This window comes from Megalops cyprinoides, chromosome 16, assembly GCF_013368585.1.
Source record: "Megalops cyprinoides isolate fMegCyp1 chromosome 16, fMegCyp1.pri, whole genome shotgun sequence".
NCBI classification, from domain to species: Eukaryota; Metazoa; Chordata; class Actinopteri; order Elopiformes; family Megalopidae; genus Megalops; species Megalops cyprinoides.
Window position 1 is genome coordinate 7,657,683 of NC_050598.1, and position 103,531 is coordinate 7,761,213.

Below are 103,531 nucleotides of genomic sequence, written 5' to 3' on the forward strand. Positions count from 1 at the left end.
CTGAAGTGATGCACATTGGTAACTTTATAAGTTCAAATGTTCAGGAACAATAGGCGTACATTCCAGACTATTGCATTACCGTGATCCCTTTGAAGGTCATGGTATGAAATTTAAGTAGAAGATGGTAAACAAGACCAATACTGCTGCAGATGAAACTACAACAAAATCCACAGACGTATGATGTGGGTAACAGTTTTTCTCCAGAACTGATACCTAGAATCAGTCAACATCTGTCCTTAACTTTGACTCAGATTCAAATGGAAATGTTTTTTTTTTCTTCTTGGACACAGTTTGGTGAATTTAGTGCCTGTACTGAAAAAAGTTACACTTGCATTCATTTGCAAGAGAATAGCTAAGGACAAACTCTGACTGAATCCAGGGGTGAGGGTCACACGGTAATCTCAGTACATTGATCCCATGCCTTTTTGTTTGTTTTTTAAAGGGTTAAGAAATTATTTACGCCTTTCTAAGGAAGCAGAGGGCAAAAGAGCACCAACAGGAGCAGGGTGCTAGGTCAGCAAGACTTTCCTGTAGATTCTAGAACCATCCGTGCTGCCAACAGACGCAAGCTCCCTGACTCCGACTGGCTCCTTCTGAGATTAGATACCCATAAAAGGCACTACAATGCATGGACCAGTGGGTGTCTGAAAGTGGATGATTGATTCGCAGCCATGTTGGACAAACAAAGAGGGGGTGAGGGAGAGGGGGCAGGGGTGGGGTCAGCTGAGTGGTGGACCACAAGCAGAGTAGGATTCTTTGTTGAGGCACTGTGAATGAACTTATGATTTTTTTGAATGTGTCACTCCCTTTCTCCTCATTTTAATGCTGATGCTCCTTACAGAACGCAACAGTTTGTAATCGGCTCTGGATAAGAGTGTCTGTTTAAAATGAATAAATACAATGGAACCATGAGCAGAGACGAGACAGGCAGCAAAGTTTAACCCTTTACCTGTTTCAAACAAAGTTTGGTGATTCAACCACCCACCAGCATCTGGTGATTTTTTTTCTTTACTCTTTACTCATTGTCTGATGCTGTAGCATTGCGATGCCTTTGGTTGTACTGGCTGGTGAGAGCACAAGAAAGCACCATCACATCAGGTGGATCATGCATAAAAGAAACAGCTCCTGATGGGTGATCTGCAATTAAAATGGCCGCCCTTCTTAATCACACCTCAGAAGCAGGGTCAGGATAATCACCTGATGAAGGTCAGTTCTCTGCTGGCTCATTTGCGGCTCCCCCTGCTGCCAGTGGCACAGGATAAGGAGTCAGTGGGCCAAAACCTGGGGTCCCATCTAGATGCACCCATGTTCATTTTGGCCTAAGAGCACTGTGTAAACTGACTCTCATATGAATCTCATATATCTGATATGAAAGATTGTTTGTGAGTGTATATCCTTGCCTGATGTACGAAACAAGTAATGACAATTAAAACAATAGCCCCTCTGGCAAATTATTGGGTGGGGGTCTTAAATTGCTATCCTGAGCTGAAACATTTTTGGGACAGACATCTTCAGTCTAGTCCTCATGAGAGCTCGTATTCAACACATATTAACTGGAAGGACAGAGACAACACTGCCATCCTGACAGCACTCTCCTTTCATGTTTATTAAAAGATTAGAAGCAACAACACACCAAAACCAGAGCTATCAGCAGGTCCAAAAGTTAACATGCCCATGCCATAAGTTTTCCACCTCCAATGAGGGGACTATTTGGGCAGGTGCCATTGTCTTACTCAAACCATTGTTCCTTTTTCCAGACACTAGCAGAAAAAAATGTTCGACTTTCAATATTGACTGACTGTGTCTCGCGTCTCTGACCCCTGACTCAGAAGCTTTACACAGGTTCTCATTTAAGGAATTCCATATTTATAAATAGTTGGATATTTACAAAAGGCTTCCTGCTCTCCTCTGTTCAGACAGAGCATGACAGAGATATATTTTCCACTCCACCAAAGTGCGGGTGCTAACATCAAATGGCGCTCGCCAAACGGCAGTCATTGAGAAAGCACGCCGTGGAGCTATCACGTGAAAATGAAGAATTCTTCCATTTTTCCTGAAGGAAGTGTAATTAATGCATGAGGGAGAAGTACAGACTAGCTGCTCATTGTCATTGATAAAATCTCTGTAAACACATACAAAAATAACATACTGACAACATATTTTAGAACATTTAAGATATTTAAAATATGTAAATTATTGTCATTGTATTTCTTCTTTGCATTAATACATGTTAAATGTATTTGCCACATATTCTTGGGCTGAGCAACTTATTTCTTTGTATATTACAACATGTTTCAATTCTGTATGGGTAACTAACCACAAAGAAGGGTCAAGGAAACCCAAGCAGTTACTATCAAGTTTGATGAGACAGATAAGAAAAAAGAAAAGAATTTAAGTATTAAATGCAAATCCACACCAACATAATATTATCGTAAGGGTTTTTTTTCCACTAAATGACTGGGACTGTCAATACAGTCAAACCAGTATGCACTTCCCACAGAGCAAAAAACATTACATAACTGACTCCTTGGCACTGCACTGTGTTCAGCAGAACCAACAGTATCAACACAAAAGCACTATTAAGCTTCAGTCTATCATTGTGGCTGGACCCTTTGAATCCAACAGCCTCACAAAAAAAGTTCAGTCTTGATTAACTGCTACAGGAAGCACAGCGATCTCTCTGAGAGTAATCAGAGTTTTGCGTAGCGTTTGGAAATCGCATTAGGACGGCGGTGGGGGAAACCAGAGGAAGGCATGCAGCTGACGGAGGTGAAGTCCACTCTCTGCGCTGCCATTTCTGGAAAGGGAGAAACTGAGTTTGAGGCGCATCAGAGATGAGCACAGGCGTGGGCTTCCCTCCTCATGAACAGAGTCCTTCTTTACCAGACTCAAAACAAACACAGCACCGTCAGAATCCAATGACTTTAAATTAACTTTAAAACTCTTGAACTGTCTCCAGGCTGTTAGCAAAAAAAATCTCCCTAATGCACAAGACAACTACTGTCATCCATCCTGAGATAACACTTGACATCCAGTGAGATGCCCTGCGTGCTAATGCGAATGCAGGTGGCTCCCTGTTTCAAGCACTGCATGTGATCGGCCCAGCAGGCATGTGCTCCAGCAGCTTTAGAAAGATATCAATGGCACCAAAACTGACCGCAAACAGACCAGAGCACCCACAGGCTGCCGCACCCACCCTACATACCTGCTACCAGGCGGCTCGTCACGGAGAGCTACAGCCACGGGATGCGTCGCACAGAGACCACACAGAATTTCCCGGGGTTTTTTTTTTTTCCGAGAGGGTGCCGGTGAGGAGACGGGGATAGGGGGGCGGGGGGGGGGGGGCGCGGAGGAACGGAAAGAACGCCTCAGCAGGGGGCACGAGGGAACGAGCGCTGCAACAGGAGAGAGGTCTGCTCTCTCCATCTGCTGCCTCCTGAAGTGAGAGGTGCTCCGCTGCTCCACTGCCAGGGGCAGACGTGAGGTAAACAGAGAGGAGTGCTGGAGGAGGAGGAGGGGGAGGAGGAGCGCTGGAGGAGGAGGAGGGGGAGGAGGAGGAGGAGGGGCCACGCTGGGCTTCAACTGATCTCTTCACAGTGTGAACCCTCTTCCCAAAAACAACACAGACTGCAACCCACACAGACACACACACACACACACACACAGCCAAGAGCTGCTCCCCTTTTCTTCCCACTAGTTTTCTTCATCACTAGTTTGGCAAGTTGGTTGCTGTTTCCACTGAACAGCAAGGGGCTCTGGTCTGTGCATCTCTTACTCTGGTTGTTAGGACACTGTTTTTGTTTTGTCTTCTATGTGCAACAAGTTGCAAAGGCAAGAAAGGTCATGGGGAAATGAAACTCAGGCAGGGAATGTCATTAAGATTTCCAAGTGTGCAAGTGGAATAAAATCAGTCTTAGTTTTCCAAACTAAGCTGATATGCCCCTGGGTTCTACCAAAGTTTGTCTTGAAGTTTGACTTACAAATTAACTCAAGTAATAAAGTAACATAGTTTCTTTCTCATTATTTTTGGTGATTGTCAAACTCACCAAATCGTGTTTGTGAATAAAAAACACTTGAGTTTTTTAGGAAAAGGCTGGGATATTTAGAGACACGATGCCTTTTGTGTCATCTCTGCATGGTTGTAGCTAATTTGAAGGAGCCTGAATTCCAGCCTGAAATGCTTGAGAATCCACTGCGCAGAAGCAGAGAAGCAACACTTAGTGCGATTATCTATCAGAAATCGCCCGCTGGAAAATTCCAGTTAGAGCTTCCTGGACCAGATGTTCAGATATCGCTGGAAATACATTGTCAGCACTAGAGCTGCCATCTCTGACAAGCTCTGAAAACGTCTGTTTTTGCCCTTCAAAAAGTGACCTTTAGAATGGGCAGGATTCATCTCCAGCATTCTAAATGGAGCAACAGGATATCCATAGGTCTGCTCGAGCTCAATGACATCAATAACCCCCGGTCCTGACCTCAGGCCACCACCACCTTCCTATTGAGGGACACGTCAAAAAAAGGGTGCCTGTGTTTGTTAAGCCAATCACGTGCGCGTTTGTTTTGCCGGTTCATGTGACAGTCTCATTAGCGCTTCCCAGTCAATTAGGCCCTCCAGGCAATAGTCAGGTGACAGAGATGTCACGCTGACATTCTCATCCATGAAGGAAATGCAAAAACAAACATGCAAATGGACAAGTGGTAGAGGGAGCGAGGGAGCTCTCAGGGAGGGAGAGGGAACAAGGGAGCTCTCAGGGAGGGAGAGGGAGCAAGGGAGCTCTCAGGGAAAAAAGCAACAACAAACCTGACAGACAACAACAGCGGGACGCCCAAAAGCAGATGAGATTCTCGTCTGTCAGTCGGGGTGCCTCAACCCTCCAGGGGCCCGTCTGTCTTGTTGGAACCCGAAAACGCGCTCCAGATATGGTGCGCCCGCCCCTCAGGGGGACCCAGTGACGCAGTGACAGGGTCCCTGTCCCGCCGGTGTCCCTCTCTCAACCGCCCTGTCCCCAGCTGTCCCCGTCCTAACTTCACAGGGGACAACAGCAGGAAGAGGCCGCGTTCATTACTCCCTGTCGCAGAGGGGGAACAGTGACGCCAGTCGCAGATTCTTCAGGACGGGACCCACTGATTAAAAACAGCGACAGTTGTGAAATATCTCACCAAAGAAAATCCCACAATCCACAAGAACAGACCATGTAGCCACGCGCAATTGTAGCAGAATTTAAAGAACAACACATTACTGTCACTTCATATTTATCTGTGTACACTCGTTTGCCCCATGACTTCAGTTTATCGCGTAATATCTGAAACATTCAAGCACTTTGCATGCTTCTCTGATGCCTATTTTACACAACATTGCAGTGAATCTCCTCTGAGCGAGTAGAGTCAGTCTGCAACAATGAGTCCGTCAGAAGAGTTTCCTAGTGTTGACAAAACAACGCTCGCTCCTGAACCCCCGCTCTAAACAGCAGGAACCGATTCTCCGCAGTGTATAACTGATAAGGTCACCTTAAACAAAAAAACGGAGCGCACGAATCCTTGGCCTCCCGGGCCAGCAGAATGGAACATTTTCCACTTGATCTCTCATATCCTGGCAGGGCCCGACATGAAAGGAGCCCAGCGGCCTCTTTTTCATCTCTCTCACCCTGCAGCCAAGTCGCACTCATCCTGTTTGTTCCGAGAGGCCGGGAGGACACGGGTGGATGCGGGGGGATCAGGTGACCTGCACATCCCAGGACATGGGATGAACATGGGATCTCTGCTATCCTGCCAGGAGGGGGCCCGTGATCAGATAAAGCCAGGAGCCGCTAGGCCATAGCTGAGGGGGGCGAGCAGAAGAAGGGGCAGGTAGGGGCCCGTGGCATATAAAGAGACCAGCTGTCTACCTTTACACACTCTGCGTTACAACAGCAGAACAGCACAAGTGGTGAGTCCAGAGAGGGTTCCACTCACCCCACTGCTGAATGGCAGAACTCAGAATGTCTCCAACCACCATCCACTCACTCACGCACACTAGCATACACATACACACGCACAATTAGAGACACATATTTTTCTGAGTTGGTGAGCATTAGTTGGCGCCTGAAAGGCACACCACCCTTTGCACTATGAGTCTGTAGCATTCCTGGTTAAGATATAAAAGCAAAAGCCTAACAAACACAAAAAAGATGTGCTACTAAAAAAAAGTCTCAGCAAAACGTAGTGGGACATGAATAGATCTTTTTGTGTGTACTCTGGGGTCTGCTGCGGAGCCAGATGTACTTACGTCTCTATACCCACCATTTCCTGCAATACGTCTTCTGAAAGAAAGCCACAATTAATCACGAAATGTAAGAGGGCTGTGTTCGATTAGACTGACTAACTGTGGACAGATGTAGCGCAACTACGCACATAACCATGACAGAGCTCAAAATGAAAACCATCAAACTACTGAGAGCTATTCGCTGCCCTCTGCAGGCAGAAGTATGCCACTACCATAAAAAATGGTAGCTCCAATATCCCTGAATTGAAGTATTCCTTGATGATAAAAACGAGTGTCCCTTGGGTTCATTATGAGACAAACAAGCCTCTCTTCCCCAAAGAAGGAAATAAAACATCACTAATGGTAATAAAAATGCAACAACAACAACAATAATAATAATAATAATAATAATAATAATAATAATAATAAAGAAGAACCACAAACAGTGTAAATCCTCCACAGCCTGATGAATATTAGCCTGTGAAAGATGAACCTAAGTTTTTTTAAAATAATCACAGATTACCTACTCAAAGCCAAATTCAGGAACTTTCCACAGAAAGGACTCTGTCTAGGCCTGTACAGGAACACAACAGCTAAGAGTTACTGTCTGACTCAACATCTCCAATGTTTTCAACCAACATGTCCAAAATAAAAGAAGAAAAAACGCTGAAGTCAATTTCACAGAGTAAATGGAGCAAGGCCCCTCTGCAGTGATTGCAGGTATGATGTCTGTTTTCACTGGACCATAATGCTACATGCATGAGTAACAGGCCAAGGGACAACAAGAGGCTTGCTCCAAAGTGCATTTACAAACAAATACACTGGAAGCAAGAGCTTTTCATATACTTCTGATTCAAGCTCTGTAGGTGGACCACTTAACTCTATCATTACACAGAAGTACATCAGAGGTAGAAGCCTGAGTCTCATTGAGTACACATTTACACAGGCCATCTCATACAGCTGGCATTTAAAATACTATGAATTTACAATCTTTATGGAAGCCGTTCAAACTAAGCATATTGCTCAGAGATACAGTACGATGGCATTACATTACATTTACATTTATTCATTTGGCAGACGCTTTTATCCAAAGCGACTTTGGTAGTGAGGTAGTGAGGTACAACACAAATATTGTTGACTATATAGAGTCAACAATATTAGAAGTACTGCATGACAAAGTTCCAAAAGTTGGCCAGGCGAGGTACCAACTAGCAGGTAATGCTAGCAAGTGCGTTAAACCATTACAACCAAACCATTACAACTACACCATTATATTAAACCATTTGAGATTTCAACCTGCAACCACCTAGTTACAAGCAAAGTTCCCAAACAGCCATTAAACCCTCCCCTGTAATTACACATGCAATTCACCAAGGTGATACCGCGGAATTAAAACAAGCATTGGGATAACTGTGCTTGAGATGACCTTGAATTCATTTCTCGTTGAAAACATTTGAACTGCAACGGAAAGAAGCTGTCAAAGCTACCTGTCAAACAACCCTCCTCCATTACTGTATGACAGAGGAGCAATCAAAAAAACAGGAAAAGTCATGCCACAGACAGGAAGTGTATGAGGATCAGCTGACACCCGAAGGGCGACACTGAGACAGCGGCAGGATGGCAGCGTTCAGAGGCCCACCGAACAGCTGCCAGGCCCCTCACAGGCCAGAACAGCACGCCAACCTTCCTACTGTGCAGCGATACCACTATGGAAGATGTCACACGCAGAATGCGAAAATGTGCGGTTTAAGATAAGGATGCGTCAGAGCGTGATTCGACAGGGATGTCCTATTATCGGAACCTCTCCACCCACAATCCCTGACACCGAGGGCCCAGCGTGCTGGGCTGGGTGCAGGCTGGAGGTGGGGGGACACGGCACTGCTGAGGCGCCTTCCGGAGAAGCGCTCCGTCCCAAAAATTCCAGAAAAAAAAGGTCACAAAACAAACAGCAACAGTGCATATAACTTGTTAATTAATTTCCGTCTGAGTTCAATAACATCAATTTACTCCTGGTCTTTCCATCAGCGAATTCTGATGAGTCTCACGCAAAACAGCAAGACTTCCTCTCATAAATAATGCCTTCCTGCGGACCAATTAGTTAAAATTAGCCCCTATTATAAACCAGCAGGCTATGCGGGAAAATGATGAGAGAGGACAGAGAAGCCTGCGATCTGGTGACCTCAAGGACTGGATCAACATCTCATGAGTAAAAATAGTACTGAACACATACTGTATCTTCATACCTTACATGTACCTGCATATGTTTACTAGAGCTGATACTTTTTATCAAGGATGTTACTCACTGTACAGAGGCTGTGAACAGGCTACAGTGGACTGGCTGAGTCCAGTTCTCCCTCTGAAGGGTTTGTCATTACAGCTGGCAAAAGTCAAATACTTTCACTTCTAGTCCACAAACTCCACCAGGATGACTGTTGGAAAGCCTCTTTGAGAGCTGGAATTGCCCAGCACTGATGTCTACTTGTAGATATCATAAACTTTCCCTTTTCATTGCATTTCATTGCATGGACAACACTGACAGTACATAATAAAATAAGCATTCAGGAGGGCGACACTTACTGTAAGAGTGGAGTGTATCTGGAAGGACCTCCACAGCAGCTTAGTAATGGAGCAAAAACGGTCCATCCCAAAGGCAGTAAAACACTAGAACCTAAAGATGCTTAATACAAGCACTCTCCTCTCTAGAATGGGCAATGATCAATTCATTCCCTATGTGACACCCTAACAGTGATACCTGTTCAGGTAAACTGCACTGCCGAGGACAGCGGTCACTAATAGACAGCGGACGCAAAAGCACATCTCCCGGTCCTGGAACCTGTCTCTACTTGGTTATACCATCTTGGTCTTGCAACGACTCCCAAAAGGTCAAACACAGGAAATGCCATTTAGAAAAGCCTCCATTGAGAACGCCACGGTTTTCTAAACAGGACATTCTCCACCCACCGAGAGCGCCCTCGCGGTTCCGCCTGGCTGAAGGTCTCTTTGCTCTGCAGTCTCTTGTCGTACTTTTCCTCCGCGCTTCCACAGACCAGACCGCTCCGCACACCTGATGGGCACCAAGAGCATAGGGCAAGCGCTATCAGGAGGGCACACACACCGTCTGATGCGCGATCAACATAGCACAACACCATTCGAACTAAAACACCACGCAGGAGCCATCAATCATTTCAACCGGTGCCAACATTTTCGCACCCTGAAATAGACGTGTTAATTTTAAGTCTTCACACAGTAGCAATTACCAGCCGGTTATATTTTCTGGGACGCTTTTTTAAAAAAAATTCCAATCGGTTGATCATTGGGGATTCACATCTTTACATGTACTTTTCACGTCCCCAGTTTAAGCACGACCCCGAAAGCGTTATCATTCTATCCACACGCACGATCGCATATTTTAGAACTCTCGTAAATGAGGGGTGTCAGCCGATTTTAGGCTTCCGAGCCTAAGGGCAGCGGAAGTCTTCTGTTCTCGCCTTCTTTCTCTCTGCCAAAACTATATCTCAACGAACTGATTTCTATATAATTTGATGTAAACGTTAGGTGAGATGAACCGCCTACCATCTCCAAACACGTGACGAGGCCACCTTGCCTGATGTTTTCCTGTCGTACTCGAAGAGTTCCCGACAGCTCGATTGAGAACTGCACAAGCAAGCACTTGTATGAAACACATTTCTGCGTCACCCATTGCCAGCACCTTGCTAGGTAACTTGCTACAGGCTATTTTCCAGTTAGAAGCAGACTGAAATTCTCTCCCCCTGAAGTAAAATTAGCTTGCTAGGTGTGCAAACTGGAACAACTGAGAAGCCCACCATAGCAGTTTATTTCTACAGGGACTGTTCCCAGTGTTCCCATAACTAAATGCTAACCGTGATCTCCATCCATATTGCATTACAATCAATACCCTCTGCTTGTGTCTGCTTGCACAAACCAACATGGATTGTACCCCTCTGGGCTTCTGCCCTCATGCTGGAGCAGATTGAGGCGTGACTTGACAGAACACACCCTTAAGTAATGGGGGTAGGCCTGCTGTAGGGTTTGGACTGCGGCCAAACAATGAGCTCTCTGAGCTACAGACTAAGATTCCCCATCTTGAGGAACTCATGCCTTAACGCTCCTGCCCTGTCCTTCAGTGCATCAGTGCGCTCACGTTAGCAAACCCCGCTGTTTTTCATTTGGCCAGCCTGTATTGGAATGTGGACCCAGGGTTGACATGTTACCCTATGCTAATTATTAAGCACTGAGCTAATATGTGTGTGTGGCAGGTTCTGACGCCTTCAGGCCAAAGCAGCCAGATTACTGTTTGGGAGATGATCTGGCCACAACTGTGTACAGGTGTCTCTACATCACTTTGGAAAGCAACAGGATTTCGGTCCCTCCATACAGTGGCCCTGCACTGAAGTGGTGACACATGGCTGCCTTGGTTGCTGTGGGCCTTTTTTCTCTTTCGTGAGGGATCATGGGCAGAAACATATGCGTTACTGCAAAACTGTGGGTGGGTTATTTATCCACTTTGAAATACAGTTTCATAAAACAGAGGTATTATAATAATAAAAAATAACATGAAATGAATATATAAGAATGAAGTCAGTCTCTTAAATCCACTTTCTGCAGATGTAATTTTCTTTTTCAAAAGGTCAATGCTCACATTATTGTCACTCTATGCCGGAATGCACCAGAGAAGCACAAATAATTCTCTACAAAGCTGAAATGATTACCTCAAATGTGTAAAATATTAAACATAGTCATGAAAAATATGAAAAAGTGTGAGTATGTGACTACAGGTATCAGAAGCCTTCTTAATGTCTGAACATTGATAGTATGGTTGTATTTAAGTCTTGAACAAAATACAATGAATGTGCTGATGTCAGGTTCAATGTCTCATGCTGGCTTTGAAACAACAGATGCAATGTAACATTCAGATCTTACTCTTGAACATTTGGAAACTCGCACCGTAAAACCACTCCTTACATTGAAACATTCAGGCAAGCTTTGAACATCAACATCACAATGTGCATTATTCAATGTTATTGTGGTGAGAGCAACCAGTCAACAGCTACAAAAAGAGTCTTCCTTCACCCACACCATGCTAACATGACCACCTTTGAAATCTCCAAAAACATGAGTTGTGTCGCCCATTTATACTAGTGGATGTTTTCCTAAAGCAATGTAGATTAAGTAACTTACTCAAACATACAACAGTAGCACACCACAAGAGTTGAACCTGCAACTTGCATCGCTAGTTAAAAGTTGAGTCCTCTGCCATGCTACACTGTTGCCCATGTGGTGCAAAGGTTACTATGAATGTCATGCTCTGCCATATTACAGTAACTGAATGGTCTTTTCAGCACTGCATTTCAGTTCAGTTCAATTCAATTTGATTCAATTAAATTTAATTCAATTCAATTCAATTCAGACCAAGCACTTTTACAAGAGAATTTGTCTCCCATATCTGGTTTCCCAACTGATATAACTTAAACAATTTTCTTATGTTTCCAAGACTTCCCAAAAAGCAAAAGCAAAAATCTAAAAAGCAAAAACAATGAACCTCAAACAAGAGACTTTCACAGTGCTATGATGCCATGCAAAGTTTCTGTTGCTCCGAGGTAGTCACAGTATAAATTGAAAATTGTGAAGAACTCAGAATTCGAAGATGGATTTCCCAATTTGAATCATTTATTCCACGGAATAACCCATATTCTGGATTTAAATGTAAGCACGGTTAAACAAATACATCAAGGAAACAAACCCATCATATTCTGCAAGTGAGTTCATTCTTAAGCAATGGTACTCATATCATTATTACTGTGGCATGTTAAGGCATGCCAAGACATCTCATTGTAACTTTATAACTTAATTAACTTGTAGTACATCAATGTTGGATGACATTTAACATTTTTTGCTTGTTGTTATACAATGCCATATACTTGCAATTCTGACTTCAAAATACTATTCACCTTCAGCATCAATCCAGCCAAAAATTCCAATCAGTTAAGTGTTGGAACTCTGACACTAATGCTGCATAATCAATGTTGAGACACGCGGGCTAACATTAAAATGCTTTTTTTTATGCTGTCTGAAAATGTCGGGTCAGCAGTACATTTTCGGCTCAACGAGGAATTACACCGTTCTGATGACAAACCAGAGGACAGCGTTAAGCCGATCCCATCATTAAGATCACTGAACGTCTGAACTAAGTCGGCTTTGTTCACATTCCTACTTTCAGGGAAAGAAGAAGGGGGAAGAAAAAAAAAACATAAAATCCTTTGCGATGATATTAAGTCCAATTAAAATCATTGTTACTGGGGCGTACAGGCTCGTACGCACCTTTCGTGTTTTTTTTTTTTTTGCAGTGTAGTGTGTGAGCGCACTGGACGAGAAGGAGGCCCGAGCTCAACCAGGAAGTGCGAAAGGTGACGGAAGTGACCACAAAGTCAGCTCTTTTCGTTCTCTGTGCCCTCATTCATCCATCTTGTGATAAAAGCTCTGAAAGGGACCACTCTGGGCCGGGCCGTAATCCTTGCACTGGGAATTTAAGGGGGAAGTGGAGAGCCAGCGGTTGGCTTTGATGCTCCCGTTTGCTGTGCTGATGCACAGGGGGTCTCGCGTTGGATTCAGGAAGCACGTGCACATGTTTTTTTTCCACAATGTGTGCTTATTGCATGGGGAGATTGCCACAGATAGCATTGATTTATTTGTTAATTAATACATTAACCCTCAAATCTCTCTCTTGATTACAATGAACACAAAATATTTTTTGATCTGTCATCTTAAATTTCATTTGAGAGTGTGGGCCTTGTTGAAATCAGTATTTATGTATTTGTACTTATATTTATGCCCTGTCTAGGTGAAATACTACTATGAAAGCTTGACCAGAAATGTTGTTCTATCAGCTGGTGCAGTCTGGATGACTTTATGTTGAAACACTTCAATTTATGAATAAGAAAAAATGTGTTAATTCACTTTCTACAGTGTGCGGTGGATTTTTTTTCCATGAACTACATTTACCTTGATAGTCTGACAATTTCGAAGGACATAAATACCTTTAGGAATGAACTAACAGAAAACAAGACATAATCAATGATTCAAACATTGCAGGAAGCATTATTAACTACTATTTGTTGCATTAAATGCTAATGTCTGCTGTTGCTGGTTATTCCTATACACCTGTAAGCACGCAGACATAAAAAAATGTATATTATATTACATTACATTACATTACATTATCGTCATTTAGCAGATGCTCTTATCCAGAGTGACGTACTCACACAGGTTATGCTTTTACCCATTTATACAGCTAGATATTTACTGAGGCAATTGTGGGGTAAGTATCTTGCCCGAGGGTACAGCAGCAGTGCCCCGGCAGGGAAAAAACCAGCAAGCTTTCAGTTAAGAGCCATGCACCTTACCACTGCACCACACTGCTGCCCCACATAGACATAAACATACATATACACACACATGTACATGTATGAAACTCACTAAAAGTGTATCAACAAGAAAAAAAACCTCTAGGTACACTAACATCTCTTATATCTCTGTCCTCCTCATCTTTGTAGACAGCAATGAAGAAGGAGACACTGGAGAAATTTCCACCAGCTGCCAAATGAAAGTGCCAGGCATTTTAACAAAACACACATTTTACGAGCCCGTAGGGATGGCTATTAATTTACTATGGACAGACAGACAAGCTGCTGTGTTTTAGCTCTCCCTGTAAGAAAAACTTTTTTTTTCCATCTTTCTTATATTTATTTATTGCTCCTTGATGTGTTTCAGTTCCTCTGGTAAGGTTTGCATCAACAGATTTATGCAGAAGCTTTGAAATAATATATCATTGAGGAATTTACAGTATTTCCCCCATCTGGGATTTCATGCGCTTGGATGAGGCTGACTACTTGTCCCTGTGCCCGTGACAATCCAGCCTGGTCCAATCAACTCTAGGATGAATGGAATCTACGCAGTCAGTGATTGGTACCCCAGTCTGGATCCCCCTAAGATTTAAGTCTTATCAGGAAGAGGTGGGGGTCGGATTTGCCTCTGGGGTCAAGTGAGGTTTCCTTTGTCTTTTTTGGCTTTGGCTTGATGTCCTGGTCTTAGATACAAGTCCCTCTAATGCAACCAAGCCAACTTCATACTACTTCCCTGCAAGAGAGCTTGCTGTTTTCACAATGACACAATCTGGCTATGATCATTTTAGCTTTCCTCCCTGCTATTTTTTACATTGGTTATTATCTTGCTTGAATCATCCCATAATGTTAATATCATTGGAAAATTGGAACGATATATTGTTTTGCAGCTGCTTCAGCCCCTTAATCTGACTCTATTGTTTTGCCTCTGCCATTCTGTCACTCTCTCATCTTGCCTGTATCAGGCTGTCTGTTATGTATCGCTCTGTCATTTGCTTCTGCTCTGTAATGCGATTGCTTTGTTATCCAGCTGTTATCTGGGTTACTGCTTTTGTCTACTGCTGCTGTTTGATTCTACCGCTCAGTCTCTGGTCCCGTCTGTTTCGAGTCATTCATCATTTGCTCCAGTCTGCAGTTATATTTATTTATAGGTTGTATTATACAATACTGTAATAATAAATATATAAACATTGCATAAATATTGTATTTAATTTCTTGAAGTGACTTTTTTGGTTTGCTTCAAAAAACACCCCATAATGATTCCATTGGTTGAGGTGTTACACTAACATGAAAAAAGAAATAAATTGCTTGATTTGTGTATTGACAGGCCATTGTTGAATGCCGTAGCATTACATGAAATTGTGCTATTGCCACAAATAATTGTAACAAACAGCAAATAGCACTTGTCTCTTATTTGTAAAAGCATATGAGATCCAGCACTATCCAGCACTAGATGCAGGCATTATTGCGTGATTAAATGAGAACCAAGAGCCGCCAAGGGGACCAAGCAGGTGGCCCGGCCGCTACACAGGTCTGGACTACGCGGTTCTCAGAAACTTCATTAAGATCTGCACTGTAAGCTCATTGGCTGATGAGCTTCACCGACCACACAGGAAGTGATACTGTGGTCTTAATCCTGAGCTGGACACCAGCTGTCCCACATAAAAAAAATAAATAAATAAAAAATGATGCCGGATTCATGGGTCGCCGAGTGGGGTTTAAATACCTCTCCTTTCCACAAATCCTTCGAATATATCTCACCAGCCCAGCTTCACAACAGATGGGAAGGAGACTCCGCTCTTGGACCTGATTGGAAAACGACGCATGCCTGCTGGCAAGTAAAATGTGACTAAAACCCGACAGCCTAATAAATCAGCAAAAGGCCCTTCCTCACTTCCCCCTTCCACATGGAGTTATTTATATCGAGCTCCATCCCCGACACATTGGGCAACACGCTTGACGCTGGAGGGTTGCATCAAATATTCTCAAATATCAGGCTGTGGTGCCAGCAATTTTAACCACGCTTCTAACTGGTGCCCCCTTTGCCAAAAGACCTTGGAAATGGATGCACCCCAATCCCCAGTTGTGAAATATTAATTGAGCAAATATCAAATTAGAGAGCTCACAGAGTGGAATACAGTGGTGTGCTTTATTTCAGTCGAATGAGTAAGAATGTTGTGAGTAAGAATGGACCCGGCGTGAGTGAGAAGGCAATGGCCACTTTGGGGAAGTGCTGCACAGCTGAAGGTAAAACAGTGTGTTACACTATGAGAGCAGTCCAGCAGTGCTCCCCCTCTGACTTCACTCCACCATCTGACATGGTGCTGTCAGCTACACCGCTGTCCATGAGAGTGAAAACTTGAGAGGTTTACAACAACAGTGCTGCAGAGTGAAAAGTACCGTTGAATAGCTGGTGTTTGTGTAGTAATGCGTGTGCAATGGCATTGGCACTTCAGATTATGCAATTTCACCCCTCACCGACAGATTTTAGCCTCTTTCCAAGGACACAAAGAACTCCTGAGAGCCACACCCCTAACTGCCCCACCACCACCATCTGGGACAAGGGTAATTATTGAATTTTCATTGTGATCAGATATATGGTTGAACAGCAGAAAGATCCCCACTGGATTCCTCTTTAAAAAGGCATTCTGCACAACCTGGGCACAGCAGGCACCTTTGTGGAGTCAGGGGCTGTACAATTCCAACTGATCTCCAAGCCCGGTGTTACACTCAATCAGTTACCGAGGTATTACGCAGTGCTGCCCGTGTGACACAGAGACACACCACTGAGAGGGTGGTAGGAAAGAGAGAACAAGTGCCACTGAGAGGAGCGTGGATGAGGCAGTAGGGCAGGAGTGAGGCTCCCTCTGTGAGGAACGAGGCAATTTAGACGAATAATTACTGGCTGATTATGTGCTTCCTAATCAGCGCGCTCACATCACAAACTCCACAGAGTAAATGCTGGTAAGCCCCTGGAAAAGTCGAATCGCTCGCAGATCGCTTTTCCAAAACTTACCACATAGTAAAACTGCATGTCCTGGCGCACGAGATCCTCTGTCTGCATCACGGTCGGCTTCAGTCCGTGCAATCCATCAGAGAGTGAGGAGCGAGAGCCGTAAGGGAAAGCTGAGCACGGGGTTTGGTCTCCTCGTCTCGGCACGAGCCTCCCTCTCCCCTCCCCTCACTCCGTCAGCCTGGAGGTGCTGCCCATCAGCTGGGAGGAAGCCCAGCTGGATGTCGGCGCGGTGTGGTGCGGGGCGTCTCTCTCTCTCTCTCTCTCTCTTTCTCTCCGGGGGCGATAGCGGTCTTTCCTGTGCCGAGCTGCTGCATGTGTACGGCCGCAGATAAAGGCAGACGCTCTGAGAAGCCGCAGCGGCTGCGCCTGTCAGCAACAGGAAGTGTGAGGAGCTGGCAGCCCTGTCCCTGGCGAGCTCGTTCCTCTCTCCCGATGAGGGGAGGGTGTGTTTGTGGGAGGGGATGGGAGACCGTCTCAGGCCCAGCTCTGCTGGTTTCTCGGGAGAAACGGAGGAATAATCCCTCAGAAGAGGACAGGAAACGTGCCCCCCAACTTGCAGTGACGCAGGGGGCATTAACTCCTGATGGTGCAACGCATGGCTTTTCTGGCAACAGCTGAGTGGGTGACAGACACAGTCCTGCTGCTGATCAGCACCACACTGAACAGCCCTAGTTCATGTCCCCAGGTCTGTGTGTACCTCCAAACAGGTACTGTGTGGGGCGAGAGCTTTCACACCCATGCAGGTGACTGACACTGAGACATGGAGATACGGCTGAGGTCAGATCTGCTCATAAACCACCAAAAACTACAACCCACTTCCAAGTCTCTGCAATAACTACTCCACGTCGCTTTATATGGCAACAATGTGTAAGCCAAATTGGACAGCATCAGCGAACTAAAGGAAATCAATTAATAATGAACAGCTGCACAAACCTTAGCTCTAACCCAGGCGCATCATATAACGTAGGTGGACGTACTCATGCGTTTTATTCATTGTGGTTCAAGATTAAAAGCTTATGTGGGGAGGCTGCAGAGTAACGGCATTAACAGCACTTACGTACAGGCTTCAACAGGTAGTGCTGTTAGCATGATGACCTGGGTCAATGCAGAGGGAGATGTGACACCTGGTGGTGTGGGGGTGTGGCTGAGTGCTGAGCAGCAGCCGGACGGGCCAGAGTGGCGGCAGGTGCACTGGGCCAACGTGTGACCTCGAGTCTGCGACTGACGAATCACTGGCACCAACTCAACCCGCAACGCAAGGAGCTGGCCACTGCTTCAGCCAATGCGCATCGTGGCTTCTCAGCTGGCAAAGCTGAGTGGATGAGCCAGATTTCTGGACAAGATCCATTCTGACTTAAGGCAAATTTAAGGCCCCTGCTTTCTGCTCAATCACAGGAGCAAATACAGCTCTATTTATGGGCTGGCAGAGTAGGAGAATACTCACTTATTCATGCCACTGTGATATTTATGTTGGCTCAAAGCAGTTACACAACATGTGTAGGCAGAAATTTAACACATTTCAGTATATAATCACAGCGGAGAGACTTGAATGATGGATCCCAATTCACTGGACACAGGCAGTATCACACATTGCAAGCTACAGACTCATCTGACCTTCATGTAAGGGGGGGGGGGGGGGGGGGTTCACTCATGGACAACATTTGAATTTTTTGTTCTTTCTCTGGACTGAATGGGATATCATTTCAGACTGCTGAGGTTACCTTTAGTAATTTGCTTATTCCAGTAAAATCCAGTAGTAGGACTCATGAATAAAAAAAGTGAATGGATGTTGTGGTTACAGAATGTGTCAGATGTAAACATTGCAAATTTCCCTGCAAAAGGTTTATCTGCATAGTGAGCCTTTTTTTAATGAGCGCTGACAATCACAGAACCACAAGAGGGCAGTATAACCATATCTTGTCAAAGCGCGTTACATAAGCTTGTGATAGAGTCAATGATGACTAGTACTGTCTCATAACATTAAATTAAAAAAAATGTTTCCTATTTTAAGTTCAAAGAAATAAATATTAGCATGAAAGGTACAAGAAAGATATTAATACATGTTCTGACTACTGGAGAAAAAAATATAAGACCCTCATGACTCAGTGGGTACTGACAACATGGCAAATGCAGCAAATGTCTTAGAAATGGGTGTATGAGGATAAGGCCTTCGATATATATGTTCTTTTAAATAATGAACCCCTGGATACAATTTTGTTTATTTGCAATTATTGGTGTATAGCTACAGGAAGGTCCCTAGGCTGAAAGTCAGCGTATCATTTGCTTTTAATAAATTGGTTTTATTTTCAGCAAACTGAAAGCAGTCAGATGAGGGGGGCAGGTATCTGAGGAGCGTGTCCCCTCTAAAAAATAAAACAAACAAACAGTCGGCAAGCGGGTGATAAGCAAGAAAAATAATTTATTTTAATGATATAATTTCATTACATCCGCAAGACATAGCTGCTTCCAGGCTCACAGCTACATTTCATACTGCTGGACACTGCGTTAATACTCTGGATTCTTTCAAAAACATCCTTCAGACGAGAAATAACAAAAATATAATCGCCAGTTTTCGTTTACGAGACCGCCTGGCTTGCCTTCATTTCCCGAGGGGGGAGGGGAACTTTTTTTTTAAAGCTTTTCGGGTTTAGCAGTCTGTCAGACTTTGCAGAGTGCTTTTGACGCAGAAGGGGAAAGAGGGACTGCACTCCTTTCAAATTACCTCTCAGTTAATCATCCCAACGGCCACCTAACTTCAGCTCTTTCCACTGTGATTACACTTTACACAGCTTTTGATTTACTGCGGTCCTGTCTGTTCTAAACTGTAACAACCTGGCAGCCGTAAATAACCAACCTCCCACCACGTGATGTTGAGCAAAATAGACCTGTGTTTGCTTTTCTTTGTGTCCCCTATCCAAGCCGATTGCCTTCCCACCTTTGAGAATTTAAGCTCCCCGTTGACAGTTAAAAGGCACCCAGGATCATTCGAGGAGATGTCAAAACCCAGGGAGTTAGGCATGTGAGACACACCAAGTGTTAGGCAAGTGTTTGGTTGGCCCTACTAAGCATTTATAAACAGTCCTTGAAAGGGCCATTTACGTGAAATGCACTCAGTACATCAAGCCATACACTCCCCCTGGGGTTCTCTTTCAAATGCTTATAAGCCTTTTCTTCCTCAAAAAAAAAAAAAAAATTAATTTCAAGCTCCGATCCCATACAGACAGTAGATGACAACTGCACTTACAGTAAACTACTGACAATTTTCCATGGAACAGGCCAAGGTGCCCTTTAAGAAAAGCTTTAAAAATTGAGTCCTGGGAGTTGCGCTGAACAGGAAGAGGGGAGAACGACAGGAAATGGCGGCAGATCGGGCTGGAGTGTTGGCATAGAGCTAATTATGGTCCCATGGTTAGCTGAATTAAAATACCCAACGGTTTGTTTTACTTGGCGCTGTCGCTGCACTCGGCCACTAGAGTGCGCAGTCAGTGCTCTGCAGTATCGGGTACCCAGCAAAACCCCCATCCTGCTTGCAATCAGCGCCTGCCAATTTCAAAGTTCTAATTCCTCGACACAGTTGATTGGACAATGGAGCACATTATGATGTACCCACTGAAAAAGAAAGAGTTTGGAGTGGGATATAGGGGACTGTGGGGTGGGAGTGCAGGGGGGGCATCTCGCCAGAGTCAGGGATTAACAATATTGCCTTACTAAACTAGACGTCTCTCTGCTCAAAGCCAATCTTGCGAAGAGTTGAATTGCTGTGTGAAAGTACACAGGTAATCGGCCACAGACTTAATGGAGATGGGGTCAGAATTTGTCACCAGCTGCCATGTACAACAGCAACATGATCTTGAAGCTGAAAGGCTCGCAGGGCTTCAGAAAGCCCCTGTCGTCCGTTTTTTTCCTGCCTCTCCCCCACTCTTTACATACACTTCCTTACTTCTGTGTCTCTGTCCACCATGATGTGTGTACCTTTAGGAAGGCTTACGAATAATGGAGGAAAACAGTAGAGAGTACACGAGAGTAGTAATGACTATAGTAATTGTAATCATAATAACAAAACTCTGCATACTCCTAAGAAAGTGCAATACCAAGGCATTTAAAAAACACAGAGGCATCACGCCAGAGTACAAGGCAAACAAACACTGGTTTTCTTTTTTTTTTGTTTCATTCACTAAATATTTAAAACAAGCGTCACTCACTGTTTTTTTAAACGTAGTAATTTTGTGTCATTTTTTTTCTTTTTCTTTATTTTTTTTTGTCTTTATGAGATCATCGGATTACCTGACAGACTGATACATGACGATCGTCCAGAATCCAATCTGGAGCGCTGTCTCTCCGAGTCTCTGTTAGAAAGTCAGAACAGATCTGAGCCAATGGGGTTCCTCTGTGTGAGCGAGGGTGGCGACTCTGGCTCGGTAGCACCAGGAGTTTGTCTTTACGTTTACTGATTGAGAACCAGAGAATGCAGTTCGCCATAGAAGTGCTGTGTAGGAGAAGGAAGAGTCTGTGAGCACGGCAGCCTTGTCCACGTTTCCCCCCGAGCGCGGCGGCCAAAACCGGCTCAGAAGGGCCAGTCCGGCCCTCCTCAGGTCCCCCGGTACTCACGTTTCGCTGTCTGAATTTCCTCACTTGTTTCCTTCAGACAAACATCTCTGTTCCTCTGTTTTTCTGTAAATTCCTGCATGGATGCCCCACCCCCACCCCACCCCCCCACCCCACCCATCCTCCAAACAGAAACCTCCTTCAGTTACACGGATGGAAAAACAAAACCAAAAAAAAAAGGTTTCCGGCTGAAAACACAATCTGAGCTTAATGATGCTGAAGGTTGCATCCTGTCTGTGACATTCAGTGACGTTCCCCAGTCTCGGCGCGGAGACCTGGCCATCCCTGCCCAGCTTTGATGCATAGTCTCTATGGCAGTAAAGTGACGGTACTATGGCGTTATGGCATAGACGCGTGTGGCGGGCGTTTCTGGTGTGACAGGGCGGACCGAGCAATCTGCTGCACCACCCCAAAACTCAATGGAGTGCAAATGGACAGGGGAGGGTGGGGGACGAGGGGGGGAGGGGGTGAGGGTTGGGAGTTTGGGACGGTTTCAGACACCAAGGCCGTTTTGCATCCAAAAAGGACAAGCGTCTTCCTCTTTCTCCCTGAAACTTTTGTAGCTCACCAAGCGCGTCGCATACTGTGTTGATATTATGTACACCCACACCAAAACCGAAAAGGGCCTCCTGAGTTTAAGGAACACCTGAGTGTGTAGCAACACTGGACGGCCGTGGTCTTTCGGGCACATCCACAGCGTGTGTCTCTCCCGCCTCCACATCCCGGGCACATGGATTTCGCCTCGACCACCTCCCCTCCCCCTCCCCATTCCGCTCCGTCCAGTCCTGAAGGAGGGCTCACAGGAGAGAACCCTCACCAACCCTTTCATTTTTGGTGGTTTTTGTTCTGTACAAATCTCTGTACAGTGTGTATCTAGGCAGTGTGGAGATCTGTCGTAACAATTCAAGCTGTCTTGCATGGCATTGCTCTTTGTGTCTCTTTGATCCCAAGTGTAATGCAGCGATTATCACATTGGCAGTTTTAGCAGGCCTGGTCACACCTATATATGTGTTTATATAATTATATATATATATCTATGTATATACTTCAGCTATATTTATGTATGCAGGTATGTATAGCTATATACAGGTTAGGTCATACCTGGACTTTAGTTGAAAATACCAAACAAATAACAAACAAAAAATACGCTGTCTCCGGTAATGAAAGTGCTTATGTTTTTTTAAACAAGAGGGATGCCAGGTCCTGCTTGCTAATCTTTGTGGAATGTTTTCGATTCACTTCATTTTTGTATTTTTTTTTGTTTTTTTTTTGTCTTTTTTTTTGCGGAGACCTTCAGATGAGCTTCACGTTGTGTCTTCAAAGGATGATTCAAACACACCTTGACGTTGTGTTTTGTTTGTGTTTACTCTGATGTTTTAAGTGAAGCTGTCAGCGCCTCACTTCACTGTACTCCATCCAGCTCTATCGGAAATATACACAGGTACCTCCATGGAATCTGGGCATGTAGATCGTAGTTCTTGTTGCAGGCTTACGGCCGGGCAGTCCTGTCGCGTACCAATGTCGTTGCTTCAGGATTGCCGACTTCCATGTGGGGCTTGGGGAGTTCTGTGTTCTGATTTCCTGAAAACAGGAGGCCTTTCATGTGGCACCCCCTCAGCAGAAACCAGGCCCTGGACTGCACCCCTTTCCCCGTTTCGCCCGACGTCCACTGCGGGCCAAACGGCAAATTAAAAAACGAAAACTCTCCCGAGAACGTGAACAGAAAAAGCACCCCCTCCAAACGGCCAGGCGAAGGGAAGATCTCTGTAAATGAAAGCCTCACCACAATACCAAAAAAATTCCCAGCATGCAGCTGGGTCAGTCAGTGGTCCTGGGGCGGTTTGGGGCCACCGGCTGTGTCGGGGTCCGGCTGGGAGAACTCGGTGACGCGGCGGGCCAGCGGGTTGGTGCTCCGCAGCAGCTCCATGGCGGAGACGCGCGTGCCTGTGCTGGCCTTGCCGCCCTTCTTCTGCAGCAGGGCCATGAAGTTCTCGTTGCGGGAGCTGGAGCGGTGCGAGCTGCCGAGGGTCAGGGCCCTTACATCCCCGCTGCTCTTCACCGGCGACACCAGGCTCTGCCGGCTGCCGAACGAGTCCACCGGCTCCTTGCGGCCCAGGACCTTCCGCTTTGACCTGGAGGGGGAGACAAATACAGCACATGATGAGTTAAAAAAAAAACAAAAACAACAGAAAAAAACAAGAAAAGACAACAAAACAAACAAGCGTGGTTTAACAAGGGTTTTCAGGTTGGGACTTCAAACTTCTCTTTCTGTATCTGACGGGTAGTGTTGTGCTACCCTCAAATTAATTTAGAAGGATACCAAACGCTTCGATCATATCATGCCCTTGGCAGAGATTTCATCAAAACAGTACAAAGTTTCATCCTTTTTTGCAGGAAGAACTAAAAACCACTCAGGTTCAGCACTGCCAGAGCAGTGTCCACAATTGAAAAATCTTCATTCTTAAACTCCCACACACTCTGCACCTCAGGACAGGATGAGGTTTTATGTTCTCACATGTCTGCCCCTCAGTCCGGTCCTGCAGTCAGTACCTGTGAATGATGGTGAACAGGTCCTCGGTGGTGTGAGGTGTAGAAGTGGGAGCGATCACATCATCCTCCGCCTCCTCTGTGATGTGCAAAGCGTTTTTCTCACTCACTGAGCTACTCTCCTCAATGATTTCAAGCGAGTTTTCTGTAGGCACATCAAATACGATTGTAAAGAGACAGATAGTTTTCATTGGTGACTCAAATTATCCATTGAGCCAATTATTCCCCAATTAACATAAACTAACAAATACATAATAGTTATGAAAAATGCTTATAGAACTGATGCTGAAAAGATCATTTTCGTTACTAATTGTTTTAAGCAAACACAACCACTGCAACTATATATTGCAGTCAATTGTGACTCAGGATAAATCTCACATTCATATTTTACACAATAATAAGGCTCCAAAAGAAACAATGTGGCTGAGAATTAGTACATATTCTCAAATGCTTACTGCAAGTGACCTTATAGACGAGCCTGCTTTTAAGATTAAAGTTTATGTTAAAATAGAGGACCCTGTGTTTCCTACCTGTCAAAGCCTCGGCAGTGGGAAACTTGACGTCCAGCTTGACATCCAGCTCCTGTTCAGAGTCCTTTGGACCCACTTCATCAGTGGTGACACTGTGGAGCTCATTGTGGGCTTCCTCATTGTGGACCTCCTCATTGGCTGGAAGCTCCTCAGAAGAGGGAGCCCCGCAGGGAGACTGCGAGCCACTGTCGAATTGAATGACCTGCCTATCCACTGTCCCATTGGCGTGAACCGTGTTGGTGGGCAGCAGCAGGACGCTGGGCTTCTTCGGGACCGGCGGGGGCACCTTGGGGCGCTTCTTGTCCAGCTCAGCCAAACAGGAGATTGTGATTCTGCTGGGCAGGGTCTTGCTTTTGTCCTGCATCTCAGGGCTGCTGGGGGTGGGCAGCTCCGCATGGTCGGTTAGTGGCTGCTCTTCTGGAACCGGCTGCTGTTGCAGGGGCTGCTTCAGGACCTCCTGAGCCACCCCAGGGCTGACTGGGGACTGGGGCAGCTTCTTGGGTTTGGGCTTCCGCATCACCTTGTAGATGTTCCCAACTGGCATGGGGCGGTCCACGGGAGAGGGAGGCGGGGACTCTGGAGCCAGTGGGGAGGAGGAGTTGTACGAGGAGGGGCACTTGAGCATGAGGTTGAGGGGCCGTTTGGGTAGAGGAGGCTTCATGGCCACGGGAGGCTTGGGCTTGGGGTCGGGGCTCACTGGCGGGCTGAGGTCCCTTCCCTGCTCCTCCTCGATGATGTCGGAGGAGCCGTCAGGGCTGTCGTCGGCCTCCGAGCGGCTGACGGAGCGCAGGCGGATGTTCCGAAGGTCGGTCTGAGTCACCATGGGCATGACCGACTGGCTGGGGCTCAGCTTCTGGCCCTGCTTGCCAGAGGTGGACGAGTCAGAGTGTCGCCTGCTTGCCTTGGGTTTCGGCTTGATGGCGGACAGGTCCAGGTGTGAGGTCACAGGCAGCTCGAACGACAGGCGCGACCTGGCGGCCTTCTCCCCGGGGGAAGTGGCGGGAAGGGAGGACTTCCTCTCCGGGATCTTGGGGCGCATCCTGCAGCCCAGAGATGAGGGTCCCGTGATGAGGGAGGTGGGCAGGGTCGGCGTGGGGGTCTCGGACTGGCTGGAGTAGCCACTGGACGGAGACATGAGGCCCAGAGGTTTGAAGGGAGAGATTTTGGACTCCGCTTCCACGGAGAGCTGGGAGGGCGAGGTAGCGCGGGAGGTGGAAGGGGAGTTGAGGGACTCGGTGCTGCCGCGTACTTTCATGCACTCGATCACTGTGGTGCCCGTGGCTGTGCTGGAGCTGGACAGCGACCTGTAGGGGTCGCTGGTCTTCCACTCATTCAGCTGCCAGTGGCCAGGGAAGGACAGCTCTGACTCTCTGTCAGGTGCCTGAGTGTCCTCTGCGGTTGGTTCGCCAGGGAGGGCCAGGTCCTGCTCCTCCTGCAGCGGCTTGGAGGCCACGAGGAAGTCGGGCTGGAAGGAGTCCTCCAGGTGGTCCCCGGGGAGGAAGAGGCTCTTGGGCCGGCCGTCCCGGAAGTGGCCCTCGGCCTGGGGGCTGCTGCCGCCCAGGTTCTTCATGAGGGACACACTGCGCACCGGAGGGGGCGGCTTCTTCTTCGGCTTCTTCAGGGAGATGCTGCGGGACCTGGTGCGCGGCCGGCCATCAGGCAGGAAGTCGCCCGCCGTCACCGAGACGTTGTCGGTGCTGGCGCTGCCCTCGGAGCTGCCGCTGGGGTACAGCAGGGCGTAGCTCTCGCCCCCCTCGCGGGGCGGCTCGGCGCAGCAGACGTTGTCAGCTGAGCAGAAGGAGCCCGAGTCGGTGGGCGTGGACAGGGAGCGCTCGCGGAACTTGAAGACGCCGGCGCGGGTGGACCTCTTCTCCCGCTCGCCGGGGCTCGCCGCCCCTTCCGTCTCGCTCCTCCTGCCTGCGGGGGTGGCGCCGTGTGCCCGGGCCAACGGCTCCATGGATATGGAGGTGAGCGAGTTGGAGTGCGACCCTGAGCTCATGGAGAGGCCTGAGGAGGGGCACGCCGCACCGGCGGCCTCGTGCTGCGACGCGGGAGCCTTGGCCACGGGGCTGGGTGCCAGCACGTAGTTGGCGTAGGAGTTGTTCCAGGACGGGGAGAAGGTGGAGCCCTTGGGCCCGTTCCAGGACGGACTGGCGCACATGAGCGTGGCGTGTTCCATCATTCCAGAGGGACTCTCTGGAGACTGGGGCAGACTTTGGTCCAAATTACTGTAGGCCTTCCTCAGCGGTAAATGGTGACTTGGAGTGTCAGAGGATGGTGTTACGAGCTGGGAGTGTGAGGCTTCGGGAGAACATGCACCTTCAATCAGGTCAACACCCTGAATCTTTCCATCACCTGAGGGACACAAGCAGACTGACATCAGTGCCAGCCAAAGTACAATAGAAATCATTAGCTCCTAGTTCACTGCTGACAAACAAAGAGTCCACAGGTAAATTAACATAGTACTATAAAATCTGCTTGGAGTAAAGTATCTAAAATAGCTATGTTCATATCTTTTAATTTTTTCAAAATACTAACGAACTAATTCTACCAATGGACTCCCAAATGAATCATTTTTGTTGTACTATTTATATTGTGCGCCAGTATCAGACAGAATTGAATTATGCAAGTTAAAGGGAGAAGTTGGAGAAAAATAGACCCGTGTCCTTTTAGGGAGTTCCTGTTCTGAAGCTATGCATCACCTTGGTGCTGTAGTGTGACGTCAGGGCCTCCAACCAAGCTCCGCCTCCTTCTGTAGGCAGTCTTTGGGTTGACTGCAGTCTCAGTGTTAAAAAGGGACTGGAGCACACAGGCGTGCTTATCAAAGTTCTGTCCTGAATTAAGACACGAAATGTTTCTCAGTCCGAGGACAGTAGCACTGAACTGCTGCGTTCGCGGAAAGGCTACGGCTTGCGTGGGATGGTGGGTTAGTTGTTACATTCGGGCGTGGCGTCATGAACAAAATCAGGCAAAAGAATGAGGCAGTGTGATCATGACGACAAAATTATCACTGTTTGTCATGTTTTTTGTTTTGCTTTTGTTGTGTTTTGGTGGTTCCAATGCACAGTACTGTATTGTATGCTGTTGAAATCTTCATTTGCAAAACTGATTTCTATTTGCTCATGTTTACCTTTGGTTTTCAGTAGCTAAAGACTTGAATGGAGTGTTTAGACATGCCAGGAATGTTCTGCCTGAACCCATAACAAAATGTCCACGAGTCTGTTCTCCCTCACCGTATGGTCTCACAACAACATGGTGCATTCACTGTGCACCAGTATCCCCACTGCATTTTTTCCCCACAAATGAAATTGCCGCAAAGAAAAAGAAATGAATCGGCTTCCTGCCTTTGGAGACTCATTACGTGCCTGTGTATGTGTCTGCTTCATTCATGAAAAGAGTGTGTGAGAGAGAAAAAGAGGGAGGGAAAAAAACATCTCTCTCTCCCCGTCTCTGCAGCCTCTCTCTCCCTCTCTCTCTCACTGTCTTCGCCTGACAAAGGAAGAGCTGGGGGTTGCCATGGCAACAGCTACCTGTTCATCATTGGTGGCAGCCAGGGAGCAGAAGGACACTTCCTGAGTGCTAGGCCCCCAGGAAGACCACAGTGCTATTGATTTTGTTTGTGTACCTGACCTACCGTACTGTACAAGATAGAAAGGGGGAGAGGAAGGCAAGAAGGAAGGGTGGGATTGGAGGAGAGAGACTTGAAGAGGGGAGATTTAGACAGAATTATACTGCAGAGCTGATGCCAAAGGAACGATTCAAGCAAATGAGGAAGGTAAATTTCAACATGGAGAAAAGAGAAAGACGAGATGAGAGGAGGAATGAAGAGAAACGCGTGACACAGAGGAATAACAGAGACAGGTCCAATGGAATGTAAATGAGGAATGAATAGAAGAAGAAGGAGAGGGAACTGAGAAACAGGCTTATGCTGCTGAAGGAGCTGACTTAGCAGAGAAGGAGAGGCACAAACACACGGGTAAGAGAGAGGCAGGAATGGCGCACCTGTTACATCAATGGGGATAAGGTGCGCCGGGGTGTGGCGACCCAGGTACCAGCGGGGTTTCTCAGCGACAGGTGGCCCGACCGAGGAGCTCCAGCCCAGCAGGGGGCGCCCTGACCCACAGCCCGTCGGATCCTGAGCCCGGATCCCTACTGACGTGGTCTCATCCTCACACACCTGCTTGGAGGCCGGCTGTGGGCGGGAGCAGCTCGTTATAACAGGCAAGGTTAAACAGGCAGGGTGAAATGTGAAATTAATGACCGGAACATCCAAACACAGCCATGACAAGAATGGATCATTCAGATGATCTTGGCTTGTTATTTTCCTACACCTAAAATAATAACCATTGAAAAAATATTTGATTTTTTGCCTCTTTTTCACGTGCTTCTTGTACATTATAACAATTAAAATGGATGCAAGAATAATTATACACGGCATATTCATTCCATATATTTTAGAGTTTTACACACTGGAATTTATTACCATTACTTAAATGTAATACATTTCATTGAATTGACTTTGACCAATTCAAGAAATATATTTCTTTTCAAGTGATTCACTTGAACTAAACCTCTTTCATAATCCCCTAAAAAAACCAGGAACTATCACCAAACTTTCTGAATCCAAAGCAAAAACGATTAAACGGTTAATTGTCTTGTTGGCGCTTCACTTCATAAGCCTTCCCCCACCCCCACCCCCACCCTGCTGGGAGTTTTTTGTATCCAGGAACTCACGTCAGCTCCACTAAAGAAATGCCCAAAGACAGCTCCACATATGAAACTAATTGAGAGTGTGGGGAGGCCTCACTGATATTGTTAATATTTAGCTGTTTAACACGCATGCTTCTCAGTGGTATCAAATTTGCTTCCAACCACAGGACACAAAAAAATGCACAGCTGAAAGAGACACCAAATTAGAGCCACGAGAAGGGGGAGGAAAAGTGAATATCAACCCAAAAGCAGAAGCAAAGAAAGACAAAAAAGAAGGTCCGTTTACCAGGAAGACAAACTCTGGCCTCTTGTTGTTGGCAGTGACAGGAGACCTGCTCTGTGAGGTGTCCTCCGAGCTCTGGGAAGATGGTTGTCGGAAAGTTTGCCCTGTGACTTTGTGGTCGTAGAGCTGCTCCTCAAAGTCTTCTCAGCACATGGAAGACACAAGACAAGATCTTCAGTCAGAAAATGGAGAGAAAATGGAACCCACCGTGGCCTTTCTCTCCATTCTCTCTCTCGCTCTCTCTCTCTCTCTCTCTCAATTCTCCCTCCCTCTCTCTCTCTGTCTCCATTCTCCCTCCCTCGCAGTGGAAACTTACAGGGCTACCCTCAGGCCCCTGTAAACAGTCTGATTAACATTTCACTCCTCACACCCCCACGAAAGAAACCCCCCCCCCCCTTTTCCCCTTATCCCCCTGGCCGTTCCCCTCCCTAAAGATTCCGGTCCCACCCTTAGCCCCCCAACCCCGCCGCTCACACCCCCACGAGAGCCCTTGCACACCTCCCGCTCCCGCAGACAGTTTGGGGGAGAAATGAACTTGCTCTCCGTTAAAAATATGGATGCCTGGCTCCCGGTGGTGGGTTGCCTAGCAATGCTGGGCGTTGGGGAGACAATGGCACACCACTTGAGTCAACAAAGGCCTCCAGCAAAATCCCCAGGTTACTCCGGGAGGACCTGTCTCTTGTGCCGGGCCAGGACAAAGCACTGAGCCTTTGACAGGGGCTGCGTGTGTTTGCCTTGGGGATGCGGGGTGGAGCCGCCTGCAATGAGGAGCCGTTTTTGGTTCTTGCCGGCTGCGTGAAATGTTTTGATGCCCTTTAAAATCCCTTTGCCTCCTTATTCGATATCAAACACGTTCAGGGGGGCTTGTAAATAATTAGACTGTCGCTTTAAACTTTTGGCAGTAGCTGCTGAATTGCCAGATGTAAATAAAATCCCTTCCTTCCTCTCCTTTGAAGTTCTGCATGCAGGTGTGCAAAACCAAAATTACACAACCCGGCAGGACACCGTCTTTTAACATTTAGAAATTGGACACGCAAATATGTTTTTCAGCTCACATATATCTGGTTCTCTCCAGATGACCCTCACCTGCTTGGTATTCACATGTCAATAACACAGCCAGTGCAGCGAACAGACACCGAAGCCGAACACTTCACGAAACCGAGCATGCTCCAGCATGCTGCGTCTGCAACACACATGCAGGGCTGCAGATTTAAAAATGAAGAGGTGCTGCATGCCGACAAGGCAGCGGTGCAGTGGGAATAAAGGTGGAATAAGAGAGGAATAATGATGATTGCGCACTTTCCCCACCACAGCGCGCCATTAGAGGAGAACACAGCACGACTGACACATTTCACAGCGCTTTACGGGCGTGTTTAGCGGCTCCCGAGGAGGACTGACCCGCTCCGCTCCCCTGCAGGGCTCGCGTTCCGGTGGAAACTCATTTCATCTCCCCTTAATTACCGCTCCCTACTTAATGAGAGAAAACTTTGGTCACTGGAAAACTCCAAAAATGTAAGCTTCACGCTAAAAGCAGACCAAGCGAGACAACTTTAAACTTAATGTAGTTGGCCATGACAAGTTCTATGAATTTCCTCAAAGTAGCATACACACGCACACACGCACACACGCACGCCCACACACACACACACACACATACACACACACGTCCACACATTTGAATAATCTATTTGAATCCACAATAAAACAAATAAGTTACAGAAAATGATTAATGTACGGGATATCTTGATGCTGACATCCTGTGTTCCCTTGTGTTATATAAACAGCTATATGATACATAATTCATAACGCCACCTTCTGTGACTGGCATGTGTAACACTGCTCTGTGCTTAGGGGTACACATACACCTTTTCTTCCATATGGACAGATGTCCGATAGTCTCACAGTCAGAGTAATATTCCTCTGGCTGTTTGGCTTTTCTTTTCGGTAGACCTGCCACCTGCTATCTGCACTCTACAATCCTGTGCACATCACCCAGCCTACAAAAATGTCAAATTAACAACTGACACTAATGAGCCAGATACTGTATCCATGAAAGACAGAAAAGATGCACAGTTTCTAAATCAAATGTGTGTGGACCCATTCATACACACACACACACACACACACACACACACAAACATAAGTAGGCAAATAATGCGCAATAAAAATCTAGAAGCACGCAAAAGAAAACTCACCAGGGGTCACAAACCAGTCAGCTGCTTCCCCTAAAATCTCGCAGCTAGGGTCCCGATGTGGGAGCTGTGTTTTAAGGCATTCCAGCACACCTCCACGGACCGCCACTCTCCTGACCCAGCAAGACCAGACACGAACGCTGTCAGCAGAGCGCTAATGAGGCACAAACAGCCCCTGCGCCAGCCGGGCCCCGCGTCCCGGCAAGCCGCTAGCCGACGTGGCGGCGCTCATGCGTTAATAATGCCCCGCCAGCCATGCCCTTTCATTAACAAGCACTAAAGCGCTCAACAAGATGCACCCCCAGCCTTTCAAAATGGGTCATCCTTTCTTGTCCACTGCGGAAGGAATGGTGGGAGGAGACAATAGCCCCTTTTGCACTGGCTGGAGTTGGAGCTGGTCGGTTGGTTGTTTTGGTTTCCTCCGTGATTCATGGGATGTGAGGTCGCTCCTGAACGGTTATGGGTATGTTTTCGCCCCATTGGGCATCCCTGCTTCTAAAACATGGGTGGGTGGGGTCTCAGATTTCTGTGCTGGGTGACTACCCAAGCCCAGCCACCTTTCCAGTAAGACAAAGTGTCTCTTTTTGCTGGTCCAGGGTGTCCCAAAACACTCACATTGTGGAACCAAGAGGAGTGTGAAATTCGCATTGCTTTATTTCTCCACACCACTCGGATAATTCACCTTTTCAAACGGCCTCCTCTTTTGCAGGCCGCCTACCAAGTGACGTTTAAAACCAGGGAAAGGCCACTGGGAGTCTGCCTCACTAAGCGCACTCAACAAACAACCCCCCTCACTGCTCGTTCTCCCATGCAATGCTTCACTGGGGCAGTTTCAGCTTTAGAGTGGACCCTGGGGCGTCTCTCCTCCAGACACGCTGGCTTCGGCAGACTTCACCCCCCCCCCCCAGCCGTCTCTGATTCCCGGAGATAAAAGCTCCCAGGAGGCACCTGGGCAATGCCGACCCGTTACAGCCGACCACCAGGGTTCACGTTTCTACGTCCGCCTTCGCCGTGCGACCACCACCGCAGCCCAGCTCAGCACGTTTGCAATGACTGATGGGGACAGGAGGGATCGGAGGCGACCAGGAGAACCTGGAGGCAAGTGCCTTCGTTTTCCTTCCCTTTGATGTCATCTCCTCCTCGCTGTTTTTAGATTTCGGCCCTCCCTCTCCATCTGCCTTGGTGCATGTCAGCTCCATCTGTACTTATCACAGGTTAGGGCTGCACCAGTAGCCCGTGCATGTGGTTGCGGGAAAAGGTACCACAACCTCAAGCCCTGCAGCCCCACCAGTGACTGTTCAGGGGTCCAACAACATGGCAGCTGTGTGCGGAACCCCCTCACTCACGCTTATTCCACGCCCTCCTCTCTTTACACACAGAAACCCCTTCTCCTCAACGCCTATCTGTCACCAAAACAGACTGACCAAAACAGAGCCAAGACACAGCAGGATACAAGCAAACGATGCCACCTTAAAGGAATTCCAACTTCACGACCAAACCTGTTCACCGACTTCTGTAAATCCGAGTCGAGCGAACATTAAAAACAACAGCCATAAAGCGGTATGTGGTGGCAGCGATGACGAGGAGGAAGGCAGGGCGCCGAGCTGTTTGTGAATGCAGTGGGCAGCTCAGAAAGCACTGTGCGAATCAGGTAATCAGGCGGGCGAGTCATTATTTCTGCTAAGCGGAGGATCGGCGCTGCACTGCCCGTGCACCGGCTCCCGCGCAGATACGCGCGCAACGCCGTGAGTCAAAAAAGGGAGCGATCGGTACCGGCGATGGAGGCATTCAAAAAAAAAAAAAAAAAAACAAGCCAGCCCCATCGAGACGGCAGGCAGAGCGTCGTACAGCGCGAAACCCACAATGCACGAGCCCACAAAGGCGGCGAGTTCGCGGCTCTCTTTCACTGGCTATTACCGACCACCACAGTAAAAGGAATGAGAGAGGGAGAGGCAGAGAGAGGGAGAGGGAGAGAGCGGGGAGAGATGCACAGCCAGAACACACATTGAGGTGCTGTGTGAAGCATCTGCATTCACTCGTTCATTTGTTCATTCATTTATTCGCTCACATGCACGGGAGACATACGTGCGTGAGTGAAGGAGAGGGTAAGCAAATGAACAAACAGGCAGAGATCCCTTATAGATAATTACAGATGCCAATCAGGGAGGCTGGGATTGATCACAGGGAAGGGCAGGAAAGGCATGGGGTACACTGAGTCAGGGAGAGAGGGAGGAGGAAAAGAGAGATAAAAACCTGAAGGTAAAAGACGGGTGGCCCCCAACCCCCCCAAACCCCACACCGAGAAAGACGACGGGGAACCTTCACACACGCATACACGCATGCACATGCACAGGTATACACACACACATACACACACATGCATACACATGTGTGCACACATACATGCATGCACGCACATACACACTGATGCCCGAACAGAAAAATGAATGGATGAATCGGCATGGGGGGAAAAAACATTTAAAAAAAATACCAAAACAAAACGGAGCCCCGCTCCCACACACACACACCACCATCCCCAAAAGCTGAGACGCCCCGGCCCCCTCTGTTCGCCCCTACCTTGCAGCAGGCTCTGGAGATTGAGCTGCGCCTCCTGATGCAGCTCCTGCACGCACTCCGGCCTACTCCACGAGCCGAACACATTCACATGCTGTTGCCATGACGATCGGAAGTGGGCCGTTCGCTTGTTCTCCGAGTCCAAGTTGGTGGTGGCTGAGAGAGGGGAGAGAGAGAGAGGGAGAGGGAGAGGGAGAAGGAGAAGGAGAGAGAGGGCGAGAGAGAGAGAGAGAGAGAGAGAGAGAGGGCGAGAGAGAGAGAGAGAGGGGAAAAAAATACATAAATATAAATATGTGGAATCTGCATAACTAATACCAGGAGACGTCTGTTAGATAACGCAGTGTTGTAAGGGAGGTACCACAGAAATGCTGGAGGAAGCACTCGCTCTCTAATTGCATCTCTGAGCAGCGTGCTAATCAAAGAGCGGAATAACCCTGATAATAACAATCACAATAACAATTCAACAATTAGTGGCCTGATGCATCTCTTAGCCATTGAGAAACCTGTACAAATGTGGGTGTGGCACAGCGTTTGTGTTGGGAGGGAAATGTCATCCAATCAGATGGAAGGAACAGAGCGGCAGACACTTCAAGTCTGTGACCACAGTGAGGTTTGGGCCTCAGAGCCGCGCTGATAGCAGCTAGGGTTACACTCTGCCTGTAATCTCTGGCCCATATTCCGTATCACTAACTCAAACCACATTCACACAGCATCCACCGGAGCTAGCGGGCTCCTTCTTCCTCTAGAGCCGCGATGATAAGAGATCAAACAAGTTAATGAAGCATGCGGCTTGGCAGGTAGCTACTACAAGCTGGAAGGAGCGGGGTACGATATCACCACCAGAATAGCTTTCTGTTTGATAGAAATGAAAGTTTCTCTGTTCCCAGGTGGTTTTAATGCAAAGGAAAAGTGTGAGGAGAAGGACAAACTCCCGAAAAATGTTGGCAGAGGTTCTTTTACGTGCTTTTTTGCCCACTGTGCCTCTAGTGGAAACTGTATTGCTGCAAAATCTGTCCACTGTCACAGTCAGGCAGCAAGCTAGTCAGTCAGTGAGCCAGTCAGTGCCAATGGTACAGCTGCTTCTTCTAGTCGAGTCTATAAACAAAATATAGAAGCACTCATATACATATTGTAGCCATAGTCACACAGTTATGAGCTCCACAAAATACTTAAACCAAAAGTAACTATCAGACCAACAGAAAAAAGCAGACAAAAACATTTATCCTCTCAAAAGGTTAGCCTCATGCAATTAATCACAGCTTCAGCATTGGCTCTGAAGGAAAAAATATGCCTCTCCTTTGCAGAAGTACTGATCAAAGAAGACAAAAAAGGTTGACCGGTGTTCTATGGAACACGCTGACATGCATTAGATGGAGAGGGCGGGCGTTGGATCACAGGCCACGCCTCTGAGCTATACCTGTGCCTCTGCAGGCCAGCGCCCCTGAGGGGAGGCCATCTGTGGCCACCCCAATCCCCACCTCCTGGGACACGCCCCCTTGCACCCAAATGGTCCTCAGACCTGGAGGGCAGGGGGTCAGGCCAGGGGAGAAACTGTCACATAATTTACAGTTTGGGAGAAAAAAGGGGAGGTCTTCCAACTGGTTTTAAAACTGTCTTACATTCTAGTACAGCCTTTTTTTTACATGGTAAAACATGGTTTTCAACCGTTGCTCAATATTGGCTGTTGGGGGGCCCTGCTGACCAAAATAACCTGCCGGGGAAAGGTTTTCACTGGAGTGAGATTTTCACAAGGGTCCGCTCAAAACTGCAGCGACGTCATGCACCACCAGGAAAAGGGACACTTCACAGTTCTCCAGCTAACACGGGGTGAAAATGGCGAGGCTGAAATTTGGTGTGGCCTGCATTTTGGTCTCCCGGTTACTCCAGTGAGGAGGTGGGAGCCTCTTGTGCGTTTTGCGGCATTATTTTATATGACTCATAAAGTAATCTAGTAAGTAAGAGTTTACGGCACCTGTGTGGTGGGAGTAACATTGCAGTCCACCCCGGCACATTCTGCCAGCGTGCCCGTGATACAACACGTCAAAACACACCGACGGAGACTCCCTAGCTTGAAGGGTTCTCAATATCTTGAAAGTGCCTTTGTGCTACAGTAGTTTAAAAATTGCTTTAGGGCCAGCGCAGCGGCCAGCATGACACAAATCAAAATAAACGGCGGCTGTTAAACGTTACTTTGCTGTATCCCTTAACACGCAGCGGGGCAGGGAAAAGCAGGGGACAGTTATGTTAGATGTCGGCTGAGAGCTCGCTCCTCAGTGGGACGGCATAAACCCACAGCAGGAATGCGCTGTGAGGACAGGAGGGTGCTTGCTTTGTCAGGGCCAAAAGCAGTCGTAAAAAAAAACACAACACAACCCTCGGTCAGATCTGATCTGATGCGAACCGACAAACATTTACAAACAATTAATTATTTTTTTCCTGGACAACTTCCCATCAACCCCTTTGTTTTTGAGATGGGAAACTCTCATCTCGCCCGTTAATAGACTACACTTTGGAAGAGCCTGCTGTTGCTTACAGGAAAACAAAGCCTGTATAAAGTATTCCTCTACTGTATATGTCACATACTGCATTGATGTTAATGACGTGAGGTTGAGGACATGCACTTTTGAAGATGCACAGTTGCCTAAGAATGCTCATTATCTGTTTAAATGGACTCACAGCAAGTGACTGCCCCAAAGCAAAAAAGTGCACCCAGAGCAAAAAAAAAAAGGACAGAACATGTGGGGTATCGGTGTGTTCAAAGGGAATGTTCACCAAATCGATCCACTTTATTGAGGTAACAGCAGGGTGGCCCCTCTTGTGCCTCAGCCCCCGCAGCTCTCCTCTGCCTCACCCACATTCATCCCTTATCCTGTAGTGCCAGAGCTATTTCTGGTTTTCATTCCGCCCAGGCTCTTTATCACATGATTGGATCATATATCATGCTCAAGGAGGTGCTCCACGTCTCACCAATCGCCAGCATGAATTCAGCATAATAACTAATCCAATCGTGTGATTACAAGCTCCGGCGGAACAAAAACCAGAAGCATCACAGGCGCAGCTCCAGGAACAGGGATGCCTACCCCTGCTGTGGATGCTCCCACGCATGTGTCCAACAGAAGACATGACACCTAATTAACCAAATGTATTACAGCCTATTAGCAGCCTGATTAATTAACCCAAAATGACTCTGTGTCAGCTCCAAGACTTAATTAAGCCACACTCCAAAGTGCTCTTCAAAACCAAATCCCTGGGAACGCACCGTGCGGCACGCAACATGCACCGGTCGGAAAAGGAACCCTTTTGGGGAGCTACCGCAGAAAGCGGCAGCGGTGGCAGTCATTTCAGGGGCACTGCAGACAAAAAGGACAAAGCGGACCGTTTTTCAGACAAAATGGCAGATCAAATTACAGTATTAATCTGCTCAAAAATGATGATATGCATAGACTACATTCTTAAACACACAGCTGGATGTTTACTGTAGCAACTTCAGGCTAAGCACCTTGCTCAAAGGTGCAGCAGGAGTACCGCAGTTGGGAATCAAACCTGCAGCCTCCTGACTACAAACAGATTCCTCCACCGCTATGGCAGGTGCAACCTAAATAACTAAAACAACCAAGAAGATTCTTCTCCATTTGTGCAGCTAAATCTAGAGAACAGTAGTGCGATTAACGATGAGACACCTCACTGAGGGCCAAAATCTGGTGTTCCACCAGCAGAGCAGCAGTATAAGCTCAGAGCTGATCCCTCAAATTGCTTGGCATACATTACAATATTTATTGGTGCTGCAGATGCCCCAGAGGGACTTGCATTCAATTTTATTTACACCTTACAAAGGGGTTTAACAGCAGCATCACACTGGAAATTTGCACCTTCAGAGTCCAGGGACTGGAAGCCCAAAACGTCACACCGATGCCCACAGGAATAGCTACAACCAAAGAGGTGAGGAGAGGGATTGGTTTATTATCGAACCAATGAAAAGCACCCTGATCCTTAACTAGGTTTCTGAGAGCGCTGGACCAGCTTCAGTTACACCTCAGCATGTCTGTGCTTTTACAGTGTTTACGTTGCCACCCACACGTAGCTGCGCCCAGGCCTGTCTGCAGCACACGTACATACCTCATATCTGCTGCAGCTGAACCAGGGTGAACGAGGCCATGCGTAATCGAGTATGTTGTTTTTCACACTGCTGAATGAGTAAACAGGAAGTTTTCCTTTGAACACACTCAGCACTGACACACTGCAGGAAAGCAATCTTTTGACATTATGAATTTGGTTTCCCTTGAGTTTCTGCGAGAAACATTTGCTACAAGATGGAGGGAAATGGATAAAAAGTCAGTTATATGGCTGATACTTTTATTGGGTTGCATTGAATGTAATGAAAAAAAGTTTTGGTGACAGGATGGAAAAATATCCTTACCAGCTGCATTCAGTGGGTGTGCCAATTAAACAATCTGTTCTACAGTGGAGGCCGTTTGATTGCAGAGGGACAGAAAGCGGAGCCACACAAATATAGCACCATTCCACTCTGAGCAAAAAGGGCAGCATGTTTTCTCACACTGTCAGGGAACTGCCACTCATTTTAAGCAACTTATCAAATCAGTTACATAATAGTAAACCATTGAGTGCCTCAAGCTGGAACATTTAAACTTTAAACAATTTTAAATTTCGGGAACTACATTCAAATGCTAATACCATGACACTGTATGCTACTGCTGTCAACTACAATTTAGTACATAGGCAGCAATCAATATAAGCTAAATTGGTACCATAATCACCCTGCTTGGTATTAACGCCTCATTAATTTTTCAGCTAGCTCACACATGAACACCTGTAAATTGTGCAGGTACAAAAAATCCTGAAATTTGAAACCAGGGCTCATTTGTGCAGTGCTGTGCCTCCAGCTAGTGTGGAGGGAGTAGAGTATGTCCGCCAGTCCACCTTGATTCTGCAGAAAAGGGGAATCTAAGGTCAGGTATGGTGTACCTGCGGCATGTCAACAAAAATGCAAGAGGCCATTTCTGAATGACTCTAGCCGGCACAGAGCCAAGTGTGGCCTGTGAGAGCTCAGCTTCTGAAGGGGCAGAACCCAGACAGTTTCACAAGAGGAAGCTGGAAAAGACATTCAGCATATACAGTCCATTGTGTTACAGTAAGGGAGGGGACTCCTCTGTGTGTGTTAGCAGCTGTCAGTCACGTTCGCACAATTGCAGACTGGCCATTCCTGTATTCCAGTCATTCAGACCTGCATTCATACTCAGGTTCAGACAAAAGCCTCCTTGGCATCACAGCTGAAAAGAGCAGGATTTTAAAGGTAATTGTATTTAGGTGACTCTAAAAGAGCCTTCAACCTCTGTCCAATGAATTTGCTGACTGGATACAACCAACCTTGTACTATCCTACCAAAAGACAGGGGACAAAGTAGGTATGACATGATCTTATTCTAAGAAATTAATAGAATGCTGGCCCAACTTTGGCCTTAATGGCTGTTTTGATGCATTGTGGAAAACTGTCTACTAATTTCTGGCAGAAAGCTGGTGGTATTGTGTTCCACTTCTCTTTTAATGCATTAGTAAGCTCCACTACTGAAGAGGGCTGTCATGGCCTTGCCCTACTTCTTAATTTCAGTTCAAGCAACAGATGTTCCATCGGGGTTGAGATTGGGGCTCTGTGCTGTCCACTCTCTTTAAATCATAAACAGTCAAACCTCAAGTCATGTCTATTGTCCTGCAATCAGATGGGGTGTCCCATGCCTGTTAGAAGGACATCGTGCATGGCCCACATATCTTGTGAACACCCTCTGTAGCTGCAGTAGAAAGCGAATCTGGCAGCATTCGTGCGGTGTGACAGATCTCAGAACCGCGGCGATGGGCACGGTGTGAAGCCAAGTCAGAGAGGCGCTGGAGAGTGTGATGCATACGGGGCAGCCCCAGCTAAGCTCCAACGTCCAACTTCTTATTTTTTGCAGAGTTAGTACGTGCTTTCCCTCCATTATTCTTTCTTCTTCTATGGGTGTTGCATCTACAAAGGAAGCCTGTGTGCTTTTTGCTGTGAGCAGGAGATTGTGAAATTCACACACACATCAGGAGACACACCCATCCAAACCAATAGATGAGCAACAGTGTTTTTTGTGTTTTGTCTGACTTCCAAGATCACAAGAAAAAAAAAAAAACTACTGGCGTTCTCTTTGCCAGCTAATTTATTCTTAATTATAAGTGAAACTATGAGATTGTATTTTCTTTTGTAATTAACAATATATTAGGCTGGCAAAGAGAGTTTATTTCCACGGCAAACACACATAGCAATGGATGCCACATAATAATACCATGCAAAGGAATGCTTTATATTCTCTCCGTCTGTTCCCGGCTTTTGCCCGTCTTTTACAAATGTTGCCCATAACTGTTTTCGGGGTTTGTGTTTGGCTTCTACACGGCAGCTGCAGAGGTTATTACTGGCAGGGGTGCAGAGATAGAGTCATTCCCACTCAGGACATGGTGATGATGTAAACCCGATGCTCATAGGTTTGACTAATACTTCTGAAATCCACAAATCTCTTCCAAATGCGTTACTCACACAGTCCACACTATGTCAAATGTCCAAGGTTACTCTGAATGCTACTACAGTTCAGTATCCTCGCTACCTCTGTGGCACAGATATGGGCTGAAGTTTTGGCCATGGCCAGCTGTGTCCATCTGTGGCTGAGGTCTCTCGTAATCCTCAGAGAAACAGGAGAAAGCACCCCTTTTAATTTGAATGAGGGCAGAGAGAGAGAGAATCCAATTTCCCATGACAAAAGGATTATTTCCATTTCGCAACAACAATGGGACAGAATGTTTCCACTGCCAGAAGTGTAGTAGATATGCGGCTCTGCAGTTAGACTTCTGCTACACGGCATGGGAGCCATTGCATTCCTCACCTCCCCTCCACCCAATAAATCACCATTTCTGACAATCAGCAAGAACCCCGAGCAACTGACAAGATGGCCTGTGTTAAAACAGAAGGAGGGTCATGTGAAAGTACCTCTGTGTGTGCTCCCAGGTTGACTCTTTGCTTCCCTCAGGGGTCTGTCTATGTCTACTTTGTGCCACGATGAGGGATGTTTAGGGCGTGCACAGCCCTCACATCGCCACAGTAAACGCTGTCATCAAAAAGTGCCTCAAGCTCTGGCTCTTCCACGCCGTCTCACAATGACACAATGAGGGATGTTTTGGGTGTATACACACCCCACAGACCAACAGTAAAGCGCATTACTAGGTGTACGAAAACTCCACACAATCCCAATGTAAATGCTGTCACTGCCTCACTGAATCACAGCGGCAGACTTGTTGGGTGTACCCAAACTCCACAGCCCCGCAGTGAACTGTCTCTGCTCTGTATCCACCCCCCTCTTTCCTCCCTGCTTCCCTCGGTGTCGGGCAGAGCGCTGTGGGAACACTGGAAACCTGCTCGCCCTGAGAGGAAGCCACCACAGCGCAGCCACAGGAAGCGGATCAGGGTCTCCTCGGGTTACCTTGTGCGTTCAGACGCCCTACAGCAGGGGTCACCCCCCCCCCCCCCCCCCAGGCCCGCGCCAAAGGGGGCATCCTGCTCTGAAAGCCTCCCTACTGACATTCACTGCACACAGGCCAGGCATAAAGCACTGGGGTGCCCCAATCTTCAAACTCCAGCTGGATCCCCAACCAGGAGCTCATCAGTCTTCATGTGGACAAAAGTCACTGCACACAGAAAGGTGTACACAAAACATTCTGCGGTCTGCACCAAGGAATGGTGCACACTCACCCTCATGCACCCATCTGAAGGCAGCAAGACAATGCAGCGAGATGCGAACGGTCACTGAGGACATGAAAGTTTTACTACTGAGGTCAGAGTATACTTCATTGTCTCACACTTACAAAGGGAGTTCACTCCTTAACTGCACAAACGACACCTTGGAACCACATGAAACTCACCATGCAAGTGCAGAAAAAGGAATTTCAAATACAGCTACAACCTGTTTGGACCACAATCTCCATTTGACCTCCCATTAAAAGGACAAGGAGGAGGCACTGCCAACTACATCACAAGGAGGTGGGGGAGGTACTTTTGAGTAGCGGCAAAGACTGATGTGTCTCTAACACAACAAATTTGGCCTCTGTAAAAAGCAACCTCATTAGATCACTTTACAGCTGTTAAGGTTCCGATGCTCTGTTCAATCATTACACTTCATGGCACTTACAGGCCAATCCAGACCCACTTAATCAATTGGTAATGGCACTGCAGACTGCACTGGGAAGTTCCAAGGCTAGCCAGCAGTTAAGCTTTATCAGACAGGAAAGGCGGTCCTTCCAAGAAAAACAAGCTGACCTCATGTTCCAAACACGGGACTATCCCTTTTTCCCCTCTGTGGTGTGGAGATTGGCTGAATGGTATAGGGTCACTTTTATGTATGTTTACTATTAGTTTAGGCACCCTGAAGTGCCCTTATTATGGCGTCAGCTTACATTGCTATATTTTGTATTAATTGTGCTTACCTAAATGTTGGAAATCCTTTATATTTCTGGGTGTTTAATGGAGTCAGTGCTCCCCCAACTGTGGCAGTAGCAGTGGACTCCTGCTGCCACTGTGGTAAGAGGATGGGTCTGTAAACTCAATTTTTGAATCTGAATGAAACTAGCTGTCTTCTTACTGTCTGTAAACTTTCTTGTTTTTAAACCTCTTTGGCCACAAGGAGAATGTGTGTAAACCCTGTGACTAACCTCTATACAAAGTGGTTTACTTAAGATGACAGTAAGTTAGAGGCATGGTCGTCAAAGTGGTGCCAAACCTAGGAGCTCTTCCCACAATGCCCTATGGCTTTCACTCTACTGCATGCGGACAGTGCTAGAAAAGGGAAGACTTTTTGAAAGGTTGCATTGGTGTGGCCCTCATCAGCTTCCCACCATGCTGACACTAACCTGTTGTTAACTTCCTCAGGGTACCTTCAGGGGCACAAAAGGACAACTCTGTGCTCTGACCCAGAGCAAACACGCTGAACATGAACTTAATTGCGTGTGAGCCAATAATATGCATGTCAGGCAGACACTAGCTGTTAGCACTGCGCTCGTGTTAACACAGTGAAGATGCCACTCAGATGTTTAGCACATTTAACACTCAGAGTAAGTGTTTTGCTTATTTACACACACTGTACACCATACAACTGAGTGACAACAATGGGCCTGTGGAAACAATGACATCCAGTGGCAGGACGATTCAAGCAGCCGTCTTTTGGGACATCAAATCAGGTCCAATAACCTTTCACGTTTAGCAGTTTTGACCCGATTGTGGAACCATAAACAGTGTTATTGGAGAGTTTGTACTAAAAACAAAGCCATTTGGTTTGCTCATTGGGGAGGAATGGGATTTCTTGGCAGGGAGCTTGTTTAATGGGAGAATTAAATGGCTGGGACATTACGGTTGTGCCTCCTGTGTACAGTATGTCGCTCAGTTCTGACAGAAGGGAGATGGAGCGCTGAGTCATATGAGCACAAACCAACAGCAGAGCCACAGATAGTGATTCGAAGCGCTGGCACACTTCCACTGGCTATTCTAAACACACAAGCAACACCTTTCAGAGACGCACGTCATTCATATCTACAATAATGACATCCACAATTCACACCAGCACCTACGGTGCCAGCATTAGCTTCCCACTGAAAATGGACATGATGTCATTGATCGTGTGAGCACTTTTTTTTCTGTAGGCGTTTTAATCACTGCTGCAGGTTGTCTGATTACAGACAATTCAAAAGATTCTATGGTGTGACACCTACTTCAGATATAATCCTGCTTTTTCATGTCTTAATGCTTTTCAGGTTTTAAACGCTATTTTTCAACATCACAAATCACGTCCCCCATAAATGTAGACACCAGTGAATTCTACTGAGAACACAGAGAGAGACAGTTCCACCCGTCCATTCTGGAGTAAAGGGTTCAACAAAACAAATGAGAAAGGCCAGGTGGGAACTTTATTTTACTTTTTTTTAATGAGTTGAAATGAGGGCGAATGTCTGGCGGAGGCGCTAGCTTTCCCGCCCTGGCTGTGTTTACACAGAACTTCCAGAACAATCCCACAGGAAGGCATCGTGGTGATGTCATCTTGGCCTGTTTCCTGTAGTACAGCATTCACCGTGCAGGCCGAGGACGGCACCAGGGCCCACTGGTCTGCATAGCCCTCGCGCTTGAGGAGCACCTATCGGGCCAGACGATCAGCCTTGGTCTCCACGCTTGCCACCAGCGCTTTCCAGGTCTCCAGTCAGCTGGTGACTGAGGAGTCCATGAGCCCGTGGGAAAAAGAATCACTCATCGCTCGACATGAAACTCTACAATAACAGAACATGTAAAACATAAACGCAAACCAGGCTGTAGAAACAGAGCAAGCCTGAGAGAAAGCTCCCTACAGACCGGTCTGAACGGAGGCAGTAAACAACCAGAGCACTCCAAACTGCGAAAAGAGACGGAACAGGTTCTGAAGCAGACCAAATGTTAAGCGTGATTTGATCAAACACAGACCTCAGATGTATACTGCTCCAGTCTGAGGGAGGGTTATTAAATTATTAATCATTAAACTTAAAAAAAAACAAACAGGCCCACAACCAAATCAAAACTGCAGGAAACTTTGAAATCTCGAATATGCCAGTGCTCAGGCTATTCAGGCATGCCGCCGTACGCCACAGAAGCGCTGGCCGAGCAGGCCGCCCTGCCTCGCTGCCTGTGGGGGGATGGGGCAGTGGGCGCAGATCTCACGATTGCTTCCAGGACCCATTGTGTCCGCTGAGGGATTGAGGGGAAACGCCACTTCATCTCTTTCCGGCCGCAGCACACAGAGAGCTTTAATAAATCTGCGGCCTTCGCGCCCGCGGCTCCTGGCCGGCAGCTCGGGGCTCCGCGCTTTCGGGGTGGGGAGAGGTTACGGACAACAGCGCGGAGGAAGAGGAGGGGGAACGGTGGTTTGGGGATGCGTGCTGTTACCCAAGTCCCATTCCGGACCAATGCCGCCTCTGTGAAACTACCCTGCTGCCCAGCTCAAGGAGACATTCCCCATGCCCTGGTCGAGGGCGCTGGGAAGGTAAATAAAACAAAATGACTGGATCCATTAATAATGAGGGGTCTGCTGCGTTCTGACTCAGAGGGAAAGGCCCGAAGGAGAGAAGAGGTTATGGAAACAGTGACAGCGTGCTGTGCAGAAGCCACAGGCAGCCACGGAGAGCCTCGAGGTTTGAGTGAAAGATGGGGGATCTTCTCCTCTCCCAGCTCTAATTACAGCCCGGCCCACTCCTCACTTGACGCTGCCAAAAGCATGCACGTTCCAAACAATGTCACTCAAAGGTCAGGCCCATCTTCTCAATGCACCCTCTCCCCAACCGCTGAACCTTCACAGTGCTTAACACTATGGCTGATTTGCACAGCATGTGAAGCGTAGCAGATGATGCCATGGTTGTGTGTGTGTGTGTGTGTGTGTGTGTGTTTGTGTGTGTGTGTGTGTGTTCACGTGTGCACAGATTGCATTGAGTAAAGAATATCAGATCCAAGTCTAAAGCAGAAGCATCCAGTAAGACTAGCTTATACGTGGGTAGACCAAGGGGGCCTCTATGTTCACAACTTGTACTTCTGCATTATTAATGTATTTCAATTTATTACAAGGAGGGACACGCAGCACTCACGCGACGGAGGGCACGGTCACACTGATGGCACTCGCTTATTCGTCATCCTCACTCCTCGATGCCATTAACGTTGCCACGCGGTGACACAAAGCCTTCATTTGGAGGCTCGTTTGCATAAAAATTCTATGAGCTTTAATTTCCCTCCTATTCATTTTCCGGCGGTAATTAGCGCGCCTTGGAAATCTCCGCCTGGGTCCAACTGAAATCTCTGCCTTCTCAGCAGTGCACTGGAAAGTCGGAATTCGCAGGGTATTATTACTGTGGACCCGAGCCATCCTCATGGAATTCTGTGGCGGAAAAAAAGCCAAATAAATGTGAAACCAAAATTTATCCCAGAGTTTTTTTTTGCTTCGTGCGCAGTCAGAGCAGAACTGACTTGCTATTGTCGTGACTCCAAATCCCCCCCTACCACCGCCCCCCCCCCACACACACACACCCCCCTGTTTGCTGTGTGCTGGCAATGACCTCCAGAGAACGAGGGTCATCTTCACACAGGAGTGACAGCATTCCGTATCTCTGGGTGAGAATGTGGCTTCCGTGGTGAAGGGTGGACCCGATCGTCCTCGACTGAGGGGAGATGGTCCCTCGGTACCTTGAGGCTGTCGCCCCGGCTTGCGCAGACTCCCCTGTTCCTGTGTGCATGTCAAGCACACGCGTGTTTCATTCGTGTGGATTACACAGTAACCTAGTTTACACTCAGTGCTCCACAAAACATGTCTACAGCCCGTCGCCCAGGCAGCTGGAACATTCGCAGGGACATTCCCATGCAATGCTGCCCTCAGTCAAAACAGCCACGCACCACGTCTCCGGAGCCTACCTGTCGGAGTTCGCCACACACCTGAGGGTGACTGCAACTTGGTGCTGCCCTCGACGGCAGCAAAGCTCAGAGCGAAACGGAGGGCACTGAGCCACAGCTAAGAAGGGAAAGAGCTTCGAGAGCATTACTTTCTGCAGGCAGTCTTTTTTTCCCCTTCTTCAGAACCCCAGAGGAACTGTAATCTCGAATCCCTCACCCCGGCGCAAAACCGGGTCCCAGCCCCTCTCGAGCGAGTACAGTCAAAACTCGGCTTACCTCCCCTGCTCCTGAAAATCTCCATTTTCTCCATGTCCGAGGTGTCCCCGCGCCAGCCCCCCCCTGCCCCGAGCCACTGCGCGAGCGAGGGTTCTGCGCTCGGAGGGAGTGGAGAGAGTCTGAGCCCCGGTCTCTCAGGAGAACCAGAGGCGGGAACAGCTGGAGCCGGGAGTGAGAAAGCGTGCCGCTGACCGAGCAAGAGAGAGAGAGAGAGAGAGAGGGAGGGAGAGGGACTGCAGAGAAGCATGCTTCCTTCACCGTGCTCGGGGAGAAAGGCAGGAAATGAGCGGGGACCGGTGTTTTTGCGCACGCCCCCCCTCCGCCCCCCACCCCCCCCTCGCCCATTGTCAGCGCCCCGCGGCTCTTTCCTTCCCTGCGCTGGAGCCCCTTCCTGCCGCGCTGGAGGTGACGGGGCGCTGGCCAATGGGGAGCGTGCGACCGCTCCAACCTGCCGCAAGGGCAGAGCGGCGTGAAGCTGAACTCTGGGATCACCGCAGCCCTCCGCGAAAAAACACCTCCCGCGCAACGCCAGCACCCCACTGCTGATAATTCCATTTTTACTCACTGAGTTTTGTCCGAGATCTAAGACTTGTCTTTACATTTGTTTTGGCTCACTGGTTGCTCCTATGGACCAAAGGACACATCAGTAGACACCTGACAGCAATGAAACGGTGTGGCAGTGATCGTGGGAAGTGACTTATCTGACAGACTGCAGATGGATGCTATAAAGAGAGAAAGGGCTGAGATTGTACATGTCCCACCTGCTGATACAGAGGCCTGTAAGCTGCAGTGTTGCTAGTGTGTGGCAACAGTGCCATATGCATACAAATGACTATATATGTGTGTATGCACACACACACACACACACACGTATGTATGCAGAGTTAGGGGCACTCTAAGATCCTGCTGAGCGCAAGCTAAGCATCTGTCAGACACACTCACAGAGACATGCATGTAGTGTGTATACGCATGGACATACACCCCCATACACCAACACAAATACACACACATACAGACAGCACGTACACAGACATGCAAGCTTGCACACAGTGAGAAAAAAGGAGACCCTTTAAAAAAGTACTTAGACAAGCAATGCACAGTGTCCGCAAAGTCAAACTGATTCAGCAGCTCTGAGTCTCTTTTTTCCCCAGCTCAAAAAGGCTACTTTCACGGCTGGCCAATGGGATATTTCCCTGTGGCAACCGCCAGCGGATGACTGGCAGTGCGACCAGCCTATCACGGTGGGCCATTCCCCGGGTGACCAGGTCAACGGGCTGTAGAGCAACACAGAAGCATTAGCAGGAGTGTGTACTCAGCCTGACTCAACACCTGTACATCACCACGACAACCGCAACCACACTCTTACTACAGCTCCCCCCCATGCCTCTCCTTGCAGTTCTGTTTTGCCTCCGAGAGAGTGACATCACCAACCACCGAAAACATGAATGAGCAGCATCGGCGGGGAGGGCGGCGCAGCTGGGAAGGGGCGTGGGGCGCACGTTCTGTCCCGTCACCGTGCAGGCAGGGAAGTACCCCTCGCACCCCGTGGCCGAGCGTCTGCAGGAGTCTCCGGACTGCAGGGGGGCAGGGGACCGACAGAGGAGGCTGCACACTCCAGGCATGCCTGCTCCAGAGGAGTCAATTAAGCAGATGGCTCTACCAAACGCACAGACATGGAGCAGGTCACCTCCATTTCCCAGTCCCTGTGCGTGTGCGAGTGTATGTGTGTGTGTGTGTGCGTGTGTGCATGCGTGTGTGAAGCACTCGTGCGCTACAGACGAGAGAGCGACGGTGACGTCCCCCTCAGCGACCCCCCCCCCCCCTTTGTCCCCCTGCAATGGCTCCCCTCCTCCCTCCCTCTTCAAGGCACGGGACAGATTTATAAGGAGCTGTCAGTCTCCTGCTCGCCTCTGTCCCTCTCCCCGTACTACGCTGGCGAGAAAACGAGGAGCGCGCTCCTGAAGGAAGAGAGAAAGGCTCGCAAGCAGCAATTAGGCTCCAGAGGGAAGACATTGCTCTGATGTAATTAAAAAAAACACACAGCCCAATAGTAATCCAATTCAGTCATGCAGTACAGTACAGTGCAGCAGAGCAGAACCTGCTCCTAACCCAGCCCGCCCCCCTCCTCACAACTGCTGCAGAACCAGGGAAAGAAAAATCTGAACTGGACCATACCTGGACCACCACCGTGCCCCCTGTTCCCCCTCTACCACTGCAGTGTCACAATGAGATGGAAGGGGTGAGGGGGGGTGGGGGGGTGGGAGGAATTGGTACCTGTTGCCCCCTTGGCTCTGTGCCTCCCTTTGGGTCGGCGCTGGGAATTGCCCATGACTCCGCGTTTCCTGTCCCAGAACATCACCTCATCCCCGTGCTCCTGCCCGCTCCTGTGACTGAAGGACCCGACGGAGGGAGAGAGGGTGCGCGTGTGTACGCGCGTGCGTGTGTGCCAGCGTGAAAGAAGGAGGGAGAGAGAGAGGAGGAGGAGGAGAGGGAGAGAGAGAGAGAGAGAGAGAGAGAGGGACAGAGAGAGGAGGAGGGGGGAGAGCGTGTCTCCGCGTGCAAGTGCTCGGCGTGAGTGTGTTTGAGTGAGTGTGAGGTGGAGAGAGAGAGGGAGAGAGAGAGAGAGAGCGTGTGCTCCTTCCCTGGATTCAGTTCAAGCCAGCTACGCTCTGTAGTGGAGGCTCAATTCATTGAAAGATGGGGAAGGTGGCGCGCGCGTGTGTGTATGTGTGTGTGTGTGTGTGTGTGTGTGTGTGTGTGTGTGTGTGTGTGTGATGGGGGGGCAGAGTACTGAAGGGGGGCTTATCGGTGAAGAGAGATCCTGAGGGAAAGGGACTGTGTGGCTGGAGCAGAGAGGGGAGGAGCCACTACTGCACCCAGCAAGAGAGAGAGAGAGAGAGAGTGAGAGGGGGAGAGAGAGAGAAAGAAATGGGGAGACATTAAGGTGGAGAGAGAGAAGGAAGGAAAGAGCAATGGGGGGAAGAGTGTGAGGAGAGGAAGCGTGGGAGAGATGGGGGAGAGAAGGAGGGGAAGATGAGGGATGCGAAGATGAAAGCGAGAGAGAGTGAGAGTGAGAGAGAAAGAAAAAAAGGAAGAGGATGCGAAAAAGGTGTCTGACAGGGATGCAAGTGGCAGCATCTGTGTTTTCCTACGTCATCGCAGAAGCGCACGCACACACACACAGACACACACACAACTGGCCCTGTCACCAGGAGATGCAACAACAGACTCAAAATAGGGGGACGAGTGCGCTTAACGCGAGCAGGAAGCGACCCAAGGACGCTGCGGGTGTGAGCGCGGAGGGGAGAGGAAGAGGGGCTGTAAATAACGCGTGCTGGAGGGGGGCAGTGAAAGCGCCGCGCGTGCCGCTGCGGTGAGGAGAGAGGAGGCAGCGGAGGATCGCTCCCCATGCCCCCCCCAACCCCCCTCCGCCACCCAGCACCCTCTGCTGCAGACGCCGGAGTTAACATTCCGAGCCACGCCGCTGCGCTCCGTTATCAATTCATCACAGTCGCCCGTCTGGTAAACACCACGTGACACGGCAGCGGCCGGCGGTCAAGATCCCGCAAAGATGCATTCACACACACACGCACACACCTACACACATGCACACACACAAACACACACACACGTACACACACACACACAAATGTACATGCGCGCACACACATACCCATGTGTGCACATACATATACACATACACACACATGAACACACACAGATTCAGACACAAACATGCAAAAAAGCATACACACGCATACACAAAATACACACACTCATGTGCACGTACAGAAAAAACACACACAGTTAATCCCATACACAATCACACACATACACAAATGCACAAAAATGAACACACATGCACACAAACACAAGACAACACACGTGCATTTGTGCACGGACCCACACATACACACACACTTACACATTAATACACATATTAGTGTAAACAAACATACACATACACATAACACACACACACTCAGACATACACAACAACACACACACATAGACTGTGGGCTGCGCTGCACACCTACAATGCACATGGCGGCTGGCCAGGAGCAGAACCGCCAGGTTATCAATCAGCACTGCAAACGCTCCGCTGGCCACCAGCAGCCCGGAAGATTCCATCACACACGTATGTGGAGGGGAGAGGACCGCGGGACAGGGGAGAGACAGCAAACAGTTCAACTATCAAGAGTGGGAGTGTTCATGACTTCAAAAAGGCCCAGGCAATGCACTGGTTTTAAACCAACCAACCCCATCCCCAAGTGTCTGATGGGTGTGCAAGCAAGGTGGGTGGGCCAACGCCGCTGGGGCATCCTGGGACCTGGCACTCACCTGCCGGTGTGATGGAGCAGCGAGAAACCTGTGCACTGCCCCCTGAGGCGCTGCCAGAATTCTCAGTTAATCAGTTAATGAGGGTGTTAAAGCACCTATTTACAGATTAGCTACCGGAGGAATTAACCAGATAATGCAAGCATTAGCCGGCATGTTGGCACACTCTCAGATAAGCGCCTGGGGGTGTGGTCCCCAGGAAGGTGCTCCTCTCATCACCTCAGTCCCCCTTCCCATACACCCACACACACACTTAAGGTGTATAAACACACACACACACACACACACTTAAGGTGTATAAATACACACACACAGAGAAACAGACACACACACACACACACTCAAGGTGTATAAACACACATACACATACACCCACAGCACACACACACATACACACACACACACACATACACACTTAAGGTATATAAACAAAAACACACTTAAAGTGTACACACACACACACACATTCACCATTCACCAACACATGGTGATATGACCATACATACATTCAATCCTCTACTAAACACTTCTTCTTTCTCTCTTAGATCCACAGTAATAGACTAAACTCTGCTCCCTTTCCCCCCCACAAACAGGGAAAGGGGGAAGGAAATGGTGTTGAAAGCGTGTAGAATGGACCTTTTCCAAGACACAGGACAGCTTGCGTCAGTGAGGGAGTGAGAAACCAATCTGCTCAGTGAACCCGACCCCTGTTTACAGATAGGCTCCACCCCTCAGAAGAGGAGCATGGGTAAACGGCTAGAGGGGAAATGAAATAAGGTCAGGGGAAGTGATTGCACTGTCCCTCGTCCTCTCCCGTCCTGTTTGGCAGCGCCTCTGCCTCACCTCCCGCCTGGGGCAGAGGGGTCACGAGGGTGAGAGTTGCACCCCCCACTACAAACACACACACACACACACCACCCATCCTGACCACACCCCATCCCTCTAACTCCCCTGACCTTGCAGCCAGACAGTAACCTGCACAACACTCCCTGATACCCAAACATGATGACCCAGCACTGTAAAAATAAGATCAAAGAGTCGCTCCCCACCACACACACGTCCTCTTTCATCTGGCTCCTGCTAATATCTCTTAACCTGCATTTGTCTGATCCACTGCCAAGGCGCAGGCAGGGAAGGGTTAATTCCTAGTTAAAGCTCTTTCAGATCAGCAAATTGTTAGCATGCAAAGATTAATCACGTGGGACATGGAAATGCTGTAATCCAGAAACTAAAACCTAAATGTGCAGGATTTCCGACAAAGCAAACAACCGCCTCTTCAGCGAATTGCAGTAGTACATGCCTTCTGCTATATGTTGCGCTTCACAGATGAAAGTCATAGATCATTGGTCCACTGTATGACCTTGCAAGAATACACCTTTAAAAGGCACACTGCAACGTCAGCAGACACTGGCCTTCCGTAACATGGACACGTTTGTCAGGTGAAAATAAAAAGAGAGATCAGACAAAGCCGAAAGGATGAGTACAAGCCCTCTTCTTACGCAGAGCTGTCAATGCCTGCCCTTGACAACAGGTCTAAGATCAGATTTTCCACCCCACATCCTATCCCACAACCATTTAGTGCACAATTTCAGTCTTATCCAGGATCATCTGGCAGAAAGCATCTGCATCCAGAGACCCATTCAGTTCCTGTGTTACCCAGAATTCCCTTTGGTAAGTTGCTGTGGGCTCAACCTGGGAAATCTGTTGCGGTTTGTCATTGAGGCCCTTTCTCTGCGCAGCAAACAGTTGTCCGCGCAGATGCGTGGATCGGCTGCTGGGGAGAGTCAATCCTGGTAAACGTGTTCTCTACAGAGGCAGACAGCAGAGAAATACAGCCTCCAGTCTGTTAGTTATCCGCTGAAGACAGCTGAACAAACCCTGCCTCTCATCCACAACCTGAGGAGTTTTCAAAATAAAATTAGCACTGTTCCACAAAGGCTCCGAGCAGGGCATGATGCCCTTTCCTGTCCAAAACTGGGGAGTAGCTCTGTCTCTGTGCAGAGCAAGAACAAACTCAATTAATTTGGAGACTCGCAGCTGTTTTGTACTCAGTACATAGACATCATAGATTTTCCTACAGAACCACACCCTGAATGTTGAGAAGCAAGTGACTTAATGTATATAATATGTATATGTATATAATACGACTTTTGACCATTGAATGACCTTCTCTCACTTCAGCCCATTGCAACCAATCAAATTGCCCCTCTTTCACTTCAGCCCAGTACAGCCAATCAAATTGTTCCCTGAAAGAGGAAGAGGGATGGTATGGTTGGCTTTACCAAACTGAAGTGAAAGACATGCAATTTGATTGGCTGTACTGGACTGAATTGAACAAGGACTAATTTGATTTGAATTCAGCCAAATTGCACCTCTTTCACTTCAGTTTGGTAAAGCCAACCATACCATCCCTCTTTCACTTCAGTCCAGTACAGCCAATCAAATTGTTCCTCTTTCACTTCACCCTAATACAGCCACTCACAATGCACCTCTTTCATTTTAGCCCAGTACAGTCAACCGTTCCACCCCTCTTTCACTTCAGCCCAGTACAGCAAATAACAATGTACCTCTTTCACTACAGGCCAGTACAGCCAATCACAATGTACTTCTTTCACTTCAGCCCAGTACAGCCAATCACAATGTACTTCTTTCACTTCAGCCCAGTACAGCCAATCACAATGTACCCCTTTCACTTCAGCCCAGTAGAGCAAACTGTACTGCTCCTCTGTTGCTGCAGAGGAAGCCACCCTGATGTACTTCTCAACTCTGAGCCCTGGAAAACTAAGCAAACAATGACTACAATAAGAACAGGAAAATTAAACAAACAAAGTAATGCTAATAGTTGCTCCCGGTCTCAATAGCAACCTCATGATATCCCTGGGGAATTGAGCAGTTTTTGGCTGCTCCATCATCCTCCACAGGTACCTTAGGTCCAGAGGAATGCTGCGTGCCAGTTTACGCTGTGCCCAGGAAGGTGCAGTTCAGAGGGTTGTTGTGTAACGGATCTCCGCTCAGTACCGCCGTGTCTGTTGTGGAGATCCACACGGAATCACTCTGTTTTAGAGAATTCAGAGCAGCGGACATCTGGCCTGCCGGGGATTATGGGTAATTATATGCGGTTTAATAATGTAGCTTCACTGTCGGACCTCAGATCTGGAAACGCCCCAGAGATTATGCCCCGGATTACAGACTGCTCCGCCCACAACACAGCAGTTCCCTCATCCTGGATTTTTCCAAGCATCTTTAAAACGATTCTTGCTCCTTAATCCCATTTTATTTATTTATTTTAGTTCCATTTATTTATTTATTTGTTTAATAATTTCTAAATCCCTCAGATACACAGCACTGGATTATGGCATTGTGCATCCTGCTAGACTCTTCTTTTTCGGTGACGAATCTCATCAGAATGTACTCCAGAGAATGGACAGTGATTCATATGACCGGTCAGACTGCTTTTGATGGCTGAATTCATCTGAGGGTCGTGAAGAGAAAGAGCCATTAATGGATTATGGAAACTAAAGGGAGCTTTTAAGAGATGGGTCTTAGAATTCCTCCTAGGTCTTAGTACTCTTGGCCTAGCTCCATCTAACCTTTGACCTTACCATTGGAATGGGGATGACCATCGCCTGCTTTACACATCACTGCTAGAGGGTGATTGCCCTGAGTTGACTGTAGCCAGAGAGATAAAGACATTGGCACATTCCTGGACCTCTGCAGACACCGAACAAACAAGAATAGAAGAAAGACATACGTCCTGGATGCTATCAGGAGGGATTTGTTACAGCATGAATCACAAGTCTTTTGTGATAAGTCTTCAGGTTTTTCCAACTCTCACACCTCAGATCAGGTGAGGAATCCACACTTGCATGCAAAATTGCTTTCTGCGCATACCCATTTGGAACTGAAGCAGTAATATTATTTTAACTGTGCAGAATGGGTGGAGATCTTTCAACATCGTCAAATATTTCCAATGGCTCAAGGTTGTGATCGCTCCCAAACATACATTGGGGTGAAAGCATGGCAAGCATGCTAGAAGAGAGACATTTACGAATGGTTCCAATGATGTTTCCTGGTCGCGAGTAGGACCGAAGGGGTGCGGCTTTACGTTTCGGCAGGGGGCAGGCGGGTGTGGTGTCTCAAACCGGCTATTAGGTCCATCCCATATGGCTCCCTGCAGGACACAGAGGGTATTAATCTGGTAATACAAAGCCTGCAGAGGGGGTTTAGCCAGGGGGGCATTCACAGGAAACAGGGATCAGTCTGATCACCCTGTAAATGCCTTCATCGAATTTCCAACATTAATCCATACCCTGAATTCCCTCGGCCACACTGTTCGCACCTCTGCCTCTTTACCGTGACTCCCGTTCCCAGCCCACAAGCATACACCGGAGGAAACGGCAGTTTCAAACGGCAGAAATTACATATATTGTGTGTCATTTCCTTCCAGGTGAAGTACTTCAGAATTCATATCCGGATAAGTACCGAGAGGCCCTGACAGGAGCCCGTGTCCCTGACAGCTCTGACATCTGCTGATGTTTTCCTAAGCTTACTCTGGCATATCTGTTAATGACGAACCTGCACTCACCAGAAGGCTGGCGCTGACTCATAGGGTAACACACGGGCAGCCTGTGCGGAGTTACCGCAAGGGACTGACAGGGTGAGGCAACACGGTGCATCGGCAATACAGTAAGAGCTGCCCTGTGCCTTACTGGCAATAACACCAAATTCCTGCTTCTAAAAACAACAGTCACTGGGGTGCACAGTCATTCTGCTACATGGGAGAGGGGGATAAAGACAGAGAGAAAGAAGAACAGGGACAGAGAGAGGAAGAGAAGAACTGGAAATTAGGCTGTTTCACCCCTCGTTTTCCTGATATAAAAGAGCAGTGAAATTCTGGGTGTTTCTAAACAGTCAGATCCACACTCATACCAGTACAAGGCCCTAAAGAAAAAACAGCTCTACCTGGAGAAAGATCCCGTGGGACAACTGGCTCTGAAGCACAACATATAAACAACTTAAAAAACTTAGAAACAAAAAACTCTACTGTTACTGGACCATGAACAGGAACTGTTCTCTAGGATCAAACACTTTTTGCTTCTACACAAGAATATTATTATGGGATGCTAAATCTGTCCATTCCTTTCAAAACACAGATATATTGCCCTGTGGCACAATGTATAGTGCATTGGACGTCTAGGCATGCTGGAGTCATTAATAGGTCATAAGATTGAATCACAGTTTGAGTCACAGTTTCATCTTTGTGTGTGGAAGTTAGACTCTACAAAAAGTTGTAGGAGGTGAAAGGCAAGCTTCTCAATAGTCAGAAAGTAACCTCAGTGCCATTTATCAATTATATCCCCAAACATCTATTAAAAGGAACATTATTTTTCTTACATACATTTTCTTAAATATCACTGGCCCTACACTGTGCTCACTGACAACAGCAAATTTCTATGGCACAACCAGTTAGTACCTTCAGCTGCTAATAAAAAGGGCAGTGGCTCGAGCCCATCCAGGGATGGGATGCTTTCAGCTGTGCTTCCCTTCCTCGCAACTACAGACCAAACCACAGAAGAGATCAGCATGTTAAGGCTTTCCTTAGATACCAACTTAAGTACTTGAAATTAAGTTCTGCGGTTCACCAGTCTTTAGTTTCTCTTTCTTTCACGTGGAACTAACAGAGCCAACTCAATCTGCCACAGCTTCTCAGTCAAACTGAAAGTGATCTTTGGGCACAATTTTTTTTCACTTTGGAAGAAAATGATCACCATGTTGACCTGAGAAAACACTGCTGTTATGCTTTGTGAATAACCTTTGGGCAATCGACACATGTCCTTTTAATCATACCACTAGCCTAACCGTGTGCTATTTTTTATTTCAGTGCCTGTGTAACATTATTTAAAAATTCATGGCTGCTTCAAATGATTTTTAGAAGAGGTTCAGAGAGGAACCTAATGAACATCTCTGTAAGAACTAAATGAATTATTTGAGTGTCTTGGGAATGGGTGTAAGGTATTCATTTATTATTACTCTATTAGAACTGCACCATTTTACTATTAAATGCTGTATATATAATCTGTGTATACATTTATTGGTTCAAATATGTAATTATTATGTGCTTCTTGTTGCACTCTAATGCTTTGAGAATATTAAAGAAATATGTCAATATGAAATTACTGTCAATAAAGCATGTTCTAATGAAACTAGATGGATGACTGGGGGTATGTAGTGGCAGAAACTGGCTGTGTTCTGCCGGGGCAAGGTGGGTTTTACTTGCTCTCTGCACCCTTGCCAGATGTCAGATGATGTCAGGGGGGATATGCATAGCCTCTGTCTGGCATTTGTTCTCCCAGTGCCCTGTGGGACTTGTAGTGTGAAAAACAGCTGCTGTAGGCATGCAAGGGCATGGGAAGACTGTGTTAGTATATAGGATGACACAGTAAGATAAGCCTAATGTAGATTTGGAGATTCCAAATGTTAGAGGTGAATAAAGGGGAAGATAGTGCAAAAAAGAGAGAGGGAGAGAGAGAGAGAGAGGGAGAGAGAGAGGAAGAGGGAGACAGAGAGTGAGAGCAACCTCTCTGCTCTGTGATCTGTGTCTTTCTGCATGACGGCCTTCCCTTCACCACCTCACTGAGCAGTCCCTATGGGCGTGTCCTTTTATCTCTCCAATCCATCATGTCTCAGCGGCTGCCGTAAATTTACTGGGCCTGCTCTCCTCTCAGCATGCTGCTCTGGCTGTCTACACTCAAGGCAGAAATCGGCCATAAGTGCTGATCCAGGACCAGACTCCACAATCACAATTCTAACCTCAACCTCAATTATAAGCTAAACAGTAAAACTGGTCCTGGATCAGCACTTACATGGGGAACTTCTGTCTGGAGCATCATCAACAATCATTTTTCCTAGTGCTAATGGAAAATACATCCTAACAATTTGCCTTTCAGGATAAATAGTCTCTTTTTATCAGCTGACTTGGGTTCAGCTTCACTCTCCAAGGTTTTCGTGACCACGCAATAGTTTGTAAATGGAAAAACTGTAAACTCACTGTTTGCACTGTGAGTTCTGTGATTGTGACTGAATATCATGCACCCATGATCATGTTGTTACCCATTTCAGACCTTTTTTTTAAAAAAAGTGTTCATAATTAATCTCTAATATGTGCCATAATATAATATCAGAGCCAATTATCAAGGAGGAACACCACTCAGGGCTGTCATTTCACATTACATCAATTGTAGTTCTGAGTTAAAATCACAACTGAAACCGGTTCTAGTCATTAGTGTAGCCTGTTATGAGCACATAGTCTATGTCCTGCTCCAAATGGTTCTGGCTTGCAGCCATACAGCCAGTTAATGCAGGGAGGCGTAAAGGTGTCCTTAGCATGCCAGGGAGATACAGACAGCACTTGAAGATTTCCAGCACCATGGTGCCCGCCTGCATAGCGCACGCCCACTGCTGCAAACAGGCAGCCGCCTGCATCGTCACGGCAACCCTGCACTGGACCCAAACGGCGCCCAACACGGCAGCCAGCTGCAGCGGATCAGCAAAGCAGCGGAAGCGAACCTGACCGCCCCGAGCTCAGCAGCCACTAATCAGCACACAGCCTTTCCAGGGAGGGCAGCTTCAAAAGAAGACCTGATCTGAAGATCCGATTCGACCGCACGGTCCACGCAACACAATGCAGGCTGGAAAGTGTGAGCGTGTGAAATAAAGCAGGAGAAAAGTGACCTTTCCATTAATATCCTCTACTACTAAAAATCCTTGCAGCCCCCTGCCCCCTGATACCCAGATGTTATGGTGCCCCTCTGAGGCAGGTACAGAGAATAAATATGAATATGACCAAATGTGCCCTCTTCAGCTCAGAGTAAAATTACTGTTTCCATTTTTCCATGGGGCTCCAGAATAGCATTGCAGCCATGGGTTACACTGTCCTCACGGTAAAAGAAAGCCTCTCCAGGAAAATGTTTCTAAGCATTGACAGCAAAACAAATGGCAAGTTACTCTTATCTTCCTAAAGCAAGGTAAATAACACTGATTAGGCATTCCACAACAAAAAGACCTGGGTCTTAACCTGCACACCCTTACCCCATAGACCATATACCATGACTGCTCAAAGGTTAATTATTTCACAGGAACAAACTACACAAAACCTGTCCTTGAGGTATACCTATGACATTCCAGTCATAACTAGAATGTGAAACTGCCAATTAATGCTGAGTCACAGGTGTGCAGACTGCGAAGAATTTGAGAAGAATCCTGGAAGCTGAGAAGAATCTTTACTATTAGAATCCCCCCCACTAGACTGTAACATAATGACTATTTCACGAACTAACCCACCATTCCCCGCAACAGGAAATTTCACGTGGGCTAAAATTGGGAGAAAATCCAATGGAATGCCCCCTTAGGTATGTCTGCTGCATCTGCTTTTGCTGGTAAACTTTGCAAGTGCATTCTGTGCACTGGCTATAGACAGCAACCAACTGAAACAATCCCAATTATTCATCATCCTGAGTGCATTTTTGTTTAAATTTGAGGTGCTTTCAGTAATCATACTCAAGTTAGTCAAGTATCTCAGGTTGAAGCAAAGATTCAATTTGGAAATCATCTTAAAGTGCATAACTCTGGCTGCAACAACATTGATAGTCTCCACAGCTGCCAGTGGCTAGTCCATCCAACGCACCTGCAACTGTGTCACAGATGCGGGGACAGACACTCATCCAAACACGTGAGTCATCTGCTACGGAACCTTTTGGTTGGAATCTGTTTTTCTGGCCCACCGCGTGCAGATCCACGGCAGCCAATCGGGTGAGTCAGATCCGAGAGGCGACCTGGCGCAACGTACCTGTGCAGCTGTCCCCGTGTCCTAGGTCAGCCTGACCAGGGTCCGCGGTGCAGGGGGAGAGAGGGAGAGTGAAGACGGGCAGGAAGAGAGGGCATGTCTTCCAATCCCGAGTCTTCCGAATGGAGGGAACGAAGGAGAGAAAGGGAAGCTAAAGTCGGGGGGCTGTCGTGGGGGAGGGGGAGGGAGAGCGCCGCCTTTTTTCTGCTTCTCCTAACTCAACCCAGACTTTCAAATCCCGCAGGGACACAGTTAAAGGAGAAGAACGGCTGTTCTCTCCCCCCCGCTGCCCCCCCCCACTCTCTCCGGGTCTCCCCTTCCATCCAAGAAAGCCATTTCCTGACAATACTGAGAGGGGTATTATGGGGGGTTTGAGTAATGAGTCTCCCAAAGCCCCTCACTCCAAAGAAGTAATTAGAGATTGGGGACATGAAGGCGAGCTGGGCCTGCACACCTGTGAGAAAATGACTCGAGTGCAGCTCTGCAACCATCACGTTAACGTGACGCGCTGCAACCATCACGTTAACGTGACGCCGTGTTTTTTTAGCTGAGACCTCACTCCGCTGCAACTTCTCTTTCTCTAGCAGCAGTTTTTGTGGAGCTTCTGCGCTTCCTGCCCGCAGCCAGCTCACTGACATTCTTCCTGCGTTTTATTGATGTTGCCTCAACGTTTCTGTATTATAGTGTGATGCAGTTTAACCCAGAACCGTTGTGGGGGGGGGGGGGCATTCCAGCAGAAAACCGCGAAGGTCGAACAGATTTAAAGAGAAACAGATTGGGAAACATGGGGGGGGGGGTTGAGAGGTGAAGCATATTAACGGGCCGTGAGATTGGTGCCGTAAAGCAGCGGCTGGCAACCCGAGAAGCCCGCCGCGCCAGGAGCCAGCGGCGACGCACTTGGCACCAGCGCCGAATTCCTGATACGGTCCGCAGCCCCATCTGCAGGGGCAGGGCTGAGGAGCTCGGGCTTGGATCGCTCCGGCAGAGAGGGAAGGGGGAGACGGGAGGGGCCGGGGCAGAAAAGTGCAGCCTCTGTTGTCGCCCTAGAGGCCGGTCAGGGCAGTGCGGCTTATGTAGAGGGTGGGTGCGCGGAACCCGACGCAGCCAGCCACGTGAGCTGGGGAGCAGAGTTCCGTGGCGCACATCCCTACCATGAGATGCATAGTTCTTACATTATCCCCTTCTCACCTGGTAGGGAGGGGGGGAAATATGACCAGGGGAAGGAGGGAACGACGGGGAAACTGTGCAGTGATACGTTACATATTCAGCACACTGCACGGATTAGGCTTGGCTGTGCGGTCAAGGAGAACCTGACCTGATGTTTTTTCTCTCCACGGTAGACTAATGCCACCCCTACCCCTTCACGGGTCACACAGCCAAAGGAGATATCCAATCTGGATTCAGCGGAACATTCAATCTCATCCTCAAATGGAATTTGTCATTCTATGATGGAACATTCTGCATTCCTTTGGCTCCCCAAACTGACTAGTTGGATCCAAGAACATATACTCGTATTTAAGATAGCTGCTAGCCTGTCATTTGACTCACCTGCAAGTGGTGTAGGGGTATCTTCATTCTTTGAAGATTTGGGGCTAACATCAGAGGTCTGCAAGGAGCTGTCTCTTAAACAAAACACTGCCCCATAGAGCAGTTGTTAATTCACACACTCCTGCACACATGTTGCAGAGCTCAATCTGTTCAAGTTCAAAAGGGCAACAAAAGCCACGCTGCCCGAGAGAAGGGAGGACCAGAAATCTTTTTTTTCTCGTTGAGGCCCAGAAATAATTTTTTTTTGAAACTGTAACCCGCCACCCGGCAAAGCACAGATGCTGGAACGTTTAGGCAGAGATACGTTTCTGCTTTTTTGGGGGGGCAATTTTCACAGTGCTGTATCCCCGCAAGGCCCCCAGAGGACTCAGATAGAAAAAACATTCAGCTTCACTGCACATAAAGCCCTATCACGCAAGACTGAGGGAGGGACGGAGCGAGAAGGAGTGGGAAAGAGACAGAGGCAGAGAAACAGAAGGAGAAAGAGACAAAGAGAGGCAGGGAATGGGCGGGAGACAGACTGTTACAATACATTTTGTAAACTTCTAAAATACATTATCTATCTAATCTTTCAGTTTCATGAAAACACTGCAAGTGCCAATGGGGGGGTGGGGACCAACAGCCACACTAGCAGCACAACACAATACATCTCTGCCCGCCACAGCCTGCGGGGCAGTGCTCCTAAACCGAGTACAAATGATCACACATATAGAACTACGCTGTATTCTTACATTTTGATAGAATGTACTATATATATATGTATATATATGAATGTATTATAAATTTGTCAATCACTGTAGTAGACATGCGTAGACATGCACTAGTTTAAAGGCATTGTTATGGGTTTCTTTTTTTATTGTGCACTACACTGTGGCAATATTTACAAAAAGTATTTCATGCCAATAAAACACACTGAATTGAACTGAGAGAGAGAGAAACAGAGAAAGGAAAAGAGTGGGGGGGTCAACAACATAAGAACAGGATGAGGCTCTGGAGCGACAGGTCACACCTGAATTGCCGTTAGGGGGGGTCGATACGCAAAGCAGCACTGACCACACCCCGATGACCTACGCTGAGAGTGACACCACAGAGCTGTGCGCTAACGTCAATAACAGATGCTTCTGAGGACATACAGAGCGCCCTCATAACAACGCAGCACAGGACAGGCCAACTTTCCGCTTATTGCGGCTTAGCACAGCCATAAAACTGCACCGTCTGTGCTGCCAATACGAGCGTGTTAACGCAGCTGACCAGGGGCGGGCGAGAGAAACACTGTGTGCCGCTAAGTGGCGGCCGGCAGCCGTGAAGGTTTCAATTACAGGTGGTGAAGGGTGGAGGGAGGCGTGCAACCAGCCCAAAACACCAAAACCTGTATTTCTCCTCTGGACTAATGGGGCAGGAGAACATGCAGAAGGGGGGCGAGGCGACCGGTGTGCAGATGTTGGACAGGGGAGTACAGATGATCCGCAGGCTGTGGAGCCCCTACAGGTGCTGCAGAGGGTCGGGGTCCTCATGAAGGGGGAAGACTGCTGCCCTCTCTCCTCCACCCGGGCTGTCAGCACTGTGACCCGGGATGCCCCCCGGAATGTCCCGCAGAGAGAGGGGAGAAGTACAGCCTCTTTCCGTTCCCACTTCTTTTCCCTCTTCTCTCCTTCATTCTTCATTTCCACTCTCACTATCTTTCTCCTCACTTTGTCCTTCTATCTCTGTCTGTTTCTCCCTCCCTCCCTCCCTCCGTCACCCTCTTCTCTCACTCACTCACAGCACTGTAACTCTTTCTCTCCTCATGCTATCCTGCTAAATTTGTCTCTCTCCACTCTCTCACTCTCTTCTCACACTCTCTTCCTCTCCATGTCCTCAGCCTCAAGTTCAAGTGTTCAGTGCTTTACTGGCACAAAAAAACAAAACAGAAAACATTGAAAAAGGATAGATATTTGAATTAGAACCATACAACCTTCTGGCATGAACTTACAAAAAACAAACCAATTTCTGTCAGTAAAGCATGAAATATCTATACTGTATGAAATATCTAATATATGTACTGTTATGTCTTTTCCTGTTTTTCCAACATATTCTTTTGGTCAGTGAGTTATTCTCACTGTCCCCCAGGCTGTGACAGGCAACTGCATACTCTGCTGCCAGCATAATACAGTTTGTCTCCTCCCTGAGGGGGAAGGGCAGCTTTCCTAGCATAGCCAAATTTAGAAAATTTGGGATGAACAGAGCAATTTGTGACAAGACATTTTGCCTTATGTTGCTGCATTTGTCACATGTTGTGAAAATGTGCAGCTCAGCCTTCTGAAGCTAACAGTATTTACATTTACATTTATTCATTTAGCAGACGCTTTTATCCAAAGCGACTTACATAGGTTACAGTTCTTTACAATGTTATCCATTTATACAGCTGGATATTTACTGAGGCAATTGAGGGTTAAGTACCTTGCCCAAGGGTACAGCAGCAGTGTCCCAGCGGGGATCGAACCTGCAACCTTTCGGTTACAAGTCCTGTTCCTTAACCACTATGCTACACAGCCTGTGCACTCGGGCTGCCAGGTCTGCGTGTGTCAGTCAATGTCACTGGTCAGGCTGCCCTCGCTGACGAAGCACCTTTCCAAGGTATTTCTGAGTCATCATAGTCAGGTAACCTGCCACGGTACACTGTCTGTGTACCGGTAGGGCCCGGTACAGCTTGCGTCTTAGCTGTACCTTCATGCTTTCATCCTAACAGGTGAAGTAGCCCTGTTTATGCTGACTGTTTTCATTTTACTCTCTCTCCCTCTCGATTCAGATTTAATTCAATCTCAAAGCATACTTTGTTCACATGACAAGTCAGGTTGTGCTGCAAAAGCAGTTAGTCACACAGAAAAAAACTTGGAAAATACAACAATGAAGAAAAACAGAGTCAAACCAAAAACTATCGCTGCACCCCATGACAAAAGAAAAGACACTCTCCCCCCCGTCCCAAAAGACACTCAAGTAATTAATCCCCTCTCTCTTCTTCCCCTCCCTGCCAGAGGAAGCCAGAGTGCTAGAGAGCAGTCAGATAATATTCTGTCTTGCTGCAGCCCAGTCTGTTCAATGCTGGTCTGATTTTTTAGAACCACCATTGAGACACATACGCTAATATACACAGAAACATGTGTAGACTAGATACATCATTAATAAGGTTATCTCTGTTCACCAGCTTGAAGGTATCACACTGTTAAACAGAGTAGCTCGTTGTTATATTGGGAGGTGGAAAGCAGGAAGGCTCTGAAAGGCTGTGAAAATGATATTTAAAAATTCCCTTGATATCAAAGGAACAGAGGAATAGCCTCTCCTCTTCCTAATTCAATAGCTTTCCTTTGATCCTGATAAAGATAAAAATCACACCTTTCAATCAGCACTTTTAAACCCAAATGAATAGTTTGTCAAAACCCGGCAGCTGCCTGGCTTAAATAGTTAGCGTATCAGAGATCAGCTTGTACTGTCTGACAACAGATACACTTGAGGGGGTGGGTGGGGAGGGATTTCCCATTTGGAGCTTGGGAATAAACAGATATCCATAAGCAGCAAGGACTGGATTATCCAAACCACAGTGGCTCTCATACGAATGAAGAGCTATCAGCATAGCTGCCACTAATGAACCTAAGGGCTGACGCAACCCTCTAGTCCATGTGCTGTGCTCTCACGGCCCCTAGTGGTCGTGGGGAGAACTGCACCCATCAAACACAGCATCCATCTTTGTGCAGTAAATGCAGACTGTTGACAGAAGCTCTGCTGTATAGAATGCAGGCATCTGAATGAGACGGCCGTGACGGATCGCACTGTCTCATCATCCGCTGGCGAACAAACAGTGCGGGGTGAAAACATCGACCCTTTCAGTCAAACTGAATGGAAGACTGAAGGATTGACGCTGCATTGTGATATTACCGCTGAGGCACTAGTGCGAGAGGAGCGACTCCACCGCAGTGAATGGCAGCAGACAGCTGGGCTAAGAAAGGACAGAGTCCCTCTCCCTCAATTCATTTCTCTCTCAATTCAGTTCAGTTCAATGGTGCTTGGTATGTCCCACTATTCAATGTAAGGACAAACCCAGGCAGTGTTGTCAACTCAGTCAAATAAAATATGATATACAACTAGCTTATTAAGTATAACTGTGTAGTATAATATTAAACACAGATGCAGTACATGATTCCAAATATATGTACATGTATATGTATAATATGTATGTGTATATACACATTGGTATTTCTCTCACTGTCTTTCTCTATGGATCCAAACCAAACCCACAACAAATGCTTAACTCTAACTTGCTGGGCTTCCCGGAGGCTCTTTCAGCAGCCTCACAATCACTCCTCTGTTGGGCATTGCTAATGTGGCTGGTGGCATTACTGTGCCCTTACAGATCACAGAAATCACACCAAGAGGAAGAAGTATGCTGCCCTTTACCATTAGATTGCCAAGCTGTGGGAAACACAAAAACGGACCGATCTTCTACACGCCATTAATGACATTTTTAAGGTCATTCTGAACATCTCACAGTATGACTAACACGGTCCATGACTACTCACAGATCAAAAAATGACGTACCAGAAATCTCAGCAAGCTGGACGATTGCTTGACGAGGACAAAGGATGAGGACTACAAAGGAATGCGCTTTTAAAAAAACACAAATGACAGAAATTGCGTGTTGGTGTGGAGGCCTCGTAGTAGGGCTTCCGGAATTACAGTGGCAAAAATAAAATGTGTTAGAACGACAAAACACCCTCAAGGCCAACAGAACTCGCCCTCTCTCTGTACCCCTGTAGGGACAGGAACACACATCCTGGAGCGGTGACCTGCTTCCAGGTGACGCGAGACCCCGAGCACTCAGCACCCTGCAACCCCCGTCCCCAGTGATGCCCTGTCAGTCACCCCCCTCCCCACCCCCACTGGGACATCCCCTCATTCCCCGCGGCCTCCCTCTGTCCCCTCTGGGGGAAGAAGAGCAGCTGGCGACAGGAAGATATGGCTGGCGGTGACCCGTCACACAAAGCTGCGCAAGCCAGGAGCATCCTGAGGTAAACTTTCAGCGCGCCTCCCCTCAGACTGACGTTTGCAAGCAGGCTTTCAACATTCAGTGAGGAGAAAAAAGAAAAAAAAATACTGCATTTCTGAAATAAACCGTTGTACGCACCCACTCAATGTGCTATGTGAATCCGCGGAGTTACAGTGACATCCCTGTGATGTTTCAGGCTCAGGGTGCAGAGGTTCCCACAGTAAATGAGGAACCCTCAGAGAATCTGAGCAGATGGGGTTCTCCATGCCACATCTCTCCAATTCTTAAATCACCAGCCAACTGAGGCATGGGTCATCCCACTGACAATGCAAAGGGCGAATGCAGAATATACCACGCAAAAACAGTGAAACACAGAGCCTTCTCACCTCACCTCTTTACAGGACGTCAGTCAAGCCACTCTGGAGACATCAGACGGCCTCGGAAGATGGACTCTCTGCCCCCTAAGAAGTGAACAGCGTACCAACCAGGCTCCCAGAGAGAGACTGAGACCTGCATTTGTGCGGGGGAAAGAGGGAGGCAGGGACGGAGGGAGAGGGGAGGAGTATGTGAGAGGGTGTGAGAGAGTTTGTGTGTATGTGTGTGTGTGTGTATATGAGTGCATGGTGTTGTGTGTGTGTAAGTGAATGTATGCATAACTGAGTGTATTTAAGGGTGCTTTCACACTAGAGCTTTTGGTGCGGACCCAAGTCCGCTTGAGTCATTAGTTCAGTTCATTTTGTTGATGTGAAAGCTATTTTCTGAGCACCAAGGGACCGTACCCGAGTCCTCCAGAAAACGGGGGTCTGGGGCACGGTTCACCTGAACTCCAGTGCAGTTCACATTTGGTGTGAAAGCTATCTGATCTAAAATCAGGAAGTAAACCTCCCTTTTGCGTCGTTGCCTAGCGACATTGGTAAATAAAAGCTGCACGTTCCTTACACGTTGATGATGTAAACAGACCAGGGTTTGCAACCAAAAAATGTAATGTGAAAGGAGACCAGCGGGGGGCAGGGGGAGGGGGGAATAGTTGAACTCAAGTTCGAACCAGCAAAACAGACCAAGTGTGAAAACAGCCTAAGTGTGTATGTGTAAGTCTGTGTACAAGAGTATGTGTACAACTGTGTGTCTATAATATGTGCATAAGTGAGTGTGTGTGTACAAAGTGTAAGTGTGTATCTTCAATGTGTGTGCAATGTGTGTATAAGTATTATTAGAATCAGAATAGACTTTATTGTCATTGCACGGTGGAGGTGCAACGAAATTGTGGTATTATTACATAATTGTAATTTAATTTAATAGATGCTCTTATCGAGACCTACTTATAATTTTGTCCATTTATACAGCTGGATATTTACTGAGGTAATTCTGGGTTATGTACGCTGCCCAAAGGTACAGCAGCAGTGCCCCAGTGGGGAACTGAACCAAGAACCTTTCAGTTACAAGCCTTGCTTCTTACCACTGTGCCACACTGCTGATAGTGAGCTATAGGTGAGTGTGTGCATATATTAGGTGTGTATAGGCAGGTGTGTACATTGTGTGTATAAGTGAGTGCATTAGTGAGTGTGTGGCTATATTGTGTGTGTAACTGAATGAGTGGCTATATTGTGTGTGTAAGTGAGTGTGTGGCTATGTTGTGTATATAAGAGATGAGTGGCTATATTGTGTGTGTAAGTGAGTGTGTGTCTATATTGTGTGTATAAGTGAGTGAGTGGCTATATTGTGTGTGTAAGTGAGTGTGTGGCTATATTGTGTGTATAAGTGAGTGAGTGGCTATATTGTGTGTATAAGTGAGTGAGTGGCTATATTGTGTGTGTAAGTGAGTGTGTGGCAGTCCCTCTCCCTCACAGTGAGGGAAGAGAGCCTTTCATAGGCCTCCCATTCACAGGGCACTGCACAGGGCCTGTCTGTCCCCCCGCACATAAAGATGCCACTATCTAGTCTCACTAGCCCGTTTCAGCTCAGTTCAGCCCCATTACCGCTCTTTGTCTCTCGCCATACTTCCATTTCTCTCCCTTCCTCTCCCCCTCACCCAATCTTTCTTCTCTCCTGCCCCTCTGTCCCTCCCCCTCTCCCTCTTTCCCCCCTCTCTCTCTTTCGTCCCCCTCCCTTTTCCCTCTTTATGAACTAGCACTGAAATGTAAACAGCTTACAGCTTAACTCTTGGCCCTCAGCATTAATTTCTGTCTTTCATTTTTTATTGTGTCTCTTTCCAAGACTTGTCTTTTTTTCTTGCACGGCCTCTGACCTAGGAGGCACATGTCAAAGAGGGTCACTAATCTCCAAAAAAAAACATAGAGAGAAAAAAGCCCCTAAAAAATCAGTTGCATGTGAACCTCATTGGCGTTTATATTAGGAACAGCCTGGCTGGCTGTGGTCCTAGATCTGCAAGGAATAGCTGAGTGTTTGCAAACAAACAAAGAAATGAAAAATGACTCTCAACCCTGACAAGGAGGCCGCTGATCAATCACATAAGGACAATATTTAAAGTCTTATGAATTCCTTTTCTCTCAGTGTAGTAGATTTTCATCCATCCAAACAGGGCACAATCAGTATAGATTTATGTAAATATTATATATGTAAATATGTAGATATATTATCATTTCTGTCTGTTTGGGATAGCCTGCCCTGTTGACATTACCTGTCAAAACACCTCCATCTGGAGTGGGTCATGTGGCTACAGTCTGGCCTTGCCAATGGCATATATATTAGCTAAACAGACTGCAAGCCATTGGTACAGCCCTATTGCCTGATTGCCACCACGACAATTTGGCGCCTACGTGGCCTTTTAAACATTATGGTAATAAGAATGTATTCCTTGCTTTTTTTAGAACAACATGGCAATAATATTAAGGATGTTTTTATGGGATGTTTTTAAGACTCATCATTCATACACTGATTCATCATTGGTTACAGCAAAGGTCCTTTTTATTACTATCACGTTGTCCTAAAAGCAATATGGGAAAAGAATATGTTCTCATTCGCATGATCACTGACAGGGCACCTAGAACATACACTCACTGAGCACTTTATTAGGAACAGTATACTAATATTGGGTAGGGCTTCCCTTTGCTCCCAAAACAGCCTCAATTCTTCATGGCATGGATTCCACAAGATGTTGGAAACATTCCTTTGAGATTCTGGTCCATGTTGACATGATTGCATCACGCAATTTCTGCAGATTTGTCAGCTGCACATTCATGCTGCGAATCTCCCGTTTTACCACATCCCAAAGGTGTTCTTTTGGATTCAGATCTGGTGGCTGGGAAGGCCACTGAAGAACATTGAACTCATTGTCATGTTCATGAAACCAGTTTGAGACAACTTTTGCTTTGTGACATGGTGAATTATCATGCTGGAAGTAGCCATTAGAAGATGAGTAAATTGTGGCCATGAAGGGATGCACATGGTCAGCAACAATACTCAAACAGGCTGTGGCATTCAAGCGATGATTGATTGGTATTAACGGGCCCAAAGTGTGCCAAGAAAACATTCTTCACACCATTACACCACCGCTACCAGCCTGGATTGTTGACACAAGGCAGGTTGGGTCCATGGATTCATGCTGCTGACACCAAATTCTGACCCTACCATCTGTGTGCCTCAGCAGAAATCGAGATTCATCAGACCAGGCTACGTTTTTCCAGGCTTCAACTGTCCAGTTTTGGTGAACCTGTGCCCACTGCAGCCTCAGCTTTCTGTTCTTGGCTGACAGAAGTGGAACCTAACATGGTCTTCTGCTGTTGTAGCCCATCCGCCTCAAGGTTCGACGTGTTGTGCATTCTGAGATGCTTTTCTGCTCACCACAATTGTACAGAGTGGTTATCTGAGTTACTGTAGCCTTTATGTCAGCTGTCAGCTCGAACCAGTCTGGCCATTCTATGTTGACCTGTCTCATCAACAAGGCGTTTCCGTCCGCAGAACTGCCGCTCACTGGATGTTTTTTGTTTTTGGTACCATTCTGAGTAAAGACTGTTGTGCGTGAAAATCAGTGAGATCAGCACTTACAGAAATACTCAAACCAGCCGGTCTGGCACCAACAATCAGGCCAGGTTTGATTGGTTATTATCCTGTCGGTCACACACTTCTGGGCAAAGGTGGGGAATGTCAGAAAAGGGCGTGTTCTGAGTTTTGTTTTTTTTGCACGAGCGTATGTGTTTAATCATCCAATCACAGGATCAAGCAATAAAACAATGGCCCAAGGCTGAACATTAAATATCTCATCTATGATGCAGTATCCCAAATCGAAAAAAAGACAATGCTTTCCAGACTGAGTGGTAAGTATCCAAACAACTCTCTGTCTGATGGGCGAGCTATGTTCAGGGTACACTTGAATTACGCCCACCAGAGACAAATTCTCCTACAACTTGAGAATAGTTGGGAGAAAACACAGCATGAATCTGGCCTGACAATAACAGCAGCCTGCCTGCCATTGGCTCAGTCCCATGTCCCATTTCCAGCAGCTTATCTGCCATTGCTTCAACCATATTCTTGTATTTACACCTGTCTATCCACCAGTCCAAATAAGCTGTATGTTTCCCTCTACCCCTTTCTTTTCAGCACCACCTTTGTGCTCTACATGTCACCAAAGTGGCTCTGTGAGTCTGTCAGAGAGCACCCAAGGAGAGAGCTTGTCATTGAAGCCACACCCCCTGAAGACAGCTACAGACAAAAAGGGAGTCACTCTCTTCTGCCAACACTCACTACATCCTCATTGCAGCCCAGTGTCGGGCGTGGTGCAGGGCAGGGAGAAGGACCCAGCTAAGACCTGCTCTCACCATGGAAGCAGCTGAGCAGTCACAGGCCAGCTTTAAGGGAAAAGAAAGCCATGTTTCATAAGGCTAAGACTGTCATTATGCGTCTGCTCAAACGGCATCTGAGACTCCTCTCTGCAAACTTACTGGTGGTCTTAGGACTGCACATTCAGGCCTATCTGGAGGCTGAACTGGGTTTAATATTTTTTAGGTTGATAAAGATCTAGCCACACCACAGCCTGAGTGTTCAGTTGGACGTACCAAGTAAGCTGTCCTTGCCAGGCAGATTTTTAAATTGGTGGTTAGTCCAGCCAAGCGCTTTGAGTTTCACAGCAAACCTCTGTTTATTTTCACACAGCACCTCAGTATATCCAAGGGAAGCATCCATTTTTACACAAGCCTCACCGATGCCGTCTTTAGCAAACTCACAGCTTTTACCTGTTAGCAGGGTGGAGCCACGGTGTTCGCGTGTGGAACAAATGCTCCTGGAGAACAAAACCCTATCGCCAGCCATTCTTATATGGCTGTATACGACTCGCATGTAAGCGACACGACACCTCCACAGAGAGCAAAGTTTAAATGTAAGCCAAGGAAAGCCTGAACACCTTTACTAACAACTGTGAAGAGATAACTTTTCAGAGAGTATGACAGCAATTTAGATAAGCAAATAACATGATATACTTACCGAGTGTGTGGTGGAAGATGGGGATCGTGCCTTCGCTTTGAATAAGCAAAACAGCCCCAGATAAATTCAGTGCAATTCTGAGGTAGCATCATGAGGTCACAGAGCGCGGCATGCTTTTGATTTCCGGACAGGTGACATTCCGCACCTGTTTGAGTGAAACCAGTCTGGTCACACGGGATGAAAGTATGTGATGGCTCACCCACTGCAGCTGCACACACATAGAGACAACACAGAGAGCCCCACCCCCTCCACCCCCCCTTACTCTGCGGTTCCCCCTTCACACAGGGTGCAGGTTCATCACGTTAGAGGTTGACCTAAACATGGCAGACACCCCACCCGCACCTCGAGCAGGTATTGGCAACCTGGTAACATGGCAACAGTTGGTCACTGTTACAAAAACACCGGCCTTTACTGACAGCAAGGGTCTTAATACAGCGAACGTGACTTTGAGTCATGGCCCATCCACACTCTCCTTACGGGCAGCGGCCTCTCACTAGGAAAGAGCCTTGCTGTGGCCTCTGGTGCCTCTCTCTCCTTTACTGGCTGGCTGAGCTCAGACCTGCCCTGTTCTACAACACTGCCAAATGACTGCTACTATTTTGCCCTGGGCTGGCGCTAATGGAGAATCCCTTTGAATGACACTCCAAACAGCCCATTGTCCATAGATTCCTGCCTCCAAGACAAACACACTGCACCCCCCCCATCCCCCCAATCCCAACCCTACCCACACCCACCGCACTGTGTGGGCCTCTGTCACCACAATCAAATCAAAGAGGTCGAGGAATCGAGGAATGAGGGCAGCCTTGGGTGGGGGTGGCAGGTCCACTGCTTGTAAACAGAGAGACTCAATTGTCGCTTTATATGGACTGCACCAAGGTTAAATGCATGTCGTTCACTTACGTAAACTGGGCAAAATCACATGGCTGTGGCCTAAGGATCTACTCGTGTGTGTGTTTGTGCGTGAGTGTTTGTGAGTGAGTGTGTGTTTACATACCTTCATGGATGAAGAAAGCGGGGGAGGGGAAGTAGTGAAGTATTTTCAGGATAGATCCCCCAGGAAGTGATGTGCAGGGATCCCATAGTGTAATCCATACAATTCAGCCGCAGAGGTCCCACTAATTTCTCAACCAGCCTGACCATAACCTTAACCCTAACCCTCCCCAAACTCCTTATCAACCCAGCGCCACCATTTATCCGCATAAGAGCCAGTCCTTCTGCAGGAGGGAAAATAAACTGACCAATGCTGCACCAGGCCTGTGGTTAGATCATGTCCATCGCCTTCTGTAAAGCTCAGCCAAGCCATTATGCAAGAGGGTTTCACTTGTGGAAGCCCTGGCCTTGGCTTGGGCGCAGTGGGAGGCGCGGCGTGGTCAGCGGGGCTCGCTAATGCGCGGTTACAGGCCGCAGGATGAGGCCTTTCAGCGGCACGCGGGCAGAGCAGAGCGAAAAACACACAGCCGCACAGGGACTCACAGGCACTACAGCTAACACACGCCAACACAAACGCACTTGACTTTAGCTGCAGAAACTAACACGTCAAAGGAGCTGTTAAAATCCAAGGCCGCAAGTCTCACACGGCTCTAAAGAGACGGTCTCTGAGGCGCTCTTCACAAAACCGAGCCTGAGAACACGCTTCTGCTGCTTGCAGTGTGAAAAGACAAAAACGCCTTGAAAATGAAAACCTTCCCCAAAACTGATGCCGGAACGTTCTGAAAAAGTTTTCTGTCAGTTTTTTTCAGGCTCCCAGTCCTGACCTTCATGCAGCCGGCACTGCTCCCCTGCCTGTGCTCATCCTGCCTGTGCTCACGGGCCTCCCTCACAGGAACCCCAACAACTGGCCCGAGCCTGCTCACGACTCACAGTAGTGGCAGCAAAGGCACCTTTACGCCACTCCATTGTCGATAGGATTCTTTATTTTTCATGTCAGCACAGATAAATCCTAACAGTAAACCTAGCCATGAACCACCTCAGGAAAGGAGTGAGCAGGGGAGGAGACAAGGTGGGGGTTAAAAATTGGGAGTGAAAGTTATTGTTTTGGCGCCGTTCCCTCCAGGTCACATGACTCGAGAATTAATAAGGAGAAGAAAGTGGAAAACATCTGCTCTTCATTACGGGCCTCAGGGGCGGCGGGGGGGACGCCTCCCGCTCGCCGCGCACCAGCGTTCGCAGTCGCAGGCAGCGCCGCGCTCATTTCCTGCTCGGGAGGCCAGGCTGCCCCGGCCCTGGATTCCGCATCGGACCCCTCCCTCGCGCCCCATCCCCTCCCCCCCGCCCGTCTTAAATATCACACGGCCTCCTCAGAACGAGCCGCCTGCGCCCGGTCCAGTCACGCCACGCCTCCAACAATGTTCAGAACATGCAACGGGGCCGACAGGGCGCTGACGAGCCAACGACTCGCTAAGTTGTTCCCATTACGGGTACAACCTTGGACAGTGTTCAAGGGCACGGTCAGGTGTGTATGCAACACAGCAAAGACAAGAGCAGAGAGGGGGAGAGCCACAGAGCTTCCCTTTCAGGGAGGCTTCCATCGCCCCTCGTTATCTAACGAGAGAACGGAATGGGTGGCTGCCTGTCACCAAACAGGACAATCGCAAAAGAATCAGAAACATGAATGAAAAACATAGCTTGGGGTCACTGTCTCCTCAAGCCTTCCAGGAAAGAAAGAGCTTAACTGGATGAAACGAGGCATGATATTTACACTACATGGGTCTAATATTCCCACCATATAGGGCTGATATTCTTATCTAACAAGATAATATTCCCACTATAGGGTATAATACTATTCTCACTAAAACCAATGATATATGGACTAAAGAAGATTAAACTATTTCACTAAAAAGGTTGGCAATCCCACCAAAAAAGGATGGTACTCCCACCAAAAAGGAATGCTATTTCCATCAAAAAGGGATACTATTCCCTTTAAGAGGATAGAATTCCCACTAAAAAGGAAAAACATTCCTACTAAAGCTGCCCTCCCTGTAATACAGCACTGCCATCATATTTGTAAATACAGGACAGATATACACTATATATTTATTTTTATTTGCATAAGTACCATGCTACCTTCTGACCTGTGATAGGTAGAAAACAGATTGCTATTATTTAGCAATTCGTGATGGCATCCTGGCTTTCCAACTGTCGTTCTGAATTCATTCCCGTCCGCCTGCTCCCAGCAGTCCTGTGCAGGAAGTGGGAGGGGCAGAGCACAGAGCTAGGATTCGGTTCCTGCTGGAAGAAGCAGAAGCCCAGCCAGCCTGCGGCCCTGTGCCCAGGTTCCCAGCATGCCGCTGGCACACATCCCATTTCTGGCACCAATGGCATGCCAGTCCGGATAAACCTGTAATGCTCTTGATCGCAGCAGGCAAAGCCAGAAATAACACGGAATACAGACCGTACAGGTGTCTGATCCAGCCACAGCATGGCAAGAACAGGGGGCATATGCACCTGCCAGGTGAGCCTGGGGCTTGTCTCCACTTGACCCCCATCGAACATCTTCCCATGGTTTGCTACTTCCCAGCTGGGCAACTGAGAACAAGGCCCAGGGGAACCGCTGAGTCAGTGAGCAACAAGTTCGGAGAGTTTTTGCCCTCCCCAACAGCCAGTCAAATGGCCACAAGGGTCCTGGCAATATCATCTTTTTGTAAGAACTCAACAGAACTCAATCAAACAATCACAGGGCACCGGTCCCTTTGCCAGCAAACCATTGCTGTCACTGTTCCATGCAGTCAGAAGACTCAACAGGACCCTTCCTCTCATGCAAATGTTCTGCCATTAAAGAAAACAAAGCGCTTCTAAATATGGCATTCTGTCTACTGGTCTGAGAAAGACTGAGCCTGCAATGCACTGTGAAGGGAGACCATTTCAAAATATGAAATATGAATACGGTGAAGTATGAGGAACCGAGCCCCTGGAACCGAAACCGACGGGGGTTGTGCTTCCTCGTAAGCGACCCAAACATTGTTTTCTCCCATATCCGTGTGTCACAGAGACACGTTCCTGTTTACTTAGTGTTTGCGCTCCACGCACACATTCTATCAGGGCATGACTGCACGCATGTGACAGACCGGCCAAAAACGGAGCGGCGACGCCAAGAGGAAAATTACCTGCGCGGTCTGCGGAGTCCGGCGTTGAAGCGGAGCGCGGAGGGTCCGAAGGGGTCCCCAGAGCCTCCGTCCGAAATGGCAGAGCACTCTCTCCCTTGCGCTTCACGAGCGTGTCATGTGAGCACGGAAACATGGAGAGCTTTTCTCTTCCTTATCACCCTGAGGGCACGGACAAACAAGCTCTCCTTTATGGTGTATTTACATGGAAAAAAAGGATTAAAAATAACTGAGGGTGGTGAGTCAAGCCTTAGGTATCCGGAGACTCCTTCAGTAACGGGCAGTGGAAACGGGCCAGCGGTGCAGTGGCTTCACCGAAAGCCACTGAGGTGTCAAGCGTGGTTTGGTCAAATGCTCTCTGTCACAGCTTTGCCCAAAATTTACTGTCCAAAACCATAAGCTCTGCATAGAATAGATATGTAATAAGCAGGTATTAAGCATATTATTTTTGAGCTGATGGTTTTAATGCATGACTTATCTGTTGATACTGTGCCCTGGACCTAATCAAAACCTTCCCTATTACTCTATCTATTGTCATTTATCTAATCATTATGTCCAAACCCTGGCTATGGTTCCTTACAGATCACAATACCACCTGACTTTAGTAAAGAGAGTGTGTTATTGAATGGGCTCTTGATGAGTGACGAGCAGGAAGATCGCCATCAAAATTCTGAATGCTGACATTCAAACTCAGCGAGAGTGTCCCCCGGGTCCAGCATTAATCTTTCCCCGCAAGCTGCAGGACTGAGGGACACCACTGTGATCACATCAGATGCCAGGAGAAAGCCACAGATTTCCTTTTGAGCATCCCGCGGACGCAACCCTGCAAACACTTTCAACAGTCACTTGCAATCCTGATGCAAGACCTAAAGGATAGCAGAACCAATAAAGTGTGTAACAGGCAAGTCCACCCGCCACACACAGGCGGTATAAATCTGACTGGGTGTAGACAGTGTGGTAACTGAACAGACCAACATTAGGGACATCCAAGCATACGGACAGCACCTGCGTCTGACCATCCCATGCCAGCCTAGCCCCTGAGCCCAGGGACACGACAACTAGCTGTGAGGGGAAACAGTTTTAGAATTTGGAAAATCAAAGAAATACCACGGCAAAAAAAGGAGGCAGAACGCTAAACACTAAATTCGCATCACCTGGCAAAAAGCCAACCCCCTGTCACCCCGCGACCCACACCGCAACACCACGGAAACCCTGACGCCTCCCGCGATTACCTCTGAAGAGAGGCGTGGAGCTGGGCGCGCCGGTCCCCCTCTCCTCCTCCTCCTCCTCCTCCTGCCGTCCCCTCGCCGCTCTCCTCCGCCTCCAACGCATCAGGCTCTCGCTCCGCGCTCGCAGCCCCGGACGTGACGCCTCCTCTCCTCTCCCCTTGTTTTTTTGTGTGTTTTTGTTTTCCCCTCTCCCTCCTCCGAGAGGGTTTCGTCAGTCGGGGGCGCAGCTCTCCGGGCTCCGCTGCGGCTCCTCACACCCACACCCGTTTATAAAAAGACGACGAGGCGAGGCGAAGCGAGGCGGGCCACCTCTCTCTCCCTCCCCGTCGCTGCGTCTCTGCCGGCACTGCGGATTCTGCAGCGTCAGGGCTCGCGCTGCTGGAGTCCGGAGCGGGAGCAGGAGCGCTGCTCCAAAACCTGCAGGGTCGCGGGTGCACACCGTGCCCCGGCTACATCTGCCCCGCCGCGGAACACGAAGATGCACACTCGTGCGGGTGCTCACATCGATCGGTAGAATGAGGATTTTTTTTGGTGTGGGGGGGTATCTCACGTTCTCCTGTGCAGTCGTGCACGTGCGTAACACAAACACACACACACACACACACACACACACACCTTAATATTGCTACCTGACACAAACACACAATCATTCCCACATACACCCAAACACACACACAAACACGCATGCACACACACGCACGCACACACACGCACACACACACACACACACACACACACTATATCTCGGACACTCACACCATCACATGGACAGATTCAGATGCAAACGCTCACATGCTGCTACATAAACACACTGTAACCCCCTTGTGATGATTCACTAACAATGATTATCTTATGATTTGTTACTGATAATTCTAGGCCCAGTGTTCTGAGCACAAAAACATAAATCAGGTCCCATTTCAATTGCGACGCTGATGTTGCCTATTCCCAGAACATTATCAGAGAGGGAGGGTAAGATACTAGACGCTGTTTTATTTGAGCCTTTTGCATGTAATGCTTTGAGCTGCTGCAGTAATGTCTCCAGGTCTGAACATTTGAGTCCCGTGGGTGAGAGAACCACACAACACTCCTCACAAACTTACAGCAATACATTCCTATGTGTAGCTGCGTGTGTGCCCAATGTTGCCTATAAACACAGGGGGACACAGGAATTATGGCACTGAGATATCCTACACTTGAATCCTTTTGCATGAGTGTGAAATGTTTCACTGTGAATTCAAATAAAGCACTGAAATGTACGTGTGAACGTTTGTGCACACACGCATGTAAGCAAGTCAGAGCCACAGTCATGCAGCTGTGGCAAAACATTTTCACAGTTCTTCTGTCGAAACGTGAAATTTTTGCACACCCAAGCATACAACAGAAACTCCTACCATTAAACCTCTCACACGTTATCAAAACAACACAGCGTGTGCCCTGACAAATAAAACCATGGAAACAACTGCTCTATGCGGCGTTTTTCCATCCAATGAGGCATGGCTACCGACAGAACATTCCCCCCAGGAAAACCTACGTTAACGTAAGACAGCGGAGGGTTTATGAGGTGGGGGGCGGAGGGGGCGGCTGAGGCGACATTTAATGCACTGTAAAACACAGAGAGTGTTCCGGAAACTCGGCGAACAGCGCAGCCGGGCCACGTGCAGCATTCAAAAGGAACAGCGGGAGAGCGGCCGACTACAAGTCAACGTGCGCGGGAGGGGATGCAGTTGGCTCCGAGGTGGAGAAACAAGGCCCGCACTGTGGTTTCCTCCCTACCCCGCCGTACTGGCCTGCCTTCGCATCCCGGGCCATCCCGGGCCACCTAATTAAAAAGCCAGCATGTGCGCTGCAACCTTGTTAGTATGTTTATTTTTTTCCAGCGACTCATATCACCTGGCTGGGTGAGGTGTGCCATTGCTGCCAACAGCTTTTTTCTTTTCCTCCCGCCCCCCCAGCACCCCGCTTTCTGGAACTGGGTTCCCCCCGTCGGCTTCCCAGCGTCCTTTGCAACCCCTCTCTCCTCTCTCGAACCCCTTCCATCTGGAAACAATCTTCCACCTATTATGGCGCTGGCTGGCTGGTCTGTTTGTTGATCTTAACAAGGGGCCATTCTTCAGTGATAGAATTTCCTTGCCAATTAGCAACCTACGATCAAACACACACACACACACAGACACACACACACACACAGGATTGGGGAGCCAAACAGCACTGTGAAGTATCACAGCACATGGTGCAAGTAACTTGGTGGCAAATTGTTATTTTCTCTCTCTTTTGTCTTCTAGCTATGGGAGAATGTAGCTGAGCTCTTTTCTGGTTACATGTGTGTGGGAATAACTGCCTCACATGTTTGCTTTGGCTTCCCGCCACATGCAGGCAGACACACGCGGCAATAGGATGGAGAGGGGCGGGGCCAGCGTGCACCACTCTTTGGGGTCAGCGCCCACCTTCTTCTGGTACTTGGACTCACAGTGTCCATGGCAACGGCAGCCAGGGAGGAGGCGGGACAGTTTGGGAGGGGGATGGCCGCTGGCGCCACAGCATGCCTCTCCCACACAGTTGCCCTGCACTTCTGCCTCCTTGAAGGAGTCTGGAGCCAAAAAACGCCAAAGAGTCACTGCGGAGGCGTAGGAGGGGCCTGGCTGGAGGAGGGGAGGGGAGGGGATGGGAGGGCCAGGCAGGGGTGGAGGAGTGAAGGAGTATCCTAAGTTCGCAGCTGTCACAACACTGTCAAACAGCTGCGTGCTGTCGCTACAGCAACGCCCTCCTCCGGCCTGCACGTAGCCACCTCGATGAGCCGGGAGCTTGTGCGCACCTCGCTACTGGAGCCTCCCACCTCTCTCCTCTGGAGCTGCGTTTAGCCCCATCCAGGCATCACGGCAGCAGCTTTCCACCCAACGTGCTGTGTGATGTGCGCACCCACGAAGTGAGATCACATGTATGGAAAATGAGAGGAAGGCAGCATAGAAACGCCTACACAAACATAAACATAAACCTAAACTTCTGACAAGGCCTCCCATCCCCGAAGAAGTGTTCAAGAGAGACAGAATATTTGACTACTGCTATGATGTACGTTGCTCTCCCCACAGAACATGCCAGACTTGAACCTTGCTACCTGTTACTCGTTAATGTAGCAAGATCTTGAGAGCCTGTGGGATGGGCCTCTTTGGGAAAAAGTATTCGGCTAGCCTGTCGCACATTCAAGGGCTGTGACACCCGCCCCCCCCCCCCAACCCAGCCACTGCAACAGCAGCCCCCGGCATCCCACAAGCGAGGTGGACCACAAACTCACTGCACCAGCCTTGCCCCTCACCCCAAAAAAAGAGGGGACTAGGGAGGGAAGACTCAGGGAAAGCAGAGAGGGGGAGAGAGAGCGCACGCCTTACACATGCGCGCCTGCCGCATGACGTAAAGCCTGGAAAGATATGTGTCAACAATTACAGTGTGTATTGGAAAGCTAGCACGGCCCAGAGGAAGCCGGGCTCCTCCTCCCTCAACCCGAGGAGCCAGGGTCAGAGTAAACACTGGAAATGGATGCCTCTGCGCGAGAGAGAGAGGGAGAGGGGGAGAGAGAGAGAGAGAAAGCCCGCCAGCGCGCTCGGAGCTGGGCCAGCGGGAACTGGCCAGAGCTGCGGGAGGACTGCAGCCACGCAAAAAAACACGCTCGGCTTTACCACCGGTGGGAGACCTGCAGCTGCGGCCAAGCACAGCTGCGCTGCTGACCGCTGCAGAACTCCGGCCTCTGGACGGGAAAGTTTGAGCACCGCTCTGTATGCTCTGAGATTGAAATGTGCAGTGGACAGCCGGTCCTCATCAGCAGCTTGGGAGTTGTAAATCCATACACGCTGTTAAGACGAATGCGGGACAGTATTTCACCTGGAGCTGCACACAGAAACACCCCAAAGCTGATAGCCTGCAGAAGAAATCTGAGGCTAGGCAATTTTAGGGTGTAACATGTCATCTGGATAGCAGAGCAGAATCCTGACATGTAAATTCTGCTCTACTGAGGTTTCCAGCCTCGCTTTCCAGCGGAGGTCTCCCAGCACGAGAAAACAGTCTCAAGCACGACAGCAGCTTGACTTGTTGCACAACCACTGCGTTCGTGGCAGAGCGACAAAATGGTGTCTTTGATTCATGTTTTGTTGAAGATCAGGGGCAAACAAATCTATGGTTTCTACAACAATACAGAGTCTACTCGCTTCAGCCCCTCCCCCATAACTCTGCACCAATAAAAACAGAGGATTCAAGGCGGTTCCCGCGCAACGAGAATGACAACAGGCAGCCAACCAAACCTTAAGATCCATATCCCGCTGACTACCCTTCCTTCTCCTGGAGATGAAGGGTGGGGCAGGAGGGGGCTTCTTCTGGCAGTCCTCACATCTGGACCATCGCCATGACAACCAGGGAGGATCCAAGAGAGAATTCAGAGTGGAAAAGAAGTAAATGACTTTCAAAAAAAAGTGAAAAAAAGTTGTGCATCTCTAGAGAAAGGAAAGGCCAAAAGCCAAGCAAGGAAGCTGTTAGTAGTTTCTGCAGCACTTCACCTGGATTTATCTGTCCCCCCAGATTCCCCTTCCGTGCTCACCCCTGACACCCTCTCTGCAAGTGCAATTAATCCTGAGGCTGAAGGCCCCGCGAAGACGCGCGGCTCCACCTCGCACAGATAGCGAATCCAGGCATCCACAGCACTGGGCTCTGAGCAAAAAACAGGCTGCCACACTGACACCGAAACAGGAGCACACAAGGACACAAGGGTTAGGCTCACGTTAAACACACAGAAACCCAGCGTTCAAGTACCGTGCTTACAAACAAAGACGAAGCAACTCCAGCGCACACCCCACAGAATGGGCATGCTTTGTGTGGCTATGTGTTACTTTGCGCTCCCTGTAAAACTGACACATAACGCGAGCCCTTGTGGTATTTCGGGCTGTCTCAAATCATGCGCCCAATATAGCCTTTTTGACAGAGAATTTTCCCAGTGGGTGAGAAGCTGCTGTCCGCGGCGTGGGAAAGGCAGGGTGGTGTCAGGCCAAGGGGGGGGGGGGGGGGGTAGGGGGACTGATCCGGGCTCCGGCACGCCCGGCCGAGTCTTGTGACTCAGCCCCTCTCTCTCTCCCTCTCTGACTTTCGCATGAACCCTGTGCCTCAAGCCGGCAGCCAAGAAGGGGCTGAGAATGCTGCGAGAAGCCCTCGAGCTGTCGCTCAGCTCTGACAGGCAGCTACCGGGGGCAGGCCCGCCCCTTTCGCCACAAGGGCTCTGGGAGAGTGGGGGCGTCGTGGGCTGGCGGCCCCGACTCGTCATGATCGTTTGGGGATCTCCCCCCGGAGACAGGAAGGGAGAAAAAGCAGGCTTCACCCTCCTCGCTGACTGTGGGGCTGAGCTTGCTGCTTGTGTTTGTGTTGAGATTTACAGTGAGGAGATAAGATCGCGCATCCCGATCTGTCACACCACTGGCCGGCTGTGCGCAGCTCAGCCGCTGTTACATCCCGGAGGTCGATAAGGAAAAGGAAGCTGGCAGAGAAAACATTCTGGATCATTTCAATTTGCAGGATTGTTCCACAACAAAAGTTACCTCAGTCCAATATGAGGAACATTACAAGAGTGTTAAAGGCTGCATATGTCAGTCATAGTATTAACATTACAAAATGACTGATCTATAAGGGTATTAGAATGCTGTCTTGAGTGTTTAGCACTATGTAGACTGGTTTTGGTTTTAAAATACAGGAAGATCAACACTTTCTGAGGTCCACAATTTAATGCTCAATGCAATGTGTTCTTTGTGAAAATATGAATGATGCAATTAATGCATTAATGGCTTCTCATTACAAATATATTCTTGAAAGTTGTGGAAAACAGGAGCAGAATGTTAAGTGATCTTCATTCGTGCTTTTCGGTGATTAAATGTTGCGCATTGTCTTCATGAATTGCGAACACCCACGCGCACCCGCGGCATCCAAGCGCTCCATTTGCCCTTTTCAGAAAGTACATGCGCACAACAAGATCATCCCTCTGGAGAAATGTTGTAACCGTGGTTTTTATTATTTGATTATGGCTGATTACATTAGCATGAAGTTTGTAATTGTATTACAAATAGTTTTCACAGGCATGGTAAATTCAGTAGCAACCTGATATTGAAGCTCAATTTGTGTGTCTTCGACCGTGCAGAGGATCTTATTATTTGGCAAGCGATCAACTTGTGACTATACTTAGAGACAGTTCTTATAAACGGGTCAATGTTTTGAAAAGGCGCACTCCTGCAACAGCTCAGCTGTTTAAATAACAGCGGACTGCTCACTGGATTTCATTCCTATAAGGAAATTCAAGGACTTTTAACGGCGAAATATTTGTTTTCACATTAAGCATCAGTCTTTCCTTTCTTCTCAGAAACGATGCCAGGTTGTGCTTCGCTTCTGATATAGTGAATTATGTGGTAAACCATGATGTGATTGTTTTGCTGTGCCATCTCACTGGACTTGATTTTAATTAACAGGAGCATGTGTAACTCGCCCTCAATACGCTATTCAGGGTTTGTTTATGTGACGTAAACGTGCAATCAACATTTGCTGCCTATACCGTCCGTGGATGGAGCTGCCAGTGGCCGGTCAATTAAAAGTACTAACGGTGCAAATTTAAAAAGTTTCCGTTCGAGTGCAATTGCAGCTAACTGCAGAAAATCCCAATTCCCTCTATTTCGTGCAATGCATATGTATATGACAACTAAACGCAAAAGTGTGACCAAACGCGTACGAAAAATACCGAAGGGAAACAGCTTGCAGGTTCTGAAGAGTACACAAGCTAGCTAGTTAGCTATCCATACATCCTGCATGACATTTTATATCCACACCCACTGTCAAATGGTGTATTCAACACTGTCGCCGTTTTCAAAACGGCAACCAAACAAACCAAACTTGAGGAAAAATTGCAACCATATAATTCACGACCAAGTGTTACAAGGTTAAAAGTATACGCCTCAGTGCAACTCTTGCGCTCTTGACAACAACTGAAATCTCTTACTTTTCGGAGGTGGCTTGGTGGCCAGCGCAGAGAGGTGTTTCTGCAGACTGATGACTTTATTCTCCAGCGTTCCGGACCGGTGACAAATGGACACAAGCTCCCCTTCCAGCTCTTCCAAGATGCTAACCGACTGCCTGGATAAATCCGAAAGCTGCCGAAGTACGGAACACAGGGTGAAGCCGCATACATCCACCAAGTCGCCGAAAATTGCTCCCTGCCTCTTCGTGTCACCTTTGCAGACATCTTTAGGGGCTATAGTCCTCTTGCAGAAAGGCATTTTATTTCTCCTTTTTCCCGCTTTCCCTCCCGAAGTACTCTCACCGCACAACGCGAGTACTCCGGGCAACAAGCTCTTGCCGGAGAACCGTGCTAAGAGTTGCTGCGATTACTGTACTGTATTTTCATTTTTTTTTTCTTTTGCATTACAATTGACTGTCCACTGCGCGGAGCTCTCTTCCAGGCTACATTCCATCCAAATCTAAACCTGTAAGAGAGGTTTCAGATCTCCCTGTCTTCCGACAGCGGCATGGTGGGATGCCAGACTTTGAACGTGACATTGACTTTGAGCGGTTTGTGAGAAGAGTTTGGAGCTGTCGGTGCTGCTGAGCGCAGCGCAAATCGCTTTGAGACAATCAAGCGGGGTGTAACCCACTTCTGCTTGCTCTTGTGCAATGTCTCATCCCATATGTAACCAAAGCTGTAATACAATTAAATAAATATGCATTTAATTAGACCACAGCAGGTGTCGATTGTTATTATTACGGTTATTATTATTAATAATAACATTAATATTAATAATATTATTAGGGGAACCTATACAGAAGACAAAATACAGAATACATATAGAAAATTTAAAAGAAGGCTTATTTAGGTTTTAATATAAGTTTATTCTTAATTCATTCGTTTTATGTTATGGTTCTACAATAAACAGCACCTCTTGCTTTATCTGAGGATGCCTAGGTTTAATCAACTACAGTCACATTCTTCACATCTGAAAGAACCTGGTACTCTTACAGCTGAACAGAAACAGAACAGAAAACTAACATGTAAAAACCCTCTAAAGAATAAGAATAAGTGTAAGAGAAGGCCATTTTAACAGCTGCACTGACCGGCCAGCCAGCCAGTGCAATTCCGATGTCGAAACACATCCAGGTTTTGCAACGCTCTGCTCTATTCTTCTTCGAATATTACCAAAAAAAAACGCCCCCCACACATCTGGCTTCCCCCACCCAAAGAGGAATCTGGGCCAGCTTGGATGTTTTCGTAAGCCACTCCGCCCAGCGTGATTCTCCAGTGGCCGGGAGAAGGCTGTACGGAGAGAGGCTGGAGCAGGACATCACCGCGCAGGCTAATCTTATCAGGGACTGCGCTCTCTCCGCAGCAGAGGCGAAGGCCATCACATGGAAGTAATTGATCAGAAACATCTGGGCCCCCTCTCCTTCTCCAGCCAAACATGAATGTTCCCATTGTTCCTGGCCCTCTCGGCCCACTTCAGCGCTTCAAACATCCGAGAAGAAAAGCGCTCCTGAGCCGCCAGGACCCCCCCCCCCCACACACACACACACACAGCTTTTTTTCTTTTATTTGAATTTTTTGTTGTTGTCCCCCCCCACCTTTCATTTTTTCTACCTTCCCTGACTTACATTCTGCCAAATTCACTTGCAGGCCAAGGTCCTCTTGGGTAATCAGATCAAAGTAATGTTTTCTGTGAAGGCAACAAAGAAAGAAAGCGGCAAGAGCCATATTTTCAAAGGGGGGGGAGTGGTGTCGTCGTCCTGGTTGGTATCACAATCCAGAATCCTTTCATAAAATGGTTCATGGATTACTGATGAAAGTGGGCGTGCAACACCCAGAATCATACTAACAAGACCACACAAGCAGCTGAAATAATTTTAAGTAAAAATGAAAATGAATGTGTTATAAGACAATCTTTTTTTATTTTTAGATCCAAGCCACAAGGCCCATATCCGGTCATTGCAAGCATACTGCAGAGTAGTTTAAAATAACCCACTAATTGTTCTTCAGACACAGTCTGAGCATATGATTTGAGCCAGTCTGTTGCTTTCTAGCACGTAGGGTCCCCTCTTCCTTTCAAGGGTTTTCAGGTATCGGAATTCAGCAAAACCACCAAGATATCGCACTCCTCACTGTACCCGCATGGCAGTACTTCAGACAGACAATCGCGAGGCCACAGTGCACAGATCTGAGGGTTTACAGGAAGCTGCCAGGCCCCGGCACCTCTGTATGTATGGTACACATGGGCTGTCCTAAAATAACCCAAGGACGCCACGGCCTCACCAAGAGGGGCGCCGTGTCCTGTGCTGGCCCCTGGCCCCCGCAGGGCGGCGGAGTTCTGGACTGTGACACGCCCGCTGGGCTGGGCTGCAGGCGTAACAGACTGCCGCCCAGCAGTGCCCATATGGTCATCGGGATCTGTCGGCCGGGCGCGGAGAGCGGCGTGCACACACCCTCGAAACGCCCACGCTGGGAGAGACATGCCAACGGCTCCAAGAACGAGCAAAACATTCGCCCTGGCCAGCCGTGGCAGGGACCGGGAATGTTGTGGTTTTTTTACCCGTCACCCCATGCTTCGGCACTAAATCTCGAGTAGCAGAGGCGCCTGGATGAGAACACTGTGTATAAACCCGCCCTGTCTCCCCATGCATTTTTGACAGGTAATTACAATGCAGTGACCCAAACAAAAGGCTCCTATTGGAGGGCTTTCTCATGGAGTCCGTATATTACGTATGTAAAAATGTGTATTTACTTTTAAATCATGCAGATGGGACAAACTTTTCCACTTCCATTTGATAAAATAATCCATGTGAAAATAGATCATAATATGTGTACAAACATGCTTATGTACATATTTTCTCAATGTACATACAAGCTGCACATTTGTGTATGAGCACTGATAAAATGTGTAACTTCTTTCTCATGTTCAGAACGCAGTACCACTGACTTCTGCATGTGAAGCAAAGGGTCTGTACAGGTGCAGTGCAGGTGGCACTGCACTGCACAGCCAGAGCAGAAACCTAAATACCAAACAGCTTAGGTCGCTGCGTTGGCCATCAGGACCACCAAAGCGTGATCAGGCCCTTTTAGTTCATATGCAGTTTCATATACAACCCACATAACAGCATGCTTGAAACTTCCTAAAACCTTACATAACTCCGTCATGTGAGAATCACGTGAACCCGACTGAAGACGTCTACAGAAGGCGTAAACCAGCCCCATTCTAGAGGGTTAAGAAAAGTGACATCTTCATGGTCACACATGGGAAAGCTGTGACACAACAGCAAGGCATTTCATCAAACTCCCATGACTCAAAAAAATGAATTATGCATTTCAACATGTTAAGTGGATAATGTCATTGAGAGCGAACTGAGGCTGATTTAACTGCCATGCCATATCCATTAACTGCTGTGAGAGACAGCAGTTTGTTCACTTAATTTCTCCCCCTGTAAAAGGGGATCAGACAAATATTCATATTCATAAATTCAGTGACATATTTTGTCATAGCACCTGGGTGGCCATCTACACAAAAGAGTAATTTAAATCCAGAAGTAGCAGGCAACTGGCAAATAAGACCAAATAAAACTTTCCTCCAAAACAGACCAAATTACAGCATTTGTAATTGTGGATAGATGGATTTGTTTTGACTGCACTACACTAGCCTATATTGACATTCTGTAACCCCCCCCAATTCCCCACTTAAATAAGGCTTCAGAGCGGCACGCTTTTGTTGTAAATAACCTTTTATTGAAATCTGGGTTTTGTGTGACAGGATTTCAGGGCTGCCCTTACAGAGGGGGCTTAGCTGCTGCCCTGCTTGGCGGCCAGTCTCTTGTCTCTCTCCTCGGCAATGGTCAAACGGATTCCCTTTCCGCGGGGCAGGGAAACCCATGGCTTGTTGCCCTGGAAGTAGAGAGAGACAAGTCAGGATTACTACGAATACTAAAGAGTCAATATCTCACTTAACACCAGGGTCCATTTCAAGAGTATAGTCTAGCTATGCAATTCCAACACATTCAGATGGACTAAATCATCTTACTATTTTACACTGGGAAAGGCTGAGTGTTATAGAAATCATTTAAGACCTCAAGCTGAGATCTGTTTCATGATGGGATAATGAAACTGGTCTCCACCCTGATGCTTAACCACATCATGCTGCTGCATTTAACCCCAAAGCAGTTAAAGTTCTAACATGAGGTCTTAAGAGATCAACTGGTGAAGGCCTTCAATTTGTATGAGTACTACATTAAATCATACTAATTAAATCCGGTGCTGCTGGCTCATGTGACCGCCGCTTCGGCTAATGCCTTCGACCAACCCCTCTTTCCACACGCGCTCTCACCTTGCCGATGACAAAGATGTTGGACAGCCTGGTGGCGAAGCTGTTGCCAGTGCTGTCCTTCACGTGCACCACGTCGAAGGAGCCGGGGTGTCTCTCCCTGTTGGTGATCACACCGATACGCCCCAAGTTGGCACCGCCGGTCACCATGCAAAGGTTACCTGCAGGGACAGAGGCGATAGATGTGAGCAGGCACGAGGCCAGGAACACTGCACAGGTTCGAGACACAGCTCCTGGGACAATTTGCCATGGTATGACAAAAACAGACAAACGCTACCTCAAGCGCCCTACTACACTACCCACTATCAGATACATCTGTGACTGATGAAAACTGGTCCTTACCATAGGTGATTAATAGGTGAGAAATACCTAGGGGTACTACTCCATGCTGAAAAGATGTCCAAGATTTTTTTTTTGCCAGACAAGTCAAAACGAGAACATCTGATGGCAAACCTAATGCAATTCAAAGCTAGCAACTCAGTCATGTATGCACTGCAAGCATTACCACTACAACTACACACTTTGACCAGATCTCCTCTTTGACTGAAAACTTGTCTAAATGACAACGCCAAAGTGCAGCATTTAAACAGACAAATGAGAGGTGTCAGCCCTTCCTGGACTGTGCCCAGCCCTAAGGAGTGTGCTGAAAATGCTGGCTCAGTTGTGTGCAACATTACAATCTCAGGGTGACGGGGTGAGGACTAATTGGCTACTCAGCTTACCGGTGTCAAACTTGATGAACTCGGTGATCTTGCCGGTGTCCAGGTCAATGCGGACGGTGTCGTTGACCTTGATGAGGGGGTCGGGGTAGCGGATGGTGCGGGCATCGTGTGTGATCAGGTGGGGAATCCCCTTGGTGCCAATGATAATCTTCTTCACCTTGCAGAGCTTGTACTGCAGGTAAGGTGGAAAGCGACACTCATGTTACATTCTCAACATATTTTCAAATCGATTGGTGACATCTGATGAGTAACTGTAATAGAGCATCAGGGAAATAAAACCTCTGTACTTAAAGGCTCTGCTTTTCTAACCCAAATGTAAAGGAATATTCTCTCCAAGTCATGCAACCTCATACTGAACATGACCAAAAACCTTGCCAACTGATTGAGCAAGACCCTTCCACATCATGTTTTCAAGTTCTTCTGAGTTAAAAAAAAAAATATATATATATATATACAAATACAAGAACAACCAAAAGGAACAAACAAAATAGAAATGAGATTGTGATCTGCTATAGTCCATTAGTACTACATCACCCTGCCTGCACAGGATTTTCCCCTCATGCCTCATCACCCACTCGCTTATATCGACAAACCCACTTCAGAAAACTGCATTAGCCACCCTGTGCTGGCATGGATGCAGAAGAGAACAATCACAGCCATGTATCCTGCAATGCTCCCTGCTGGCCCGGGTCTGACCCCAGGCCGCGCCGCTCACCTTGGCCTCCTCCGCTGTGATCCGGTGAACGGTGAAGCGTCCCTTGACATCGTAGATCAGGCGGAAGTGCTCTCCAGTCTTCTCAATGCTGATCACATCTGAAACCAAAAACAGGTCACAGGTCAGTGACAGCACTTGCCATCCAAAAAGACCAATGTCTGTTCCCCACAAACACTAATGTCAAAGGGTTTAAAAGGATCAGTCATCCACCCTCATTCCCCTTTTCACCCAGAGGAGACGTATTCAGATCTAACACTGAACTGGCTTCAGGCCTGCTGTCACCTCACTACAGAATTGAACCATTCCAGTCAACATCTTGTCCAGCAAAGACACTGCTGGTTGAAAACACTATGAAAGAGGGGCTGTATCCAGTCAGTGCACTATACGATACAAAACACCACACTCAGCCCTTTCCAAGGGGTGCGATAATTTGCATGCTTGACAACATTCCTTCAGTTCTATTAAGACACCATGATATGATCATACAGGCAACATGTGAGAATGAGTGATAGCCACTGCGTTCTGGACCTGAGCTGCTTGAACTGCTGCGAGACCCATGTAGAACAGCTGTTACTCGCTTGGGCAAGGTTCTTCAAGTCCACCAACAGTAAATACTACAGAGTACACAAGTGTCATTCTGGGTGAGCCAGAATAAAGGTATATGCAAAGCTGTTAAATATAATTCAGATCCCCTTAGAAAAACTGCCACCGTTCTGAAGGCTACACCAGATGTTACGGCAGATGCATATCTGACCTAAGCAAGTAGACGAGAAACTTATAATATTCTCAGCTGCATCACTGACAACACATAAGGCACTAAAACTATTAAATTTAAACATGGCAGTTTAGCACCAACAAGATCTACTCTAGATTATAATTACAGCTGGTCTCACTGTTGTCTTCCCATCAGTCATAGAAACAAGATTACTTACAATGCTCTCCAAACACTATTGTTCAACTAAAGAAGTTTTTGTTGAAGAAAAGATATAAGTCAGCAGTTCAATGACCTAAAACCCTTAAGCAACATCCAGGACAGTGATGCAGATGGTTCCTTTGAGCATTTATGTGCCTTTGACCCTCCTTGTACCTGCAGTTTCTTACAGATGCGAAATCAGCTCTTATAAGCCTCCCAGAACTGAATCTGTTCTAATAACCCCCTGAAATCAGGTATGACAACACTAAGCACCAAGGCCCAGAGGACAGGAGGTTTTAAAACCTTTAAAACTGACTTACACTTGGAACACTCACTTTTAAAAAGTACAGTGGTTAAATTATGGCATGATGAAAACCAGCAGGTCCTGCAACCTTAACATGCAGAGCCCCATCCTGGTACTGAAACCTACAGCTTTCTGACCGTCGGTGTGTTGAGACCATCAGCAGAGCAGCAACATGCCCCTGACAGGAACACAGAAGCTGACTATCAACACAGACCCTCTTGCCAAATAATGCTTTCCTGCACATCATTTCAAATTTCCTTCATTCAAACTGGAAGGCACATGTTCCCCAAAACTAAGCACTTCGCCAACAAAGTTCAGCACTTGCTCTCCCTCAAAGTCAGTAGTGGTACCCCTAGGTTAACAGCACTCACCCATGAAGCCTGTGGGGTAGGTGACGTCCGTGCGGACCTTGCCGTCAATCTTGATGAACCTCTGCATGCAGATTTTCTTAACCTCATCTCCGGTCAGGGCGTACTTCAGCCGGTTCCTCAGGAAGATGATGAGGGGGAGGCACTCCCTCAGCTTGTGGGGCCCAGTGGAGGGACGAGGAGCCTGGGGAGGAGGGAGCAGGGGGGAAGAGTTTAGCCTGGAGGGTGACACCACAGCAAGGCTGAATGCAGAGGTTTCAGAAATGCTAAAGCTCCTCTAGGGACAAAACCAAATTCTGACACTAACCTGTGCACTTCTATAAGTGAAAGTGCATATCCATTTGATAGTACCTCTACCTAAGCACATCCAAATAAATACAATGACAACGGATGGCAAGAGGCATGGCTTTCTACAACTCTGTAGTCGTTGCATCCAATGAATGAAACATGTCAAATCAATGACCCTCCCCAACTTCTACACACTTAGCCATTTCACTTACGCCAAGCCGAGGCTGCCTACCTGATCAAAGCTACTAAAATAACGATAAGCAACCATGATACAAGTTAAAGATCCCAAAAAAACGATACTCACGAACACTCCGGTGAGCTTGTCCAGCATCCAATGCTTTGGCGCTGCCACGCGCTTCAAGTGTTTCTTCGGTCCTCGAGCCTAAGAAAGGGGAAAAACACATGTTAGCTGGTTGGCTAAAACGCAGTGTTGTCCATGTGGCTTAAGTCCGAATACAATCACGACTCGTCGCAATAGGAACACAAACGCAATCAGTAAGGAGGCAAACAAATGTCTTACTGGGATCAAAACGCCAGCAGAGTCGTTACTGTAGCTACCTAACTAGCAGTGACAAATCGCTCAATTTTTACAACTCTTTCAGCTTTAACTAACAGTTAACCAAGACATTCATTTCCTAACTAGACATATTGCCAAAGAACTGGCGATCTACATCTGTTGCATTATACAGCTACGGCTATGCTGCAAACAACGACCGCTGGTTCCGACCGGGGCCTACTCAATAAACCTGGCGCTCGCCTATGTTAGCAAGACCTCGTTCCTCTAGCTTTCCATATTACACTTATTTTTGGTAGATATGTACGTCTGCTACATGGTCAACTACATTTCCAACAACCGTGCTACTAAAACCACGGCGTCAGGGTGAACACATTTCCACAGTGAGAAGCGAAGCATCGGTGGAAAAAGTGTGTGGGGAGTCATCTTTTCAATTATGTATATTTATCATTAACACTGACTTTCTTAAGACAATATCGGGAGAGATTATTTTTACAGATGCTAAGTATGCGGTATTTAAGTGAGGATTGAGTACAATACTTAGAGAAAAGACGATGTTATAAGGGTAATTTGTACATGAAGCGGAGTAAAATTCTGCTCACCATGGCGGAGTCTGCGAGAAAAGGACCTCCTACTTTCAGGCCGACGATGATAACGACAAAAGCGACGGGTGCTGGCGAGGGACATTCCCAGCCGAGGATACAGATTTATTGATTTCTGCCCACTAGCGTGGAGGATTGTGAGGTGCAATAAGTGGTGAAAAATGGCAAAATCTATTTTAATCAATGTATTTCCGCCTGTATAATGTAGCATGTATCTGTCCCCATCTCTCACTGTATAAGACAACGGCTGTCTAAGCTTTTTAAAAATATCATTAACTGACTGAAGCAGTAGGCTACAACAGGGTTGCAGGAATCAATACCATTAATACGTAGGTATTTATTTGAAAATGAAAAGCCGTCTGCGGGGGCGACTTAAAATCTTTTATAATGTAAAACTCTATCCCACTTATATCTGTTTTGACAGCAGATGGTGAGGCAAACAACCAAGTGTACAGCTCAAGTGTACAGCTGCAGTGTGTCGCCTGGTGCACAGACATGTAAGTCGAAATGAACTGACAAAGACAGGGACACTACCGCTGAGACATGGTTGGTGGGGTAATGGTATTGACACAGCAAGATAATTTGTATTACTTAGGCACTAAGAACACAGAAGATGACATAACAGATGAAAAACACAATACCCCCCCCCCCCCCCCCATCCAATTCCTTGCACCATGAAGAACAGAATTTGAATTGAAATAACAAACTACAGTTCCAGAATTAATGGTGAGTGCAGATGTTATAACTTTGTTTGCCCCCCCCCCCCCCCCAGCTGTGTGTGTGTGTGTGTGTGTGTGTGTGTATGCGCGTGTATAATGTAATTTAAGGGGATGATTTCAATTATCCCGCTGGTGCTATTTCTAAAACACATGTCCACATCAGGATGTCCCTGGCAGTGCTTCAAAGTGCTATCCCCTCTCCTCACTCCTCACTGCGTACATCAAACGTCTGCACGCTGCTGTTTATTGTGAAGTGCAATCAGTCTTCAATCAGTGTTTATGTTCTGTCAGAGGGGACAGTGATGTGCAAATTTCCAGGAAGAGTGGCCATCGGCACATCTTGTTCCAGACATTGCACTCAAAGGGCATCTAGCAGACAGACAGTTCTTTAGGGCTGTTTTATATCATCATTGTGATTCTATTAACATAATGATGTTACAATAATGTTATTTGTTATAACATTATATGTGGTCACATTTATAACAATTCTGACAAAACATTGTCATTTTAAAGACCCTCTTGTATATGATTTTGTGCATCTTCCAGAATGATCCAAGTTTAGATTTGCTTGGAAAAGGGGTGCATATTCATTACAGAATCTTGAGAACTTGAGAAAGAAGTGGAACAGACTGGGAAAACGACAAGCAGGGATTCCGTTTGGGGGTTGTCTATCAGTTGATCTGACTGAGGAGCTTTTGGAAAATATATTAGCCAATGGTCCCTTTTAGCCCTGTTTTAAATCCTGAAAATTCACCTGGAAATGATGACAGCAATGTCAGCCATTCAAAAAACAGACACTCCTCTTTATGTACACCTTGAAATGCTCCACGGCAACCATTGGAATGGAGTCTCAACAGCAATAATAGCGATATGATTAACAAAGAAATATCACTAGTCAATGAAATCAACACTAGGAATATATACAGGAACCGAAGTGGGATGTCCCTCTTAGTGCCACCACTGAGTGTAATAGTGTGACTGACTGATGCCACCAGAGATCCTCTCATTCCTCTGATATTATTTTCTCTCATTTGTGGAACAAATTTTGTACCCAAAAATATGTCCAAACACTATATCAGAATACTTTTTTACGCTGTGTTTATCGCATATCTTATAACTCATAACCTATAAAAAGTATTATTTAGAATTCCATATATTTATATATTTTTTGTTTAAGTATTTATGGATTTAATTTTTAGTACTGACAGAGCCAAATAGTAAAGTGAGTGCAGCGTTTGTGTTTGAGCATTTGGCCTCTTTCAGACTTTCTTCCTGAACAGCTATCTCTGTCAGGAAATGCCAGCACAGGGGAACAGAGCTCCTCTGTTTATTTGCTGTCAGATAAACCAGCGTTCGAACCCGTCTGTTCCTCTGCCAAATGTCAGACTCTCGGTTAGACTGCATCTTTCTCATGCCTTAGGCCTCTGTATTTGGGCACAGAGTATCTGTCACATGTCAAAAACTTGGTTTTCATCATTTGTTTTTGTAAATGAAGACTAATAAAATGTTCAGTACATCGGCGCACAAACAGTTTGATTTGAGGTAACATTTAAATTGTTTCATTAAATAGGATGAATTAAAGAATATAATATCCGCTTTTATTAGGGTTTTTATCATCTTAATTTTGTTTTTATCCGACTCTACTTGTCCTGAGGCAGTTTCGTTTTGTGCATCAGGCTTCTTCCGCACTGTGCTGTCTGTAGTTCATTGTGACGCCACTAGATGGAGGCAGTGCACAACATAGGAATTCGTTCAGAAGATTTTTCCATGACAAAATTCACATGGAAAACAGGAAAATGTAGAAATGTACCTTTTATTTTGCAAGCTGTCCACATACCAGTATTAATGTCAATTCTTGATACTCAGTAGGTCACACAGACCACAAAGTGTATTTTATCCAATTATGATTTTGATCATTATTGACAGTTTAAAATAAAATGGCTTATTTTGTGTCTGTCACTCAAATTCCTGCTTTGTTGTTATTCTTAAATTCAACAGTTTTCTATGTAAGAGTTATAGGATTAAATTGTGTTTACTCTACTTCAAAATCACACCTTTCCCCAAGTACATTTCTGTAAGGAATACGTAATATCAAGATAAAACAACCAAACAATTCAGTTTTAAGGAGTTTTATTTCCCAAAATACAGAAAATAACAAAATACAAGTATTTAAATATGGTGCAACAATTGTACATCTTTTCATAGAAATATACAAGAGGCAAAGAAAGTGCTAAACATAATTAAAGTAGGTTATAATTCACTCCATGATTTCAATAACAAAAAGTAACTGGAAAAATGAGAAACACAAATGTTGCCATCTTTTCTTAAACAAATGCCTCGTGGTCACCATATCAATGAAATTGGGAAATACATTGTCAAGCGATACTGGTAATTAGGTGACCAAATGAATATCCCTATTATTTCAATAAGTGGTTCCATATTCAAATTCTTTAGCTTTCATCCCCATGAAAAAGAAAACTGACTGTGGTACACAAAAAAAGCCAGAAAAGTCCACACAGACTGGCACAACCATCGAAAGCAAGTATAGTAGTGGTTAATCAAGCTGTTCCTTTCATATACTGTTGCATGTGATTGGACCCAAAGAAAATATTTTCACAAGCAAATGTTTGCTGAAATCACAAGTCAGTGAATTACTTTTGGTTGTTGTGGTGGTTCCTTGGAGCCAAACCCACAATTTAAAGGCAAACACACACACACACACACAATCCTCATCCCTTTCATTTTCTCTCTCTTCCCCTCTCGCAATAACACACACAAGCATGACACACAATCCAGTAATCCAGCAACTGGAGTTACATCATAATGATAAAACATGGATCATTTCTCAGGATTACACTTGCTTTTGGTTGTTGACACGCCCACAATGCACAATAGCTATTGCATCATGTTGTAAAGACCTGGTAGATACAGTATTTTGCCTCAGCTTCAGCAGATTGAAATTGCCTTTACAGTTTTACGAACAAAAAAATTGGTACGAATTGGTACAAACAATACAAAGAGTGGAAGATTAACCTGGCTCAGTGCTCAAACAGAATGTTTGAAGTTAACAGGGATCATGCCATCAGAAACATAAGCACTCAGATCTCAGGTTCTTTTAAATGAAGCCCCCATGACAATAATTGTCTCTGCAACAAGACTGCCGTGTCTTTTGGTCAAAAGCTTCTCTGCTTCCAAGAGTCTTCGGTGGTAATGAGCAACAGTAGTCACGGAAGCGCAAGTGGTCAGCTCTCCGTTTCAGGGAGAACCGGAGAGAGAGGGAGGGGGTGGGGGTGGGGGGGTAACTGCAACTGGCCAGCCGTGTGTACAGAATTACAGGGAGACGGCAAGACTGGCGAGGGGGAAAAACAGACGCGGCTCTCATTAATTTATTTAAATATAGAAAGCGCTGGTGAGATCAGGTTCCTGTGTGGCCAACGCAACCAGCTTTGTGTGATGCAACACACAGCCACCACCACCACCCCCACCCCCAACACACACACACACAGACAAAGGCCTTTCTAACACTGGGACAGTACAGATAGCGCAGAGCAGATCCCTGTTTCACAGCCCCTCCTTCGGTTACAGGATGGTAATACCACCCTGCTGCACAGGAGGCCCATAAAGCCACGCCGGCACAGACATCCAGCCTCCCCGGGCTCAGGTGAAGGCCTTTGTCTCCAAGGAGCTATTTCAAGAGCCTCACATTTAGCTCCAAACTGATAAAGGATCAAAAGAGAATCCTTTTACAGTCAACAAACAAAAGGCACAGGCGCTTAATGCACGGCGCAGCTCTGACGGCAGACGAGTGTGCACACGGGGTTTCCACGACACTGTATTATTCACAAACACATGTAAGAGGATCGAGTCAACTGAACCAGACCTGGGAATAGCAACATCACAGTAATATCAGGGAGCGACTCTGAAGGACAGTCAAAAAGAAAAAGTGAGGTGCTTTAAGCTAGCAGTGAGCTTCCTCTGGCGGGGCGTCATCCCTCTTTTTTTAATCTTGCATCGTGGCAGCGTGATGTGCAGTGACACTTCCGGGCAGAGTCCTTTCACAATGACATGAAGAAGAAGGAGTGAAGATTCTAATCAGGACAGCGACGGAAGAAAGGTTATATACCTTCCACTGTCTCAATGACAGGGAGAGCAGGGACAGTCCCATTCTTCTCTTCTCCAACTCATAGGGGGGCAAATCTCCAGAGCGAGTCTACCAAGCACAGTTCAAGTGCTCTGTGTATTCATGCACATGTACTTTCCCTAGTATATACACAACCACAAAAAATGCATGGTTCTGGTTGAAAGCTAATACACCCCCCAGCCTCCAACTCCCAAAATTATATCTCTAGATTCCTTGAATTCAGTGGCTCTAACCGTGCATATGAACTCAGTCAGCTGTACTCCTTAACAAAAATGATGGGAAAAAGCACCAAGGTGCGATTACAACACCTTCCACAATTGTGAGAGAATATTGACAGGAACTTTAAGCAACTTCAGCCTCCTTGGTTGGGAGTATGCAAGGCCGACGGTTTAAAGGCAGTCTCACATGAGCAAACACACACACACACACACACACATACACACACACAGGACTGAGAAAAGGACCACAGTGTGGCACGGTTGGTCGGTGTTCTTCAGCACAGCGGAGAGGAAAAAGAAGAGTGGGAGAGGAAAAAAGAAATAGAGCCAATTGGTGTGACAGTGCCGCCTGGGGTCAGCAGCCAGCGGAAACGTCTGAGATGAAGTCAAACTCGTTCTGGCCCAGCCACAGCTCCGGCAGCTCGTTGGCCCGGTCCAGGCCCAGCTCCACCACCAGCGACATCAGGACCTCTTCGTCCACGGGGTCCGAGTCGATGATGCTGGCTCCCTGGGCCGCCCCCGCGGGGGCCGTCTGTCCAGGCCCCATGGCGGTCGCGCTGTAAGCCCTGGGGGGCCCCGGTGAGGCCCCTCCGCCGGCCCCCGCCAGGCTCTGGTAGTGGCTGTTGAGCTTCTGGAGCTGCATGCTGGCCAGCAGGTGTGGGCCAGGCTGCAGGCTGAAGGGCTGGGGCTTGCCCAGGCCGGAGGGCGAGGAGTGCAGGCTGGATGAGGCGAATTGGGCGCCGGCCTTGCCTGAACCCTGGTAGTGGAGGATGGCCACCGACTCACGGTCTTTCATGCTGCAGCTGGGGAAGAGCAGAGAACTCATCACCTGGGGGGGACACCTGCAGGAAGAGGAGGACACCTGTTAGGAGAGCCCTGCAGGCAACAAGGTCCAGCTCAGGAACTGTCCAGACAAGCTGGACCACTCTTCTTCCAGCACATCATTAAATGGAAACCAAATTTTTTTGTTCCCTCTCTAATCTGAAAGCGCCAGCTCTCAGACACCTCCAGGGCATATTAAAAGCTCATGTTGTGTTGAACCCTAACAAGCCGTGCAGAATTCCGTCTGCTGAAAACACTCTTCGAGGGCAAACCCGCGATGTCCACCCCGGGCCCTCAACGCCTCTGCAATTAGCCATTGGTTTCAAGGTGAATTAGCGACAGGGAGGCCATTACTGGCGGGAGAGGCATGATTGAGTAAAGCAGGGGGTGGGGTGGTGAACCCTTTTCGGTTTCAGCGGCAGTGTACAACACATGACCGAGGCAGGCGTGCAGAACTGCTCCCGCAAAGACGCCGCTGTGTGGTCCTTCCCAGGTCTTCCTCAAAACAAGAAACAAAGACCGATGGGGCCCGTGGGATAATCCCGTACTTCCGAATGTGGGGGTTGGGGGGGGGGGGGGGGGGGGGGTGAGTCGTTTCCTGTTCGCACACTCTCAGCCCCTTACAGTCATGAGGTGGCCCTTTGGGAAGGCTAATCACTTAATTAAGCGTGCCGTCCGTCCCCCCGCCCCCGTGCCCACACTGCTCCAGGAATAGCCTAATTGCCAGCGGCTGGGATGCAGCTAGTTATGGAGGCTTTGCAGCACTGAGCCAGCATTGACATCTACACTGCCTTCATCCACACTGGTCTCTGCAGGGACCACATGGTTTAGAACCAGCCGCTTGATTAAAAAGGGGATCAAGAGGAATGACAAAGAGTACAAGTCCAGGCATGACAGGAATTCAGCTGGTCACTCGTTCCTTTGGCTAATATTCAAAATGGCTGCCTTGTTCTTAAAAATCACTCTGCTATATCCGTCACTCCTGACAAGCATTTCTGACCAGATCAGTCAATGATTAGGCTTTGGGGTGAATAACAGGCTTTTTCCACCCTGGTCCCACAAGTCCCCTGAGTAAGCTGGTTTTCACTTCTGCTGAGCTCTTAATTAATTAGAGTATACACTTCCCTAGTTAATCAATCTGTGTGTGTGTGTGTGTGTGTGTGTTGGGGGGGGGGGGGGGGGGCAATTACCAAAACTAAGCTGAAAACCCATTTTCCTTACTTATTTCTTGTGGCACAAATACACCCACTTGTTTCCTTTGCAGTGATCCTACTAAATATGTGCTATATATAACGAATTTAGATCAAGCTTCAGTTGTTAGCTCAATCAAGCCTAATTGATTAGATCCCCAGTTGTAAACACACGATACACTCAGTGGGGCCCAGTAATCAGCACTGGACAACACTGAAAGAGGCAATTCGCGGTGGGGGCGTGAAACTAACATAGCCAACTCGTGTTCTGCAATAAAATGTGTCATTATCTCGCCCTTTGTGCAGGTTCCAGTGAATTGTAGTTTAATGTTCGGATGGTATTCCCCGTTGACTCCTGGAACCACGCTAATAGTTTTCATTCCCCTCATTTAAAAAGCGCTCTCACAAAACCACGGTCTCCTGGACCCAGACCGCATGCGAAAGGTTTGAGTGCGACCGACCCCCTAGACCGCATCTCAAAATGGTCAGTTTTCAGTTTAGGAACGGTGTTTATGGGTAAGGCTAGTCACAAGCGCCAGTGAAATGAAGGATTCTGGACATGTTCCATCATTTCGGTCTCGCACTTAGCTGACTTCAAGACAGTGTGTGTGCCTTTAGAAGGAGTTTAAGTTTTTATGGGTAGCAGTCAGTAGGGGGAAAAAAACAAATAACTACTGTAGCTACGTTACATTAAAAATCACTCATTTGACTGATGTCGCAGTCGTAGCACCAAACAATAGTAGCCAACTGTTCAATTAACTACTTCGAGCAAGTACTGAGAGATTAATGCGTTCTAATTCGCAAATTGGCCCTTCAGCAATTGGTTTATGGAATACTTAATATCACCATTTGCCTTGGATTGTTGGACATTTTAGATTATCCGATAGCAGAATAAAGTGTTATGGAAAAATAACGAATTATATTTCAGCACACATTTCAACTTGGAGAGAACCGACATTAAACAAAGATGTTTCAACAACCATAATTAGCCATGATCTAGTACACATTTCACTTAACACCTTGCCCAGATGCGTGACCCATATTACACTCCGAGCTGAGAGATATTTCTATAGGCTATATTGTATCTTCATTGCTTGCCATGGAAGTACGTTGGGGAAAAACCAAAGCGATGACTGACCTTGTTCAATTATTCAGCCGACATTTAGCCATCTATCAAGTGAAACCAGTTAACCAATGAATCAACGCTCATTAATGCTGTGGCAAAACGAATAAAGTCTTTCATTAATAGTATAAAATATAGTTATGTATAATAGCTAAGCTTCGTAATCTTACGAGAAACGCAACCAGTGTTTTAGAATTCTGTGTGTTTTAAGTTTAGAATATTTTAGCTTTCTAAATATAGATTTCAACAGCAAATTCGCATTTTGAAATAAAACCGCTGTCTTTTTCGTTATAAACTAAAATCAGATTCCTTCTCTTGCACCTAATTTTGAATGTAATTGAATTTCATACACGGTCCCTAAAACATTGTTATATTAAGCGACATACCTTTTATAAAGCCACTTTAGGCACAGTCCAGGGCCGTGGTCTAAGTTCCGAGGGTGATGTATCCAGTCACGATAAACCAGATAAGCAGTCGGTAACAGGCAAATACTTAGAATTGTAGACTTCGACTTGTTCTGAATGTACGAATTCGGTGATGCATTCGCGAACTCACTGATCAAAAACTCCTACTGAACTCAGAGCATTGTACCTTCAGAAGTTGCGCCTCTACGCTCTTTCCAGGATGAGCGGACTCTGTGAGTTCCCACAATGAATCGTTGCCTAATCAAAAGGATAAGCCTATATACACACACTCTGCTCTCGACCGAAGTGCGTTTGTGTACGGTAGCCGCAGCAATGCGGAGTGGATTCCGTCAAAAAATGGACTGGTGCACTTGTCTGCTCAGAGAGGACAGATGAGTGGTGATACCGATCTTGCAATTCGGCCCTTGATTGGGACAGAAACATAAATGGTAACGATTTTAGTAGACATTTGGACAATGATTTTTATTACTGCTTGATACATGGATAGGCAATCTCATTCCCAAAGTCAGATTTCGCAATAAGCAAAAAACCGAAAAGCAAATCAGCGTAATTAATTATGTAATTAACCAATTTTCTATTTAGCTTTAGGGGCACTTTTATCGTGAGCAGTCTATTCAGTGTTTACGCTTCTGATTTCAGCATGATAAATTATAGCCATTGTTACTCGAGCTTCGTTACCGCTTATGGAATTTCACTGCGCACATATGCTGAGGACAGTCTCACATGTGGGAAGTGCAATAAACACGGGCCAGGCGCCTGTGCGGATGCAACTAAATTTAGCCCGCGTTTTCTCCGCACTTTCTGTGTAGCCGTTGTGAAAGTGAGCTGAGTGGGCAGATGTTCACTATTTACAAAAGGGTACCCCAATCACCGGCCCTTTAGTTCTGTGTTCAATTATTATCATTCATGAAAGCTTAACGACACAAACGCACTTCTACCCACTTGACACAAATTACTACGACGCATATGTGAAAACACTTCTCCGCCAACAAAAAACACGGAAGACACGAAAAGCTGCGTGGTTCACTTAATTTCGCCAACGCAAGGATAGGCTATAGTGTGCCTGTGCATTCGTGCAACAGCTCGTATGGACATGTCAAACTTATGAACGAAAATATGACGAGAGAAAATATGCAATCAAAATGTGTCCAAAATATGCATCCAAAATACAAGACCTTATATATAACCTTTTCAGGATGTAGCATTTAAGGCTGAGTTTACAACAGTCGACACGCGCGTTAGGAACATTTAACCGTGCTTTCCTTTTTATATATGATGACTTGGCTATATATTGAAACGTCATGAAATAAAGCGCCATTATTAATGGCAGCACCTCCAAATGCCGGTTTCCACTTCAGTTTCGATCAGCTCAGACCCGTTTACCTCCTGCTTTGAATAATTCATCATATCGGATGTGATGAAGACAATTAACACTGAGCAACCAGACATACTGGGAGTGACACGCGTCTTTTTTTTTAACTGGCGAAAGGCCGCATCTGTCTTGTTTTGCACAAAGCTCAAGTCATTCAGGCGGACAGGTCAGATGTAGCTCAGACAATTGCCACTGATGGAAAGAAGTGCCGCTCGTGGGACCTTTTCCCTCTTCTGGGAAAAGCTATGCAAATTGCAGAAACGGTTTTCAGCCCAACCCTTATGTAATACAAAGCCTTGTAGGATAAATGATAAATGATAACACGATAAATGATAAATTAAAAAATACCTGTC

At 47.3% G+C, this 103,531-nt stretch overlaps 4 protein-coding genes across 13 annotated transcripts in view; all 4 read right to left on the reverse strand.

Annotated features, from left to right (window-relative positions):
* Window positions 1–17,051, reverse strand: part of arhgap36 (Rho GTPase activating protein 36) — a 34,803-nt gene extending 17,752 nt beyond the window's left edge. The window contains exon 1 of one of the 4 annotated variants that reach the window (XM_036548113.1): window positions 16,676–17,051. In XM_036548113.1, coding sequence (XP_036404006.1) covers window positions 16,676–16,723 — 48 coding nt within the window. In that variant the 5' untranslated portion in view covers window positions 16,724–17,051. Of the gene's footprint in view, window positions 1–3,205; window positions 3,296–8,818; window positions 8,882–9,202; window positions 9,273–16,675 lie in introns of those variants that run through there. The other 3 variants (XM_036548116.1, XM_036548115.1, XM_036548114.1) reach the window with 3 other exon arrangements.
* A 5,480-nt stretch (window positions 17,052–22,531) lies between these two features.
* On the reverse strand, window positions 22,532–84,953 carry nhsl2 (NHS-like 2). Of its 4 annotated transcripts, none has more exons than XM_036548329.1 (7): window positions 84,389–84,953; window positions 34,120–34,272; window positions 29,354–29,490; window positions 28,360–28,549; window positions 24,358–26,712; window positions 23,831–23,972; window positions 22,532–23,412 (listed from the first exon to the last, which is right to left on the reverse strand). In XM_036548329.1, the coding sequence occupies exons 1-7, from the start codon at window positions 84,663–84,665 to the stop codon at window positions 23,103–23,105; spliced, it is 3,564 nt and encodes a 1,187-aa protein (XP_036404222.1). In that variant the 5' UTR covers window positions 84,666–84,953; the 3' UTR covers window positions 22,532–23,102. The 4 variants fall into 4 exon arrangements, with proteins under 4 accessions (XP_036404222.1, XP_036404221.1, XP_036404224.1 ...); XM_036548328.1 differs by having other exon boundaries at window positions 24,358–26,730; XM_036548331.1 differs by lacking the exon at window positions 84,389–84,953 and adding an exon at window positions 49,138–49,303 and having other exon boundaries at window positions 24,358–26,730.
* Window positions 84,954–88,128: 3,175 nt separating this feature from the next.
* Window positions 88,129–93,235, reverse strand: rps4x (ribosomal protein S4 X-linked). Its single transcript, XM_036548127.1, has 7 exons — window positions 93,169–93,235; window positions 92,357–92,434; window positions 91,768–91,948; window positions 90,180–90,277; window positions 89,465–89,636; window positions 88,746–88,903; window positions 88,129–88,306 (listed from the first exon to the last, which is right to left on the reverse strand). The coding sequence occupies exons 1-7, from the start codon at window positions 93,169–93,171 to the stop codon at window positions 88,205–88,207; spliced, it is 792 nt and encodes a 263-aa protein (XP_036404020.1). The 5' UTR covers window positions 93,172–93,235; the 3' UTR covers window positions 88,129–88,204.
* A 2,897-nt stretch (window positions 93,236–96,132) lies between these two features.
* Window positions 96,133–102,025, reverse strand: cited1 (Cbp/p300-interacting transactivator, with Glu/Asp-rich carboxy-terminal domain, 1). 4 transcript variants are annotated; one of them, XM_036548111.1, is made up of 2 exons: window positions 101,973–102,023; window positions 96,133–99,049 (listed from the first exon to the last, which is right to left on the reverse strand). In XM_036548111.1, exon 2 carries the CDS (start codon window positions 99,040–99,042, stop codon window positions 98,602–98,604), a length of 441 nt encoding a protein of 146 aa, XP_036404004.1. In that variant the 5' UTR covers window positions 99,043–99,049; window positions 101,973–102,023; the 3' UTR covers window positions 96,133–98,601. The 4 variants fall into 4 exon arrangements, with proteins under 4 accessions (XP_036404004.1, XP_036404002.1, XP_036404001.1 ...); XM_036548109.1 differs by having other exon boundaries at window positions 101,768–102,019; XM_036548108.1 differs by having other exon boundaries at window positions 96,134–99,088; window positions 101,973–102,025.
* Between the last annotated feature and the right edge of the window lie 1,506 nt (window positions 102,026–103,531).

Excerpts from the sequence above, each read along its gene's own strand:
- nhsl2 (XM_036548328.1), bottom strand. The coding sequence starts at position 84,665 with ATGCCTTTCTGCAAGAGGACTATAGCCCCTAAAGATGTCTGCAAAGGT. Across the intron at positions 23,973-24,357 it reads CACTGCCGAGGCTTTGACAG|AAAACTCGCTTGAAATCATT; the intron begins GTAGGAAACACA and ends ATGTGCCTACAG. Across the intron at positions 23,413-23,830 it reads CTGTTCACCATCATTCACAG|GTCAAAGCGGAAGGTCCTGG; the intron begins GTACTGACTGCA and ends CTCCCCCTCCAG.
- rps4x (XM_036548127.1), bottom strand. Across the intron at positions 90,278-91,767 it reads CTACCCCACAGGCTTCATGG|ATGTGATCAGCATTGAGAAG; the intron begins GTGAGTGCTGTT and ends TTTTGGTTTCAG. Across the intron at positions 88,307-88,745 it reads ACATCTTTGTCATCGGCAAG|GGCAACAAGCCATGGGTTTC; the intron begins GTGAGAGCGCGT and ends CTCTACTTCCAG.
- cited1 (XM_036548108.1), bottom strand. The coding sequence starts at position 99,072 with ATGAGTTCTCTGCTCTTCCCCAGCTGCAGCATGAAAGACCGTGAGTCG.